General features: G+C 40.7%; 1 protein-coding gene across 1 annotated transcript; it reads right to left on the bottom strand.

Annotated features, from left to right (window-relative positions):
• Positions 1–3896: 3896 nt before the first annotated feature.
• Positions 3897–96621, bottom strand: LOC109996504 (protein shisa-9). Its single transcript, XM_065964735.1, has 5 exons — positions 93918–96621; positions 92784–93422; positions 55573–55688; positions 18532–18648; positions 3897–11175 (listed from the first exon to the last, which is right to left on the bottom strand). The coding sequence occupies exons 2-5, from the start codon at positions 93347–93349 to the stop codon at positions 10532–10534; spliced, it is 1443 nt and encodes a 480-aa protein (XP_065820807.1). The 5' UTR covers positions 93350–93422; positions 93918–96621; the 3' UTR covers positions 3897–10531.
• Between the last annotated feature and the right edge of the window lie 28397 nt (positions 96622–125018).

Raw genomic sequence — 125018 nt, 5'->3', positions numbered from 1 at the left:
ACACACGAATGCCCAGTGGCTCTTTGGACAGCTAAACCCTTGGCAAAATCACCCAATTATGTTTTGGATCTCCATGGGGTATCTAGTATATATCTCTTTTGTCTATTGTTATTGTGTTGACATTTTCTTGCAGTAGGCAAATAAAAAAACGTGAACAATTATTAATTGTAAATGATGGGTTTAAATACTTGAATGACCATTACTTTGGTTCAAGGGGTTTCCAAGTAAAGAATATGTGCAGAGGCTAAACCTGGGGTTTATTTTGTACTGGCATCTGAACTGAATGAAGTTCAGTTGTGGACTATTTTCACATTCAGGCCTTTGGGAGAAACAGCAGCAAAGCAGAGTTTTTTATGAAGAGAGCTGTATGCTATTCAGCTCGATCCGCCCGGAGTGACACATCTCCTGCCTTAACTCTTGTCTTCTTTGCTTGTTAGTGCTCGCGCAGCAGTTGACTTTGTGTCTATGTGTGCTAAACAAAACACTGCTGTCTACATTGTTCTATTGCAATGTTCATGCTTGAGCATCTGTGCACTCATGCCTTTAACACATTAGTCCCTTTTATCACATTACATATGCGTACATTTTTTTTCCTCTTATTTCTTCCAGGCCATGTGCATAAAGGGACAACATTAAGTATTCAATTGTTTGTGAGCGGGCGATTTAAAGCAGCACTACTTTGTTGGAAGTCAAACCTCGGGGGCTGTTCCAATTTTCTTTTAACAAGTGCAGGAGAACCATTACAAAGTGTGCAAACACACACATATCCAAAAAGCATTTATTTACCATTTCTGCCCCCACTAATTATATTGACTTAAACTTTTAACATAGGGATGTCATACATTTGTCACATTCTTATGGTCAGTTTCTTTTTTTAAATAACTAATATAAGAGTGGCAACATGTTAATCTTCAATAATCTTCCAAAAGCAGCGGCTGTGGCTCACATAGTAGAGTCTGTTCTCTCCTAACCGGAAGGTATGGGGTTCGATCCCCAGCTCCTGCAGCTCCTGCAGCCACATGTCCGATGTATCCTTGGACAAGTCACTCACCCCCAAGTTGCTCCTGCTGCTTCATCGGTGGCGTATGAATGGGTGAGAATGGGATTAGTCACTTCTGATGGTGTGACCTTCGGGTTTAAAAGAGCTTTGAGTAGTCAGAAGACTACCATTTACTATTTACCAATACCTAAGGACTCAAAAAGAGGATTGAAGTAAAAAAAAAAAAAAAATCTTCTGAAAGTCCCATCTATGACCAGGTTGTTAGGCAAACCATAAGTTGGCATTTGGGGTTGCCATTTAGTCAGGGGGGCCCATGTCGCTCAAAGACATGCTGTAGAAACACCCCCTCTCCCCTTCACTTTATATGGTAATGATCTTTCCATTATCTATGTCTCAGTACTTAAGGATTTTTCTTAATGAAAAATAATGAATGGTCCAATTGACAGTGTTTATTTCTTTTTGGGATGAATTGGAAATCTCATTATCAGTGTCAAAACTAATTAACAGCTTCATTTTAAATGTCTTCAACACGAGCTTGGGATAAAAGATTATAAATTGAGTCCACAGCCTGTGCAGACAGTTTTAACGGGATTAGAGTATTGATCCTGTTGTTAGGATGTAGCTGCGCCAAGTATGAAACAATTACTTGAGGAAAGTCAATTAAATACTCTGATTGGTCTTGATTATAATTTCCCTAATAGAGATTTAAGATATTGACCTCACTAGTTAATGTGTATCTCTTTTGCACCACTCATAACTTGACTGAACTAGCTTTTTACTGTCCTTAATGCCTTCAGAGTGAACTGTGCTACTGAAGTATCTGTGGGAATGCTCTTTTGTCAGAAAACAGGGCGACGCGAAAGGTTTTACGTGCTGTCAGATGACATCACATACACTTAAGGGCTCTAAAAAACACACACTGCCAGCTTGCTTTTAAGCCACAGGAAACACATCCAGCCAAATCCCAGATGATGTCAGAACATATTAAGTGGCAACACGCCTCTTTGGGAGATCCAGACTGGAGGCGGTGTTTGGTAAAAACATAAGGGGAGGAAAGAAGAGTGAGGTAGAAAGAGAAGAGGAAGAAGAGAGAGAGAGAGAGAGAGAGAGAGAGAGAGAGAGAGAGAGAGAGATGTCTTCTTACCATGTTGCAGCTGAGTTCAGGCAGTTTGACAGGATGAGGGAACTGGTACATGCACTTTTCTTGGTCATCAATATCATCTATTTTCATCTCTCATTACATGTTGTCCGTATTTAGTTAGACTTTGAGATTTTCTGTCCTTCCTGTTTTGATCTGTGTCACTAAACAGTAAACCTAAAAGTAGACTGCGTGGAGAATCAAGCTCAGGAACTCCTTAACTGGGTCAAATGAAAGCTTGAAGCAGATCTCCAACATTTTGGATAATCCTGCACTCCTTATATATATCCTCCGTTTTTTTTAGTTTTTTTTTTAGGGGTTGTTTTGGGATGAAGTGTCAGAATTTACCCTCATGGTGAACTTTCAAACTCCTTCTCCGTTCAGTCACTTGTTTTATTTTTATTTCCCTGGATGCTTTTTTGACAAGCTCCAACACTATTGAGATGAAGCTTTTACATTTAACGTCTGCTGTTTTGGTCTTGCCCCCTCAGAGATGGAGTTACCCCGTATGAGTGTTCAACTTCAGTGGTAAATAGTGAGTCTTAGATATAAAACCAAAAACATGCTGATGTTTCAAAATATTTCCTGCCATTCCATTTTCCTGAGGATGTCCCATAAAATGAGCTAACACTGTATACATGCCTTTCATTTAAAATGCCTCCAATGAATCTCTAATGTTAAATAGGCTTAAGGACGTCACATCGTTCCCCAACAAACAAAATATTCACCTTTGAAGGAATCAGGCTTGCTGTTTTTCATTTTTTTCCTCAGTTTTTATGCGAAGCTAACTAGTGTCTTGGGCTAACAATAAAGGTTTACACTTTAGTTTTGGGTGGGATTAAACAAACTACAAGGGAAGTGGTAATTAGTTGTAACTAATAAAGTTTAAAGTTGGTGGTAGAACTGGTTAGCCACACTAGCTTTTTTCCCAGTCTTTGCGCTAAGCTAGGCTAACTAGCTGCTGGAGATAGCAACTAAGAGCATGCCTTAACATATCAACATTTCCTCTTTACACTTTGGTTTTTGGTGGCATTTAACAAACACATATGAAGTTTTAGAGGTGCTGGCAGATGCCATGATTTACCCTTGGACATAGCATGGCTAACTGATTCCATTTTTTCTCAGTCTTTGTGCCAGGATATAGGCTACCAACTTGTTACAGCACATTTCCATTTAACACCTTAGATTGTTGTGGGGAAAACAAACCACGTGCAAAGAGCTAAAAAGCTACAGGCACCTCCAAACTAGCTTTGGACTAGCTATTCTGATTAGTGACGAGGCATTAAAAGTTCATAAAAACCCCGGCTGCAGTCAACTTCCGCTAAAACATAATCATTACACAAACTCTCACCTCTCACACCACAACATTGTTTAACATCAACTTATTCAACACATACCACTGCTCAACTCTTCAACTCTCTTCCACCTCTTAAGTCCCCCTTACTAAGCACCTTCTCTCCCTCCCCTTTTGTGTGCCTCATTTGTATATCACCAGTTTGTCACTTTATTGCACCTAATTAAAAAAAAAAAAAAAGTTCATAAAAACAAGTCATTTAGTGTTACCTTGTCTTTTTTAACACCTCATTGCAAGCAGTTCTTTCCCCCGAATCGGCAAAATCATTTCGTTGATCATACTTTTTCTTAACCTTGTTTTTCCAGATCACCAAGAAAAGTAAGGTTCACATTTGCATTTCTTACAAGACCCATCCTCCTGAGAAGAAACAGCCAGTTCACACATGTCCAATTAACAACAAGTGCTGTATTTCTTGAAAGATTTATTCAAACAGGACACATGGGCCAACGTCGTATGAGTGCCTTTAGACATATCAGTAAGTCAGTCAAAATGGTTTTTATAGAACATATTGTATGCATGAAAAGTCTGTTAATATCCCTTCACCCCTAACAAAAAGACCTCTAGAGAAATTTGTCTCGAGTTACAGAGTGACGTCAGATTGCCCAGTCTGCTTTTAATTCTATAAAAAGCCCTTATATAAGCTGAGTAGTCAACAAATTTCACAGCAGACAAGTGGTACAGCATACATATATACACAAGTAGTACATAGCAATCCAAGGCAGCCTATTGCCGCCTATAAGAAATGATCATGAAACAAAGCATGACTTTTTTTTTTTTTTTTTTTTTTTTTTTTTTTGCAGATGCAAAAGCTGTACAAGAAATTTTTCCTTTCATCTTTCGGCTAATGTGTTGGCAAAGCACTTGAATACAATGCAATATCTTTTAACATTAAGCACATGAGTGCATGTATACCATACAATGTAACTCAAAAGATCACAAGCTTTAAACAATTGACATCCTCTGGTTGTAAAGGAATTTAAGGGTTGTGTGGGAGGGGTGGGGCGGTTAAAGGGGTGTGCAGCCAGGACTAAATCTGGGAGCACTCCCCATCAGTCAAATCATCTTTTTTTTTTTCCCCCTCCCGTTTGTTTTTGACAGAAGTTTAAACCTCGAAAAAACACAGTACAAAAAACAAACTGACAGAAAAACAAAGAAACATCTGAACCATACACAATTATCTATATATTGCTAGGGATCACAGAGCCCAAGTATGTCTACCAGGTCGCATTCAGATAACCTGTGGTAGAATACTTGCATTGTTTCTTTTATAGAGTAGAAGTTTTACAAACAACAGTCAGTTAGCTCTGAGAAGAGCGAGTGACGCCATAGTCTATCATTAATCAGGAGAGATTAAGTAAACACATGCTAAGCTGATGATCCAAAACAGTCTCAGCATTCACACCGTTTTGGATTAGAGCATCAGTTAGATGTACTCAGCTTCTCCCGATTCAAGGCTTTTGGTCCTGGTTTGTACCACAAAGTCGTGGTTAATTGTATGGAAGATATAATTAGTGTTCCACCTCTGTGTGTGTGTGTGTGTGTGTGTGTGTGTGTGTGTGTGTGTGTGTGTGTGTGTGTGTGTGTGTGTGTGTGTGTGTGTGTGTGTGTGTGTGTGTGGGTGTATGTTTGTGCGAGTGTATTTACATTGTAACAGAGGCAAAAACTGTAGCTCGACAGAGGCTTTTTCAGTCTCATATTCAGTACTTTTCAGGTAGTCCTTGTCCCAAAGGTAATCAAAGAAGTCTATCCGGCATCAAAGCAAAAAAAAAAAAAGAAAGATCCTGGCCACAGCAAAGTCATAACAAAAAGGTATGTTCCAGCACAGCAGCATGATTGCGTTTCGTGATTGTGACACCACTTATGTAGATCCCCGAATGCGCATGAATCCACCTGTCACAGTGCTCGCCAGCCAGTCATCACGAGCCACGTCATTCCCTTAAAACTTTGAGGAAAGTTGAGAAGATGTAGTTGGTCTTTGTGAGTTTGCTGGTAGCCCGTCCTGAGGCTCTGTTTGTCCTGAAGGACTCACCGTAGTCTCGGCTCATTTAATTGTACATCCTAGAGCTGTCCTAGTGCTGTTTGTTAAGTCAGCCAGTGCTGCAGAAGAATGAAATGACTCAACCCCAACAGTAACAAATGTTGAAATTGTGCAACTGAGAATACATTTGGCTACACAATGCTTTCTAAGCTGCTCATCAGAGAGACAAAACCCGGGTTTTAAGTTTTTAGAGACAAAATCAGATACAAAAACAAGCATTGCTTTATCAGCTGAGTGCATGCAACCCCATCTCTCTTTTCTCCGGCCCCCCTGCAGAGCCCATTCTTTTTGCTCAGCTCTCCCTCTGGTTATAAACTGAATACCCCCATTAGCACCCACCCCTAAACTCAAGAGGAGAGTGCATGTCAACAAATAAAAAGATAAGAAGAGGGTGAGGACGGTCAGGCCCTTATTGCTTTACATATATTGCTTGTTTACTCGCTGTCGTCCCTAGTTTGTCCTCAACCTCTAATGCTTTCCGAGTGATTAAGGACGGACCCCAGAGAGAAAATTTGGAAGGGCTTTAGGAGGCCGGAAAACTTTTCATATGAAGTGACCCAGTTAAAGTGTGGCACCTCGTGGGAGTAAAAGTCAAAGAGACAGGGGAAGCGATGGAGAGAAACCTGCTGCAACTCAGTATGTTTCATACTGTGCGGCGGCGGCGGCGGCGGCGGCAAAAGCATAAGCGCAGATGTGTTTGATGCATATTCACGCCATGCATATCCCAGTGATGCCTTTGTATTCATGATCCCCATTCTCAGCTGATCCCTTATTACAAAAGCGTGCCAGCAGCTCCGAGCAGCTTGCCTTGCAGGTTTTGTTTTTTTCCACATCTTGGAGAGGTAAAGTGAAGAGGCCCCACGGAGCATTACAAACAAGCATTATATTGCTAATTTATCCACCCCTGTTAAAGTTTACCCCTGCTGCACGTTCTTTATTTGCTTGCGCACAATCGCTGCTCCATGAAATTGAGATGCTAATGAGGGAATTTGGCTGACTTTTCGGTTTGGAAGAAAAATCAATGGATTCAAAAATTAAAATGCATTTAATGTAAAATCCACTTGGTTCATTTTTTAAGGTAGCCATGCTGGCATCCGCTAATCTCAAGATGTAAATAGTATATCTTGAAGCATCTGTTCATTTACACCCAAGTGTGTGTGTGTTGATGCTAGAATTTGTACGCGTCCTCTTTGAGCGTTATTATCCTCGACTTTTCTCACATTTTTGTGAGTGTGGGGGTTTGTACATCAAGCCACACGGTGACGGCCTTTTTTTGATTCAATTATTAATTATAGTTCTTCCACACACACATGCCCAAATGAGATCCAATGAAAATATCATGCTTAACAACAACTTGGAGCAACGGGTACAAAACAGCAGACAACTGCTCGGAACTCATCGCTTAACCCTCCATGGATATGGAGGCACAGAGGGTGGTGTGGGGGTAGATGACACACAGCATGGAGGCTGCTGAGGAGCCAAAAAAAGAGAGAAAGAGAAACTAAAGTGAGACAGAAAGAGAGAGGGAGAAAGCACAGAAAACTGTGCGAATTTTGAATGGGCATAGAATTTAAAAAGGAGGTCTTTCTTTAATTATCCTGCAACTTTTGAAATCTCCCAACCAATGATTTTTATTACAAATTTCAAAGTATTCACTTTGAGTCTGCCGAATACTCATTGATATGAAACAGCTACCACCCTGCCAATGATAACGCTCTCTCTCTCCCTCCTGTTCTATAAGGAGGTCAGGACATCCTGGCATCTTTGGTTACATTGGGAAACTCAAAGTCATACCAAGTCATCGTGTTAGTGTATATTTAAAAGCTCCGACAAGGTGCAAGACCTTCGCATAGTAGTGTGTAGCTACATACAATGTAATGATTACCTGCAGATATTGTACAAGGTAAAACCTCTTTACGTCCACTCATACTTCCAATAAATGAGACAGAGAGGAAGACAAGTGGGTCAGAGTTCAAATACAAGCATCCAGATTGTTATGGGTATGTAAACAGCTTGACATTTTATGAAGTGTTCTCCAGGCTTTGGGAGGGTCTGGAAAAAGGCACGCATATCCAAAGTGGGTCATCTTGAAATATATGCAGTTTTTTTGTCTAGGTTTGTGAAAGAGTTTTAAAGCAGTTTTGGAAGAATTGTTTGTTCATCATTACTTGAAACTTAACTAAATGTATGCATAGTTGTAGACAAACTATGTTTATTTAATCGTAATAATTTGTTGGGTAATTCAACACTCTCCAGAAGACAGAATAGCACAGCTAAAGTGATGGAAGCAGTTCAAATGATCTCTCTCTTATTTGATTTGTACATGAGTTACATTAAACTACTGTCGAAAAGATGCAGTCATTTTGAGACTTGTTTGATTGGGAACTTTAGGTACCATTCGAGCAAGTCTTACCAAATCAATGTGTTTAAATACAACTGGATATAGGGAACTAAGGGTTGAAAATCAATGAGAGAGGTTCTCCACATCTCCCCAGGCCATGTGTCCCTACCAATGTGGAAACAAAAACTACGTCCTTGGACTGAGGTGAACACTTATGTTTGATGAGGTGCCAACCACCTGTCCGATGCATGTGCCAGGCATATGCAGTGTGGCATAGCTGGTGTCCGCTTGATAACAAATGAAGGTGAATTCAATCAGAGTCAGACCGGTTGTAGTGTGGGGGGATGAGGAAGTGGGAATTTGTGGCATGGAGAAAAGAGATTTTGAGGTTCAGGAAGCAAAACTGAGTTTGTTAACTAAAGCCACCGATAACTAGTGTCAACCATCTTGAAAATGTTGTAAAGTACAATGGATTTGAAGACATTCCACCAATTGCAAGCTGGCCTGTATGCCATTAAAATAGCTATTTTGGCTCTTTGGGTCATGCTAATTTTGCACAAGCAACAGCAGTCATAGAATTTCAGGGACAGCAGAGTTGCATTAGCACTTCCAAACACTTGTCTTGGAGTCTGACAGTACAGAAAGTAACAACCTTGAACAGCCATTATTGCTCGCTGTATAGGGATCAACATGTTTACTTGGATTCGTGTTTTAATAAGAATCAAAAACAAGGAGCAGCTGAATCAGATTAACGACCAAAGATGTAGAATCAAACAAAACTGGGCCATTCACCAATGAATATACTGTACCTCAAGTAGTACAAGCAATTTTCCTTCAACTTCCTCTCAGCCTCCAAACCCACATGTCCTAATTTTCTGTATTTGACCAAGTAGGACCATTTTACAAACAAAGAACTTTAAATACTACAAAAGCCAGGTTTTGGTTTGACAATATTTACCCAAGATCCAAACTAGCTTAATGTTACCGTCAATGAATGCATACAAACATAGTCTGGTGCTATCACATTATGTGCCACCATTTCATAATGCTGTAGTTCAAAGAAGATGCTGGGTTTATACAACCTCTAACTCCAAAAACAAAATGGGCTTATAAGTAGCTTACGTTAGCAAAAGGGCTGAATAAACCGCACATAAATCAGATAACTTTGGAGAAAGAGGTTTGTTTAATTTCCAGCTGTAGCATTAAGCTAACAATTGGATCCAGATCAAACTCCTGTTTCAATAGAACAGATGAGCCCAAAGTTGTACAACTTGAATAAAATAACTGTTGGGTAACTACTGAATTTTAATTGTATTCCCTTACAATCCATGTAAACGAGTCATAACAACTACATTCTGGAAATTATGAATATGTGTCGTGTCCAAATACTGTCAACTATTTATAATTTGGGTCTGAATTCAACTATTGAAATTGGAGAATTTTCATGAAAAAAAAGCTTCATGTGTTTACAGTGTTTGAAAACAGTTCACAGATTTCTTTCTTTTGGTGCGAGCAGTCGAAAGTTTGTGCATTTCAAAGTAGTACATTTACAGGTTTTGAAGTACATCACAAAGCAATGAGACAAACGGTTTCAGCCCTCTCCAATGCTCCAAACAGCTCTGAGTTGCCATGCTGGGGAATCACTTGTGATGGTGCATTGACTTTGGATGACCTTTCTGTACACATGGACTCATTTGCTCTTTTTTTTCTCCAGGCATTGTGACATGTCCTGCAATTTCTTAACATCCGAAACAACACAAGACAAAGGGAGACTGAAACAGGCAGCCCGACAAACTGTTACAAATACCAATGCGGGTGCTTGCTTATTCACTTCCTCCCCAGTTTCTGAGGATCAGTGTGAGACAAGACACAAGTGTGCATCTGCTTGTGTATCAGTGGGATGCCTGTGGTCTCTGACACTGCTGGGGGAGCCTTCTGTAGTTTTTGACAAGTGTGTAGAGCGTGTGCATACACGGTTCAGATCCTTCTCATCTCATTTGCCCCTGGAATGAGATGAATAACCACCCCCAACCCGCCCTTCTATCTGCTATGAATTGCCAGGCTTATAACTTTCTCTCTGCAGGGGCTGGAGGGCAATGGGAGCTGACAACACAATAGCATTGTCTCTGCTGATAGGGAGCCAAAGTCTTGGGGGAAACACTCCCCCTTCCAGCCTCCCTGACAGTCTCAGAAGAATTAAGCAGAGTGCATCCGGGCTACTGTTTGGGGGTAAATTGTGATTGTGGTTTGGATTTAAACATTTGTGCATGGTGGAGTGGTACTACAGAGCAGTGCAGAGTGTCATTGAGGTGCAAGGGAGAAGGAGAGAGCTGTGCGAGAACACTGAGAGGCCACTCAATAATTTAGAAGAGACGTCTGGTTCAAAGAGTCACAGCCGACACCTGCCAATCCACCACCTTCACTGCTTATCTGCTGCTGCTGTTTTGATCCAGTGGTTTTTTTTAAAAGTACACAAATGTAACCAACATTTTAAGTGTTGTCAACATTGATGAGGAAATTGCACAGATAAAAAAAAAAAAATCAGTGTAAGCACGATATTTGCCTGCCTGCTTCCCTCTTGCCATCACAGCTGTAGATACATCAGATATCTTAGCATTTAGTATGATGTCGCTTGGCTTCCTTCACTTTTATCTCCATGTTCAGACAGTGACTTCTGTCTTGCTGTTGGTTGGAAGTCCCTTGTGCTTTGGGTGCATGTGCGGCGAGTGACCGTAGCCCAGCGGCTGTGAGAATAGCTCGGGCAGTGTCTCGATGCTGAACTGCCTCTTGTTGGAGTAGGCCTGGCGCCGGCTGTTCTGCTGGTGCAGCTGCTGGTGCTGCTGCTGTTGGTGCTGTTGGTGCTGTTGGTGCTGTTGGTGCTGCTGATGCTGCTGATGCTGCTGATGCTGCTGATGCTGTTGATGCTGTTGATGCTGCTGATGCTGCTGATGCTGCTGATGCTGCTGATGCTGCTGGTGCTGCTGGTGCTGCTGGATGGGATGGTGCTGCGGCTGTGCCTGGAGGCCCATGTGGGTGGCTGCAGGGTGCTGGATGTGGCTCTTGCTGGGGTCCCACGCCTTGAAGGCTGAACTGGATGTGAGGGGATGGGTGTTGGTTTTGGAGATCTTAGGTTTGGGGATCTGGGACGCGTTAATGGTGATGGCCAGTGGCGCATGGATGTCGGGTGGCGGGAGGAAGGGCTTGTCCTTTGGGTGGAAGTTGATTGGCTGGAAAGTGGGTGGTGACTGGCGGTGGGTGTAGTCTACCATTGGATAGCTCTTGTAGAAGTCTCTTGGAGTCGTGTCTGGATAGGTGGAGAGACAGTGGAGGAAGGGAAATAAAGGAAGAGACATGGTTAATTGACATTGATGAGCCCTTAAGACAGTTTGTGAAAGAGTTTTTTTCGATTCCAATACCAGTATCAGTTTTGGTCTAAAATGTATAGAGCAATGGTACCAATACTGTAACCAACTGGCCCCTTAAGAAATCAATGTGGCAATAACAAACCAAAGATAACTCTTGAATGTTATTCAGAACATGTCAACAATCATTGTGTTCCCACCAGAGATGTTAGTATTTATGTTTAGCACCAGTATCTAAGGGGTCAAATTCTCGTTTCTAGGTGTTAAAATGAATATCAGAGAAGAAAAAATTGTGCCATCAATCCTGTGACGAATGCAAATATTTGACGTTGAACTATTTAGTTGATAAATGTGCACATCCCTGGACACTGTGTTCATCCACAAAGATTTGAATGTTTGGTTTTTACTACATTTAGTAATAAAAAAGCTTTAGCAGTCTACAATCAATGACCTTGGATTAAAAACACCAACAGAAATCGAGAGAAACAAATACGGTGAGAGAAGGTAGATAAGGGATATTGTTGCAGTAAAACCGGAGATTTGTAGAGAGTTAACATAGAGTTTAGAATGTCAAGTCAAATCAGCACAGGACCCCTGAGTGGAAGTCGACTCTGTTATTCGGTCATCACCCCCCACCCTCTATATGACTCTTCCCTAAAGACACTAACAACCTTGTTTGTATAGCCTCTTTAATATCTTTTTTCCTGAAGAGAAAAAGGAGTCTTCTGTCTGATGTTTTTTCCCTTCATTTTGAGCCCTTATCACACTGAATCATAAGACGTGGTACCTTTTTTTTTTAGATTTTAACACCGGTTTCCATAATAAAGGGAGCATGCTCTACGAGCTTGTACTGCTTGTTTATGACAAAGTACGCTTGTATGTGTTTGCTTATGTTCCTGTGTGACTGATCTCATCACACACTCCCACCAGGAAAAAAACACTCTTAAGACAATGTGTAAAGCCTGGTCAGAAGATGTATGACCAGCGGAGCTTCATTAGTTGTAATGAACGTTTATGAATGGGGCTGGTTGATATTGGTTTGAATCAGGGTTGTCAAATGATCAAAAAATGTAATCACAATCAATCCCAAAATTTCAATAAATAATCACGATTAATGGCATGTTTGAAATGACATCATTTCACATTTAAAGTAGAAATTGTGAGTACGAAAATCGAAAATAAAAGCCTGTCTTAAACTGAGATTACTTGATTTGCTGCAAAAACCAAACGAGAGGACGGTAAAAGATTGAAATGTTTGATTCAATGAGCTGGATATTCCTTATTACTTATCACCTGAGCTAACTTTGAGTTCTTTAAAAGTGAAATAAGACATTCAAAGATGCCACATTTTATCAACGCTGTGCCTAAAAGGACAAAACAGCATGCAGGTTAATCAGGTTGACAAAAATGAATGCATTCATTTCAGACTCTAATTAATCCGGATTGATGCTGACACTCCTCTTTTTAATACATTAGATACTGTTCAATATGGTATGATCATACCACTCTATACCATAGACGTTTTAGAAGCATATTGGGGTTTTTCATTTTTTCACCTACTTGAGCTCTTTAACAGCACTCTCAGGAAAAAAAGAGCTTTGTGTGGATGATTTGAATTTCTTGTGCAGCATCTATGATTCATCCGTTTGCAGGCAGAGTGTTTGGACAATATTAAGATAAAGACTGCAAACAGAAGTCCTCCGTTGGCTGGTTGTAAACAAATTAATTTTCTTTAGCAGAGGCTCGGTTTCCCTTTTGCCTGTTTCCTTGTTGAGTCATTTATAATATTTTATACCAGCTGAAATGACTGAAACCAGTGTCCTATATTTGTCATTTCAGAATGCCTCGGAGTGGTTTTCATTTTCACACATTTCAGGGAAGTCTCTAAGCACTATTACAGCCTGGTAATTGCTTATTGAACACTTCAAATGTGGGGTCCATTGTGTAACTCCAGGCACTTCAACAGCAGCTCTCGAGGAGAGAAACAGAGTGGCCGGTAATCATTCACTCCCTCAGGTCAATTCTCTAAACCAGTGCAGGGATTAAATACAATCCTGCTACAACTATTACCGTTTAAGGTAAACTGCAAAAACAACTGGAGGTTTTTCTTGAAACATGACAAAGCAGGCTTCATATTTCTACTCTATAGTCCGACAGTACAGACTGGCATTACTTTTGGGTGTTTTTAGTCTTCCAGCAGAGAATACACCTGATAAATATCAAATAACACATTTCGGAGGAATGTATTATTTTTCTTTATTTTCAGCAATGTTATGCAAAACTGATGACTTCAAATGAGGAGATTGAAAAGAAACTGTTTTGCTTTCATTTACATTTTGCAATAATAGGAAGGAACGCGTGGAGGATTAGCGTGTATATTTGAGTGATTGCACATATGAACGTCTGTGGATTTTACGTACATATTCTGGCACATGTGTGCGGCTGTACATGTGCCAAGGCATCATGCAACAATGAGCGCATTTACATGCATTCTGTGCTCTTTGAAAAGGGAATAAGCCGCTTGATGTGTCTGTGTCTGTGCAGTTGAATGTGCAGTATCACATGGCTATGGCAGCTTATATAGTTGCCTGTTTTTCATAATAATGCTGCATCACATATAGGAAGCAGTCTGTGTTTGTGTACAGATGCACTGTGAGATTAATAAGAGCTGGAGAAGCTTTAAATCTAATATTTCCTTTCAGTTGTATTATTATTTTGTTTAAAAACTTTTGGTTGGACCTTCTTAATTACATGTTGTGGACACTGTATCCTTCTGTTTAGGTTCTGCATTTGGAGCTACAGCAGCAGAACATTTGGCTCGCATCTCTTTCCAGGGCAGGAAAATCTGGGACGGCTTTGATACAATGAATTTAACACAGCCCTCCTTCCCTTAACAACTGCTGTTGCCGTCCATTTGAGTGTTTCCGCACATGTTGCCAGCAGGAGCACCTGAGAGCGAGCTCCTTGGTGAGCGCATTGTGTGCCGTCCTCTCCAAAACACAAACTCTCCATCTGCTCATTCTCTCTCTCTTTCTCTCTCCCTCATTTCTTTTCTCCTTTATTTCATTTATTACTAAGCATCATCTAGTGCTCTCTATCCAGCAGCAGCCTGAAGCCAGGCCTGTGGGTCCAATCGAAGCCAACGTATAATAACCACATAAGTTTGGCCCTCAAAGGGTTACAGTAGTGTAGTAGACCACACTAACCAAGACCAAGACATACCCGAGACCAGTGTGCTCCAAGACTGAGACAAGACCAAGACATTTAGGGATCGAGACAGAGTCAAGACCAAGACCAAGGCAGGGTGGCATTCCTCCCCGCCTTGAATTCTGATTGGTCACCCCAGGTGCCACCCCAAAATCTAAATCTATGGTTGGCTATTTCCTGAATCAGAGGCATTAAGTACAAGTCAACTTTTCTGGCTGTTTTCAACAGGCCAACGGCGGTACCGAATTGAAACATTCGCTTTTTTCAACAGTTGGATCCGTAGACGTTAATTAAACACCACAGCTGGTCTGTGCACAGAACTTGGAGTCTTTGAATCAGTCATGTCATCTTCGAGAATATTCCAACGCCTCCTGTCTTATGTTGTCTTTCCTCCTTTCTGGGGACTTGGCACTGACTGTAAACTAATCTGGATGAAGCTCTGTTGGTTACACATCAATGCCTTTGTTAGTATTTCTGTTTCTTCAATGAACACATCTGCAGCGTTTGGTTCAAAAAATGAACACAGACCAACATCTTCATTTTTACCATTTAAATGAAGCCACTTCTTGAATATTCAGGTTTTTCTTTCTCTCTGTGTCCTCGCACTTTTTTCACCCTCTAACCTGAAGCATCTCACTGCCAGTCCACCCGTCTTCACTTAATTAAGACAGATATGTCAGAGATGCTTGTGCCAAACCCCTGCTGCTACACCTGGCATAGGTCTGCTCTCACACAGTCCTGACCTTTCTGACCTGTTGTGCTCGTCCCTATTTCAATCCTTTCCACTCTATTTGTACCAAACACTTTATTTTCGTCATTTTAGCTTTTATATCTTGCATTGTATTATCTAAAACAAAGCACATTCCTTTCGTTATATAATTCTAACAAAGATAAAGCAGCTTGACTCATGCTGTTTCACTGTGCACATGTTCAGCTCTCCTCTCCAAAGTGCTGTGTGTCCTAGCCATGACTTTGTCCACACAGAGAGGATCTCTGGACTTGACGGTTATTTTATTTTTATTTTTTATTTTGCCCATGCAGGAGAGCAGATACACATGGGTGACTGGATTGTGTGTTCATTTATGTTTCTGTCTTAATGATTGGAAAACAGGAAATAGAATACAATCATGCAACGATTATTCATGAACTTAATCCAAAAAAATGTGTAAACGAGTAAGAACTTTGAGTGGTAAAGCTGCAGCAGTCATGAATGTAAACATAATTTGGCAATTGGGAACAGAAACTGGCCAAACAGAACATGTGTAGTTCTGTGGGGGATGGGGCTTCACGACTTTTTCCTGAATGTCTTTGAGGACGTATTTACTTTGTGTTCGCTGTCTGATCGCTGTGATGGGGCTCTCTCCTCGTTCTGTGCATATTGTGTCACAAAAACAGTACATGCTCATGTGTCAACCTGTCGACCATCATCATCGTCACTGTGTCCTTGTCTGTCTGCATTGATCAGATGATAGATGGTATTTGTGTGTCTCTGTACATTTGAATGCCCTTATCCCCCTTCAGTGTGCCTACAGGTAGAAAGATGTACTGTAACATGTCTGTGTGGCAATGTTAACGTGTGTTTGCTTTTGCTGTGAGTGTCTTTGTGTCTTATGCCTCCTACAAATCGCAATTTTTGTAATCATATAAGTTTATTGCAAGCCACCCCGGGGCGAAATGGATCTCATAATGCCGGATACGACATGCATGTACACAGTGCCATGAGGTATCTAGTGAATAGACTGTGAGGCAAGTCAACAGGCGGTGTCATTAGCATCATCTTTGTGGGTCAACCGGATCTAGCTGAGGTTGCTATGTCGGTCAACACAAAGTGAGCTCTTTGCCATAGTGGGCTTCATGTGCTTCATGTGCATGGAGAGAAAGCAGGACAGTGTCGCAGAGAGTGCTTGAGATACGTTATGTTATTGTTATCGTACGCTATCGACAGCTCTTGATTCTGGATGGTCGAGCGCATTAGTGCGTCTTTTCATACTGCGTTTCTATTGGTTGGCAGTTGAGGTAGATCGCAGAGGCATTCAAAATGTGAGATGATCATCCTAAATTTCTGACACTTTCAGACATTTGTTGCAGGCTATGTTTGGTCGCAAGACCTTGAGATCGTTTGTCTTTGTTTCTGATAAAGGACCATTGTTTTGGAGCCACTACCACAGATATTGCCACGATTGATCGTCACAATCGTACAGTGGCATTAGAGAGAAAGATAGCGGGGCTAAATGGAAAAATTGGGACCTAAACAGTCCTCTACCACCCACTGAGGCTTTCCTAATGAGTGTGTGTGTGTGTGTGTGTGTGTGTGTGTGTGTGTTTTTCAATTTAGAACAGTTGTATTTGCACTCCATTATGAGTTATGTCATCTTCTGCTGGATAATTATGCCATCATCAAACTTTATTTCCATAACTCATTCTCAAGTACGATGAATAAAAAGAGGTGCTGCATTAACCGTCAGTATGATAGTTGCTGAGCTTTAGCAGATGATCAACCCACCCACAACAACGACAAATAGTGTGTTCAAGTGTTCAGGCCCCCTTTGCTTTTTAAACTGCACATCATTTGGATGCACAATTACTGGTAATGTGTACTGGGCTTGTTTTAAGTTTCTTTACCAATTAACAGGGATGATATTTGGCTTTACGTGATAAAAATTAATCAGAATGTTTCCTCTTGTTCGGTTTAAAAGCCAGGTGTGCCTGCATCTGGTCCATTTGCTAAAAGCTACAATTTGTGCCTTTTTAACACAAATAATTAGGAGTGCAGCTGTGCGTGCATCTGTGTTTAAAACGTTGAGTTTATTTGCATTGTTTCTGGAGTATATTACAGTAACTGAAAAATTGGCTTTTTTAATAGCAAGACAGCACAACTTCTTTGTTGGTCAGTGGATAAAATGCTTTCTGTTGTCTAAGAGGGGGGCAAGATCGCAATATAGCAATATGCCAACAATGTGCATGACCACACCTCTTTTTAAGACCAACGTGCTCATGGTTTCACATCGCTGTTGGTACATTCGAGTGTTGGTTTAGAGAATGAGCACTCCATCAGTTGGAAACAACAACATTTGCCATGAACTGTGAAGCTTGAAGAGGATGGATCAGAGCAGCGTCAATTTGTGTTGGCATAAATTACACAAGTCAAAGAACTGGAGGGATATACGCACTTCTAGCATGATGTTCTCTTTTTGGGGCTTTTATGAAGGTGTCTTGCTGCCCGCTGCTAAAAACCTCTGTTTTGAGATCTGGTGTATCATGGCTCAAGTATTTGGACTCATTATGCTCTTACTTTTACTTTAGTTTGCCACCTGATGGGTGAAGTGAAGTGAAGTCCCCCAATCCATTAAATTAACAGACCAGGTCAAGTTTAGGCCCGACATGTGAATTAAAAGTCTTGTACTTAATTTCATTTCTGCAGGGGGAGTTTTGGCGATTTTTTCTCTCTCTTGTTCAAGACATTAATGCCTTCTCACTGTTTGTCCTTGTACTGACCAGTCATGTGTGTGTGACGCATCGTGGTGGTAAAGAAGAACCTTTTGCAAATTCTTTGACACATAGAACGTCAGTGATATTTTAAAGAACTGGATCCCAGTAACATACTGTATTCACACCAGTGGAAGAAACATATCTGGGCTGTCGGATGCTTAAAAGTTGTCATATCGTCTTCATAATGGCTGCCTTGATCTTATATAATATGAAAATGAAAATCAAAGTAAACCCGCCACTGCATTCAAGCATGATTCATGAATCAGCAAGATTGGATGAGAGTCAGACTCATAACAAATTCATTAGTCTAATGGTGCTTGCTCTCCTTTAACCCATTTACCACTCAGTGTGAGCGACATGTAGAATCCATCATCATCATCATCATCATCATCCTGGTTCAGGTTTGTTTACACTGTACCGTATTTAGCCTCACTTAACTGCACAGTTAGCCCTGCATTCTTTATCTGCCTTGTAACGTCACGTCACTGTTTTATATCTATTCTTAACTGCTCAAACACGATTACGTGCCGTGTTTGTAAAGGCTTGTGTTTCTAATATTTGGCTGCGTGTTTGGATGTGTGTTTGTGCGTAGTCATACTCACCCACTGCCTTGAGCGAGGTGTACTTGTTGAAGCCAATTCCCAGGTTGTTATGAGGGTGAGACAAGGCCATAGCAGGACCCAGGGGAGACAAGGCTGCATTGTTCAAATGGTTATGATCTACAAGCGAGAGAGAGAGACAGACAGACAGAAATAGAGTGATTTAAACATGGAGAACAGGGAACATGGAGTACATTTATTAAATGCCTGCAAAAGAAAATCCAAAGCAGTATTTTTTTCTCTCAAGGCGTGTTATGAGAAAATTATAAATATCACATGATTAAATCCAGAAATGTGATGCGTCATGGTTTTATTTAAGAACTTATCCAACACATATATTATTATTTGAACACGTTTGGTTTTACAGTACAGTCTATCCAGAATGTGATGTAACATGCTAGTTCAGCTTCTTCTGGGAGAAGTGATGAAATGACTGATTCTGCTTATGAGTAATGTATTCATGAAACCTTTCAGATGTGCAGTTTGCTTGGGCCAGAAGAAAATTAATTAATCTAAGCCTTGAAGGCATCAAGCAAAATAGCAAACACATACGTAAATCTATGATATAAACATACAGAGGCAGTTTGAAACGGTAAATGGACTTGAGCTTGTATAGTGCTTTTCTAGTCGTGTGACTACTCAAAGCACTTTTACACCGCAGGTCACACCTACACATTCACACCCTGATGCCAGAGGCTGCTATATAAAGTTACCATCAGAAGTAATCGATCCATTCATACACCGCTGACAAAACAGTGGGAGCAACTTGGGGTTAAGTGTCTTGTCCAAAGACAAATGGGACCTGTGGATCAGGAGCTGGAGATCGAACCCCCAACCAGCTCTGCCACTGACTCACAGCCGCCCAGTATTTAAGTATCCTTAGAAAATACTAAAATAGTCATTTGGAGAAACAAGAAGAGATATTCATCAAACTTATTCTGTCTGCTGTTTGGTTATTTTGTAGGTAATAAAATAAACAAACGCAGGACTAACTGTCCTCTGAAGTTATATACCTGCAGCGCGGCCATTTTCCATCGACTTAATTATTTAGGATTGGAAGGCATATTGGCATTTGTAAATATAAATGTAGGAAATCTGACAATTCCCAAGTTCTAATTATAGAGACAAATGATACTGAGAGTCTGGAGGGACATTGATCTAAATTGCAGTAGTCAGTATAGTCAATTGGAAGCTCCCATTACCTGAGCTGGGAATTAAAGCATTTCCTTTTGTATCCTGTTCCACTACAAACACGTATATTAGTTTCAAGTTATTCTTAGATAGCTGTGGTATGAGCTAGTAGCTGTTTTCTCCTCATAGCTTTAGATTTTTAAATATGTAGTTTTACTTGAAACATGGCGAGATTTCCATCCTGATTTTCACTTTTCACTGTTTATTGATAATCAACTGATTAAACAATGAAAAACATAATAATGAGGCCAAAATATAATAATATGTCAGACACATTACATTTGTATCACTCCCAACCCAGTAACAGTATTTTTTTTATCATCATAGCATGGAAGCTTACCACCTGAAGCTCGAGATCAGAGGAAAATTGCCCTCATGTTTTTATGGTCGTTGGTATGTTGAGGCATGGAAGCTTCTTTTAGAGTAATTGCCAGTGTTTGAGAGTTTCATGGTTAAGGATGCAATTTGGATTTTTTTTTAAAGCACTTTAAAGAAAGAAGCATCCTAATGTTTGTTGAAGAATTTCAAACAGGGTTAGAAATACACACACTTTGTCTGTCTCCACACACACACACACACATACATGCATGCATAAACAAGAGCAGTAACCCCGCCACCCACCACCACCAGCCCTGTGATGACTGAGACGCATCAGTGGGAATGAATCGAGGGGGGAAACGGGAGAGCGTGGCTGAAAAGAGCACGAGAAGGCAGGGAGAAGGCTGGAGAGCGAGAGATGTGACACCAGCGCTGAGCGATTGAATTAGAAAATAGAACTTCACTTCCCCGTGTAATTGATATGCAGCGATGTCACGCTGTGTGCGACGTGGAGCGTGGAGAAGCACAACTGTGTGTTGTAATTTTATGCCTGTGTTTCTGCGCGTGTGTAAAATAGGAAGTTGCTGTTGTCTCATGTGAACAGCTGGTACCTCCTGCTCTCCTCATGAAAATCCTTCGTCAAGATCTCCACAACTTAGTTTTCAAGATACACACAGAGAACAAAAAACATCCAAAACTGCCGCTAGGTTTTAAGGATCTTTTGGGCGGTTACTTAACAGTGGAAGAATTCGCTTTTGCTCTTTAAGTGTCCTACATTCGAATGCGATGTTCTTGGAGTAGGCCACCAACAGTGGAAATAATGAGGCAGACACAGAGAGAGATGGAGTGAAAAACAAAAAGATAGAGAGAGTGATAGTTGAAGGCAGAGATGGACAGCGGGGGGAAAAAAATCAGCTAATTGATGGAAAGATCCCTGGCTGGTCTCCAGTTTGACCACAGGGCTGTTCCTGGCCACCAGAGAGCCAAGAGAGAGAGAGACAGAGACAGAGAGAGAGAGAGAGAGAGAGAGAAAATACTGTAGTAATGTGCATACCATTTGTTGTATTTTTCTCTTTGATTAAAAATCTCATACATGCAGCTCTGGCTACATTGTTCTTTAGAACAGTCATGCTACTGAAGCATGGGATGGAACAAGGTCTGTTTTTGGTTTTTCAGTCTTGTTGCAAGAACATGACCAATAGTGACCGGTTATTTCTGCAGTCATGATAATGGAGTGTCTAAGAGTCCAGAAAAAGTTGCTACACTTGTGTGATTATGTCGCTATATGTAGAACTTTAAACGCAAAACTCACTGACATGCATTTATAGCAGCCTGCCTTGGTTCCAAGCTGTAATCTCTTGAAATAAGGAAGGAGGATTTGAAAGGAGAGATTTACTCCTGGAACCAGAGCGGCTGAAAAAATGGGGCGGTCAACATGAGCTCTATTTCAACTAATATTGTCTTAAAACTCTCCAACAGTGTTCAGCTTTAATGAGTTAGCTAGCTGGAAAACTTTGGCCTCAAAAAATATGACGGAAAGCTAAATGAAGCTTCACTGTAGGTTGGTCCCTCCGAACTTCAGCTCCACATTACTCTGGAATATTTAATCCATCACTACATTAAGAAGCTTTTATGTTTGACAGGTTTCAATTTTGTTTAAACTCATTGTTTCGAACACAGACTCAGGCTTCAAACAGCCCGTAAAAGATTTGAAAACTGGATTCATGAATGTTCCTTTTTATTTCATGTTTTCTTTAATATGTCTCCCTAAACAGAGTTTACCATTTAAAGACATCATGTTCATTTTATGAAATGTCAGGTCACCAGCTTTTTCTCTATGTGTAATTCAGGAGGCTTCCCGTCTGCCTTAGTCACTTTGGCACCATTCATTCCACCATATTGTCAGAGAGAGAGAGAGAGAGAGAGAGAGAGAGAGAGAGAGAGAGCAGATTGAAAGGGAATGAATTCCTCCCCGTCTTCTGTATTCTTGAATAAATTCTTGCCGAATGTCCTACATTTTCCCTGCGTGTGTTCATGAGTGTGAGCATGTGCTTTGAAGTACCATAGTATAAAGGCCTCGGAGGAGAAGCACTGAATAAGAATTCAAATTTATGTTTATTAAAGAGGAGCGGAGAAGGAAATGAGGACTTACAGTATATGGATGTTATGAAGCAGTGGGGGAGGGAATAAGAACTGCGTGGACATGTTTTAGGGCAAATGATTAAAGGTGTTATGTGACCTGCATGATTTATATGTGTGTATCAGCCACTTCTGTGTGAGCAGCATGAATACTACTTTTTATGTGCATGCCTTGCAACCAGCATTTGTTATTCTTTGTATTTGTGTCCTCGCAAGTGTACTGTGTGTGCAGGCAGGCAGGCAGGCAGCAGAGCACCGCTGGGTGATGGCCTAATTCAACAGGGCTCAACATCAAAGAGGCAGACTGCTGCAAGTGCTTCAGCCAGCCTTACTCTGACATGACTACTGTCACACACACAAACAGAGACAGAGAGAGAAATGGAAAGAGGAAGAAAGGGCAATAGATTCAAGACAGATGGCACTGTGTGGGTAGCATGGAAGGAGGAAAGCAGGAGGGTCCTGTGTTGTTTAATGAATGCCGCATTTAACTAACAGGGACACTAGAGTGAGTCCTCCATGGTTCACACACGCATGCTAAAAGAAATGCTCTTATGCTACTGTAGGGCAAACTGCCTCAACAGGCAAGTGGTGTAGATGTCACATCATTTTATGTAAGTGTATGAGCATAGGAGAGGCTTAAGCTTAGTATCTCATACCTTTAAGGCCATAATGTGTTTTACTTAGGATTTAGACGTAGATCTCTACACCAGAATGTTTATTGATATTTTACAGGTATATAGAAAATCTGTTCCACAGCCTGAGTGGAGCTTAAATAGAATAGGATAAAAACTCAAAGTAAAAAGAAAGTGTAAAATCAAGGAGCCCGGATAGCCTAGCGATTATGTCGCGCACCCCATGGACAGAAGCTATAGGCCTCGTCGGAGTGGCCGTGTCCATGTCACCCCCCCCCTCTCTCTACTCCCAACATTTAGTAGTAAAAAAAAACAAAAAAAACAAAAACATACAGACACAGTACAAGCCTTTGACTTTTTACAAGTGCAAATCTTCTGACTTAAAACATCAACGTGGGATTTTATTGGAAGAAGTGCACTGGACTAACTGAAGAAAGGGACTTTTCTAGAGTCATGTGGACAAGTGTCTATCACATTTAAGTTTAGCAGTTGTTAGCTTATTCTCATATGTAGTGGACAGTCCTATAGGGAGGAATGCATCTTCTCAACTCCGAGGGGGAAATGTATCGAGCGTATTTACCTAAATGTCTCATCCTAAAAATGTGGCCTATTTCCTCTTTCTTAACATTTATACATTAACATATATTTCCATTTCCCAGCTGACCTGAATGCATCTTTAGTTTAAGCCTGATAGTGTTTGATGGTAGCTATAAGGCATTAGCTTAGTGCTCAGGAGTTCATACTAACAGTGTATTCTTTGCATGTGAAGCTTTCAGTGGTGTCATGTGTCTGACATATGGACCCCCATTTAAAATCTGTGCAGAGAAAAAAACAAACATGCAGAACACATTTGTTTGAGGTGTGCTTGAATACATCATACTGTGGCCAATCTCAATCATGCAAACAACACGTCCGCGGAGGATTAGCAGATGCTCAGTTGCTCCACTTTCTCTCACCTTCCCTCGCTCTTTTTCTTTCTTATCTCTCCAATGTTTACTTTCTAATTTCTATCGCGGTCTCTCTCTCCCTCTGTATCACCTAGTTTTCCTGTTAGATTTCTTATCACACCCTGCATCCTGCTCCTTTACCTCTCCTCCCCCCCTTCTGCATCCTCTCTTTTTCTCTCAGTCACCAGCTCCTCCCCCCCCCCACTGTATTTTCTCTTTTTATTCTCTCTCACTTAAAGTGTGAAGTCCGCCATCTGTTGCCTTGCAAATGAACGCAGCTTGTTTGAGGAGGGACTCATCTACCTTTTTTTAATCATCCTCCTTTCTCCACTCTAATTTCTATTGAAGGCAATTGCCGTGGAGAGGAGACTGAAAAGCTTGTGTTTGAGCATGGTTTAAGTTTGGTATTTTTTATTGGCCCTTGCTCCTTTCTAGCGTCACAATCTAGTCCAAATATGGCGCCAGCTAAACGCAGAGCCCGAGGCTTCAAAAAAGGCAAATTACAAGCTCTTGGGTGACTTCACAGTGGCTACGGCCATTTTTTATTTAGCCCGTGGCAGTGATGCAATACATTTTGCCTTGTCTTGTTCCATGTCTTTAGTGACAGCATAGCAAGAGTTCTGAACTTTGTGATGTGAAATTGAACATAACAAGAGTGATGAAATGACTAGAAAGAGTAGCTGCACCCACAGCCTGCATCCCCTCTCCATGCTTCTCTCTTTGTGTTCTTCTTCTTGTGTTAAATGGACTAAATGGGAGTTGTCTCAGAAACACTTCCTCATTAGAATCAGTGTACTGTCATTGCGCTCTCCTTTCTTTTCCCGCCACACACACACACACACACACACACACACACACTCGACGCTGGGTAAACGAGGGTTTGTCCCAGGACAAGCATCATTATCTGCCTTTAGCTCACGCGTTGGATGCATCCAACTTTGAACTTCCTGTCTGCTCATCATTTTACATAATGCTGCGGACTGCTATACATCTACGCACACCCACACACGCAAACACACACACACACACTCTGGGCTGGAAATAAACATGAGGGATATAAAAGAAGCACACTAGAATTGTAAAAATCATGACAAATGCCTCTACATTTTTAACCCTTTAGGCCCCAAACCACCCAGGAGCCCCATGTTTTTTTTATTCTTCTCAGTGTATTAAAAACACTGTGATTCTCTGGCCGTCCCCATAAACAGAAAACCTAATATATACTTTTTTTAAAGGAAGGATGTGCAACTTTTGATCCAGTAGGTGTCACCCTTCAGCACCAGCATTAAACCAAAACAAACTGCTGCATAGACTATGTTATTCTTCTTTTCTCTAGTCCTTGACTAAAACAGCTTTATACGCAGGGCCGTCCCGTCCATGTCAATATGTGAACATGTCAACAATACAGCCGGCAGGACTCACACTTCTCACTCATTGTAGACAGTCATGACTCGGAAAGAGAGAGAGAGAGAGAGAGAGAGAGAGAGAGAGAGAGTGGGGAATGGCATGCAGGAAAGAAGCCACAGGTCAGATTGGAACACAGGTCGCCCACTTCAAGGACTACAGCCTCTGTTCAGGTGGCACGCGCCATAACCGCTCAGCCACGGGCGCCCCGACATGATCTTAACTTAACCCATTAAATAAGACACTCAGATCCCATTCAGACCAAACTCTTGGGGGAAAACAATTCAAATGCAAACACTTGATGATGACTTTAACCACAGTGGTCACTGTGTCACAGCTCACAGAGTAGTTATGTTAGAGGTTCACTGCATGTAAACATTAGTTGTGCGTGACTATGGGAGGATTTATCATTAAACTCATTGATTGGGCCCTGCTGCTTGTGGATAGGAAATGTGGAATTGATCAATGCTTAAACATACATTCATTCAGACTTTTAGAGGCCCACCAAGCTGGGAAAGCCTCATTCTCTTATTCACACTAATGGTCATACCTCAGCGTATAACCTTACTTTGAAAAATATTTTTACATATACAAAATAAACTGTACATTTTCTCCTTGCTGTTCCACAAATGTACCCATTTACACATACATTCCTCTGCCTCAAACATGAGCTCTTGATGTTTTTATATGTTCTCCTGTGTTGCCTGTTCTCCTAAATTAATCCAGAAGTGCTCCGTAGAACACACAGTACTGTTGTACATGCAGCATTGCCAATCATATGTCACGAGTAATGGAGTCGAGATTGGGGGGGGCGGAGTAAAAGCAGATAAAGAGGATGGATAGGGGAGCAGGATGGCAGATGAAGAGACACACTCAGTAGTAGATGGATGAAAGAGAGAAAAAGAGAACAGAAAAAAAAAAGCTTCTCCCTCCATCATTATGTGAAGCAGCTGTTTTCAGCACCATGGACAGCGACATTAGCGGTTATACCATTCTCCATGAACCCACCATTTCTTTGACTTTATTGGACAGCTTTGGCATTTGAAAGGCAACAAAACAAGTCTGTTAATACACTGTAATCTCAAGATGACCTGTTTTAGTTACTTATCTGAGTGTTAACTCATTTGAAAATGTGCAGAAAAGTAATATGTGAAATGATTAGCGCTTGCCTTTTTATGCGTGTGTGCATTTTCCCCCGCGTCTGCATGTGTGTGTTATGTAACCGTGAGTGAATCTCTTCATTCCATGATTTCTATTTCATTATCTACAAAGAGCTTCTTTAAACTCCGACGGGTGTCTGAAGTCCCGCATGCCCCACTCAAAGTCAGCATGACTCATCCCTCTCTTCCCGCTCCCCGCTCCCCGCTCCCCCTTTTCACTCTAATTGTTCTTCAAGGAACAACAAAGCAAACCCCTGGCGACCGCTTCTTAACTTCAGAGGATTCAATTATTCAAAAGAGTTAATGTGCTGCATGGTCATCTAAAATTCACTCGCTAGCCCTCACTCATGTTTTGTGTGTCTTATTTGAATGTGTTTCTGTGAGTGCACTGGTACATGTGCGATTTGTTTGTGTCAATGTGAGTGTGTGTGTGCGGTGAGTGAGTGTGTGTGTGTGTTGCATAATCATCTGCAGCCTCCCTCTCTAACAGCTGCAGAATTTTGGAGAGGTGAAGAAAGCTGCGTTATGCAACAGGAACTCAAACTGGGTCGCGCACATTGAGCTAATTTGCCTGAATTAATCTTTTATGTAAAGAATTTTCACAACAATTGCCTCAGACTGCGGATCAGTTCTTGCTGCATTACAGAGGTCAAGTGAGGGTCGTTCAGATCTTTTTGTTAATTGATGACGCTCATGAAACAATCCACAACCCACAGCTTCTGTGTCCCAAAATTACATTTGTGACTTTTTAAGTACTGTCGGTATGACCTTGTTTAACTGAAGTCATTCTTAATCCAGGTGAAATCAGGACATTTCACTTCATGATAATTCAGTGACTCAGAAGTCCCTCACACTATCCAATCAAAATGTAGCTAGCTAAGACTTGACTTTTACTGGTCAGGCTCATGCTCTTCGAACAACACAGTCAGTCATTTCCTTTTAAAAAAAACACAAGTCCTTCCTGATTTCACTTGCAATTAAATTTGATTATATTTCCATTCCCCCCTAATCCTTTGCACGCAGTATTGCTGTCTGTCTTGTTTTAACAACTGATACATTTTTTGACCGGTCAGATTTTTTTCTCCCACTGCCTTTGTAAAGCACTCTTGGACTGAGTAGACTTTGAAGTATGAATAACAGAAAACAAGCAGAGAAAAGAACTCAAGACCCTTAAAATAGAAAAAAACCAATAGATGGCAAAGGTTTTGTTTGACCAATCATAGAGTTTAGCAAAAGTTAAATAAAAACATTAAAACATTTAAAGAGTAGTCAAGCAGTGGATGAGAGGCCCTGCCTGGTTGAAATTTAAAGCCTGTATCACATTGACTGTGGTTGGAGATTTGCTTTATTGCACCTGGAACCATTTCCAATAGTGATGTCACTGGTCCTTAAAAGTTGTACATAACTGCAGCCAGGTAGTACATTAAATGACTAGATGTCAGCACATTTTTCCCCAGAGGATATCAAAGATAGAACCCTTTGTAAACCATGTAAAGCTCATGCTATAAAGTGCGTGGTGCAGGTTCATTGGGGGCATGTCCAATACCTCTTTTTGCTAGTTAACAGTGCATAGCCTGAGGGCATTCATGGCAGAAAGGTGCGAAGGGTTTGGATTAAGTCTGGTGATTATTTATAAGTGTGTGCTCAATGAAGCGTGGATAAACAGACTGTCCTCTCCCATTTCCCTTAAGAGCAAGGTGTGCCTGCATATGGTGCGTTGCTAGAACATTGTGCGCACATACACAAGAGGAACAGCAGCGTTAACTTCATGGATTATTTAAATCTTCTGACACACTGGCACAAGTGATGTTAATTAAGGTTCTCTGTACTTAACATCACAGAATGGGCAGGCATTAAATCTTGATTTGCTCACGTATGCAGCTGGAAGTACAGAGGCTTCACAATTGTTGTCCTGTGGAAGGTGAACAGACGTAGGACGAGGAAGTCGTGAGTGTGTCTCATATCCTGTAAATATTAATAGAAGAAGCCTAGGTTATGTCACACATCTGTTACAGCAGGGGGCTTTGGAAGCCCGTCGATGGCGGACGCCATGCTGGAAATGCTATCTCAACCTAACTTTCTTAGTTAACCTAACGACATGCAAAGAGCTGGAGCTGAGGCGGGTTTTAAGCCTCCTGACAAACCGTTACATCGCATCCATCTGTCAATCGGGTCAGCCAAACGCCTTATTGCCAATGACTGTTATCCTTCACAAAATCCAAACGGACTCAGTGTGCAATGGCCTTTAAGCTTCTACGTGAGTCATGGAAGAGTTTTAACATTTAACCAGCTGTGATAAGTCTAAAAAGGAGCATTCCTTTGAATGCAAATTAAACAAAATCAACCACAATTTGTACAAATGTGCCCTACAGTTATCCTCCCATGAGGGGACATTTCACAACAGTTTGCTCTAATGTAACAAAGTACCAAATGGAATCAACTTCAAGTGCTATGAAGGACACTCAAAGGTTAAATAGGAACAACTTCCTGCAGAAGTGATGAGACCTCCTGCAGAACATGATGTCCTTGCCTTTGACTAACTTTTGCTCATACTCAGAGATAGTCTGAAACACACTTTGACAGATGTGTTTTTATTTCAATCCCTGAGCTATCCCTTCAAAAAGTTTGATTTTACAACACTCTTACGAAACTCTTTCTATATCTTCTCTCCTCTGTGTTTTAGAGGGAGTCGATTTAAAGATTTCTGTTTCACTTTCAAATGCAGGGAAATTTGAATAACAAAGAAAAACAAATATGTGGGTACAGATGAATTCGTCTCTACAGTCAGAGCATACAGGTACACTGTTCCCTTCTGTTTTAAGAAAACCAGTGAATTATTAAACAAATCAGGTAGCGCCTGTGATGACGCACACTTCTGTCACAGAGGCCGAGCAGCTCCGGGAGCTTCACTTTACACTCACAAATCAACTCAAAAGCTACAAGAGGGTCAAACTATTTAAATTCATTTAGGACATTAGAAGAGTGTTCTGATAGCGCAGACAGAAAAGAAGCAGTATTCTTTCATTATCGATGTATTGTTGAGGTACAGCTTGTGTCCGGGTTGATAGCACAACAACAAACATTGTGCATAAAATTTCGACCTCATGGAAGTTTTACGATATTTCATTGATCTATGAGGCATTTTGTGATCATTTTGATGAGCCACCTTTTTCCCCCCCCCCATACATTTTATAACCTATTTCTTTCTCAAGACAAATTTTAATAACTTTAATAGAAGTCATACATTTCCGTCTAAGTTTCAAACAGGCTCACTCTCAGCACCTAAACTTAAGAAATCGGTTAAGACCAAAGTCAGTGAACTTCTTCATCAGACCACGGAGCCTTTCCGGTAATGTACAAAAAAAACATATAATGTAAAAAATAGTGGATGAACACTGGGTGATGTCACTCATCTGTTACTGCAGGGGGCTTTGGAAGCCCATCGATAGCGCACGCCATGCTGGAAATGCTATCTCAACTTAACCTTAAGTCAACTCAACGTCAGGGAAAGACCTGGAGCTGAGGCGGGTTTTAAGCCTCCTGACAAACAGCTACGTTGCACCCACCTGTCAATCAGGTCAACCACCGGCTTACAGCCAATAACTGTCATCCTTCATTACTGATAAAACTTGAGTATCTTGTTGTCAATCTCTTATGATTTAAAAAAAAAATTGCAATGACATATTATTGACAGATGTCTGGATCATTTCTTTGCTGATGACAAAAAAAATAGCATATTGCTTTGAGGCCAAGATCAGTGAGAACACACACACACACACACACACACACACACACACACACACACACACACACACACACACATAATATGGACACACCCTCTCATAGCCAGGTTGCTGGAAAGACTTAATTATTCATGCCTGCATACAGACAGGAATAAAAGGGCACCAGGTGTGCATATTAGTTTCTATATGAAATATTACTGAACAGACCTTTGATGCAGCCTAAGAAATGCAATAAAGAATGAAAGGAAGAAGAGAGGGAGAGATAAAGAAGAACTTAGAGGGAGAGTAAGGGGAAGGGAGGGGGGATGGAGATAGATGAAAGAAAGTGATGTCGTGCTGAATTTACTCTTCACTGTGAGAAGAGAAAATTAGTAAATTAAGAGGAAGAGAGAAAAAGGAGCGGAAAAAGATAAAAGCTGACTTCAACAGTTGTTTTTTTTAACTTGATCGTGATTTGTGTGTGTGTGTGTGTGTGTGTGTGTGTGTGTGTGTGTGTGTGAGCTGCTGAAGACAGTCCAGTCTCTTGTGATGTAATTTGATGTGTAATGGTTGATGGCAGTAACACACAGTCATCTGTGTGAGTGCGGTTGTGTGTAGCTCTTTTCAGAGTCGAGAGCTCCTCTACTTGTAAGTGAGGAGCTCCTCAATTACTGGACAAGAGTCAGGCATGTTCACACCACACACACACACACACAAGGAACACACAAAAACGCCTCACATATGAGCATCTCTATCAGCCATAGATAGATTACAGCAGTAAAAAAAATGATTCAAGCTTTCAGTTACTTGTGGGGGAATTAGTAGGAAACTATAGCTTTACATGCAAATGAGCTGAGTTAGACCACGCCCCCCTCTGGAAGGGCTTGGTCGGCCCGACCTTTCTTGCACCATGCCCAATTGTTAACGGTGAAAATGCAGACTCTGAGGGCAGAACAGACACCTAGCTGTGGGAGTGTCACCCACCTGGGGGAGGGGTTGCTGCCCTTTGTGATGTCATGAAGGGAAAACACATTTACTGAAAAGTGGAGCAGGCAGAGAACAGAGAGGATGGACTAGGGACACATAGTATTAGTGTAAGGAAAACATGGTAAAGTGTATTCTGCAAAATATGTGATCTTTAAGTGACTCATGTGCTCCAGTACTTTCTTTAGATCCTGCCTGGAAGAAGGAGTCCACTGACTTATTTTGTCAGAGCACAGACCTCCATTCATGGAGCAGCTGAAGTGCAAGAGTTTTCTTCTACTGGGGTGTAATATAAGTTGAAGCGACCAAAATATCAGCAATAAATGTTTTTCCCGCTATTATTATAAATTATGGCACAAAGTCCTACTTGTGTCTATACTAAGGATGTACCTCTACATGTGTGTTTAAATACATCCAAAGGGAAAGCACCAATAAATGTGATGGAAACAGATATTGGTTCCACTCATGGACTCTCGTTATTATTAACAGAAATATTGATGGATAGATGAAAAAAAATGATATTAACTGGTAAAGATGAGTAACTCTATACCAACACTGATTTATTGTGATGCTTTCATTTACAATCATTCCATTGCCAATGAACACTTAGGTTAAAAATAAAACATTGGCCCAGTTTAACTCGACCTCTGTGGTGAACCACGATCAGTTCCTACCATCTATCTGATTACAGAGACAGATAATGAAGTTTATGTACACCTCTAGCATATATTTAGATATATTTATACATGGGTGTGTATATATAAGTGTATTACATGTCGCTGTGCTGTGCTTTGGGCCCCCCATGACTAATTGCGGCAGGCCTGTAATGTGATTTTAGAGGCGATACCGCTTGCTTCTCTTTCTAACCACGCAGGCACATACTTGATCATGTTAATTCCCATTTAGAGTGTGTGCGTGTGTGTGTGCGTGTGTGTGTGTGCGTTTGTGTGTGTGTGTGTGTGTGTGTGTGTGTGTGTGTGTGTGTGTGTGTTCTCTCTCAGGGCATGTATGAACACACATTAACACACAGGTGTGTCTGAGCCCTTCTGTTTGCGTGGCTGAGTCTTTGTGTGTTTCCATGATCTCATCCGTATTCTCCACGCAGCGGCAGCAGTGTCGGAGGAGGAATTGTTGCTCAGCTCACTGACTTCACGCAGCTCCATAAAAACCAGCAGCCAGCCGGCGCTGTCCTTCACTCAACGGCTCCCATTACAGCACTCGGCAAGGGGCGACTTATCAGGAATATTAAGTGCAATACCTATGGAGGGTAAAGAAGCTCACTGAGGCTCTTGGAATGTAGGTAACAAAAGAAAAAAAAAAAGAGAAAAGGTGCGTGCTTCCCATCTTTTTATGTACGCACTTTGGTGTTAAATCATCTGAAAAAGCTTTTTAAACCCTCCGCAGAGGAAACCGTCAGAGTACAGCCTCCTTCCCAGCATTTATCCTGCAGCTGTAGTGAATGTTTCTCCAGCATTCCCCCGCCGGAGGGCAGGAAAGAATTAAGTAGTGCTGTAGCAACCCCCTTACAGACGACCTATGATGGATTTTCTTTTATTTTTTGGGGGGGGATGCGGGTCGACTGTGACCACTTGAAAAGCCAGATTTTGTGGCAGAGTGCTTAAAAAAACTTCACCGTGTGACGCTTATTTAAATTCCGACTTACAGATTAGTCTAAAAGTAACAAAACAACCTGAAAACAGTCCAAATTGAGCATAATTTACGGAACATTTTCGGTTGCTAAATCATGTAATTAGGTTCGCCAAGCGTGGCTAACGTTAGCAGCGCTAGCACCGCCAGCTTTCAGTCCCCCCTGCAGGTCAACACCCACATGACCGTGCTCATTTATGATGGTGCTCCAGCTCAACATTGCCAGATCAAAATATTGCCAAACCGCGCTGCTCCTGCGAGATACTGTTTGTTCACTGTGCTTGTTTATATCTGGGTAGTAAAGCAGCGGAGAGTAGACCCATTAACCAGAGCTACAGCCAAGCTAGCCCCAGCTAGTGTCATGTTTCTGCATTACATTTTTAGCATAACTGACTATAACGCGGGTGCTGACTAGCGAGGGTGATAGCTTTAAACCGATAAGTCTTATAGCACATCCCTAATTAATATATGTCTGGATATATATCAAATATAGCTTCATCCGTTGGGATTGTTACAACAGTTAACATCCAGTATGAATATGTTAATTGGTAAACTTAGTATTGCTGGTTTGATGATTTTTTTTTACTTTGGTCAAAGTAGGCTAGTGGGCTAGGCTAGTGGTTTCAATCCTTTAATCTCCTGTATGTCTGAGAGCATGTTTTATAAAGTAGTACATTGGAACTATATGCAAAGTGGCTGTGATCGCAGTTTTACTTCACTGCGTATTTGCCCTCTTTAGTTAGAGCAGCGGCAGAAATAAGTAAAGTGAAATCCAGCATGTTCTTTTTTTTTTGTACATCTTTTGACACCTCGCATGGAGTCTGTCATCACTGTCTCTAAAATTGAACATAATGTATTCTCCACGATTGGAAATAATAGGGAGATTTTAAAATAGAATACATTTTGAGAGATATGTTGTCTAGAGCTGAGCTGCCAAAGGATCTGTGTTGTGTTTGAGCAGGTGAATCAGGAGTAAAAGAAAGACAGAAAAAAGACCTCACAAAGGAAGACGGCAGTTCTTCCTTTTTATTACTGTCATGAATAAAACAGAGAGCTAACAGCTACTGTTGTGAGAAACACTTTTCACTTGAATGAGCTCATTTGGTTTTACTCCACTGCCACATCCTTTAAAAGCAAAACACCTCGGTCACGTTGGCTGCCCCTGAAGACTGCATACTAACACGCACAACCTGTGTGGTCATTCTCACACACACACACACACACACACACACACACACACGGACACACACACACACACACACACACACACACACACACACACACAGCTACTCCTTCCCCTCTGTCCCGTCAGATCAGGAGTCGGCTCCTCTCGGTGTTTCCTAAAGCGTGAGTCTCTTGCTAGTGTGCCCACCCAGCATGTCTAACAGAGATTGATGCCCCACATACCCGCACTCAGACAGACTGCGTTTGTGTGCGTGCCTGTGTTTGACCTTCAAATCACCTTCAATCCCAGCAAGACCGCCTCCTCCCAGACTCCCTATTTGTGCTTCCCTCTAGGTTCTTCAGTGATACCTGATGATTTACATGGTCAGTGCTGAAGCCACCTGGGAGGGGGGGGGTGATGGTTGCTGTCACATTCTTAACAGACTGTTAATACATTTCCATTCTAACCCAGTAACCAATTATTTGCCATTAGACAATAACTAGTGCTCTCGTCTAACCACTTCCTAGCTGATTATATGTTTGTTGGGAAGTACATTATTCGCCCATTATACATTTTGCCTTTTCTATGGCATCAAATAAAATTACAAAATCAGAATTCAGGCACTTTAAGAATAAAATTATGTGTAGTAGTGGCTAAATGTAATTTAAACTGAAACTATTTTACAGCTGTATGTGTGTTTGTTTATGTGTTTATAAGGTTTATATAGACTTTTATGCCACATACATCGTATTATTTTATATGACAGCGGGGAATTTCTTTGTCTCAGCACTTCAGCTGTCCGGCTTTGCTCTTGTATCTGTTGGAAGTTCGGGGTAACTTGAACATCTTTGTGGTACTGCTGCCTTGTAGAAACAGATCTTTTTTATTCTTGCCTTCCATCAGGATCAAACACTCAGTTACTAACGCCGGGGACAAATTTGAGCTACAAGAAATACAGAACGTCAGGATATAAATATCAGCACCAAAGAGTTTTGATTAAAAAGTATCAAGTACATTAAGGTATATTAGGCAACACTAAATTATTTGATCTACTGCCAGGAACTAAGTAGCAAGACATTTAATTAGCATTTGAGTTTGACACCATTAGAGTGAGAGAGGGAAAAGGCTGCATAATATGGTCGATTGGTGGCTTTAAACCTGGTGCAGAAGGTGGAAAAGAGGGAGGAAAGTATTTAGGAGGAAGTGTGGGGACAGGTCAAAGAGTGAAGTGATAATTAGGGGGAAATAAGACCTGGGACTGAGGTGTTTTGGCTTGAGAGACACATGAAGCTTAAGAGAGAGGAAAGAGCCTCGTGGATGGAAACAGAGTGAGCAGATGGCTTTGAAAGAGAAACTGATGACATGAGGGAGACAAAGGAGGGGAAAACTACAGCACTGGATCCAGCAGCAGTCCTGTCTTGCAGAGAAGCAATCTGCCTCCTTTTTTTTCTTTTCTTTTTTTTTTTTTTTTAATCTTGTGCGCATGTTTTTAAACTTTTCATTACTTGCACACTCATACACTCATCACTTAAAAAGTTAGAAAACCCCTTCATGCATGACACGTAATGCTCTGACATGCCTCCAATGATCGTCCATCTTGTTAAAATCTATTCTTCAGCAATCTCACAAAAAGACAACCCCCAACTTCTGTCATTCAGTTTCCTCCCCTCGACTTCTGTCTCTACTCCTACTTTTAGTTCCCCCAAGGCCGTGATTTGTGGATCTGTCATATTCTGGCAGCTGGATCCTCTGCCTGTCCCCCTTAGAGGGAGAGAGAGACAGGAAAAAGAGACAGAGACAGAGAGAGAGGATGTGAGGATGTAGGGGTCCAGCCACCTCCGAATAATTACACGTCCCCTCTCTCCAGGCGCTGTCATCCTTTAGGTAGTGTGAAATGTAGGCCAGCAGACTAAAAATAATCCAGGCTGCTCTCACTTTTATGAATGACTGCCCCATTCTTAAAAAGACCAAGTTCCTGTGCACTGCGAAACCCTGAGAGCACCTAAGGACAGGAACTTAAGAGCCTGCATGCTCATGCATCTTTTGTTGATTTAAAGGTTATTTTTTATAAGCTAAATTGTATCTTTTCTAGAAAAAGTTCATGTTTAGTTTTTAATTGCAATAATTAATCCTGCAGTTTATTCCCTCTTTCATTTTGTTGAATTTCACTCTTAAACCTGTTAGTTAGATAACAATTGTTTCTTTATAAATCCTGCATTTATGGATAAATGTTTGTATATACATTCCTATTTAAAGGTCCAATATGTAAGATATCTCCTGAATTAAATCATAAAATTACCTGACTATCTCATCAGACGTTAAGGAAACATGCTGTGCTGAAGTGTCGGCTTCCCTGACAACAGTGCAGCAGCCAGTTTGTCCTCCTTCTAACTTTAGATTCCAGTGCAGATTGGCTTGTTTTCGTTAAGACCAAAGAAGACAGGTGTTTTTTTTACGCTCCCCCACACAGCTGTTTTGCCTCTCCCCCTCTCAGTTTATCAGGCAGGTGTTGCAGCGATGAAAGCAACTGGTTCAGATATGACTGATTCTACCTGACCTCAGAAGCCTCTGCATTTGTTTCTAACAAGCTCCATAACCAGAAACGCGGTAAAACTAGGATAAATAGTGTAGATGCAGAAAAATGGAGAGATGTTGAAGAGCAATAAGGTTTCAAGACCTATGCAGAGAACTTGTTAAATTTGGATTGCAGTACCCAATTTCAACACTTGGGGTCAGAGTTACATATTTCTCCTTAAAAGAAAATACTGACAATGACTGCTTTAACTTAAACAAACTGCTGTTTGGCGACACATCCGCCTCTCTCCCCCAGCGACACACCACCAACCCCCCTTCTCCTCATGTTCACACGAAGGAGTTATAAATTGGAACGCACCATAATTAAGCACCATTAAGCGCAAGGCGCAGACAAAATTGTCCTTGGCTCGACCTGCATTGTTGTGTCAGCAGGCTAATGTTAGCACGCTTTGGTTAACCCGTGTAGCTTCACGTTGCATGTAAATTGACGCAGAGTGACCTTGATCTAAAAACTTCACATTGAAATAAGCAGTGAGTAGGCTATGTTATTCTTCTTTTCTCTAGTCCTTGACTGAAACAGATTTCATACGCAAGAGGATGAGCCGTCCCATCCCATGTAGACACGATGTAAACACGGCTCAGACAACAACACAGCCAGTGGGACTCGCCTGTCACACTCATTGTAGACAGTCATGACTCAGAGACATTTACAGAGGATATACTTGATTTTTGCTGTATTTGTGTTTCTTCCTTTAAGTAAGCCTTTCCATTGATGCTACATAAACAGCCTAAGACAAAAGGTCCATAGGCGATGCATCTAAGTTGTTACCGGTATGGACAGGTGTGTAGTATTAGCTTTAATGTCATACCATGCACGGTGACAAAATCCAACTGGCAGTTGGCAACAAATTCAGCTCAGTGACCTGTGCCTGACCTTTTTCTAACCTTTGTTTATCCAGACTCAGCTGCTCCTGGGTGGCCAACATTTGTCTCATTTTTATTCATAGCGTTCCTTAGAGTCCCTCCTGAGAGCTGCTCTGAAACAAGTGGAGGTTAAGTGACTGGAGTGCCTCTGCTACAACCCGACTCTCACTACCCCTTTTTTTACACTTTTTCTCACCACTTTTTCAATGCCACTACAAAATCCCCGCTCTAAAACATCTCAATAAATCGTTAAGAAGGAGTCGTGACTTCATATGCCAAGGTCACGACTATGACACATGTGACATGTGATTCAGCCTGTTATTGATGGCTGAAGTGCACCACCTCGGGTTATGTTATAAAACCCACTCACACTGCACCGCATGGCTGAGGCCACACATACGAGCACACACTTGGCATCCATCCAAAAATAAAAGTGCAAGGTAAGTTGTACTTTTGAAGAATTCTGGCTGATTTCAACACGATTTCAAAATGAAGTATATGTAACTGTTACTTGGCCAACTTTAACCCTAAAAACATTCATTTTGAATCCAAACGTAGCTTCTCTGCAGCTCATATTCCACCAGTAATGCAAATGTTGATTCTTTACATTAAAATCCTTACCACTAAAATAGGAATGCATTTGTACACTTGTTGATGAGGAATTCCGACTGATTCCAACACCCTAAACAACTATTAATATCTCTGCTTCTTGGCTTACCTTAACCTGGATATAACCCTGATTTGGACTCACTTGTAGCTCGCATGCAGTTCATCTTCCACAAATAATGAAAACCATGGTTCCTGAACATTAAAACCACCAACACATATGTACCATTTAACAAGTGATGAGTGCAGGTATACATCATACAGCGATCTCTTTCGAGGCTCAGTAGGGGCCATTTGATATGAAAGACTGGAACATGTGGAAAGCTGGACCTGGAGCCCACTGAGGAACCATGTGACCTGCACCCTTGACTGTCAAGAACGTAATGTTGCCAAACTGTTGGTAGAAACCAGCAATCTGGTCATCATGCAGCCAGGCCTGTATTGTTTGATCTTCAACAAACCACTGGTCTCCTGTACTTAGTTCTGTGAGTAAGTACAGTAAGAAACCGAGTGCCCTTACTGATACCAGCAGGAGTATGGCTCGGCCAGTTCAGCAGGCAGCACAGAGTGCAAGCAAGTATCTTGTGGCCGTTTCATCAACAACAGCGCCGTAACCAGGATGGCTCAGTCGTCCAGCAAATCTCCTGCTTTCAATTTTACATTAAAAAACTTTAATTTCAACCCCCCTGAATCGACATTGTTTTTCTGCTTTTTGATACATTTTAACCCCCAATACAAGCCTCAAACTGTCCCCAAAATATTACATCCCTGACGCTTAATACTAAGCCAATTTTGACCCAAAATGTCGTTTCTCTACAGCTCATTTTAATAATGCTAACACTTGTTATTGCATATAAATCAACAACTTTATGTGCAAGATTCACAAGCGACCTGCGGCAGAACATTACAGACGGTTCAAATTAAATAGCACAATAGATTAGATCATGAAGAGGCCTTATGTCGTCATTATAATACTGTACATGCTGCATGTGAAGGTTCCTGGGCATGGCTGCAGCATATCTTATATACACAAAAAAACACTTAATACAGAACAGACACACACACAGACACACACACACACACACACACACTCAGAAACATACGTCAGCAGTTTTTCCATGCTTGACATTTCTCTCACTCCGCAGCCAGCACATGTAAGCTGTCCAGTGACATTTCACACTCCGAGTGGAGGGATAGACGGAGACAGACGATGTAACAAAGGCAGAAAGCTGGAGATAAATATGAGCAGAGAGCGTTAAAAAGAAGAAGAAAGAGAATAATCTAAAGGAGGAGAAAGAAGGAAGAGAGGATTCTGGTTGAAACAGGCAGACTTTCACACAAACATGCTGTTCTTTATCGAAATGGACTGCAGTTTTTTCTTGGCTCAAAAAACCTTTGTCACATCCTCTTTCAAGTTTCACTCCCCAAACCTCGGCATGTTTCTCACCTCATCGTCACCCTTACAGCACATACGTACAAGGCAGCTGAGTGTGTGTGCCTGCACAGCTAACAGGAAACAACTTTTTTCGTTGAACATAACAAAACATAACAATTTTTTTTTGTTTGTCCTCTCTCACATTTTCACCCTCATCTCTCCTCCTCCTTCCCCCTTTTTTTTTTCCCGGGCGATGTTGAACGATTGAGACGCCACAGTGAATGACAGGCTGTGATTGAAAATCCTCTTTTAGCAGAGTGTGTTTCCTCCTCCTTCCTTCTCATCCTCTCTTTCCTTCCTCCTCTCTTTCCCACACTCTCTCCTATACTCTCAGGCGTTAGCGCCTACGATGACGGCCAACTCTGGCCTCTCTTTGATCCCCCATAATGCATTGTGATGGCTGTGTCAGCGCTCAGCCTGATCTCAGAGGGACTATCTCTAAGCAACAAGCTAAGATCAATAACCCAGAGTCACGAGGGAACTGTTTCCCTTGTTGTTTCTTCTCCTCTCCCTGTCGGTCTGATTATCTCATTCTCTCTAACTATTCCTTTTATACATCTTTGTCACTTTTTGCAACCCTTATCTCTTGCTATTTTGACATCTGTCTTTTTATGATTTATTCATTATCTTTTTCTTTCTTCTTCCCACTCTTTCCATCTCCACACGCACTGGAGCGCCTCGATGCACATTAAATATGATCGTGTTATAAAAAGTTAACAAATCCTCTGTCCCAGTGCTCCTACAGAAACAGAGCTTTTTTTTTTTCTAGCAGTGTGACTGCATCAGGTGAGTGCAACAATTACAGTGTTTGATTTGTTTATCTTAGCTCTTGGGTAGGGTCTCCGCCCTCCCCAAATGTAACCATCCTTTTTTTTAAAGAAAAAATGAACTGGTGCTCAGAATTTCTTCTTTTCCTTTCTTCAGAAGGAACAGCACGTGCCGTCGAAAAAAAAATGCTGCGACAGTGACGTTTAACACCTTCTGAACCAGTAGCTGAAAAAAAAGTGGCACTTGCTATCCCATTACACAACAAAGAGTGTAAAAAATATATATATACTATAAAGCGGATCTGTAGGATACAAATATGTGGGGAATATCTTCTGAAGTGAGGGCTGCTGACAACAGTGCTGAAAACATTTTCAACAGGAAGTGCTCGGAGTTGCCGCCCAGAAAAAGGCGGAGTGAACGGAAGAAGATGCCAGGCGCTGCATTTCTTCTCCAGGTGGCCTTCTGCTGCAAACACAAGGTTGACACACACCCTTAGTGGACATAGCTGCGGTGACTTTACACCTAGATTAATAGAATTCCTTTTAATTCGAATATTTTAGCTTTGTGATTGTCTTTTTTTTTTTTTTAAGGATTAAGGCATTTCTGCATTGTTCCAGCTTTTCTGTTATTTTTCTTATTTTTCATACTGAATTTGAGTGTTTCCCTTTCAAAATCTGGATGATAAATGTCCATCAAATCACAAATTTATGAAATATGATACACACAGGTCGAAAAACTCACAATCACAGGAAGCCTTGTGACTGACAGCAGTTTAAAGGATTAGAGTAACAGTTGTACTGACTTGAGGAAAAAGACCATATAATGTGCATCTAAACAGATCTAAGCAGAGCTACAATTGAGAAGATAAAGCAAAGACATCACCTCTTCCCATGTAAGCCTGTGTTGAAGGAACAGCCACTTCCTGTAACTAGTTGTCTGGGTTCAGTAATTATAAATACTGAAACTCAATCACATCAAGGATAGACCTTTAAGGACATATGCGTACGAGTGTAGGTGTGGATACAAGGATGCTGTCAAACTGTTCATTATCCAGAGAGCATCCAGATGCACATTGCAGTTTAATTTGAGGTATAAATGATGGGTTTATTCGTCCTTGTGCTGCAGATCGGTAATTGGCTAGATTCCATCCCAGCAGTGTGTTTGAACATATGGCGAGAGCGTTGGGACGTCGACAAGCATCAAGAAAAAGTGAATGTCAGAGGGTGAGTTGGAGTTTGAATGTGAGATTAACTAAGTATTATAGATTAATGGTTCAACTAAGAGAGAGAGAGAGAGAGAGAGAGAGACGCTTTTAATGATACAATTATGAGTGTATATGTGTGACATAGATCGTGAGAAAGAGCACAGCTTGCACTGCTGTTAGATAAATGATATCTGTCACTTTCACAGCAGTATACTTATACAGAGGTATACTGCTTCACTTTGTTATGTGTCAACCTCACCTTGTTTGTCTAACACACCAACACACACCAACATGCAGTAAAGGTTGTTGCACTTGGTTCCAGTGATTGATGGAACTTGGACACTACTGAACCGAAAGGTCAATAACAAAAAAAAAAACAAGAAAACCTACCATGTACTTCATGCTCTAAACTCAGATTTATTTATAACATGTTTGAGACATTTGTCTTTATAGCCCAGAGTTGAGATAGACTTAACGACATGGTCTTCTGACTTATTTATATCCTTTGTACAAAGAGAGGAGGCAACAGGGATTCTAAAAAAATGATTGGCAAATATAAAAAAAATCCACATATGCGCGTCTCAACCACTTCGCTTTTGTACGCAAATTGTTGTTTAGGATTGTTTTAATTCTGCATTTATCTGCATCTCCATAAACCAAAATCGAAACCCCAAAATTACGAGGCTGACTGTAACTAAAGATTTGATTTTGCAAATATTCTCCAGCATGACAAATATAAGTCAGGATAATGTTCAGGAGCTGGGTTTCAGTCTCACTATGCTTAAACCTTCCCACAGGTAAGCAGTGAATCACAGAAACCGTTGAAACAAACAAAAAAAAAAAAAGAAGATTTCCCCTTTGAGCGTTTATGTGACAAATCTGATCGGACATATGAGCTGTAGTCTGATGTTTGTCCGCTCATAGGTTAGTGATATGGAAATGAACCATAAAATAGTCAGTCATTCTGCCCGTGAGTCCTGTCTGTTTGGCTTCCTCGTGTCCGCCTGCCCTGCCCCTGTCATCCTGCACAGGTCTTTGTCATGTGTGTGTTTCTATGGCCACAGTGTGCGTGTCCCCGTGTGTGTTTGTGTGTTCTTATTAAAAGCAGGCTGCTGGTCTGTGCTCTCCAAACCCTGTGGCCGTCACACAGCACATGGGCTGTCATAACAGACCTGAATCCCCTTCTGAGGATCACGCATGGGTGAGTGTGATTAGGTTAAACACGCTTTCTGAAGTGACGTGATGTGATGTGGCATTGTGTTTTATGTGTGTGTGTGTGTGTGTTGGACAGAGAGGTACAACCAGAGGGAAAGACAGTGTGTGTGTGTTTTTATGTGTGTGTGTTCAGGATGTTTTTAGTTACTCGATTCTTAAGGTGTGTGCTGCTCGTTGTGGTTCCTCGCTCTACTCAACATGTGTGTGCGCCAAGCAATCCCATGCTGCTTTCCAAGAGCTCTGGCTTGTCTATCTGGGACTGAATTTTATCAGGGGATAAGTCACAAATCTGTTATATATACACACACACACACACAAAACACACACTGTGCCGCCACGCAGCGCCCAGCTAAGCCACTGCTTCTTTAGTGATAACTAGACCAATTTAAGCGCCCAGCAGGAGCAACCTTCATACACAGGAGACATTGTTATCAAAGGCACATCCTCCTCCTCTTTCTGCTTGTGTGTTTCACAAAACTGGGCTTGTAAATCGGTCGCGTCCTGTGACACCTTTAATAAACCTGTGACGGCTTGATTTCAAGGATTTCAAGAGACGCCAAATAGTTTAGCCGGAAAAAGGAAATGAAAAGTAGTCTTTTCATGGAAGAAAACAAGGTTTACAGACGACATTCTCATGTGCTCCGATATCATCTTTAACCTTGTTGTCCCAGGATTCAGCCTGTGCAACATTGCTGTTGTTTTTGATTGTGCAAAAATGACTTGAGTTCGAACATGACAGACCGTATGAACAGAGCGTTCCAAGAACTGTCAAGCAAAGACGATTAAGCATCTGGATGTCCGAGCTCAGCCAATGCAGCATCTGTTCCTTATCATTTCACTAAAAACAATGTTCATCTATTTTACCCAATCCAAGACAATGAAGCATCAAAGCTTTAAAGGTTGCCCAGTACCCCTCGAGATAACACTTGTTATGAACTGACGCTATACAAATAAAGATTGATTGATTGAGGGTATGGATTACTTGGTCTGAACTGACTTTTGTATAATTGAATGAAGCAAAGATAAAAGATTACTAACCATTTTTTACTCAGTACTAAGATGGTTAAAAATACTGTCAAAAAAAATAATTATATTCATGTAACTTTCAGACTTTCTTACATTAGATACTTTAATACAGATCATCCTGTTTTGTCTCCTAAAATGTGCATTACTACAGGCATATTTTCTGTCCTCCATGCTCTCCCATAAACACACTCCCCCTCCCCATCATCCCCATCACCCCCCCCCCCCCCCTCCCCTGCTCGACCCCGAAGCATTAATCAGGAAACCATTGAGTCCTCTATGAGAGGGGTTACGCCTCATTATGACAGAATAACAGAGCCAAAATGGAGCCAGATCCCTCCCATTTGCTCCATAACAGTAATACTATCAGGGAGCCGGCAGCAGTGGAGGCTAATCCTGGACATTTAATGTATAGCCACGCAGTGCACCTCACTCGGGGCTCAGCAGCCGCTCATATCAGTATCAAACAGATACGCGCACAAATACTTGCAGACACACACATTCGCAGGCCCTTCACAGCCATGGAAATCCACATTCTGCCTTTGAACTGCCTCACCACTCTTTGCACCATATTAAAATGCCACCCTCTGTATGCACACACAGGAAGTGGGAACATTGCTACTCTTGCTCTTACTTATATCTCAAATACACATGCAGGCTTGAATGCTTTGGTTCTCATTTTACTTTATTCAAGCACAAGCGTTGGAACTTTATATCTTGAGGATACAGATCATTGTAGACAAAGTCAGTTGAAATGAAATGGCTGCACATGCTTCCACTTACTCACACACACACACACACACACACACACACACACACACACACACACACAGCTATTTTATTTTTATTTAAGGTCAAATGTGTAAAAAATATGTCAATCCATAATGGTTGACTCCCAGGATGGCTGCAGGCAGAGGAGGTGACAGACACAACAACGCCTCCCTCCCCAGCTCTCAACATCTCAACTACACACACACACAACCAAGCACACAAACTTATGCATGCAGCACACAAACCCTGACCCATTAATAGAGTACACAATGACACTGTCTTGCCAATGTGTGCCGTCATTTGTCTCTATTGAGCTGCAATTTGTAAATTGTCTGTCCACACTTTCCACGATGGCTGTCATTAATGGGTGTGTGTGTGTTTGTGTGTGTGTGTGTGAGTGTGTGTGTGTGTGTGTGTGTGTGTGTGTGTGTGTGTGTAGGGGGGCTGTCATGACTGTTTGGCACCCCTGCAGAGCCGGGTCCAGTGTCCTTCAAATGACTGAGGGGAAACATCCCCCACACCACACTCGATCAATGCACGCACACACACAGAAACATGGATAAACGCACTCAAATCACCATTCTTCAAACTCCTACCCATGCATGTAATGAGTCTGAATCAATGCATCAGAGAATGAAAATCATAACATCAATTCACAGAAACGGAAACTTGACGCTGACCCTGGAATGACAGGTAGGGCTTTCAGGAGAACTAGGATAGCCAGCATCTTACAAATATAAACGTTTGTGAGTGCAAACATCCTGTTAGCCCTAATTTTTGTATCTATTAATTTTACCTTTTATTTTAATTTCTCCAGAATTCATTATCATAGAAATTCATAGAAATGCTGGTCTAAGTGCTTTTTCAAGTGTTCTACATGCTGTAAAGAAAATGTAACTACAGTAGAACCAGGAAAATGTATTTCTTTTTCAAAGAGTACTCGCATGAAGTCTATAAAATGACCACCATGGCTATTTTCACATATGCACTCCTGAAAACATCTAGATCATTTCAGGATGACTGCGCCGGATATTCTCCACATGTTCCCTGTATTAATCACAATCCACGGGATAATGTGTGCACATGAATCAGCCTCATATTCCTCGCTCTACACGCCAACTGTCAACCTTAAATGGTCAATGCAAATGACCTCATGAATGAAAATGCATTAAAAAAAAAAAGAGCGGGCAGATCATACAAAGTGTTTTCAGCTATGTTTGCATTCCCGCAAGCCGATCTAAAAAAAAGAAAATGTTCACGAGTTTGCATTTGTTCAGCCGATTTTTCTCATCGTATCATTGACTCTCTGCCCTTGGTTTCTGTCTCTCTGACTGTCTGCATTCACATGAGTCTGGGTCATTATTTTGGCGGCTCACTGAAGCTGTAATCTGCCGCTCTGGCTTATTAATAAGCCTATTCTGACTATTCTCCCTCTGTGAGTTGGTTGACTTTCAGCAGTGGCGACAGATCTGCACAGAACTAGGATAAAAATACGGGCACCACCAATGTTCTCGATTCTTGAGTGTAACTTGGTGTTTTTACTGTTCATTTTTTAGGATATGGTGAATTTTCATTAATACTGATTTCAATGTATGTGTCTGGTTTTCTCTATATTTGATTTTGAATTGTTCCATTGCTTCCAATTGACTCTTTCTTGGGATTTGTTGTTTACAACATTGTGTTTGGTTTGTCCCTTCACCCCCAAAAAGTTTGCTTTCAACCCGGTGCAACTCAACTCTTGAACTCCTAACAACACCGAAAGGAACATCACGTCTATTTACTGTAGCTCTGTGATCATTTCTGGGCGACTTCAGAGTTCAGTCAGAAAAGGAGGGATCAGACAGCTCAGACTGCAGACACTCAGGCTATGACTTAAAGAGTGGAGAAAGAAAGAAAAAAGAAAAAAACTAGCATGGACGGGGACAGAATGATGACAGAAAAAGAGGGAGAAGGAGAGAGAGACCTCGAGGGGAGCAGGGCTGTGATCAGAAAGAGGACGGAGGATGAGAGAAGATTGGCGGCTAATGAGAGGGAACTGCAAAGTGGAAGACTGAGACGGGATAAGAGATACGGGAGAGCAAAGCTAGCGATGCAAAAAAAGGATTATCAGCGTGACTCAGTCCTGACTCACCCACCGAAAAATCTGCGGAGATATCATTCCTTAATATGTGCTGGTGTGAAGGCTCCATGAATGCCACTCTAAATTAGTATGAGATGGAAAGTATCACTTTTGAAACTTAACATTCAAATGGGCATCAAAGACTCAAATATGAGAGTCACCTCCATTCCAGCTCAGCAGAGATACAGCCTCAGAAACCCACTCCTCATCACACCACCACCATCAGTGTCTAGACTCCATAGGGGGGGTGTCCTATCCTGCTGTTGGCCTCATTACCCCTCCGAGTACATGAAGTCGTCATGATGGAGTCTAATCCCCGAAGACTTTGCACATTTATTTCCTAAATTGTTAAATAAGTAATTGTTCATTCTTAATGAAGTCTCTCCTCCTCAAATAGTCATCTAGAAATACGCAGGTTTGCAGAATAATTGTGTTGTAGCCTGACAGCAAAAAAAAAATGTTTACAGCCTGGTGCAAAACATTTACCAATGAGTGTCTGCTTCAAATAGTGAAAAGAATCTGTCCTGCTGTGGACTGTAGTCCTCTAAGGGGTTTTTGGGTAAATTAAACGTGTGTTTTTGTAAGCAGACGTGAAGTGGCATCAGTAATGTACAGACTGAATGCTAATTCCCCAATATGTCAGCGATCCTCACGGGGATACTTTGGCTTCATCTGGTTCAACAGGAGGAGACTGAGGCACACTGTCCATTTTTACATACAGTCTATGTGCTGGACTTGCATTTTTTTCAATCCTGTTGATGGCACTATATGTGGTGAAAAAGGTTATTTTCTGATGTATCCTGATTTGAGCCATGAAAATGTGAAACATGACTTATGGGAATTAGACCAATAGTTGAGATTGAGACATTTCATCCTGCAGCAATGGCACTCATCACATCTTGTACTTTTGCCTTGAAAATGATCACAGAGATCCCTTCAGAGCATCGTCTTTGAGGATTCTTTTCTTAAAAGTGTGGATAGCTTTATTTGATTTGTGTAGCTGCTGCTATTGATCTCCTCTTCTGGCTTTAACACTTAGCCATGGCGGTTGCTACTTGTTCACAGTTACATTAGGACATACACACTGGCATCTGTGTTGATGTATTGCACCTGCCAAGTCTGGCTAAACACATTCTGTGTGGTCTCATAAAATGCGTTCTGCTCTGCAATATTAAATCTGCTTGCATGAGGCCATGCGACTGAGGGTCGGTCAAGGCCACATTAGCCAACACAAGGCCGCCGTTGTCAGGATCAGTCATGTCTGCTTCTCATGTGCCTCTTGTCAGATGTTAATTAGCACAAAGATTAGCGTTTTATTGCTTCCTGTCAGACGGTCAGACACAGTATTGAGATCATAGACGACAAGTTAGCCACTTAATAAAAACTGCTCCATGCCTTTATGCATGAATGCATGTTTTCATGCTTGTATGAACCGACTGTGAACACATTTTCTTATTATAATCTTAAACCATATTTGCTCTGTTACACTCCCACTTCACTGTCTCTCTCTCTCTCTCTCCTGGTCTCTCTGGTGGTGTATCACTGACAAGCTCAGTGCGAAAATAATTGGCACTGGCCCCATGTGGCACTATAGAGACTATCCATGGAAATCAAGGGCACGCCGATGTAAACAAACACTCTCTCTCTCTCTCCCTCGCACGTATGATAAAACACTCCTGCACGCACACATACACACTCACAGCAGCCCCCTGCATATAGTACGTCTTTTCACTTAACGCCCGTCCTGCAGGCTCCCATGATACTCATTTCCTTGTTTTGATTTCAATGTCACACCGATCCTATCTCCCTCCTCCGCCGTCTCTCCACCCCCCCCCCCCCTCTCTCTGCATCAAACACCCTCCTTCTTTACCTCCTTTAATATTCCCTCCTTCCATCTCAGCCTTCCTTCCTCCCACTCTCGCTCTGATGTTTATATTTTTTTCTCTTTCTCTGACGCGTCTCTCGCTCTTGCGGGCCAGCAACATGCAAATTATGCCCCATAAATGCAAATCCTCTCCAGTCTCAGAAGAGACCTCCAGTGGAGAAGAAGAGTCCAACCAGCTCAGATATTTCCCCCAATAAAGCCTTCTGCAACGGACAGGAATTGTTTTGGTTGAAGGTAACCTCTGAGAACGTCTGAATGAAGCATGTGTGGGGAAAAAACAATCCAAGTGATCATTATGGAAAGTGTTGTGTTTGTGTAAATTCCACATTTGGAATATAATTATTGTTAAAGTGTATGTGTGACAATATAGTTATGTTGTTAACCAATGATCCAATATTAACGATACAATCTTTGAGCCTGAACATACACCTCTCTCAGATCATCTCCAGCCCATTGACGTAGCCTTTTGCATCTTTACATACGTAGGTGTAATCATTGAATACAAGCTTAACTTAAAAAACATTATGTGTCAAATAAAATCACAACATTTGAAGGATAACATTAAAAAAGTTTAACTTCATTTCAAGTGCTGTTTTTTTTCATTTGTAGTACTCTTGTTGATGAGACCAGCTTGGTGTCCCATTCAGATAACGTATGACAGAGTCATTTCTTTCAAACGAGGACTTTTAACTGGGTTTCCGGTCTGTTTTTTTTTTTTAAGTGCTTTCCGTTGTGCTAGAATCCCATTCCCAGCCCTGCTGCAGTGACTGCTACCATCAGAGTTAATGTATGAATGCCTGCCTGACGACAGCTGTAAGTGATGTGAGAGCATCTTTGCGTTCGCGGCTTTCCATCTTCCTTCCCTTTTTACCTCCCCCCACCATCTGTCCTACCACACGTTCATATTTACATCCCATCGCCATCTCCTCGTTCCATTTTACATCATGACTCACGCTCGCTTATTCGCACCTTATGTTTTGATGTTGTGTAATCTGTGATTCCCAGTTATTTGTCCTTCCTTCACATTTATCTGATAATTACTTTTTGACTTTTTTCACACAAATCATTTATTTCTCTTTTTCCACCAACCATCTCCTCTCTCTATCTAAGTGGAATAAATAGTGTATCCTGGTCTATGTTTGTATTTGTTTGTATGTAAGTAAGCATGCAATCGTCTGCATGTGCATGTGGCTGTGTATACACATGGATTAGCACGTTTGTGTGTGTGTGTGTGTGTGTGTGTTTGTGTGTGTGCAGCACGGTGACTGTCCTGGGGGCAGATCTCCACACCAGAACAGTGCAGAGCAGCAGCTGACCAGCTGTCCCCCTCGCAGCTAGCAGCATGTTGTCTCTTCCATCTATTCTTTCTGTCTCTGGTCATCCTTCCTGCCCCACAATTTATCTTACTTTTCTCCAACTTGCTCTTTCACTCTTTTATTCTTTCTCTTTCTCTCGCTCTCTTACTTTGCCCTCCAACTCTGTAACACTGTCCTCCCTCTTGCCACACTTCTCTTTTGATTCAATTCCTTCCTGTTATTTTCGCATTGTTGTGATTACAAAGGCGTTTCCACTATGGGGCCTGGGGTGGCTGTGGCGAACACAGAAATCTGATTGGCTATCTGTCCAGTCAAAGGTAGGACTTATACACAAATCAGCATACTAGGCCAACAGTCGTAAGCAGCATTTCAGTGTAGCACATTTGAATTGGTTGGTAAATTTTAAACTGCCACATTTTTGCATCTTTATTAAAATAGTTTTTTGACCTTTTGCACTTAGATAGACCCATTGGCTATCAGCTGAAGTGAAACAGGGAACACAGGGAACAGAGTGTAGCAAAGCCATGCATCAAAGCGCAGAGATCTGGAGTCAAACCTGTGGCAGATGTGTCAAAGAGTAGCCTCGGTACATTGTGTGCTAAGTGACTGAGCTAAACTAGCACACCAAAGTTACATCTATTTTGCAATTGGAAGATACTTTGATGTCAGTAGTTGATGTCAGGAGCATGTCCAAGAGGTGTCTAGGGATGAAAAACCTGCACCCCTGAAATCGGATTGGCCTATATGGCTATAGTGCTTTATTTTTTTTTTTACCTCTACTCTCGATATTCTTCCTCTATACTCTGCTAATCTCGTAAAGAATACTGCAGGAGCTGCGATGCCACGAGAAAAATGTATTTGATGTTTTTTTTTATTTTGTAGTTTGACCCGTGTCCCATCTGTTAATATGGCGAAAGCTGAGCTTATAACCTACACTGCAACCAGTCAGCAGGCGGTGCTCCAAATATTTTGGCTTCACTTTCAGGGTGCATAGTCGTCCATTTTTCTATACAGTCTATGGTTACAACAGGCTGCAAGTAGCTTTGGTGACATTTCAATGTAGCATAATCTTTTGTTGGTACTTTCTTTTCACCCCTGCACAAGTAAGTCTGGAACACACTCATGGTTGGTTTAAGTAGATATAATTGTGTGGACAGAAATGATAAAAGTGTAATTTGGAGTCACTATTTCATGCCACCGTTGCATAAATCAGTGCCCCAGTTAGGCCATCCCTGTCAAAATATTTCCAGACACACTCCTGTACACATGTGGCACACCGACCACTCATTGGCACCTTCAGCTGTCTTTCTTTACCTTCCCTCTCCTCCTTTCTCCCATTCCATGCTTTAGTAATGTCATTGTTGAGGCGCGTCCTTTTTAACCTCATCAATGTTTAATCTCCTTCCTGTTCCTTTCTACGCCCCTCTTACCTTGTTCTTTGACTTTGCTCACTAATATCTCTCTTTTTTTTTGTCTCCCTCTACCAGCTGTTACATTTTTTCGTTTCCCCCGGTTCAGTCATTTTGTAACCGTTGCATGACCTCTACACCTCTCTATTTCTCTCTTCTCACTCTCTCTCTGTCCAAAAATACCAGCCTTTGGCTTTACATCCTGCTGCAGGTAAACCTCGGTTCATCTCTTTCATTGCATTAAAAATAAATAACTGCATGGAAGACGAGCACAGGAGAGCAGGAGAGGAGTGGAAGGCAGATAAAGAAATCACTCTTTTCCCAGAGAGGAAACATGAGGATTTGTCTGCTGTCTTCATTAGTGAAAGAACTTGTTCAGTGTATTTTCAGCCTAATCAGCTGCACTCTGGCACCTTACTGCACCCTAACTGGTGCAGCTACAGTTTATCTCAAAACATAGTGTAATGATGCACACACAGAACGACAAGAATAGGAACCCGCCTGATGCAGTAACTGTTCTACATTGATTCCTTGCAGCAGATATTGAAGCATGTCTTCTGTCTGGATGACAATTTCCTTTTAGAGTTTCCTCATAGGTACTTTGCAAAAAATCAAGCACACCAGGATGAGGCTTTTCTAATATCTCTTTAAGAGTCTTCAGAACGTGCAGAACATTCACCAACAAGAACTAGAAAGACTGCTGTATTAGCTTCTCTAAATAGCCAAATTAAATGATTTAGATTAAACCATCATATCCCATAGTCACCATCATTAAAGCTCATATTGCCACAGTCAGTTATCAGGCCCCTCTCCCTTGAAGTCATCCACCAGTTAGGGTCCAGGAGGCAGACACCCTCTCCACTTTTAAGAATAAACTTAAATGTATCCTATTTGGTAGGGCTGGCTCAGATTAGCCTGTTGTTTTGTTGCTTTGAGCTCATACTGCTGGGGGACTTGTTACACTGAGCTCCTGTTTCACCCTGTTTATTAGCCTCTTATACATTGGCAATTCACGACAGGATATATATGCTGCATTTACACCCCGTCTTAAAGGAGTAAAGTCTTAAAGTAAAACGCACAGATGCAGAACGGTGGTGGAGGGGCGAAGTGAGTCTGCCCCTGAGCCTGCATTGGAAGTGGAGGCAAGACGATAGCAATGTATAATGTCAGAGCTGGCATAACATGGAACAGCGCTGTGTGTGTGTGTGTGTGTGTGTGTGTGTGTGCATGTCTTTTGTGTGCATTTGAAGCCACCACTGTTGGCTTTCACGTCATGCCTCTCTTGCTTTTTCACCTCAAAGCAATGTAAAATCACACACTGGGACGACAACATTATGCAGCTGTGGATTTAATGTACAAAGGCAGAGAGACAACCCAGGTTTTGTGAGGTGCTGCTGGGAACTCACAATGTAAAACAAGCTACCGACTACATCCCTGTCCCATTAACGCATGATACTGAATCTTTCTTTCTCAGCCTATCCATTCACAGCAGATGGCTGTCCACCAACAAGCCTGGTTCTGCTCAAGGTTTCTGCCTGTTAAACAGCCAAAGTTAGGAGAGTTAGAGGATTCACTTTACAGCATTTATAGCCATAGTGGCTCTCTTTCCCCGCTCTGAGTAGCCTGGAGGATTAAACGTGTTTAATTAAGAGGTGATTATGTGTCGACGGCTGATGCAGCAGGATCAGGAAGGCTTCATCCCAATCGCCTCGACTGTCATCACCCTGTGCCCCCATTCAGACCCTTCACTTTATGCCCTCTTTTCCTTATGTCCTCCCTCTTTATCCCTCCTTCCACACCTCTCATACCCTTCCTTCTGTTTTGTTCTCCCCTTTTTTTTTTATTACCTTTTTTTGACTACAGGATTCATTATCCCTCCTTTTAGTTCTATTTCTTCCTGTAGTGTTGTAATGCTTGCAGTTATTGTTCTTCCTTTCTTGTGTAACCCAAGTGCTGTATTTTTACAGCATGCATATATCAGTAAATGTAATCATAAATTCAAAGTGGTTGTAATACGGTCTGACAGCTACAGTAAATATCCACTTTAGTTATATGATGGAGCCGAAAGATTTGAATTCTCCAATGTTTTCTTTTTACGAAAATGAGCATATCCTTCTGAACCAATCACTTTAAAAATTGCAATAATGGAAAAACCCACAACAAAGATGCTGAAACACTCTCTACTGTATGTGCTAAAAATGAGAGTGCATGGTGCTTAAAAGCTGATTCGACACTGATGTTGAAGGAAAGAGCAAAATACGAAAAACAAAGCTATGTGAGAAAGCAGGGGTGGTAAAAGGGGATTTAATAGCAGGGGAATAAAGAAATTTACGGAGCAAGGGAACAGAAAAAAGCAGAGTGCTAATAAGCACAGTAAGGGGTGAATAAGAGGCCAAAAACTTGTTTATTGCGATAGTGGGAAGATGAAAGTAAAGGGAGTAGCTTTGGCTTTTTTCTTTTGTCTGTATGTGGGAATAAATAATCTGGTTTAAGTGCAGTGTGAAATGCTAAAACTTTATACTTTAATTATTCATAAGTGTACCAGATAATGCATCATCTGGGATCGTTGTGTTCGTGTATTTGATGGATAATGTTGCTCTTTTTGTGACTCTTGTTTATTAGTGTCGTATAACTTTTTGCTAGCCTTAGACCTAAGCAGGCCTTTTTAACTGATGGTCTGTTGGCAGAATCTGACCTTCTGATGAAGATTAGAATTTCTACTAAAGTACAAAACCAAAAGAAGGCAAGGAAATGTTTTCTAATAAATGTATGTTGAGCTGTTGAAAATACAGAGATAGTTTCATTTCAGGTCATTCAGAATACGTATCAGTGTGTCCATTGTTAAGAACAGAAATGCATCATTTCTGTAGAAGATTTAACCCAGGCTGTGTTCCCTCAGTGGGTGTGAAGCTGAAACATGGCTAGTTCTGAATGAATTAAATATGACCTGTTGATCCCTGCGCCTCGTTGTCCGTGGTTGAAACATTTGTTGGGTGTATTTTTTGGAGAAAGATAAGAGGAAGAAATTGAGCAGGGACGATAAAGGTGTTTTAAAGGGTAACGGTTCTGGGGAGATCATATGATGTGTGTTTTGTGCATTTCACTGGGCTGTAGTGTTTGTGTATTCACGTGAATGTAAAAACATTCTTAAATGGAATTCAGGTGTTCACTGTCCTTTGTTAGTTACAAAAGATGTTAAGACATTGTTGCATTCCTCTTGGTTAATTTGCCCCCTTTTCTGTATTGCGCTCGGTTTAGATTTTGACCGTTATTTAATGTTTATGGAGAAGTTTCATTAATTTAAAAGTAAAGTAACCAAAGCGGGAATGGAAGTGAGGATTATGTCAACAGGATGAACATGTACAAGATGGAACAAACTGGCAAAGGAGGGGGAGGCTATCATTACAATCGCTCAAGATATTTAGGGGCCAGGTTTGTCCAAAATCTGAAAACAGAACTCACAGAGGAACTTTTGGACTTTTAAAATGATCCAGGAGTGACAATAAGCGGGAACTCAACAGCTTGAAGAAACAGCTCATCAAAAACTACATTATGTTGCTGCTTTGTTTCTTAGAAACGTGTTCCAGGCTATCTGCAGCTGAGCTATGAGTGGAAGAGACTAACGGCCAACACACAAGTTAGAGGTGCTAGCTTTCTCTCTCAGACAACAGAGACTTCTCTGAGGCCAAAGTTACAGACTCCACCATAATAAAATACATATGAACAGAGCTCAGAAAGGCAGAACTCAAAATGAATCAGTCTCAAAACAGTACTGAGGGCAATCTATCACTCAATCTTTGTACAAGTGCTTTGAAATAATGAGCTAACGCAAAAAAGTTAGCTTAACAGCTGAACTCAAGGTAATAAATTGTTAGTTGAATAGCGTGTAGCCTAAAGTATTATACTGCTGTAATTGTGCAATTTGGAACATACCTTTCGCATATTGAGAGCAGCACTTTCTTGGCAGTCCTATCTTAATTTAGCAGGTGTTGTAGTTTTATGTGTAGCGTTAGCTTAATTCAACCCTTCTACCCCCATGTTTGTAAAACCTATTTTCATATATTGTTACTGCAGTATCTCATCATCTCTAACACCGTCACCCTCCTTGATGTAAAAGATCTCTCTGAGAGGCTCAGCATCTTTTATTTATGAACGTATGGATAGAAACATCTTTCGTTTGTACATTTCTGACAGTTAAACTTATTTTTTCATACAGAAAGAGCCCACTCTACTTCCTCGAACAGCCAAGTGGGTATGAATGCAACCCTAGTTGGTGAAAAGTGATGAAGAAAAAGGCCCAAGTTCTAAAACCACTGCTCTAAGACGGATCTTATGATAACTGATCTGCACAGATATAAAACTAAAAGGAGTTAACACATACACAAAAAAAGACTCCTTTTATATCTTGCAATGTGGCTGATTTTCTGACGCAACTGCCGTATCGCTGTCTTCAGTCAGCTTGCATCAGCTCAGTTTGCTTGCTGAGAAGTTCACATAAATACACAGGCACACATGAAGGACTGACCATTGTTGGAGCGTAGTGCCCTGGCCGAGATGCCGTTGGTCCCTATTGGATGATGAACCCCGGTCCCATCCACCACTCCTGCTTCCCCTGGCTGCTTCAGAAGCTCTGTCAGAGTCCTGGTGGAAGAAAGAACACATTTAGTCACACATTATTCAACCATCCTAACGACAAGAAACATATAGTTTACTAACTAAAACAAAGGTCGTACAAACTTGCAATCCCAAGTGTGTTTTAAGAGAAATGTTCAGAAACAGAGCAGACTGATCAAAGCAGACAAAGAGATTTGAGGAGATGAGAAAAGATAATCAGTGTAAAACATTTCTAAACATCTATCTGAGGAAAGCGACAAGTTTGAAACAGACTGTCAATATAAACAGACCCATCGAGAAAAACTCAGAAATAAACTGAAGACAGTAGCATGGAGGATGAAAAGTTTGAGTGTCTGGATGTCTGCCGACTGGGAGCATCAATCATTTCAGAAAAGATAAAGCTGCCTCCATTCTCGAGTCTTTCATTGTTTGATGTCTTTGATAAAGTTTACTCAAAACTGGAACACAAACAGAGAAGGCCTTTAAACAAGCAGATTTAACTCTTTCGGAGCATACAGAACCTAGATTTCAGAGTAACATATAGCTACTTTATCGCAGGCTAACAGAACAATGAAGTTAGTTAGCTTAGTTAGCTGAGTAGAAAAATAAATATCTGTACTAAGGCTTTTTCGGCCCGCAGGAACTTTTTCATAAATACTGTATAGGAACTGTTGGAACTCTCCCCTGGTTTTTCTGATTTCCGCACCACAAGAACTACGAACTATTTTAGTTCCTAGAACCTCAACCTTTAGAGGAACCTTTTCAGCTCCTGCTTCAGAGTAGGTACCCTCCCAGCACCATGTTGGTTGCGAATGCAGAAAGAAAAAAAAGTCCCCATGGTGTGTAGTTCTCAGGGAACTCCCTAGTGGATAGATCCTCTTCGAAAAGTCCCAGAACTGTTTGGTCTGAAAACACCTATAGTTAAACGTGGAAGCTAAACTGATGACTTGTGGCTAGATATCAACAATTGATAAATGTTTACTGAAAAGCTAAATACTGAATTGTTGAAAAGGTTAGCTGACATCTTGGCATTATTTAGCTTTAGTTCGTCAAGCCTATCAGTGTGGAGCCTACAACTAACAAAAAGGGCTTAAAAGTGGTGCATTTAAAGCTAAAGGAGAGCATTATAACCTTAAGACTTGTTTATATATATATGCAGTATATTCATTCTTTAAAAAGGATCAGGGTCTTTATTATTTTAATTCCAAACTTTCAAAATAGTTTACATCTTGAATAAGGGACTTGGGAATCGCGGTTCAAAAGGTTCAAAAAGCTGTTTTTTATTGAAGGATGACCACTCCTTGTTGATGTTTCGAGGGTTCTTTTCACAGACTGTATGGACTTCATATTGCACTGAATCACTTTCCTGGCTTCATTTATAGTCTTTCCTATGCAAGGTTGTAGAGGAAAACAATGCTTTGTAAAGAAGAAGTGGAAGTAGTCAGCCAAATAAACAGATTTGTAGAAAGGTCTCACACAAAGCTGCATCACTGTCATATGTGTTGGCAGTTCAATTGCAACAGTAAACAGCCCTGGTGGTAACTTGCCCTTTTAAAATGTCAGCTACCAAGTTTTCTCCTGCCACTATCTATTTTTAATAAGGTAACAAAAATAACACCACCTGCATTACATGGTTCTGCCAATATCAAAAGTTGTACATTATTTCCACTGTTGACCAAACAAAGACTGTAATTGGATGTGGAAACTTTCCACTATTTGCTGACTTTACAAAGGCCTAAAAAACAAGAGAACAATCCACATCAACATGTTTTTACTGACAAGGGAATTATAAAAACATAGTCCACAGATCAGCCAAGACCTGTGTGACGCTACCTGGAGACCAATAAATATTTCTCGGCTGTTAATCTCATTGTTGAAACCTTCAGTCAGCCTTCCAAACAACAGAGCAGAACAATTGCCTTTTTATTAGCCTGCTGTGAAATGACTGCTTTGGCCATGGGAGCAGTAAGCATTGGAATATAAACACCTGTGCAATATAAATCCATTCCACACAGAGGACTGTCTAATTTGTTCCTCAATTGAAAGACAAAATGGCATGAAAATATGAACTGTGCTCTCCAGTTTATAATGTTTCATTTACTAACATTTCTATGGTGACTTTTGTAACAATTCCTTTTCCCTTTAAAACCCTCCTAGCAATGCTTTAATATCATGGTACAACATGTTATTACTTAAAGGGGTTCTCAACCTATTTAACACCTAAAAATCAACCATGAACATGACAGCTACTTTACTGACTGTGTGGCTTCTTTTTTTTTTTGACTCAGTTAAGTCAGATAGAGCAATACCACTCAGGGATTTCTCGATAATGAAGGCTGTCCATGCTGGTGCATGAACTGTACTGTGCCGAAGCACACCTCTTCCAAGCGTGCAAGAGTCAAGGAAGTGTACCGTGTTTGAGTACTGATCAGAGCACTCACACTAATCAAACCAACTGGACTTTAGGGGTGAAGCGTGCTCAGGCACAGTGCAGATTTCCTAATATGAGTGCGCCCTAAGATGACAAACTAACTCCTAGCTTTGGGATTGTCACCTGCCTGGGGGAGGGGTTTCTCCCTTTTTGATGTCACAAAGATTTGATGTCACAAAGAGAAAATCTCCAATCGGCTGTTTGACTGCACGTTTTCTGAAAAGTGAAGCAGGCAAAAAGACGGAGAGGACGGACTTTTCTTATAATTTGGGGGTTTGGAGACACACCAGGGACACATATTAGAGTCTGAAAACCATGGTAAAGTGTATGTTGCATAATATGTGACCTTTAATTTTGTTGGCTTTGGCTCGAGACTTCAAATCTTTTAAAAGGCAAACAAGCTGCATGTTTTGAGAAAAGCTGCTATGAAGACATGTTGTGATAACTTTTTTTGGAATGGTTAGGTACAAGCTGTCCTTGATCGAGCCAATAAATCAGTACAATGAACTTTTCTAACACTAAAGAAATGCTTAACGATGCCTTTGAGAGCTATGAGGCTTTAAGTGACTTCTTAGTACAGCACAAAATCAAAGGTCCCAGGTCTTAAAAAATATATATCTGGAATTAGACAGGTATTTTTTTTCTCTCTCTCCCTTGACGCTCTATTCACAGCTAAGGTGCCATTAAACAATCTTTAGCAGCTCCAGTGGAGCTGCACGGCGACCGCCAACTATAGCTCCCTGGTGTGAAGGTGAAACGGATCTCTTCTGACCAACTCAGCAAAACCTCCTGAGGAAATTTAGCATCGATTAAAAGTTTAAAATGGGACACGCCATCTTTTTTGGCATATGATGTGCATGTATGAGCAAGTTCATTAATGGAATTTAGTGTGAAAATCCCACACGTTAAGGGTCCCACACATTTATATGGGGAAATAGTTGCATTTAAGGACATGCAAGGACAATAAACGCCCAGAAAATGTGTCCTTAAACTGTACTGTAGAAACCCATATAGTATTTGCACACATAAATCCCAATTGCCCTTTGCATTTTCTGCTTGCACGCTTTTCCATTATTGTCACTCTCTCTCCCTCATGTCATTAATATGTGTCCACTTTCATTTCATTACTTCATTTGTCTCCCACTCTTTCCCCCCGCCGAGGTGACTCTCAGTATAAATAAAGCTCGCCGGTCTGTCTCTCTATTCTCCACCCTCCCACCTACTCTTTGCCCCCTTCACAATGTTTAACAGCGCTATTGTCCGGTTCTTGTTGTCCTCTAATGCCTTTCTCTCCATTTCTAATCTAGTCCTTCTTATCTTCTCAAATTTCTGTGTCTGACTCTATCCCCACTCCTGTTATCTCTCCCCATTCTGCGTGTTTTTTTCCATCGCTTCGGGCCTTTAATCTTTCTCTGTATCACCTCCTCAAACCTCCGTCTCTGCATGTCTTTCTTCTCCTCTCAGCCATCTGATGCTTCCTTTCCTGCACTCTCTTTTTCTCATGTCCAGCACGTCTCCCCCCTCCTCTCCAGCCTCTCGCCCTTTGGCCCGCTTTCTATTTTTTCTCCGTCTTCTTTCATTCTCTCTTTCTTTCTTGCCCTTCTTGGCTTATTTCTCTTCCTCTCCCCGAGGACACTGTCACATAAACTATCCCAACTTGCAACATTAGCACTCTTGAAATGATGCAGAGTGATATGAAGACATCAGAGTCTCCATCAGCAAACACACACAGACACACACACAGCCATGGGCTCGAACAATGCTTGAATCCAGAATTTAAAGTTTAAATTTAAACTATATGCTTTAAATGTATCTGCACCATTTTTATCTGTAGAGAAATGTAAATACAGTGTACGCTCCACATCGAGATGGCATCCTCCCTGTCGACATGCTCATAGATATCTAGCTCTTTCATGATTAGGCTGGAAGCCCTTTAAAAAATAACAAACTCCTGTCACAGATATGAAGAAAGAAACCTGGTGCTGAAGGCCTAAAATCAACAATTCATACAGTGCATATCATATTCCCACTTTGTATCTTTTTTTCTTTTAATTTTCATTCAATGTTTTTTTGTTGTTATTTGTTTGTTTCGTTGAAACAACAGCTGTGATGCTTTACAACATCATCAAATGTTGTAGAAAATGTAATTTTTTAAGTTTTGGCAACTTTCTTGACTTGAAACCTTCTTTTGCTTACTTTAATGAAGTCTTGTTTTTATAAATAGTATATTCTATATTGATTTTATCCACATAAGGCCCAATGAGCTTTGTTTCCAATTAAATAACCAGGAAATGTTTTTTCTCTGTAATGCAAGAAAGTATTTAAATTGAATAAGGATCAAAAATTTATATACAAAGACTGTCATTTTCAAAGCTCTTAAACACAAATGATTCATTAAAAGGCAGGAAATATCCACCGCAGAGGCTTTAAATCTCGTGAGGTTTGGTGTAACTTCTGGAAACTCAAAGAAACATCTCCAGGCAGTCTGGCAGGCTTAAAGCACCACATGCTCAGCTTTGTCCCATTTGAGATGTGCTAAATATAGTAGAACCAAAGAAAAGCTAAGCGTCTGCTGGTATCCCCAAAAATGTGATTTTCAGAAAGCATATACCCTTCAAGAATCCATGGAGCTGTGCAAAATGAAAAGAGTTTCACATTTTAAGTCCATGAAGGTAGAGTCAGTAGAAATGTTCATTGCAGCTTGTAAACACCACATTGAATTTGGACCCCTCCTTCTCGGCTCATCGCCACCATAAGCAAACGGCCACTTCAGGACTTAAGTTTACTGCTTGTACCTACACTGCAAGCTACCTGAGAATATTACATTTGTTGTAATGGAAAAGCCAATCATTTTGTAAGCTAACACAAGCTAATCGTCATTGTTTGACATTTAGCTGTCAAACAAAAAACAGCCCAACTCCACGTCTGGGGGGGTAAAAGCCATCCCAAGGTTCACCATCATTTTGGAACGAGCTTTAGCCACATTGCCTCATGATTTGGCTCAATATGATAATATTCTCTCTTCTTTTGCGTTACATTTGTGTCGACAATATTCACTGGTTTGAATCTCGACTAATTGCTGAATTGTATCCACTCCTTATCTCACCTGCGCTGTCATTGGCTGAGTGAAATACACCAGCTCCCTAACCAGAAACATCATGAGTTAACCAATACAGAAGAAAACATAAAAATACAGGCAATGGACAGCGTTACAGACACAGTCACCACCACACATGTACGGATAATAAGTGATGATTGAGCAGCATTTCTTGTGTAAGTCTATGTATTTTATGTTTAAGGAAAAACTTACCGGCGAAGAGTTTATACTGACTGAGGAAGGGAGTGTTTTTTTAGTGAAGCAGTTTAATATGGCAGTCATTTCTTCAAATGGAGTCAGCCATCTACCATCATGGAATCGTTTCAGTCACGCACAATTAGTGACTGATTAACACGTTGATAGCAAAAGCCATTAGCATCTGAAAATTGTGCCCATAGACATGCAGCATGACCCTGCTGAGGGGTGAAACATGTGGCACTTGATTAGACTCTGACAATTTAAAATGGTCTTTATTAACTTCTCTGTAATTTTAGAAACAGTAAAGCAGAGGAGAAAGATGCTGCTGGAAAAACTAACTTTAAACATTTTCTATAAATTATATTAAGTAAGAAAGAGACATTTTATCCCCAATGTCAAGAGTTAGCTTCTACAGGCAAGCTAGCTCTGAGATTAGCCAGCCCTTAGCATTGGAACAGTAGCGCTTTGGATTGGAAACATTTGAACATTGGCAAGCATTTTACTATGGGCACCATCTTAGATAATCATCTGAGCATCCACTAGCTACTTAGCTAAAACAAGCGTATTAGCCTGTTGACCCTGTTTGCCGAACCTCGCACCAAAGAACAATCAATTCTGATGGAAATGTCATCACCAGTGCGTTTTTTTTATTTGATGTTTTGAGCAAATGGACGTTTTGACCTTATTGTGGCACAAAATTTAAAGTCAGAGACCTTTAAAGTCAACTAGATCAATCCCATGCCGACCAGAAACCTCCTTACCATGATGAAAATTGCAGAAGAAGGACATGATGAAAATTTACACAACATGATGTCAACATCATAAACAGTTTGTTGCCAGTTATTTGTTAATGTCCACTAAACTGTAGTCCATACAGCATTAGAGTACTGATAGAGTGTGTGTTAATCTGCTGACGCAAAACTAACATTTACAAAAGCAAAATGCTGTTTTTCAGGGAAATTAAACAGGAAATGTTTTCCAGTTTTCTACTGGGGCGTTTTATGTGCCCTCGATCACTGTTCCTCCAAAAAAGAAGTCCTGCATTAAAGCAGCTCAGCCAAACTTTATGAGCTCATGTAGCACTTATTGTTTCCTTGCTGTGACATGACTATAAACTGAAAAGGGTGATTAAGAGTCCCGCATGATTAAGTAATTAATTAATTTAATTCAATTGCTTGCTTGCATTCTGACTGACTCGGCAGCATGCAAATCTACAAATTGCAATGTCAAGTGGGCAAGTGGATTGTGATAGAATTTAATCAGCAAGTGCTAAAAACGCAATTTTTATTACGTGTGGCAAATGAACAGTCAGGTGCGCTGCATTAATATTCATTTCATGGTGAAATTGCATAACTATGCGGTCAAACACTGTACAACCAAAATCCTTTCTACATACACCTTGTGTTTTAGGAGTGTTTCACAATCGTGTCGTGGCCCAATCCTGGTTGTATAACTAAATGCATACTATTGTTTTCAATTGTCAAAGAGTGTTTTCGTTCTAAAAATAAAGTGAGAAAAACACCCCATGGTCTTGCAATAAGACATTCACACTGCTGCACACAAAACATTCGCTCCCCTGGGTCTATAACACAGCATTTTGTAGCTGAATCACTCTTCACTGTCACAGCAGGTTAGTTTATATTACAAGGCCCCCCATGGAAGATTCCAGGGGCCTGTAAACGTAGCATGGGACTAAGCACTGAGATACAACCCCGCTGTTTGCTGTATAATTGTGTGTAATGCTGCTTGCCTGACTACAGTTGTGCAATCCGACCGACCTACACAAACAGAAAAACACACATCCTGCATAATTGGAAGCTGCGTATTTAGACACACACAAGCAGGCACAGATGTTGGTGTTCTACCTACAGTTGTGCCTTAAGGGACTTAATTCATGCCAAACCGGAATGAGTCACCCCTTTTAATCCCATGGGTGGTAATGTAGAGCGGGCACAGTGGGTGTGAATTGTGTGTTTGTGTGTGTGGTTACAAGTGATTACCAAAATATCCTCCAGGGCAGTGTAAAGGAGGATGTATGGGTGTTTATGACCAAACAAGGGCTGTTTCAATCTTCCAAATTAATGAGAAATTTGAGACTCCAAAACCAAACAATTAAAACAAACTAATGACCAACTAATCTGATCTCCACCCATTTATTTAATTTGATTTCTTTTACTGAGTGTTCTGTTTTCATGTCAAGAAAATACTTCCCTGATGATGCAATTAAGTCGTGTTATCATACACCTTCATGATGATTGCTCATATACACACAGCCTTTTTTCCTGTGATGTCATGCTCATGGTGGGAGGTATTAGCTGTTTTAAAAAAGTGATTGTACTCCTAAATATGGCCTGTAGACCCTCTAGATATGTTTAATACGATGTAGTGTCAGTGGCTGAGGAACTGGTAGCAGTGAAATGACATCCATTATCAGATTCCCACCTTGACCATAGCAGCTTCCTACCCTGTGCATTACATTAAAGCAAAACGGCCGCCATTGTAAATATGGAGAATAAGCTCTTCTAGTAAATGAAGCTGAAGTTCATAATTGTTGTTTTGAAATTGTATCACCCACATGGGGAGTTTGAATCAGAATGCAAAATGAAGTCTTTGTAAAGGTAGACGGCAGAAAGGGATACTTAGATGTAGCATTGTGTGTAAGTGTGTGTGTGTGTGTGTGTGTGTGTGTGTGTGTGTGTGTGTGTGTGTGTGTGTGTGTGTGTGTGTGTGTGTGTCTGTGTGAGAGTAGTTTATCCATCTCTTCATCTTCTCTTTGTCTCTTGGAGTTATGAAGTGACAGAGCCAACACTTGGAGTCTTTCATCATCAGTAATTCACTGCACTTTATTTCAACACTGCTGTTACACACACACACACACACACACACAAGGCAAGATTCCCACACAGAGATAGTAGGCTAAATGGACACTGTAGTGGCACAAGTGATAGCAGGCATTATCTCACAGGGGTCTCATACACCAGTCCCTCTGACACATAAAACATTAGCATACTTGTATATGCGGGCACACACGCACGCAGCGCACACGCAGATCTGATTTAGCTGCCAGATAGAGCACCCTTGTAGGCTTGGTACAGAGCCTGGATCTGTCTCCCACCCTGCTCGACTCCTATTAGAGCTGACAGCTGCCAAATAATGTCCCTTGGCATGGCTGAGTGCCTGCAATGCCAGGGACTGTTTGTGTTCATGCATACAGTCTCTCATCAACTAACATGAGTGTGTGTCCATGTGACCGTGTAACCTCAAATACGGTGTGTCTGTTTTGAAAAGAATGGTGAGAGTGAACCACCTAAGATCTGTGTTAAGGTCAAGGACAAAATGTAGAGTAAATATTCAATTCACTGTTTTTTTCTTTTTGACTGCCATGCTTTGATATTATTTTCACTCATATTAGTCTTGATTCAGTCTGAGATCATGAGAGCGAAAGATGTCAGATGAGGCTTCTTTTTCTTAACAAAAGGCACATTCATGAAAATCCTTTAATCTCAGTTGAAGCAGTTGATTGATATGAGTAGATATGCGCTAAAGACTTTAAGATTTAGAATTACGTTGATGGATTACATTTTAGGGATGCATCGGTTCAATATCGGTATCGACCGATATTGGCCCTGATGACAGACATCGGCAAATAATTAGGTGGTAGCCAATTTTTATTTGTTGTTCCAAATCAATTGAACTCTGACATATAGTAGAACCTGCCTACTGATTCAGAGAAGAGTCTTTTTATATGGGCAGATAAGGTCACCTGTTGAATGAACTCGTAATAAACTCATGCTTGTTTTCATTATCAAACATGAGAGAAATAGTGGCATTGGGGGAGTTTCATCAAAAGAAGTCATGAAACAGACATTGTAATCGGCAATTTGCTTAGTTGATATTTCAAACCTGTGAAACCATGTGAGACATGAAACACATTTCAACATCATAGCTCCACTCTTTGATTTGTTTCACTTGTAGTCAGTCACAAAACTTCTTCATGAAGACATTTTTTTTTTTTACAAGAATGGCAATAAGAAATGTCACAACACTTCAGAATCATGCAGGTCCCGCTAAATGTTATCCTCTTTGTTGAACTGTAGATGAAATGATTCAGTTATAGATGATGTTGGTATTGTAAATGATTTCAGGATGAATGGTTAATTATCCAAACTTTGTTCTGCATTGTTTTAGTTTCTCTTTTACCATGTAAATAGGAAAAAGTCGAAAAACACATAAACGGGAAACAAATTTAGAAACTGCAATGTTTGTAGGTTCTTGTTCTTGATTGCCAGAACAACGCTGCCTCGGGATGCTTGAACCCTTTCAGAGCAACAAAACATGTGACCCAGCGATTGGGCTATTACTAGCTAAATTCAACAATTTACTCTCCTAGTTTAAAATAATACTTGACCTTTGACATAACATGATGAAGAAGCAGACAATTAGAGCGTAATCCAAAATACAGTCTGTTTCCTGATTCTTAAATCATCCACCTCTTTGGCAGCCATCAAAATTTCTCCTTAAAGGAGATTAAACCCCTCCCGTATTAGATCAGTAGTTGTGACTGGCCACACCAAGGCAAGATTAGCTTAAAAATACGGGGTCCAATCACATCAACAAAACCAAATACACATGCGCTTGCTTTTTCTGTTGGATTTGTATGACTTTATTGTCACAAAACAATTAAATCAGAATTCATCCGTTTAATGATTTCAAGGACTCAACGTGTTCCAGTAATGGTAATTAATGGTTTGGGTAATTTGATTCACAAGTTATTGCCTCCTTTATTGAAGCCAATAATGCTACTAAATTTGCGCAGTAAAGGAATATTCAAATGAACACATTCACAGCCATCATGCAGGACGCTGCGTGGACCGGTTTCTGGCAGGATCTCAGTACTGAAGCTGTGATGTTGCTAACGATGATGTCACAGAAAATACCATATGTCAACCTTTGAGTCACCGCCTGCACTCATTATTTTTGGGCCATCTTTATTTTAGAACCAACAAAACAGACACAAACACACACACACACACACACGCACACAAAGATTCATCCTCCTCAAGGGATTTGTTCTCCAACATTCATCGGTGTGACGCACACATAACCCACGCATGAATACACACACAGACGCACACGCACACACATTGTCAGCTGGATATTTATCATCCTTGAGAAGGCTTTTACATTATTGATAATACACAGGTAGTCGGTATGCGTTGATTGCACTGTAATCTATCATTAAACACAGAGAGGTGGATTACTATTGATCAGTTTGATAGGAATTCTGCCAATGCCTAAAAAGCTCAAATCACTCATCATAAAACATAAAAAAATACAGGAAATGTAATGAAACGATGACCTACTATTTAGTGATATGAACCAGCATGTGGTCATTTCTGATTTGTTGTTGTTGTTGCTACTCTATTTCACGATATATATTAAGACTTGAATGCATGCTCTGAACCCTTTCAAATTTTAATATGAATTCATTTTCTTCTGCATGGTTGAAAATGATGTTCTTCTTCAAAATAAATTGCACATTATTCCTGAACCTGCAATGTGATCCAGCCAGTGGGGTCAACATCCCATTCATCCATCTCTTTGACATTGCCAATAAGATCAATTCACCCTTTTATGCCTTTTATGGATGCACCCAATGGGTCCCAGCACACAACCTGTACATGTCATATCGTAAATATGTCATGGTCAGAGCAGCATTGACGAATTAGCAATGCCACAGCACTCTATCATCACTGTGACAGGCTCTTGTAAATGTTAGTGGTGTGTGGACTGTGGAGTTAAGTGACCTTGGATTACGACCGCAGGCGCGGACACATGGCTCTGACATGGCCACTATGATAGTCATTCATTCGCCCATGGGTGCTGTTTGCTTGGTTCAGGAAGGTGAGACACACGCAGAGTCACAAAATTCAAAGAATACAACGATGGATACCAAATCATAGCTGCTCATTTTCCAGTTTTCATGAGCATCAGCCTGTGGCAGCTCAGCATCTCCCAAATGAGTGCTATTTGCGGTGAAGGAGATGCAGCTGGTCAAACAGCGGAGTGAACTATGGATGCAAACAGCTTGGTTAGACACTCAAGATTGCAAATCTGCAGATACTCATTTTAAGTTTATTCACACCATATCAGATTTATGATTGACATCTTTTTTTATTATCAAATTGTTCCTATTCTTATGTGAAAATACAATACTCCCACATTATAAATAAAAGGAGGTTATTTGCTTCCTCTGTGAGTGTTAAAGATATATTCATACCACCCTTTTGTCTGTGTGCTAAATATAAGGCTTCGGCTAGCAGACCAATTGCATAGCTGTATACCTAATCGGACAACATTAAATAATAACAAAATCCAATATCCAGTCACGCCTTGTCCACCATCAGAGACTCAAGAAAGTCATTGTGCCTATAACAAACTCCAGAAAACCACAAATGGGTTTTAAACTTAACCTTTACCTTTGTCTATCTGTCTTGTTGGGAGATACCTTGAAAGCTTTTTAGAGCTTTACAAAAACATCTGGGAAAAGAGATATCAATCCATCCAAAACCTATACCAATATTTTAGATCGCTTAAGTTAGCATGTTGGCCTGTCTAGAAATGTTTTAAACTGGTTTTCCTCTCAAGTTGGTGAAAGAAAGTTTTTCATAACCATTCATAATCAGTTTTCCAAGCATTGTGAAGTAACCTGTGGAGTACCCCAAGGATCAATCTCAGGACCTTTACTTCTTAATTTGTACATGTTAAACATGGGCAGTGTCATTAGGAGGCACAGCATTTCTTTCCATAGCTATGCAGAATACTCTCAGCTCTAGGTGGCCATGACACTTTGAAACTGAGCTGAATGACTTACTATTTAACTGTATTTTAAATATTAAAGCCTGAAAGTCACACAGCTTTCAACAGGTCCACCATGTGATCCCGAGGCTGCTTACTGTGGCTAGTCGCTAAATGTGACTAACTGTAGTTTGGGGAGGTAGGGGTTGGAGGCTCTTAGAGCATTTCTTCTAAAAACAGCTGCCTGCTGGGGCCAAAAACATATAATATTAAAGCTTCAAGTGTGTATTGTAATGATGCAGAAACTGTAAATATAGTGGTTCTACAGTAATACATGACACCACTTTCCTGCATTTCATTGGTCCTTTGTGCTATTTTTTTCTCTCTCTTAAATCTCCAAAGTCTCAATTTACCCTGTCTACTAAAAAACAGTACGAAAATCAGTGCTTACCTGTTTGACAATAGAACAGTACATTTGATGCAATGCGATGAAATGCAACAGAAAGCAACAACATAAAAAAACTGCTTTGCAATATAGTGTAACAGAGGTGGGAGTCAGGAGTCAACCTGTGTTTAGTTCATAACTCACGCTCACTCATGCACAGATATTCCCTTCACACTGCATTCGACTCAAAGTTCAGCCTTGTGCACAGACATCAAAGCAACACACAATATGTAATTTGTCACTTAAGGTTTACAAGCACACACACCCACACACACACACCTTCAGATAGTGCAAGGACACTCTGACAATGCAGTGTAATATACTAATGGATAAGCAAGTCTTGCTGCCAATTCTTGTTTCTCATGTGCCCTTAAACAAACTCTCACACACACACACACACACACACACACACACACACACACACACACACACACACCCACACACACATAAACACGTCAAATAACTCCTCAAGGGTGGATCGTATCAATGCAACAAATCTGCCAACCTGTCCAACTTCAAATCCCATCCACAAACATCTTTCCCTCTTTAGATTCTCTTTAATTCTCCTTCTCTCTGTATCTGCACCTCCTCTCTGTTTAACCTCGGTCTTCTCCCGCATCATATTTTATACATCAATTTTCCCGCAGAAATGTTGAAGCGGTCCGTTTGGCTTGTGCAGCGTTTGCCTTTCATCGTAGTCTGCACTCATCCTACAAACTCTTCTCTGCGTCTTTACACTTGACGAGTTAGCTTTAGTTAGACTTTTTTGTTGCACCTCTCATTCTGAAATAAAAATGCTGTTCTTAACCTATTTAACAAATTTTTACTTGTGCAGGGGATGGGTCTGTTTGCTTTTGCTTTAGGTTGACCTTTTTCCCATTAGATTTTCAGCATGACTAATATCTGTACAAGAATTGCACCTGTAAGTTCTTAAGAAGGTATACAAAAACTGATTACAACAACAACAAAAGAACAAGAAAGGGTAGAAGGTACATGTTTCCTTTGAAAGACTTCCACTCTCTTGCCTGCCAACATCAAATGGTATCAGGCATTGAGAATCAGGTATCAGGTAAAAGGTTATCAGGTCTTTGGTATGAAGTATAGGTTATCGAGAATTGGATATTGGTTTCCAGGTATCAGGTAGAAATATTGATTTCCGGTGACATGTTATGGTGTGTAGTGTATAAGGTACACTAAGGTATCCTGAATTAGATCTCAGGTATTGGGTATAGATATTGGGTCAGTCATCAGGTATTGGGTATAGGTATTGGGTCAGTCATCAGGTGTTGGGTATAGGTATTGGGTCAGTCATCAGGTGTTGGGTATAGTTATTGGGTCAGTCATCAGGTGTTGGGTATAGTTATTGGGTCAGTCATCAGGTGTTGGGTATAGGTATTGGTCAATCATCAGGTGTTGGATATAGGTATTTGGTCAGTCATCAGGTGTTGGGTATAGGTATTGGGTCAGTCATCAGGTGTTGGGTATAGGTATTGGGTCAGTCATCAGGTGTTGGGTATAGTTATTGGGTCAGTCATCAGGTGTTGGGTATAGGTATTGGGTCAGTCATCAGGTGTTGGGTATAGGTATTGGTCAATCATCAGGTGTTGGGTATAGGTATTGGGTCAGTCATCAGGTGTTGGGTATAGGTATTTGGTCAGTCATCAGGTGTTGGGTATAGGTATTGGGTCAGTCATCAGGTGTTGGGTATAGTTATTGGGTCAGTCATCAGGTGTTGGGTATAGGTATTGGGTCAGTCATCAGGTGTTGGGTATAGGTATTGGGTCAGTCATCAGGTGTTGGGTATAGGTATTGGTCAATCATCAGGTGTTGGGTATAGGTATTGGGTCAGTCATCAGGTGTTGGGTATAGGTATTGGGTCAGTCATCAGGTATTGGGTATAGGTATTGGGTCAGTCATCAGGTGTTGGGTATAGGTATTGGTCAATCATCAGGTGTTGGGTATAGGTATTGGGTCAGTCATCAGGTGTTGGGTATAGGTATTGGGTCAGTCATCAGGTGTTGGGTATAGGTATTGGTCAATCATCAGGTGTTGGGTATAGGTATTGGGTCAGTCATCAGGTGTTGGGTATAGGTATTGGTCAATCATCAGGTATTGGGTATAGGTATTGGTCAATCATCAGGTATTGGGTATAGGTATTGGGTCAGTCATCAGGTATTGGGTATAGGTATTGGGTCAGTCATCAGGTGTTGGGTATAGGTATTGGTCAATCATCAGGTGTTGGGTATAGGTATTGGGTCAGTCATCAGGTGTTGGGTATAGGTATTTGGTCAGTCATCAGGTGTTGGGTATAGGTATTTGGTCAGTCATCAGGTATTGGGTATAGGTATTGGGTCAGTCATCAGGTGTTGGGTATAGGTATTGGGTCAGTCATCAGGTGTTGGGTATAGGTATTGGTCAATCATCAGGTGTTGGGTATCGGTATTGGGTCAGTCATCAGGTATTGGGTATAGGTATTGGGTCAGTCATCAGGTGTTGGGTATAGGTATTGGGTCAGTCATCAGGTGTTGGGTATAGTTATTGGGTCAGTCCTCTGGTGTTGGGTTTTGGTCTCTGGTACCTGGTATCAGGTAAATGATATCTCTATATATAGGTAGGTATCGAGTTTGTTATTTTGAAAGAAAATTTGGCATCTCGAGGGGCAGGTGGCCAAGTGGTTAGTACGCACGCCCCATGCCCAGAGACTGTAGTCCTTGAAACGAGAGGCCAAGGTTCAAATCTGATCTGTGGCTCCTTTCCAGCCTGTCATTCCCCACTCTCTCTCTTTACCTGATTTCTGACTACATCCTCTTTCCTGTGTCTACAATAAAGGCACAAAAAGTCTCATAATAAATCTCAACATCTCCAGTGTGTTCCCTTAACAAGTCAAAGTTTATTAAGCAGACTTTGTGAATCTCGTTGATTTTTGAATGTTTAATGTTCTCATTTAAAGATTTTCTAATAAAATAATCATCTTAAACAGCCAGTCAATTCTCAGGTCCACACACTGAAAAAATGGCATGAAAAGGACGGAGGCATGGATGGAAAGATTAATGGAATGATTTTATGAAAAATTAACTTCCTCAGTTCACCCTTTCGATAAAATACCAATTAACCAATTCTCTTTCACCAGTTTATCTTAATTCCTTCCTTTCCCAAGCTTTCTCTTTTGCTCTGATTTACTTTCTCTCTCTCTTTTTTGTTTTCCTCTCCCGTCTGCCTATTTCTCTTTTTAATGACTCTCTAACTCTGCCGCCTATCTCCCCATCCCACCATTCCTCACACTTATTTCATGTCAATCCTTCTTTCCTCATCTCCCACACTCGTCCATTCTTTATCCATTGTTTTTTTTTTTGTCTTCTTATCTCCGCTGCCTCCTGACTCCGTCTCTTTCTCTCTCTCCCTCTCTCTCTATGTATTCCTCCCTCTCTCTCTCGTTCTCTTGTGTTACGTGTTCTGTTTAGCTGCGCTTAGCTTCACCTGTCAGCTTGGATCAGGGCTGTGGAGCAGCAACATGACAAACTGCCCTCTGATTCACTTACACACACAGACACACATATACTTGTAGTGTCTTCTCAGAAAGAAAAAAAAACGCCCCGCACACCCCCCTCCTTCTCTTTCTGTCTTTCTCCGTCTTATTGTTTTTTTGCTGTTTCTTTAAGCTTGTAGTTACACACAGGTCTGTCTCTGTACTCAGATGTTAAAGGATACACTCTGTTTTTCCTCCCAACTTATTTATGATTATTATTCCTGGATTGTATGTTAGAAACAGTAGGTCTAGTTTTTAGTAAAACAGTGAATTATCTCAGAGGATTCTGGCTGATTTAGCGATGAAAGGTTACACTATACAGATGTTAAAGTTTTTTTATAATGAAACAAAACAACAGGAGTAGTCTGCATGAACATGACCGAATCAAATCTAAGCTTGTACATAAGTACAGTATGAAGTTTATCTGGTTACAACAACACTGATATTATTATTAATGTGTTTTCTGTTTGTTAATACAACATGCTAATAGGGGTTCCGGTAGTCTAGCCCTAGTGGTTAGTGCGCACACCCCATGTACAGAGGTTATGGTCCTCCAAGTGGGGGGCCCGGGTTTGAATCTGACCTAAAAAAAACAACAATGCTTACATTTTAAATTTATTCTGGATTACAGTATCAGATCATTGGACCATAATCTTTCTTGAACACTTTTTTAGTCATCTTTATCTTGGCATTCGATTCAAAATAGAAATACTTATTTTTTCAACACATAATGTATGTGAGTTTGTTTGTGTGTGTGTGTGTGTGTGTGTGAGTGTGTGCGTGTGTGTTGGGGGGGAAGTGGTCCTAAGCACAGGTAAGAGAATTGGCAGAATATATCATAAAAAAACCTGTTTACTAGTCAACAAATTTAACGTTTCTTACAAACAGACCATAAGGAAGTCATTCAACAACAAGTTCCGTCCTCTGTTGTTGACTCTGTGTGTCAATGTGAATGTGTGTGGGTTGTTTTTCTGTCAACATGCTAACACATGCATGCTGCCCTTGGGCCTTTCGAGGCTTAGAGGTCATTTGCTGCTGTGGGCTAATGTGTCAAGATTATATTAGGCTGCACGGTAAAATAAAAATAGTCCCGAGGGACGGTATATACTGTAGATTTATTTTATTTTTTATGAAATAGATCAAGCAAAATATTTTTACAATTTTAAAAGCTGACACCTTTTTTCTTGTAATCCAAGGGTTTTGCTTGATATGAGAAAACAAGCAATTTTTTAAAAAGCAACATTTTTAATTTGGAGCTGGTTTGTTTGTTTTACAGTCCAAAAACAGCACCACAGAGATGACTTTTACATTTGATTAGTTAAAGAATGTCACTTTTATTTGACTTAATTCCTGTGCCTCTCACATTTTCTCATCAGCACACATTTTATTCCTCAAGTCATAAAAACTCGTTACACTGAGGTCATTTTTGTTAGTATTTTAAGGACTGTTAGGTGTGACATGTTTCTGGCATTAACAAACCATCTGTGGTGAAAACAGGTCATGCACACTCACAGTGTGACATATAAGCTCTGACGGAGAAGGAGGATCATAAATCCACTTAATAGCTGCTGATATTAGCATGTGGGAGAGACTTTGTTAAGGGTGACAGAGACAGATGGAGACAGACAGACTGAAGCCGTATTCACATATCTAGCTTCATTTTTTGTTATATTCTACCGCTGTGTTATGTGATCTCTGTCAGAACAACAGGGTTCACAAGGAATATCATCTTAACTTTTCATTCACTTCACATGCTTGGCATTATGTGTGTCCTTGCCTGTTTTATACTTCAAATGCTACAACTGTGCACCCAAGCCCACAGATCCTCTGGGCATCCTCCTTTCCTGAAATCTGATAGCTGCATTTCAGGAATTGAGACATCCTTGAAAATGGCATTCTGAGATTTACGGGTCACCAGCAGCGAGACAGAACAGACGAGGAGGCATGGACAGAGACATGGAAAGTGCAGAATTTTTCGCTTCCTTGCAACCACTCTCCTTCTCTGCCTTTGTTAGTGCATTCAAAGAAACGCTACATTTCTTGGCAAGTTATCAGTAGCGACTGTTGATCAGAGGAGATAGCATGAAACATATTGTTCAGCATGGAAATCGCCTCAGGAGATAAAGCTCTCAGAATCAGTGTCACCTTTAAATCACGCCTGAAATCCAAATATTTCAACTCGCTTTGATATTACGCTGTCTTTAATTACTTCTGCTCATTTATTATTTATTCAAATGCATTTTAAGTCTCTTCACTGTAATTTGCCTCTTTTGCTCTGTGTTGTTGATGTGTACTGATAACAGAGACATCACATTGGAGCTCTTCTGTACCAGTGTGCTGCATTCAAAAGCAATAATCCCAACATTTATCCACATTTTAGTGTTGTGTAAACTACAGTTTCTTCCTGCTGACATTTTGTTGAGAAGCAGCCTGCCGGCTTCTCGGCTCCGCTTCCTAAAGAGCTCTCACAAGTGTTGGGGGGGCTGTCAACAGGGCGGAAGTGCACTTTTGAAACGTTCTCTCTTTTTCTGTATCAAAGATCCTTTTACTGCTGGAGACAGAAGAAGAAAGATGAAAGAAGGGTAAAAGTCAAGTCTGATATTAAAAGAGGAGGAAAGAGGTGACAGTTCAGAGTACTGGAGCCTAAAAAGTTGTTTTTTAAAGCGTGCTGGGGATGTTGAAATGCCTTTACTTTGCCGGAATGACAATGTTTGGCAAGAGAACATCCCTTTAACACATACTGGTACATACTGGTGCTTGAATAGCAGTCTGTATAGTCTGAATGTCACATTATTTCCCCAGTATATCTAATTAATTTCATTTTGTCGATCATTTCTGACATTTCCCTTGTCCCAAAATATTCTTGATATTTTTTTTTTAAACATGTATACTTTTATCAAACCTATCACCCAGACTAAAATCTCCTATCAGTTCTTTTTTAGCTTGTAATGAAATGGACTGAAATGGAATCATGTACAGGACGATCAATGAAGATCAACAAAGAGATCAGCAAAGAGAGGTACTGCTTTGCTCACATGGGGCAGCAACGCAGTTTTATCGGGGATTATTTATAGAGTTGTTCCGGTAGGGATCCTAGTGTTGGTATCAACCTCTGATTTAGCCTAAAATGTTGTAGGGGTCATTGCACAGTACACCTGTCAATGCATCGATGTGCTACTATAAAAACGCAACCAAATTGTCCACATTTTTCAGGTATAAAACCATGAAAGACAACAACAGTGTGATGCTAGCAGAGAGTGTAATGTCAGTCAAGGCGAGAAGAATGTCAGTAATCAGTGTTTTTTGTTTGTCCACATTGCGCTACATAAGACAGATTCCTGGTCTCAGAACAGGCTCCAGTCTAGGTATTACAGTTTGAATTGAGAAGGAGAAAATGGTATCAGAACATCGCTGTGTACTTGCCAAATAAAAAAAGTATTGGGTGTATTTTTGCTTTTATTTAACATTAAAAGCCAAAGCTCTGAAAAAAGAGAAGGAATAACAGATAGCAAGAGGCTGCTGTGGTAAACTCAGCCTCACTAAATTTGACGCGTGCAGTTAAAAAGTAAGGTACTGGGGCACCCCATATTTAACATTTCTAAACACCCACTTTGGGATTCATGTCACGTTATGACAGGAAAATTAAACCCTGCACATATTGTACGTGCATAAGGTTGTTATTTGAGCCGGAGCCTGCAGTGTTTACCTCTGTTTTCTACTTGAACACGGTGAACATCTGGTTTCTGTCTAATGCCCTTCTGCCACAATATGCATGCAGCAAACACAGCGATCTGCTCTCTCTTAAGATTTATCTCTTCCATTTCTAGAAAAGTAGGAGGAGGAGAAGAAGCATGTGGCTGGAATGTAAATGTCCCCATACATTTCCCGGTGGTTCATACTGATAAATGGAGGAGAGAAGAATGGAGTGATGAATTAATGAACAAGGGGAATGTATGAAGGAGGTACAAGAGAAGGGAAGCAAAGAAGGAAAGGAGGCTGTGAAAGAACAACAAGATCAATACATCCAAACTAGAATCAAAGTTTATTCACTGATAATACGTTTCAGCTCTTAATCTAACTCCACTGAAATGTGTAACATGCTGCAGCTGCGTTAAAAATATACTGCCAAGAAATCAAGTGATTTATTCAATGTTTTGTTTTTTTAAAGAGTAGAAGAAGTTGTGACATTTTCATCACTGTCATGTTGCTATGTGTTTGTGTGATAGACAATAATAGTTTAGTTTCCCTTAAAAGAAACATTGATCCTACCAGCTGCAAAATATCGAATAAAATCCCTCATAAAACCCAAAAAAGGAATAAAGAAAAAGAGGCCACTGCACCGCCTTTGCTTTTCTGAGCATTTGGACTTACTGTACGTATATAATTAAGATGTTATTTGTCTATTAAAATGGCCCATATGTCAAAAAAATGGGGAAGAAACTTAAAAATCGTAAATGGGAGAGGAATACTCCCATTATTTGGATTATTATTATTATTAGAAAGATGTTAATGAAAACATTCAATTGAATTGTTTTAATTGTTTCTATCTTTGTCCTAGCCAGGTCTGGTGTGGCCAATCTGACTAACCAGGAAAATTCCTGGGGGGCCGGGGGGCCAGTGACAGTAGGCTTGGTCGGGCAGGTCTATGTCCAACTAGAAACACATGCTTAAAATTGGCTCCATAATTACATTGACATCGATTGATCCCTCAGTCCAAGAAGGTCAAGAGGCGATGTGACTTATAATAAAAAATAGCAATGGTAGGGGTTAAAAAAGCCAGTTCATCACGCCTTGTGGAGACGACACGGGTAAGCTATGACCTCTCCACCTGGTAAAAAAAGATCGTTTTCGCATCATTGTTTGAAATCCTTCCTACGCAAAACCATAGCTTGAACCCTTTTTTGAAGTTATGGGAGAAGAAAAAAGAAGACTTCGCATGAGCAGGAACTTTGGCTGTGCAGCTCTGACTCAGAGACCCCTGGGTGCTGTTGTAGTTTATTGACATATAATGGCAAGCATACCAGGAGAGATCTGGAATCCAGCCCTGCCCTTTTGTGGTTGGTGACTGTGATACATTTTGCAGTAACACAATCATGTTATCCTCAATATATTTGAGATACGACTTGAAAATCGGCGTTAATATGTGTGTGACGAGCGTCGTCATGCCCAGGGGCCTGCAGAAGAAATCTAGCTAATCTGCTAAATCTGGTGCAATGCATCTCCTCTCATTAACTGAGATGGATGTTTGCTGAACACGATCCCCGACAAACTAAACAATAAAGGAAACTAAACGATGTGACAGAAGCAGCTTTCCTTTTGAAATGTGGTCTAAACACCACGTCTTTTCAACAGAAAAACGCTCACTGGGTGACATCGAAAATGACTCTCATGCTGTTGATTCATTCTTTAAAAAACGATTATTATACTTTTTTGATAAAGGGCATGAAAGTGACAAATACCTAAATTATAGCCTTCATCCATAAAAAAATATATATCAAATAAAATAAAAATGTCTCCCAATTCTCACATTGTGTTTTTGGTTCTTCTTTTGCCCCCTGAAGATTTTTTGGGTTCTGTTTAACCAAACTCTCTCTCTCTCTCTCTTCTCTCCTCTCCTCCTGCGTTATGTAACAGTGTTTCATTGCGTTCATGTTCCAGTGTAAGCACCCTGTATGGTTACACCATGCAACAGAGCACTTCTAAGACAGGGTCGGCCGTATTGGATATAGGGACAAGAAGTAAGCAATGTTTTTTTATCCCTCCACTGAGGACAAATCAGAAATGAGCAGCGCACATGAAGTGACTTTGTTTCCTGGAGCAATATCCGAACTCTAGAGTGCTTATTCCACATCAGGCATTGCAAAAAAAAATAAAAAATTCAACATTAAAGGCTTTTTTTGTGGCCATTAAACTTGAGTTGATATTCTTCTCCTGGGGTTGCCTCTGCCAACGTCACCGCCATCCCAGTAGAGTTTGTCTTCAGGGGTGTAATGGTTTAAATGGTTCACATTGTACTTTAGTCAAGTTTATTTATATAGCTTTACTTACAGTGAATGACATTTAAAAAATTATAGTACAACTATAAATTCCCTGGTTATCACAATATTAGCACTGATGAAAATAAGAAATATAAAAAACTCATCAAAAAAACGTAATTATATTTTGGATTGGTGAATGTGTGTCATAGACATTTAAGACATTGACCAGCAATGGATGGCTGGAAACCACAGGGGGCAGGCAGGTAAGTTTAGAAGGGAAAATACAGGGGGGGTTAAAAGGTGGGAAAGGCGGGTGAAAGTAGGGATGAAGATGATGGCTTGGAAAAGAGATGACAGGAGAAAAGGGGGGAGTGGACGGATAAAGTTGAGTTGTAGTTTGACCATCATGGCTGTCACGGAGAGATGAGAAACATTAGATCCCCTGTCATTTCCCATCGACTCTGTGTTATTTCACAGCCACACATAGAAAGAGTTGTGTAGTTTTCACTCCAGCTCAACATTAAGACATCACAATATATCCATATTTCCTTCTTTTTTCTATCTTTCTATTTCTGCATCCTCTCCATAGTGTCAGGGCGACCACGACCAGCGCCAGTGTTGCGTCATACTGTTGTTGATAAAGCTTTGGTATAATTAGAAGGCACATATCGACTGTTTCACTGCTGCCAAATGTGAGTGTGCCCGTGTGTGAGTCTTTGTGCATGTGTCCAGTACAATTTCATATTCAAAGCAATATGATATGATGGAAGCAATATGATGCAAACTTAAAAACAGACCACTAAGACATGACCATATATGTTAGCAGCAAGAAGAACAAAACAATTGAGTATCCATGAACATGTTCTTTTTTGGCATGTACATTTTTTATTTAATAACCCCTCGAATAAATTATAACATTTGATGCTAAAAATTCTTCTTTCAATCTACCTGCTGTGGAATGGCTAATAAAAATGTAGCTACCTAGCTAACGCTGGATGATATAGAAAGTGCAATGTTTCAGAATAAAATAAAACATGAAATCAAATTCATTTTAAAAGAGAGTTGCTTGGTTTAACATTAACTTTTTTTTATTTTTATCATTTTAGAAATTAAGCACCATGGACTTCTCACCATTATTTTGTCAAACTTTCGTTTCATCATAAATGTGCCCGGTCTTTAAACGTAGACAGCATTTGACATTTAGAACAGCTGAAAAGACAACAAAAATTTAAATTGGACAACCTTGACAGTCAGAATATCATCATACCTGGTATGTCTCCAGTAATTATAGAAGGCTTCCAAAGAAGCGCTATGAAAGATGCTAACATACTGAAGCTAATACTCGCTGTGTGCTACACAGGCAGCTAACTGCTCCTGCAGCACAACAACTCTTGTGTGCGAGAGTGGCATCCTGCGTTGTAACTGCAGGCCTGAATCCTGATTGATTTTTGTTGTAGCTCAGACAATGTGTTACTAATCCTGAGTGCAAAGAACAATACTGCTCAGCATACAGATAGCAGGGAAACAAATTAAGTTTGCTAAGGCTTGAAGAGAGAGCATGCTTCTGTGCAGAGAGCGGGAAATGTTTGCTACTTTGGAGAATGTTTATATTCCCTGAAATCCTCTCATGCTCCTAAAATCTGATTTTCACCAGCAGCTGCCTTTAAACAAAACAAAAAAAAAATCTAATTTTCAAAGATACAATTGTGTAAACATTAGGTAAAGCTGTGTTCTTGTTATTGTGGGTGTATGCTAAGTACAGGCTGTCTTATGAGTGTGTGATTGTGTAGATGCATTGGTGGGTTGGGGGTTGAAGGCCTTAAAGAAAAGAATATGTATGCCTAGTGGTGGTATCCACTGTAGACCTTGAACCCCTGCAGCCTCATCAATCATATGACATGTTACATTTCTGACACACAGAGTGAACCCCCAATTAGCTGCCGGCTACACCAGAAACACACAGTGTGAAGAAAATCCAGCTTAAACCAGATCATATCGTCTAATCCACATTTTAAGGATGTGTTTTGCCATGTTACTGTACTGTTACTGGATTTCACATACACCACCTGGGAATGCAGGCTTATCAAATTAATATAAAAACACATTTGTTATACTTTAAACTGTATGATTGACTTTTACTAGAAACTAAAGTTATCTAAAAACAGAACGAGAGGCACAGACATGTGTATACTCTTCTTTGCTGTATATTATATTAGAATAGAATTTAAAGTAGCAAAAAACGGGACAACTCAAGTAAAGAACACCCCCATGATTTGACTTCAGTAGAGTACGTTAATAAGAGCACTAAGTAAACTGACACCACTCAACACCAGTATGTGTTTTCTTGTTTGCCCTGATTTCTCATCATTGGAAACGCAGAAGTCCACTTCCTGGTTTGGGACAGCGCTCTCATGAACATGCACACCTGAATGCTACTTGCACCACCAGGTGTTGTGAACTGTACCAAGTGGGACTTTTGGCTGGGGGGAGATGGCTTCTCTTTTTGTATTCTGTTTGAAACCAGCTGCTATAAAACTAACTCTAACTTTGGAACTTTGTTGAATATTTATTGCAGATATGAATGACTTAATAAGGTTAATTTAACTAACTATATTTGATAGCTTTGATTGTCTTTTGAACTTGACTGTAGCAATGTGGTTTGAACCCGGAAGTATTTAGAGCTTCTGTTTGGTCCATGTGGTAGCTTTCTCAGTCAGTCTAGGATCCTACTTTTATGTCAGTTTTCTTTGGTTTTTATCGATGACATTTGTTGGATAAATCATACATCTTTTTCAACAGTAAAGCACAGCTAAGAAATCCAGACTGTGGTGAGTATTTGGGTTGTTCCACAACTGCAGCTTTACATCCTGATTAACAAGCTTGGATATATTTATATTATCTAACAATGAGCAACACTACGGGTTCCTTGAAAATGAAGATTGAAGAACCTTTGTGTTCAATAAATATTAGTTTCATTGCACAACATGGATAGTTATGGAAGTAGAACACAGGTAAAAATAAACTTACTTGTGCCAACTTTTTGATACCCCCCCCCCCCCCCCCCCCCGTCTGCCACCTTCTTTCTCTGACTTTCAGCTGCTCTGAGAGGAAGATGAATAACCCAGCCTTGCAACATGAAAGGTGAGAAACCACACGCGAGATTGGTTTCAGCATATATTGGCGCTGCACTCTGCAGTCTGTCCCAACAACAGTGTGTGCTTTATTGTGTGAGTGCTTGTTGTTATTGCTGAGAAAATGAAAAGGGTAACAGATACACCATTTTGAGTACCTGCCCAGAAAAGGGGGTAAACCTTGGAAATGTAACCATCTTGACTGCATTGACAAAAACCTTTGAATTTGATTTTTTTTAAATGAAAACTGCATCAATGTTTCTGTATTGGGCGTAGTGGGCTTTGAGAAAGACAGAGGAGGGGCTGATGACTGAAAAAGGAACAAGATGAAGACAAAGAGAGCGATCAACAGGGATTGAGACGGGTACAGGTTTACAAAAATATAAGGCAAACAGAACAAAAACAAACATGTTGATTGGGGATTTAGGTTGAAAGCAAACTAAAGAAGGGAATTCTTTCTAACCGTGCCATCCTGTTCCCCCTTCTCAGTTTTCTCTTGTTTCATCTTTGTTCCTGCACGATGCTGAGGATGTGTCATGTTTGGGCCATGTGTGTGTGCATGGATTTGTTTTTGGATCATAAAGCAAAGAAATCAGTCAACCACCTTCTAAAAGTAAACCTTGTTGCAGACCGGTACACTGAGCAGTTTAAATCTCTACAATTTATTTCTCTATATATAACAGCAGTAGTAGGTTGAATCTTATGAAACTCAATATTTTAAATTATATCAAGAGTTAAGGTCATGCATATTTGGGGGTGCATATTTAGGCGTGTTGGGAGTGCCTTTCCTGGGGCCTTGGTTTTCTCTGAGTACTCTGGATTCTCTCTCTGAAGGGATTTGCTTCAGCCCCCTATGATCCCTGATAGTATAACTGGTATATATACTCGTATATACAAGAATAATTGAGTACCTGGTCTTTTATGTATGTACAAGTCTTTGTAATTCTGCAATTAATAAGAAATTTTGAAATGATTTAATGCATAACATACAGTAATGAAATGATAAATTATTGGAAAACTACTTAACTTTACTTGTTTCTGGTAAAAGTAATTCTACTCTGAAATAGGCCCTTTTGTATTCGTTCCTCTCTGAAAGATGTAAAAAGATGAAACGGAAACACAGGGTTGAAGGGCAGATTGCAAAGAAATGAAGCTATGCTTAATAAATGAGCATGGCGAGAAGGCCATAAATATAAATGAGCCGAAAAGACAGAGAATGACATGAATAGATAGATGGATAGGGTGGCGTCTGGTGGGGGCAAGTTCTCAAAGATGGACCGGGATGTACATTTAAGTTTGTAAGGGTGATGCTAACATGTAATGGAAATCACCTTTTATGGGTTAACCGAAGAAGCATCAGATCATGATTATTTTAACTTAAGAAACTTAAGATTTGTCTTACAAAAGTGAAATAAATAGATATCTTACTTACAACACAATTTATCTTAATTCATGTTCAGTAAAAGATGCTAAGGAAGTGTCATATCATCTCCACAGTCTGTCAGAAATCATTGGCCTCAAAGGCGGCTTACCATGACACCTGACACTCATTTACACCATGGAAGCAAATGGCAGATGATGCGACAGTGCTTGAGCTGAAAGAATCTGCCAATTTAACGATATTGCATGTTTTTGTTGACTATTAGGTCTGGTTACTACTCTAGATCCCACTAACATTTGACAACAATCTGTTGTAATTAATTTGAAGATTCATTTTCTCATCTTTATTGTCAAACAAAAGAAGGGCCTAGACCTGTTGGCCCATTTATACCATCCATGGATGGATAGCTGGATGAATGGATGGATGGTTAGATGGTTTAAATGTTAGTTAGATGGTTAGCTGGATGGTTTGATGGATGGTTAGATGGTTGATTTTAAGGTTAGATGGTTAGATAGATTGTTTTAAAGGTTAAATGGATGGTTAGGTAGATGGTTTAAAGGTTAGATGGATGGTTTGATGGTTAGATGGATAGTTAGATGGATGGTTTAAAGGTTAGATGGTTAGATGGATGGTTAGATGGATGGTTTAAAGGTTAGATGTTTAGATGGATGGTTAGATGTTTAGATGGATGGTTAGATGGTTAGATGGATGGTTAGATGGATGGTTTAAAGGTTAGATGGTTAGATGGATGGTTAGATGGATGGTTTAAAGGTTAGATGTTTAGATGGATGGTTAGATGTTTAGATGGATGGTTAGATGGTTAGATGGATGGTTAGATGGATGGTTTAAAGGTTAGATGGTTAGATGGATGGTTAGATGGATGGTTTAAAGGTTAGATGTTTAGATGGATGGTTAGATGGATGGTTAGATGGATGGTTTGAGGGTTAGATGGATGGTTTAAAGGTTAGATGGATGGTTTAAATGTTAGTTAGATGGATGGATGGTTTGAAGGTTAGATGGATAGTTTAAAGGTTAAATGGTTAGATGGATGGTTTAAAGGTTGGATGGTTAGATGGATGGTTTAAAGGTTAGATGGTTAGATGGATGGTTAGATGGATGGTTTAAAGATTAGATGGATGGTTTAAATGTTAGTTAGATGGATGGTTTGAAGGTTAGATGGTTAGATGGATGGTTTAAAGGTTAGATGGTTAGATGGATGGTTTAAAGATTAGATGGTTAGTTGGATGGTTAGATGGTTAGATGGATGGTTTAAAGGTTAGATGGTTAGATGGATGGTTTAAAGATTAGATGGTTAGTTGGATGGTTAGATAGTTAGATGGATGGTTTAAAGGTTAGCTGGTTAGATGGATGGTTTAAAGATTAGATGGTTAGATAGTTAGATGGATGGTTTAAAGGTTAGATGGTTAGATAGTTAGATGGATGGTTTAAAGGTTAGATGGATGGTTAGATGGTTAGATGGATGGTTTAAAGGTTAGATAGTTGGTTATATGGATGGTTAGATAGAAGCAGGGGAATGAGTCTACAATATACAGAAAGTGATAATGCTTGCTACTGTGCGCGCTCCAGCAAACAGCTACATGTAAAAAGTTGATTTTCTGTCAGGGCGACTTGGAGTCGGCGTCAATCTACCCAGGGACAAGACCATTACCAGGATCACTGGAGTGAAAATGGAGCCCACGTAGAAACGGCCTGTTCCCAAGCTTCATGTAGCACTGTACACACACACACACACACACACACACACACACACAAAACACACAGCGAGGAAGCACAACATTGTTAGTTGGGATATAGAGGGGCATACATTCACACACTCATCCTCCCACAAACCTCCTTCATCGTGTCCAAATTACAAAATCAAAAGTGACAAAGGTCCATGTTAACAGCCCACATCTCTCACTCCTTGTTTATCTTTGTTTTGTCTTCTTTTTAAATATAAAGTGAAATATGGTTTTAGAGTTATCTAGCTCTACAGCCTGAAAACTTGTAGTAATAAGGATGTGTGGGTTTTGATAAAAATAAATATCGTTCATTTTAGAAGTAGGAAGATGATGATTTTTTTTGCTAATTTGGTGTGTGTTTAAATTAAAGTCAATGCAGGGGAGAGCTGACAAATTCAAGATGCACAAATCAGTTTATTTTGATTCAATGTTTTTAAAGGAGATATATTATGCTAATCCATATTTATTTACATGCATAAAACACATGGGTTTTTTAAAACAGACCTGACTCTGTGTTAGTTATGAAGAAAGCTGACACAATCAGGTACCTTCAAACAAAGAGGATGCCTGACGCAAATATTACATTAGAACTAACAAAGAAAACAGAGTCCAACTGAAACCTTAAAACAAATCCAACCACATGTTTAAAAAGACCAAAATTGAGGATATAAAAACAAAGAAAAGTGACACAGACATGTTCCCTTAAACAGGGAGTGGCTGTATACAGCGGTTAGTGCATGCGCCCCATGTACAAAGAAAAGGAATAGGCACATAATGTATACCTTAAAACCTACTTTACTGCATGTCAGAAAGAAAGAAAACATGCTCATGCAGGTACCTTTATACAATTGCAAAGACCTTTAAGACAAACTATTCTAATGTCATAAAAATGTGTATATTAAATAGCTTATTTCAATGGTATTGTTTCACTTCAACTGCAATAGAGTTTTTAAGGTTTAACACAAGTTTTATAATCTAATCATTTTTATCATTCCATCTTGTTTATTTTATCGGCTTGATATGAAGAAAGTGCACACAGGTGTGAGACTTTATGGATACAAAAATCAGATGTCTTTTTTGTTTTAAATCCGACTGTAGTTCATGCCGACTTTCCGGCCTCAGGACATGTGATGATTTATTCATAAAGCCATGGAAGTGAAAGTGAGAAAAAAGATAATGAGGTGAAGGAAACAGGAAAACAAATAATAGGATACAGTATTAGAGATGGGGGGGGGGGGGGGGGGCAGTGAATGAATGAAAAGGGGAGAGGAAATGGAACAGGGTGAGGCGGAGACGTGTTAAGTGTTTTTCGAGCCACTGCAGCAACAGTTGAGCTAAAGGAAGTTCAGAGCTCTGCAGCAATCTGTCTCGGCGAGCTCTGCTGCACTGGGGTGTGGTGTGGAGTTACAATCACAACACAACGGATGCTGCTGCCTCTATTGGACATGCATGTGCAAAGACACACCTCTTTTCACGTACAAGGAAACACAGTGTATGCAAATATTCAGCTATGGGAGAAATACTGAGTTATTGTAATTATGTTGAAAAACAAAACCTCATTTAGAAAAGTCTTTTACTTTGTAATGTGAGTTTCTCTTCAGTGCAATGCTTCTTCCATGGGATGTTTAACTCACTAATTCCACACTTTTACACTCCTTAACTTGGACATAGAAGCCTTAAAGTTAATCACAGGCTGGTGAAGAAAGAGGCAGTTTGGTGTTTTTTTTATTGATGAAAAAGTGTGTTTTAACCGAGAATGGATGAAAAGCTTCAAAAGTTGCATTAACGGTAAACTGAGGCATTGACATTGACCAAAGGCTGAACATATTAATTAAGGAGTGTGAACACAAAATGTTCATCTGAACTACTTAGACTGTGTCCTATTACTAGGAGTTATTTTACACCCTGCAGCCAATCACATTTGAGTATTCAGCCAGATCATGCACCATGTTTAGAATCCAATTGCCACAGAATTTAAGTTAAAAGACCAAATTGGCAAAATGAGGGAATAAAAAGCGTAAAGTAAAGTAAGTAAGGAAATGTTCAAAACACTGTTATGGCACAAAGACAGCAAGCAAGAAATCCCTGCTTCCCTGCTGTGCACCAAGGCTAATAAAAGGTATAAACAGGAAGGCCTTGTTGATTTTAGGTAACGGCACTTGTGTGAGGGTGGGAGGGTCAAAGTCTATTTTTCAAACTGCTGCAGCATCAAAGAGTTTATTTTGGGTCCACATTAAGCGCGGCGGAGGAGTAGGACGGTGTTTGCCTCACAAGCCTCGCAGCTTTTCTCAAACACAAAGCAGCGTGAGGATGGCACAAAAGACGTGACATCAGCAATGAATCCCGAAGACGCGTCAATAATGAGTTGGTTTGTGTTGTGTTTATGCAATTTGATGAACTGTTTCATTTCGTTTAGTCATTTCTCTATTTTTATCTGTTATGTTCATTCCTTTGCCATGGGTCCAGAAACACAAAAGAAGCTTAATTTGAACTTCACACCTCATTAGAAAATGCTGGACTCATCTGTTGGATTCATCTGTCCAATGCTGTAACTGTTCCAGGAAAGCAAAGCAGTGTGCCCGCGTTTATCTCTGGCCTCTAAACACCTGTCACAAGCGATGATGAAAAGCGCCACTGCAGCCGAACAATAAGGAAAATAGAAAGCAGTGTTGATGAAACACAATGCAGTAAAGGAATAAAATGGCCCATGGAAACAGTTGTTCACATCCCTGGTGGGTCATTCAAACGGCTATGCCCTTGAACGCACGGCTCTTCAGTGGAATAACTTAGGATAAGTAGTGCAATGATGCAAAAGGGAGTGTGTGTGTTTGTGTGTGTGTGTGTGTGTGTGTGTGTGTGTGTATCAGTGTAAACATTTGAGATTTAGTTTGAAGTGGTCACTTGTTACACCGGTGTTATATCATTTCTGCTAATGAGGTCACTGATGAAGGTCATGAAAACAAAAACCTGTGTTCTCTTTATTGTGAGGAGATGTCATTACATAACACATGTACCGAACACGCTTTTAGCCTGATGTAGACCCACCTGACAGTCATTTCAGGTTTCAAAATGTGCCATCAGAAGTGCCAATTTATTGTTTAATGCCATGTAGTGTTTTACAGTTAACACGTTGTTTGGTATGCCTCAGGATGCCCACAGGACTAATAGAAAAACTTTTCTTTTTTTTGCCCTCCCCTTACGACACATTTAGCACAAGAAACTGTGAAAAAATTTTTGGCCATGATTAAAGTGGAAATGTGATACAAGTGTTTCTTTGAGAGCTTTTTGTTGACAGTATGCTTTGGATGCCTTTATTTCTTTTGCAGTCGTGTGGAAGTTAAAGAAGTCACTCCCTTGCACCTCCCTGCCAATTTCTAGACATTTGTGAAAGATGCCAGCCATGATTAGTCCAGCCTGTATCCACTCTTGACTAAGGATGTGCATGTTTTTTTTTCAAATACATTTTTAAACATTATCATCACCCTTGCTAGCTAGCACCAGAATTACTAGTCGGTTCCTTGTTATTGATATTTTCTTTATTCAGGCTCAGAATGCCGACGACTACTTCCATACCAGCATAGTCTACCCAGATGTGAACTATTACCCAGATGGAAACAAGTATGGAGTACTTTGGCAGTATTTGGATCTAAAAAATGGAGATAAAATTGTATGAAGGCAGTCAGGTTAAACAGGTAACTACTCGACCAGAGCAACCTGTGACAAATTAAAAACGGGCACATTTTTGTTAACCTGCAAGGAGCTCAGATGCTTTTGAAAAATGGAGAGGTTAGAAGGCAGACCAAAGCAGAGCTGGTTAAACACTGAAGCTTCAATGTCCTCCACATGGCAACCAGCTTGAGCAACGACTCTGGGGAAGACGGAGCGGGGGCGGCTTTCTTCGATGTTTTGAATTTTAATCGCTAGGTGTCAAAGTTACATCCTGCTCCTTAAATTACAGCTTACTGTAGTGGCACTCCGTCTCTTTCTTCGTCCTCTGTACCACTTTTTGGAGTCAACTCACAGTATTTGCAACGCGAGCAAAAAGACAGGACAGCTTTCCTTCGTTTTAAAAGGTTTACTGAAAAAACTTCAAAATAAAATACAGGTTTAACAAATGGTCTAACGCACGGTCAAAAAACTGTGTAGCTTCCATCAATATTGGACTCCAAACTGCTTACGTCACATCCGTCACAACTTTAACTACGCAGTGCTGTCATAACATAAACATCCAAAAACATAAACAATAACCTTTTTATCATTTATAAATGACTAAATTATGCCTTTAAAACAATTTTAAACATTATGAATTTACATGAAATTACTGTTATTAAAGTTTAATCATTTTTAACTAGATATTTAGTATTAATCAATAATTTGCATATTGGCTCTTACACTTACTATGCAAATTTTTATTGTGTACGCTGCAGAAGGAAATATCATGAATTGAGCTGTCCTCTATAGGAAAAACTTGATTTGGCATATCAACTCCCAGAGCGTAGACTGTATCAAAGGATATGATTCATTTTTAATTTTTGCTTTGCAGCACTTTCCACATAACAGAAGCAGCAGCAGCAGACAGACTGAGAGCAAAACAAAAACACAAACACACACATGGGAAGGGAGAGTGTGGGGGGCAGAGGGTAGTGTATGTGTGTTGGGGGGGGGTTAAGAAGTTGTAATGAAAGGCTTATGTGTGTGTATTCATGTGTGTGCCTTTTGCTATATACGTCATTGCACCGCTGCCTGTTCTGATTGCCTGACCCGAGGTTTCAGAGCATAACCACCTTAACTGCGCTGCGGTTGGATTTATTTGTCAAGTGCTGCACAACCACACTCACAAACACACATACACTGTACGCTACACACACACATGTTGATGTACAAACCAAGTACACTCCATCACTCACAGGTCGAGTGTCTCGAGGAAAAATGTTTGCAGTTTGAAAATAACCTTTGATATGTGATGGCCATAAAACACAAAGTTTGGTGTTAAACCCAATGCTGTTCATTGGTCGTATTTATTAATATTAATATGTTGTGCATTCTGTGGTTTCTTATATTGAAGAGCTCTTAAAACCAGCCCTGACCCTGACTGGTTTCAAAATGTAGCCACTTTATTCCTTCACCTCATCACCCTTTCTGTGTGCTTGAAATTAAACTGTAAAACTTGGTTCACAGTGTTTTTTTCTTAATTTGAAACATCTTGAACTGTTTACTCTCTCTTGTGTCTTTGTGTGCATAGTCTCTCAGGAAGACAGCACAGAGATAATGTAGTTGTTGTTTATGGATGCAGTGTGGAAAGTACAACTCAGTAAATACGTACATCTGTTCCATTCAACACCTTACATCTACTCTCCTTTGCTGTCTGAATCTGCTTAATCTTCTTTGACACCATCAATAATCTCTCTTCAAAGGTTAACAGAAACAGACCTGTAAGGAACAGGGCGCAAAACAGTTGTATTAAGCCTTTTAATTTGGTCTTATTGGGCTTCTCTCATTCCGTTCCATTCATGTCCTGAGAATGCGTTTATACACATGCAAGCTGCCGTATAAAGTATCACAGAGATTAAGGTTTATTTGCGACAGTAGATTCACCTCAGGAGGAATTAACGTCTGATACTACAGAATTCTATGTTTGAGTCTATTTCAATGTCGAACGAATTTGACTGGCCACATTCAGAGACCAACGTGTCCATGAGCACACCATGGACACAAGAACATTGGCAAATTAAACAATTGGGGGAAGATAAATGGCTCTTAAAGTATAGCAACAATGAAAACCTCATGGAGTATGATGCTGTAATCAATCAAAGAGGATATGTTACAATAACCAGGAACATGTATAACGATGCAGCAGTGATAATACAACCCAAACATCATACAATGACATATAGTCTAAAAACAGACAATCAGCTGTTCAGCAAGTTTTGAGGGTAAATCATTCCCAACGCAGTCAGACCACAAAACTAACCAGTCATTCAAGACTCTAAATGTCAAATCAGCAGAATTACAACTGCTCAGACCTTCAGTCATCATTGACCACTCTCTCTCTTGGTTCTGTCTCCCAACCTTTATCTATCCCTACCTTCCTCGTGATCCAGTGAACTGTTCCATCACACCGTTTCTTATTACTGAGTTCTAGTCGCATCACTGTGCTGATTAGCTCTGATGTCCCTTTTTGACTTCACAACCACTTGCAGCTTTAGTAGGTATATTGAGAAATGACTGTAATGGGCATGAAGGCAGTAAAAGGACGTCCGTTTCTCCAACCTAGGCATCTTCTGTTTTGGTTAATTTCTGCTGTTTTTCAGTTTTGATTTTGTTCTACTTTGGGGTTGTCACTCAGCCTGTTTCATGTCCTTTAAGGGAAGAGAAACCTCCTGGATACTTCCATGGTTGTACAGAAACAGGCACATTTCAACCCTATGTTTATAACTGGTTTTCTTCTCTTTTTTTAAATGAATTTCAATCTTTGGTGATTTCTTGCTACATTCCTCTTATATGTTTAGATTACTTAAAAATATTGTTTTCATCGAGGAGGAGGTCAGTGTGAATGGTCAAGTGAATAGAGTTTAAGTAGCTCATGGACCCTTGAGCAGGACAGATGCCTGCCAACATCTGTTCTGCTGATTTTGGCAAACATATGTCAACTTGGAAAATGTCAAGACAAATACTAAACATTAATTCCTATGGTATCAAGTGCATTTGGTGTAAAAAGGAAAGCCAGAGTACAGAAATATCAGAAATATAAAATGATCAACCCCTTATTCCCACTACCACCCTTCTCTTCCTCCTGCTTCCCTGGCAGGTCAAGCGCAGATCCGGTAGTGACAGGGTTTTAAAGGGACCCCTGTGGCCTGACTCTTTACACCCAATAGGCTGGCCACTCACACCCAGCAGACACACACACACTGTCTCTCCCTCCCCCTCACATACAAATACAAACCCCTGTTCTCTGCACTAGAATTAGCCGTTGGCTGTACTCCAGTCAGATCCGCTCAATACTCGTCCCTTCCAAAAACCACCCCTCTGTCTTCTCGTTGTGCACTCAGGGCCACACATTGCCAGAGTCATAGTTGTGTCACAGCGATCAATCATCCATTAATGTGAAACGGCTATACGGATACAGAGAAAACACAGTACGACTGCACTGTAATGTCCCCCAAACTCCTCCCCATCTATCACCTGACTAATGCCCTTTTGAGCTTCCATCCAGCCCTCTCTCTCTCTCTCGATCCCTATCCCTATCTATTGCTCTCCCATGGTTGCATACAGATATCCCACCCATTAATACCTCTCTGGGATTCAGTCGGTTGATTTATTCCTCAGCTGGTGACCCTCTCACACATTAGCAGAACAATGCACGGGATGGTAGGAAGTGACAAGTACAGAACTACAAAACCCATGAGCCCAAGTCAAGTTTTTTCTGAAATGTAAGGCTGAAAAATATCAATGTAGGAATCCTACAGACTGATCATTTAAACAACAAACATTTTAACATGTATCTTTTAAATTCAGATAGATTTAACTCTTGTTGATAAATGGAAATAAAAAGCCCCTAACGTATTTCTAAATAAGCAAATGCACCTTAATGCAACCAGATTTCTTTCCTCTTTTATCTCAAACTTAAAAAGAAAAAGTAGAGTAAACCATCTATCAATAAGTCAGGCTACCAATATCAGCTAATTCAATAAAATCAAAGGCATTGATTATCATGATGCATTTCATTTACTATATTGCTTATCATTGTCACATCTATCATCTTTTTAATAACCATCACTCCCTTCAAGGCCCAATATCATCCATCCACCTAGTTAAATCATTCATCCCCCAATCCATCCATCCTTACATCCATCTATTGATCCATCCATTTTCTGAGTATCCATCCATCTATCCACACATCCATCTATCTCCCATTCCTTGCATCCATCTCTGCATCTGTCCATTTTTATATATCCTTGCAACGATCAATCCATCCATCCAACAATCCATCCATCTACACATTTATTTAGCCTTATCTCTATCTGCACAACCATCATCCATGGATAGTCAATCTTTCAATTTATTCATTCATCCATCCATCAATCATTCTTTATAGCCATCTGTTCTTCCAACCATCTATCCATCAATCCACCCATCCAGACGGCCAGCTAGTCAACCTTCAATCTATCCGTCCTTTTATTCATGCGTATCCACTGTCCATCCGTAAACTCATCCATCCAGTCACAAACGTAATTTCATCAAAATCCATACATCCACCCATCCATGCATCAATCCATCCCTACATACATCCACTCATCTGCCTATGCATCCATAATTGCATCAATTTATCCTCCAGTCTATTCACCCATCCTTACATCATTACAATCCATTGATCCACCCTCCTAGTTCCTACCTGGAGTTGGTCATGTCCGTCTGTCCTCCTTGACTCTTCTCCAGCCCAAGTTTGGTGAAAATCCCGACCAACACCATGATGGCCACCACTCCACAGATAATATACACGATCATGTGGGTCCGATCGCGATCTGGTTCCTCATGGACCTCTGTGACGGGCGCTGCTGGTTTCCCAGTGTTGGCCCAAACAGGTGTGTCGTAGTTGGAACAGGAAGTCTGGTCCAAACTGTGGATTTTGAACTGGCAGCAGAATCGGTAGAAGCAGGAACCACAGCAGAACAAATAGATACCTGCGTTACAGTTAAAAGGCGGGTCCCACTGGCCCATGACATCATAGTAACCCCAGCAACGGTTACCGGCAGTTTCAACTGTTTTGTCTTCTGACTCTGGTGTGGGCGTTGCCAGTGCAGCCTCTGGTACCACATTGGGCTCTGTTGTCTCGTTGTTGGTAGAGACCTGGGCCAAAGCCTGACCTGAGAGCCAAGAGTTCCGTCCACCAAGAGAGTTTGAACCCAGGAGCACAGCCAATGAAAGGCTAACCAGTAGTGGATGCGTGGAGACGGCCATCTTGGACCTACTCCAATGTCTTGTGATGCCTCAGCTCTGATGAGTTATTGGTGACCGACCTAAAGAAAAGCTCCTAGGGTTAAGAAAAAACAACAAAGACATAGAAAGTTATATTTTAATCTTTTTTCAGAGCTGAGACAATATTTTGATAAATAGATGGGGTTTAACCAATATCAATGCCTAGGGAAGAAAATGACAGAGCATTCAGTGATCGTTGTGGGAGTTCTACACAGTTACAGGAAGCTGAATTGTCATCAAGGGACCCAAGAACAAGTGTTAGAAAGAAATCAATCTCCCATCTCAACATGCTCCTAACAGAAATAAATGAGTCCCAAATGGGCAAGGACTCCAAGTGTGCAGACACATCACAGTCGCTGGCAGATAACTGTATGAGTATAGGTGAGTTTTCGTCAACTTAATTTCATTTTAACAGGATGTGCAATATTGAAAATAAATGTTACCGTTTGATGTACCAGAAGTAGTTAAAAGGTAAATTTGCATCTGTTGTCCCTTGGCAGTTCTTTGTTTATTAAAGCAAATACTATTCCAGAATGCAGGAAAACTTCACCTTTCACAAAGCCATATGTCATCAGCAGACAGCAGAGGCAGTTGTAGACAAATCCAGTGTCTTGGAGGGAATCCAGTTTAAGAGGGCGTGTTACGTACAAGTGAACTCGCCTCTGGCATTTCCAGCAATATGCTCCTCCTGCTGAGCGGATGAATAATCCGTGAAAAGTGAGAACTCTTGGTTCCTTGGTGCCAGCGAAAAAATAATAATAATAAAAAAAGCTGATTCCACTAAAATTCGCAGATAGTCACGGACTCCTACATGAAAGACTTTTCACTCTGGAGATGGACTCATATTCCTGAGTGGATAAGAACTCTTCCCGTTAAGTGCTGTAGTCCTGATGTCCTGGAAAAACTCGGACCAGCGTGAAGTGTTTTCCTCTGGAGTTGTCAGTCTCTTCCACTTTTTTTCCTTGCAGAGCTTAACTTGCATCTATCATCCTCCTACTCTGAATGTCACTGTTCAAAAGCTTTTTTATTTTTGTGGTGGGCATCTTTTGGCTGCCACTTTGGACCACTCTAAGGAACGTAACTCCCTCTGTGAGACTTCCAATCCTTCAGTCCCTGGTATCAAATATTGAGCTTTTTATTCAGTCCAGGTGTGCAGGATGTTTCTCCTCCTTGTTCCCAGAAACAACAGGTAACCGCAGCTGCTCAATATTCTTTAAAATATCACTCCAAGCACTTGTCAAGCAGAAATCCTCAGTTGATTACAGTCCAGAAGCGACCCCTCTTGCACCTGAGGCGTGTTTTCACTCATGCACACACAGACACACACACTAAAATACACCCACAAACACACTCACACACATTCACAAATCCCCTTGGTGAGCTCTGTCAGTGTCAGTCTGAAGCTTTTAAGCAAAACGCATGAGTCCAGTGGCTCTCTGCTTTCGTCTCCTGTTGCTGCTGCTCTGAATGAACCTCCCCCCCCTCCTCTCCGTGGTTCTTAACGGACCCGGGACACAAGCTAGGTACCTCTGACAGTCCTGCCCTACAAGTGCTAAGAGTAAAAGGGGGGAGGAGAAAGAGAGAGGGGAAGGGCTGATGTTGTGAGTCTCTGATCTTGATGTCTTAGTGTTGCTGCACCCAACACTCAACAAAATCTGGGATAAGTGGAGAGTCCCACGTAACAGCTCCTGGCTTGTTCTTTGTCTTTTTGCGCTGCCTTTTTTCAAAATTTTGTCCCTTTGTTTACCCTCTGATTGTATCTTCTCTTTGATATTTTAGCCTCTTTTTCTTTTCTCTCCCAAAACTTACCTCCCCCCTTTCCTCTCTCACTTTCCTGGGCTGCTTGTGTGGGCTTTTTGCCGTTGCTTACAGGAAATATCGACGTAGAAGGGTCAGAAAGCCTGTGGACTGCCCTCTGCACTCTCAGAGGCGCGCTGGATTAACGCTCCCCTGGCCCACTCGGACGACAGAGACAGGCAGAGATGTGACAGCCAAGCAGCAATGTGGAAGCCAAGGAAGATTAAAAAAAAAAAAAAAAAAAATCCTGTTTTCAAAAGAAGCGCTGTTGGAAATAACGGACTGCCAGCAGCAGACACTCTTTGGTTTTCCCTTTTATGGTTGCTGCTTCAATAACTCAGTAGCGCGTTCCAAATTTCCCATTTGAGTCAGTGTATTTTTTTGTCTTTTTTGTCTCTCCAAGTGAGCAAAAAAGGGACAAAAAAAATCTCTAACCCTAAACCAAATGATGAATATTTTCCTCCAATTTTTTCATGCATAGAATTTGCTGTCAACTGAGTCCTTCTCCGGCTGCAGCTTCTTTGAAAACAGGCATAATTTGATATATATGTATAGGAATTTTATATATATATCATATGTATGTGTTTTCACAGGTGCTCTGCTTGTGGGATGCTCCAAACAGAAGTGGGAAGAGAAATTAGAAGCAATCAATTTGCTTTTTTGTTTTTATTCCATCATCCCCACGTTGTTGCTGCTTCTTTATCAGAGTGTAATCCCGTATCCCTTGTGTTGCTCGATGCGTCTGAATCCCGTCCGCTGGTGGAGCTGGCTGCTGCTGCGTATCTGGCAGGACTGGATGACAATGTCTCGCACACAAACACACACACACTCTCTCTCTCTCTCTCTCTCTCTCTCCCTCTCTCTACCCCTCTTTCACTCCTCCTTCCCTAACTCACTCCTCCCTCTCTCACTCACTCCTCCCCTACCCTCACAGTCTCTCTCTCTCACTCATACACACACACTCACTTATTTCTTTTGTGCAGCTTTTGCCTTCTGACTCTCCCTTTCACTCTTAACGGCATGCGTTACTGACACTCTTTTCTCCCCTAATTTTGTGCCCCATTTTCTTTTCCAGATCCACACCATCACAGCCCCATCCTTGTGCCTGTTTTTATTTTAATCCATTCATCTCTGTTTACTTTCTGTCCATCTGACCTTTTCAGTTTCCTTTAAGCTGCCTCTCCTGCCCTTTTAACTTCCCCTTTTTCCAATTCTCCTATTTTTGTCCAGCTTTCATCCCCTCTCCTTTCATCTTTTCATTGATTTTTCTTCTGTTTTCTTTCCATATCTTTTTCCTCTCCCTAAAAAAAAATGACAACCGACGACAGCAATAGCACTGACTTAGCTGCAGGTTCTGAATGTGCATGCATGCTTGTGAGTGTCTGTGTGATGCATGTTTGTGTGTAACTGCGCTAATACCTCCTGCACATCCTCGCCTTTGTGTGAGCACGTCTGGAACACGTGTGCCGCTGCAGTCTATAAGGGCTGATTTAGGGGGGGGGTGGGGGGAAGGGGGAGAGAAAAGGATGGATGGAAGAGAAAAAAGGGGGGAAGGAAGCGTGAGTGAGATAAACAGGCAGGAAGAGAGGGAGGAGAGGAGAAGAGAGGACAGTGGTGCATCTGCCAAAGAGAGAGAGAGATGAGAGGGAGGTAACAGATGAGCTGGAATGGGGAGAGGGAAGAGGGAGAGGAATTATCGCAGGGAAGGGAGGGGGATTAGGAAACATGCGAAGAAAGAAGCTGGAATAGGAACTGACGGAGGGATAGAGGGGGAGAGATAGTGATTAGGAGGGAGCAGCAGACAGGTAGGAGGGAGAAGTGCTATCTAAGGGGAAAGTGACATGTCAGACCTGGAGAGAAAGAACGGGGACATGGATCAAGAAACATTCCCGGGAAATAGAGAGGAAGGAAGGCTGGAGAAGCAAAATGCTATGAATTTTGAATAATCCCAGGCATCATTTTGAATATGAACTAGATTTTTAAGAAGGTGAAAAAGAAGGAGAAGAAGAAGTGCCTTTGGGTCTGACCACGATCAGGGCAAACCTCATCAGAAAAAAACGAGGGAAAAAAGGAAATGTGTGTAATATTTTATTCCCTTTTAAAGTAGCTAACAGTATTTTCATTTTTCATTGAAACTTTTTTGCATGAAGGCTTCAAAAAAAAAGCTTGAAAACTGGAATTCTTGACTTAACTTACATTATATTGATCCCAAATACTCCCTCTTTTTAAATCTTTTTTTGCAGTAAAGCTCAAAAGATTTACTTTCATTTTCCTTCCACTCTCTTCCTTTATATCATTTTTTTCTTTTCCCCATTGCTCACAATCGCCTCTGTGCATCGTATGAATTTTTCAGTCACTCTTTCTTTTTCTGTTGTTGTTGTTTTAACTACAAGTGCCATCAGCTTGTCTTTGTCTGCACATCTCATTCAGCAGCACGCCGTCGGTACACCATCCAACCCTCTCAGCCCAAATTGACTTCAGATCTTTGGCAAGGTGCAGCGAGGAGTGAGGTCAAGCAGACCCTTTCAAAATGCACATTCACACATTTCCAGACGTCACACTACCTTTTTACCTATAGTGTCCCAAAAATCAGCTCATCGCCCTCCCTATTTCAGGAGAAAATCCGACTTAAGGTGAATTAAACACGGTCAGATTTGTAGGACAACCGCCTTGCAGTGAAACACGGGAGGGAAGGCTGTTGGCTGAAAATCAAGACAGAAGGAAAGAGGGATGAAGAATGAAGAGGAGGAGTCCTGGGGGAGAGATGGAGGGCAGAGAGTACAGATTGAATGGGAGATGTGTCTTAAATCATTTCACTCTCTCCGTCTGCCTGGCCGGGGTCTGATAGCACACATTCCCCTCTCTCCGTTTGTGTCGTCTTCCTTTAGCTCTCTTTTTTTCCCTGCACATCTCATACAGCGGTGCTCTCATTTGAACATTTAAGGTACCCAAAGCTTCTTTTGCATCTTCGTTTTATATCACAAAGATATACTGATTTGGATATATTGATCATTAATGCATTCAGCATATACCATTCAAGATGTATAAGACACAATATATATTAACATGCTGCCTAAATAAATAAAAAATACAAATAAAGTTGTAGAAAATGTGACTTGAATGTTAACACATGTTCATAGGTTGAAGAAGTATTCAATGAAGTTTGAAAAAAAATGGAGGTGACAGAAAAAAACGCTATTAAGCTTATCTGCAAGTGGAAATGTGTGTTTAATCACTTTTGTGGTTATTTAAAGCACATTCTCTTAGTAAAATATTCTCTAAGGGTATTTTTTTTTAGCCTTTATCCTTAGTGGATAGAGCAGGAAATCGGGATAAATGAGTGGAATGACATGTGGCAAAGAGCCAATAGTAGGAGTCAAATTAAGGCTGCCCGAGGACTATAACCTCTGTACATGGGATGAGCTATATAACCGCTGGGCTAGCTGGCGCCCTGACAGCACAAGAATGTTCCCTCTACTTTTTTCTTCCTTTCCTCTTCAATCCCCTCCTCTTCTTTCCTCGGTCTTATCCTTTCTGTTGCTCCATGTCCTTCTCGCCTTTACTTTCCTCTCATCATCTTTTATCTTTCCCTCTTTCTCTCTTCATTAGACTTTATTGAATACCTGAGCAGTATATACAGTATATGTTAAGTTCCCTCAAAGGCAATTTTCCCCTCTTCATCTCAGTCACCTGCCACCTCTGCTGCCACTTCAAACCGCATCCCGACTCTAGCCTCACTTCGTCTGTCTCCGTTCCTCACTTCAGCTTCCCTCCCTCTCATCAAACTGCCTGACGCACCTCTCAGATTCCAGTGTAGGAGCCCCCCTCCCCCCCCTTCTCTGTGTCACTCCCTTTCACACGCTATAGCTGCTTTTTATCCCCGTACTCTCTCTGACTGTCACTCAGCATAGATTAGTTCAGGGTGAAGACAACCGTGCAGGTAAAAGATGGAGTTATATGACGGCAAGTTATGTCAAAGAAGATACAGTGATGAAGATGAAGGAATCTTAAATAAAGGATACACCTCTAATCCAGAAGGTTGACATCGAGGATTTAGTGAAAGTCAGGGAAAAATAATTAATAATAAAATCCCAAAAGAATAAAAAACTGAAAAACAAAACATCTATGAAGAGAAAAAAGTGTAGTCGTTAAGTGTTGATGGATGTCTGCAGTTACAAGAGTGTTTTTTGTCCTTGACAGCAGGGGCAAGACACCATACACCTGCCATTGATTCAGTGACACACACACACACACACACACAAACACACACACACACACACACACATGCACACACAGATGTGAATTCATACAATGCACACATTCATTCATGTTCAATTTCACAAACATAGATATCGTGGTCTTTTAAAAAAAACTATTACACATAGCACAACTGAAATTATTGAAATGACTTTTGCATATGACACTTTGACTGTAAATTAAGATGGGCAGTGTGTCTCTAACTCCTCTGGTATGCAAAAGTGAAGCCAAAATACCTGGTATTCGCTGGTGTAGCTACGGTTTTGACTTCACGCCCCTGCTGCAAAAGAAGCAAACGTGCTGCAAGTAAAGAAACGAAACTTAAGTCAAAACACACACAACCAGAAAACAACAGCAAACACAAAAACACAGGATAACTTCAATGTTACTGAAACGCGGAGATAAAGCGAGTCCGACCGGGATTTTGACATCGGGGACGAGATCCGAGTGTGGGTCTGTGGCTGTTGCCCCGGGATGCCTGGAGCTAGTGCTAGCTCTGGGGCTATGAGCTCCAGCTGCAACTCATCCCTCTGCACCCGCCTTACCAGCCTGACACTTCATGCTTTCGCCATCCCCGGTGTCCGTGTTGAACTCACTACTCATCTCTGTGCAACTGTTTAACATTTTCCCTGTCATCAAACACTGACACTTCACCCACGGAGAGCCCTCTGCCCCGGGCCTGACAAGTTCAAAATCTTGGCAGACGGAATTCCCGTAGCCTACTCAAGCCGGGCAACGGTGCCGGGAGCCGGGCAGCCAACTTAGCAAAGCTACCGCTCAACAAGACCTCATTTCTCAAATGTTATAAAGTCGTGTTTGCGCACAATAGAAAGTGAGGCAGAACCCCGGCGATACGCTGCTCCGGTGGTGTTTAGATAATAAATCCACTTCTCCGTCTCCCTCCCGCATCTGTGAGCGACCTGAGCGGGGATTCATTGAGAGCAGCCCCGGTACGCCAGGAGAAGTCCGGCACCATGTAGCCGATAGTGCCCACCGTTTTTAAACTATAATAAAACAACAAACGTCCCGTTTGACTCCAGGGAGGACCATACATGGTGGACCGTACTTCTCTGTTTAAGGCTGAACTTGCAGCGTTTCTGTGTTTTCTGGTGTTTTCTGGTTGTGTGTGTTTTGACTTAAGTTTCGTTTCTGTACTTGCAGCGCGTTGTTATGCAGTTGTTTTGCCTATCTTCTTTGTCTTTGCAGTGCGTTTCAGCCTTTGCATTTGTTGTGGTAGTTTTCATTTGCTTTTGAATGTGCAGCGTTTCTATATATGCTGCGCGTCTTTCTAAATGTATGTCGTTTCATCAGTTGCTGAGCGTTTGACCCCTACCGGCCACCGTAAATAACAAAGTATCGGAGCAAAAGTATCTTTTTTAAGACAAAATGTCGCAAAGAAGTTGATCAAGTAAAGTACACATATTCCAATAAACGTACTCAACACTGTTCATAGGACAGCTTTAAGATTGATTATGATCTTTACATTAAACTATTGGTGAGAAGTTACTTATCTAAAAATAAGTCAACCTTATGTTTTACCACATTGCGGCCGATTTCATTACATTTCGGGTAACCTCTATAAGCTTTAAGCTCTGGCAGAGAAGAATTGGTAGTATATGCACAGAGTGGTGTCTTATTATCACCAAGAGTCAAACTTAAAATGAAAAGTTCTTAAAAGTAACACTGTCTCGCTGGAGGTTTAAAGAAGTCCTCGGGCTCTCATCATCCCAGCTCTCTTTAAATAAAACTTTCATAAGTGGATGAATCCCCCATGTGAGCTAGCTGGGTCATATTCCCTGCTGTGCTACTTTTTGTACAGCGATCCCTCTTTGTCTTTAACCCTCTCATCTTTCCCTCTTGATCAATCTAAAGAAAGCACACAAAGAGCAACCCTGTCAGTTTTCCATGTCGGATAAAAAAAAAAGAAAGGCCAGTTTTGAAAGGACTACCTGCTGTCAAGACAATGCGTGTCACAAAAAAAAAAAAAATCAGTGTGGGATCCCTGCATTTCTTTTTTTGAATCCATAAATCCATCCCTCCATGGATCATCAACCTTTCCATCAATCCATCCAACCATCCATCTACCCATCCATCCACGCATCACTGCATCTCTCCATCCAGTGATCTTAAATCTTCCAATCAATCCATCCATCCATCCTTGCATCCATCCATGACATCTTATACAAAGGTCAGTTCCCATTGGCAGCAGGCTAAGCAAGTTGGTCCAGGTGCTCCTCTCCCCAACTTGTCCTGGGGGTCATAGGTTTCTTCTTTCATTATTTAAACAAAGAATCTTTATCTTTCATTACCCTGTTAGTTTATTGTGTATAAAGTATACCACTTTTACTAAAACCATAATATGTTGTCCCAATGTTCTTTTGTATTTTACCCAAATAACGAGGAAGACAGTCTGCCCACAATGCCCTTTCTTTTACAAGTCACCAATGTTCCTCACATGTGACACCTGAGGATTATAATAGTTAGACTGCTGTATCCCAGCATGCATCTTGTAATCATATATCCCCACTTGATTGATAAGCAACTAAAAAGACAATAAATGTTGACAATCTGGATGGAGAAGGGGTTTTAAGTCAATTCAAACAACATTATTGTTAAACTATTAACTATCATTCAACAACAGCTAGTTTGAGCTTATAACACGGGCATTTACTTCCTAGCCAAGATCAGGTTAGCCCGGAATTTATGCTTTCCCCATCAGATTGTGTTACACTATCAATTTGTAATGTAACCTTCCAGGCACCCCCTAGCTATAGTAACATGAGCTAGGAAAAACCATGAAAGATGTTGTCTGGCAGTAGGTGAGTACGCCAGTTTAAACAGGGATCTGGTAGCTTTTTTAGCCCCTAAAAACCAACTGGTTTCAGGTAAATGATCTTTAAAAAACATTTTATGTATCAAAGTGAATTTATGAATCAAAACACAACAAGGGCTAGCAGAGCCCTGATAGGCTAATCAGAAGACAAAACACCTGTTCAGAAAGTTGGTCATGCAGTCAACAAGTAGTCGTCTATGGAGGATTATCTGACTGCATCTCTGTAGGACATCTGTGTCATTATTAGCTGTCTGTCTAAGTTTCATCCTAATGCAGTCTCAGTCCCCTGCAAAGCCGTCCACTGTGTGTGCCTGTGTTTGTTTGAGTGTCAACAGGGACAGCTAGGGTAACTCAATCAGCCAGTTAGAGAGAAGATCTGTCGTCACCTGTGCCACAGAAAGAGGGGACAGAGTGAAGAGAGAGGCAGATAGAGAGAGAGAGAGAGAGTCCAAGAAGAGAGAAAGATGGAGAGGAAGGTCACCCAAAGGTGGAGAGGGGAGAGTGGGGGTTATGTGTGTGATATGGGGAAACAATAATGCGGTAAGGCAGGATGGAGATCTCGAAAATGGAGAGATAAATGTCAAGCATGGACAGATTGTAAGGTAATGGGCTCTTGGGTGAAGGACTCCAAAATACAAGACATTTAGATACACAATGATTATTTTTAGTGTAATTATTTTGAAAATGATGTTTCATTTTGTGTCTTATTGAACTTGCTTTGCTCTTTCAGTCATTATTTTGTACTTATTTAAAACCTTTTTGTGTATGGAAGTGTCTCTTGACATTGTTGGGTATTGCTGTAGCCATTTTTTGCATTTTATTTTATTCTGTGTCTCCTCGAAGTTGTTTTCGCTAACTTTATTGTCGCGTTTGTCTCTGTGTCTTTGTCATCACTTTGCATCTCTTTGTAGATACATGCTTTCTTAAGCCTTTTGCAGCTTGGTAGTCATTTTGATCCCTGCTTTGCACCTCTCTGTGGTTTGTTTATAACCTTATCTTGCATATGTTTGTGATAATTTTTCCCTTTTTGGGCATTTTGAGTCCCATTTTGCATGTCGTTGGGGTTCTTTTGGACCTAGTTTTTCTATCTTTGAGGTCATTTTCCAGCCTTATTTTTGCATCTCTTTGTGGTCATTTGGAGCCTCGATGTGCATCTAAATTTTTCAGCATAAATTTTCATCTGTTTGTCTGTATTTTTTAGCGTCTATTTTGTGGTAATTTCTTTGCGTTTGCCATCATTTTGCAGCTCTCTGTAGTCGTTTTTTTCCCCCTCATGATAACGACTTGGATTTGGGACTTGGAAAGAGCTGCAGTAAGAAGACCTTGCTGATCCTGAGACATTCACTTACTTAGCCTTGCTCACTCCTTCTCTCTCCTGCTAAAGTTTTCTGACACAAAGCGGATTTGTAAAATCCAGTCGACTTTATTGCAGCTAAGTGATATGCACAGGCACACACATCCATATAGGTGCAAAGCCCTCGAATGAGCAGGTCTGCTAATCTATACGATGTAAGTTCTATAATTTACACATGTGGTAGTCCTTAATGAATCTCATGTAAATCTTAAATGTTATAGACGTGTATGTGAAATCTTCTGCCTGAGTGTGTTGGCACAGAGTGTGAATCTGTGGATTTCAGTGGATTAGCCTACTTTACGGCTGATGTTTTCATCACCGCGGCTCTGAAACTTCTGGATGACTCATATTTGGTCCGGTACAGCGCATGACATCACTATTTATCTCTCAGTGCTTCTCCTTGGAGCTGTTTATCCCACTCTATATTTATCATCGTATCACACTTGAAGAAACTCATTCCAGCGTGTGCCGTTGAATTACCTTAATGCCGTGAAGAACCCAGGAGCACCTTTAAGATTTCTATAAGCGCTGTAAACTGGAGGAAACTTCATAGTGTGCAAATACATGACATATATTGGAAAGCAAATTGCCCCGGGAGGATATATTTCCTGATATAATCTAAATTCATGCTGAGATGGCGGTATCAAAGTCGGGGCTTCCTTTTTAATTTGGTTCTTTAAACTTCTTCAAAGGTGAAGTGTAGTCAAGAAGGCTTATAGCAATGCCTGAGATTTACTGAATCCGCGTCTCTTTCTTGTAAGAAGAGAAACCAAGAGAATGTGAAATGGTTGATTTTGTAATTTAAAATAAACTATTATTCAAAATGAGGCAAAATAATTCATTGCAACCAATCAAATATTCATTTTGAGAGATTTGATATTCACAAATGAGTTAGATAGCCCTTATTGAATTGCTGTATGTGTGAAATTAACAACTTGGGCTGCAAATTTAGCATGCATCTTGTGTCAGAACCCATCACGAGCATCTTATTGTTCAGAAATGATAAGAGAACACTGCAGAACACTGCTGTAACTTCCCCCAAGTGTAACAGATTTAGCGGCAAGACCCAGAGATTTCCCCCTGTATTGGCTTAAAAGAAGCACTTACCGGGATACTTTAAAAGATAACAGCCCAGGGTGGCTGCACATTGTGTGCATCAGAGATTTACTGCAACCACAAGTGATGTTGTGGAACCATAAATCCCTGATGTTGACAACAAACTGCACCTTTTTTCCTCCCCTCCTTGTTAAGCTTTGAAGTCTTTTTACAGTAGAGCCATTGTGGGTCTAACTGAATTATACTCCGACTGGAAGTGGTCTCCTTTTCTCTTTTATGTTCCAAACTCAAAAGCCGTCACAGTTCACTTTGTGCCGGAGCTGAAAAAAACGACAAACATGTTTTTCCTAGCCATCATCAAAGGCTACTGCAGTGACCTTATTTTCCCTTTCAAGATGAGTTTAATCACAAAATCTGTCCCCACCAATCATTTCCAATTTAACACAAACTATAATCCTCCAGTGTAGATGCAGGGAATACAGACAATCAACTTGCAAAAAAAACCAATATCAGTCCAAGTACATTTTTTGCCCAAGGTAAGGTTTTTTACCTGGCAACTATCAAAATTAAAGGTCACATATTATACTAATTCAAATAAATTTCAGAGCTCCCCAAGACATGTTTCTTTGAAGTTTCTTGCCAAAAATGCACTCCATGCCTATAAACCCCTCTATCTCAGCCCTGCTCAGAACAGGCTGTTTCTGTGTCTGTACCTTTAAATGTAAATGAGCTGTGTCTGACCACGCCCACTTGATAAAAACTTTTTTGGGGGATTTTTTTAGTTCCAAAAGCACGAAAACATAAATTATTTGTTTTGGTTTTTTTTGGAAAATGATCATGTTATATGTATGGTAACGTCTTTAAAGGTATCAATAATCTCAAAGTGCTACAAATTGAAATAAAGATGAAGGACTCCAAAATAATTGTATCCTCTTTAAAAAAAAAAAAAAAAAAGAAACAGTACAAAACAATGGTTCACAGGCCACATCTGCTGCTCATATTTGTCCTAGAGCAGAGCTTTCACAGGCACACTCTCTTTCTAGACATCTCCCAGTGGATTCCAGCACACACAGTGCAAACACTGAAATGTCATTTCCACCAGAGCAGTCTTTAGAAATTCATTGCATTCAGGATATGATGGAAGAACTGGAGTGGTTTGTCTGCGAGAATTCTCAAAAAAGATCAAGTGCAAAAATGTGCTGATGAGGTTGCACCAATTCACTGTTTTATTTGTTAGCAATACATTGGTACTACTTAAGGTGTTTTCACACATGCTCACAGCTCCTGAAAATTGTGCTACATTTTACAATGAGCTGCATGTGTGAACGCGAACAATTATTTAATAGAAAATATCAGGAGGTGTTTATATCATGCAAACAGTGCACTTTTGGTGCGCCACTGGTGCACGACCGGTAAGCTTAATACTCTTTTCTGCTTACCGGTATGTTCTTTTACACATGTTCATTGATACTGTAAATATGTCAAATAACATGAAGAAGTCATACGAAGGCAGAAGCTGTCTTTATATTGTCGGACTCTCGCGCTTCGTCTGCCGTCTTGGATATCAGCAGCGACTTTTGTACCCCGTGTCTTGCATCCTCCTTCGGCTTGTGGCCTTCATCTAGGTCATATTGGGAGAAACCCAATGTGAATCCATATAGACAGCAAAGGCAAGGAAAGCCTTCATTTTCACAGGTAGAAACGTTACTGTTTAGTTAGTGTTTAGTTTAATAGTAAATAGTAATAGCAGGAATAGTAAATGAACAATACAACAATCAAACCCTTAATAATGAAAAATGTGAAAAAGAAAAATAACTTCAAGATACCATGTGATTAAGGCGTCTTTAAATACCAGATCTCATTATCTGATCGCACTTAACTTCTGTCAGTTTTCACACTCACACAGAGACACTCACACCGTATGACATTTCTATAATGAGTACATGAAGGTGTTTATATTTGTGGTATTTATAGCTTTTACTGAGTACACAACGGTCTTTGTTCCCTTTCTTACCTCCACTTAACCTCTGGAGCGATAACATCATTAATGACCCGTACAAGGTCAATTTACTGTCTGTAACGAATCCATTGGACAACAGACGCAGACTAAAATACACACTCTCCAAACCAGAGAGGCTCTAATTTAACACCGCCACCATTAAGGTTTATCTCAGCTGTAATCGATAGTGTAAGACTTTCATTATCTCTGTTGTTGGTAATGTAATCACATTATAGCCTGAGAGAACTGCGGCATGATCTTTCATCATCATGATCATCATAAGTGTTGTGTATGTAAGTGGATGGGTATTTAAAGCAGAGGGAAGTCTTACTCCAACAGAAGATTTTTTTTTTTTGTACTCTGAAGATGTGTTGGAAGATCTGTCATCATCTTCCAATAACACAGGAACACAAGAAATCGAGGTTATCATGACGAAAAGAAAAGAAACGCATAGAAACAGTTTGTATTTGAAGGGGCTTTTTCACACGTCCCATGTACAGAGACTATAGTCCTTGTCGCAGCGGTTTGATTCCTACATTGGCCATTGGCTGCATGTCATCCCCCACTCTTTCCTCCCACTATTTCCTGTCTCTCTTCAGCTGTCCTATCCGATAAAGAAGAAAATGGCCCAAAGATATAAAATATATGTATAATAAAAAGGGTATTCAAAGCCCAAAAGAACATGAGATTTAAAAAAGAAAAAAAAAAGAGAGATATGTGAGCGTAATCCAACTTCAGGAAAATGAAATGAAGTTTAAAATTAAAAAAAAAAAGTTTATTCTAGTCTAATATTTTTCACCTTCTTTCTATCATGTTCAAAAGAATCCAAAAATCATATTGAGAAGGCTTTTACACATTTGTGTTTCCAGTGGCTTAAAGACCCAAAGTGCTCTGTGCGGAGCTCTCTGGCGGCTCATTATGCGTCAATAATTATACTAAATTACACTTATAATGAGGTCATTTCAATCATAATAACTGATACTAACCAGTAATTGGTTATAACGAAATCCATGTCACACTGCATGACTTATTAATAATTGAGTTCTGTGGTGAAATGAAATCTTTCGAAAAGCCATCCATTCAGTTTGTGGGAGTCCATACGAGTCTTAATGAGACTGAACTGTCATCCACTGTAAGGCCCAACAGTTCCTGCATGGATGTGGGGGATATAACACATGTTACTTTTTTTTCCCATCATCAAGCCAATGCAGAGGGTCATATGGGCTTACATGTGTAAACAGAAGTCACACTGAGGTTATCCAAGCGAAGCCAGAATCACACAGCATCAACAATAAATCGGCAGCCGTGCATCAAGGTTCACATGCACGACTATGGAGTTGATTTTCCCAATGGATCCTCCTTTATGTCTTTGATTCTTTGTCCTTCCTGCCTGTGGTTCAACCAAAGTACACTGCTTCCTATGGATATCTTAGGAAAAACATCCAGAGACGATACCCCGACAAAATAATTACAGGCATGAAAGCGAAAGACGTTATGGATTGCCAAGCAAAGTGGTGAGTCATCTGAAGACGTTTCCGCCTGAAACAGCTGTGTATTTTAGGAAAAAAGATTAGAAGTATTTTATATAATTAAGGAAACAAGGAGGAATATTGCGTAATCATGGAAGCCGCATGCCTGGTGCAATCGCTGCTGAGTGGGAGACGCGAGGTTGAATCCTATCTGCTGAGTGTGGTGTTGGGATTTAGAGAGTGATTATATTTGACATCCTGCTAACAATCCCCCTGTTGGTGCAACCATTTAAAAGGTACAAATAGCAAGATGTTTCACTTTTAGCTAGGGGCACATTACACAATAATAGCATCAGCTGTCAGCCCGTGAAGACACTGTGGGGGGAAAGCAAGCGCTCGGCTTGTTGGATGAGCTGTTGAATCAGGGGAGGATGAAACCCGAAGATGGAGAAACTAAAGAAGCGAGGAGCTTAGGGACTGAGAAGGCTGGGTGAAAAGAAGGTGCCTTTCAGTTTAATTAGCGGTGGCAAATTAATTAGCAGCAGGATGTGAATTAATTAGTGTTCCGAAAGGCAGTTTAAAGGGGGCGCCATAAGGAGCCACTGTAGAGGTCCCATACGGCTTTACAGTTTGTTGAAGCACAAACATTATCCTATTAAATAGCAATTAAATGCTTCTGTCTTCTGTCTATCAATATCTCTGTTTTTCTTGCCATCAATGTATTTCTTTATCTCTGTATTGAAAGAGACAGATGTACAACCCCATGATGAGATTCACTGAAGAAGTCGTCTGTTTTACAAATTTCTGCAACCCCATGATTGTGTTTCTTTTTGTCGACACACCACAGCCGTTTCCCTGAGGGTCTTTTTTTCTACCTAAAGAGCTCAGAGTTTAGGAGATTCAAGGGTCTTCAATATTTCTGTCTAAAGATTTGAGCTGGAGCGTAGGAACGAGCCTCTTTGATACTCTCATTGATTTTTAAAAGCCATCTCATTTCCCATGCTCTCTCTGCGGTACTTTCTGCCAGCTGCTTTACAGCCAACATAACCAGGTTGGTGTGCGTTAATGGGTCAGTGCACAGCAGATTGGCTGGTTGAAGAGAGTGGCCCCCTTTGCTTTTGTTTTCCCACATATAAAAGATGATTAAGGACCCCGCTGTTGAATGTATTGATGCAAAGCACTCAGTTCAATCACTTCAGTGTACGCGAGTCAGAACGGTGCAACAGAGGCGGGCAGGTGGTCTTCTTGATGTTTATGGAAGTATTTCAAAAAGGCATACATTTAGGAGGGGGAGTGGAATGTAAACAATTTATGCTATCAAATTAATGTACTGTAAATAGTTTGTTTAGGTTAGCATCTGAGAAATATTGAGTTCAAACTCCATCATTTTAAAGGAAGAATGTGCAACTCTTTTGATCCAGTAGGTGTCGCCCTTGAGCAAAAGCATTAAACCAAAACAAACTGCAGTTTGGCGACACCTCCGCTATTCTGAAGCCTCCGCTCTCCTCCAACGGCACACCTCAACCCCCTCTTCACTCGCATTCGCACTAGGAGTTATGATTAAGAACGCACCATAATTAAGCACTGTTAAGCGCAAGCTTGCAAAATTGTTCTTTGCTCGAGCTTCAATCACCTGTGGCCTGCATTGTTGTGTTAGCAGGCTAATGTTAGCACGCTTTGATTATCTCATAGCTTCATATTGCATGTAAACTGATTGTGATCTAAATACACTTATGTGTCATCTAAATAAGCAGTGAGTTGGTATGTTATTATTCTTTTCTCTTGTCCTTGATTTATACTCAAGGCCGTCCCGTTCATGTAAACATGATGTAAACACGGCTCTGACAACAATACAGCTGGCGGGACTCGTGCTTCTCACTCATTGTAGACAGTCATGATTGATTCTTGCTGTATTTATGTGTAAAATGTTGCACATTCTTCCTTTAAAGCATACCCATGAACATGTATGAAATAGGAAAGGATTCTCCAGAGCCTTGGTATCAGTGGGTGAAGTCTAAAGCCCCTCCTACATTTTTAGGAAATACTGAAGGCATTGTAATTTGGACATAGTAGACTGCAACATTTTAGACGTTTTAGTTTTCATCTTCCTGACTCAACCTTAGGAAGAGGTGCACCCACTTCCCTTTCGGCTGAGCTGTGAGTTGCTCTCCCTCCAGTAGCCTAAGCGTTAAAATTGTAAACATAGAAACTAAGTCAAAATAATGGGATGAGGATACAGCTTTTCTAAGATAACGCAATCACAGCTATATCTGATGTTATCTTACTTAAATTCTGTTTAATTATGCATAAATATAATCCAAAGACATCTCTAAATGAAGGACAGAATCACGTTTTTTTTTTTTTACATTGACAGGCCATCTGTTGGAACCCTGTTCTTAATAAGTGTGCTTCTCATAGATATTAAATTAAACAACAGATTCTCCACACGCAGCTCACCTCAGCCTCAGGCTACTTGTTGTTTCCAGACAAATCATCAAGATGTGAGTCGAGCGTTTGGTTATGAACTTACAGCGCACTTCCAGCCTCAAGGCATATCGTTGCAGTATTTTAGCTTTGAATTCCTAGCGTGGCAACTCCCAGCTGGCTTTTGAAGTGAAAAGCAAGCAGTTTTTGTTTGTTTTTTTCCGTTCTGTATCAAATTCCCTTAGTGAAAACTCCACAGGCTTCCTCACATGCTTTCATGCAGCTCGTGAGCAGTGCAGTATCATGTCTGAAAGAGCTCTCTCTCTCTCTCTCTCTGTCTCTCTCCTGGGCTCTCATATTTCTAAGAAGAAATACAGAGAAGAGTTACTGAGGTGCCTCATCAGACGAGTCTGGAGTGTTACTAGGAGTGAAAGAACAAAAACCCTCTCGTGGTAACAATGAGGACTTCCTTCTGGTCCTGTCTCTGTTTTATGTTATGTAACACCAGGCTCGACCATTGATTCTTACATGACTGTGGAGTCACGGAACTCACCCTCAACCAGCTGATCAATGCTAATGACGCTGCATTTGCAACATTACTACAACTTTTACATAACTTACCTCATGTTCTTATTAATTACTGACACACCTTAACCCTAACCTTTAATTCAAGGGTGACTGTCTGAAAAGCCGGTCCTCCTAGGAAAAATGACAGTAAATGCCCAAAAGGCAATAGCCATCAATTAGCATGTGAATTCCCCAGGCAGATACATTAACACTGTGGCCAAGCAGCTGATACAACTTGCATTAGGAAAACTGTGCTGCAGAATCAAAAAACGCTGCAAATTCATCAGCATACATGTGCCAAAGTCTGAAACAAATGCAACAACTGAAACATGCTGCAAACACAAATAAACAATTGCATTTTCATTGAAATTGGGCGGGCTTTAAGAATCACTCAGGCATTTTTCTCCTTAACAATGAAGACGGCCTCCGCTAATGAATTTGTGAATCTTCTTTTGTGACAGTCAAACCATTCTCGGTGGAGGTTCACCTTTATTAGAGGTGGCACGGCTTGGCTTCCATCTCATGTCAACCCGTTGTTTAACAATTTAAGGTTGAAGGCATTTGGATTTGAAAGCTATAGCCACTTTGCAAAGTCATCCCTCTTATTATTGTGACTGGTTGTAGCACCAAGAAGTATTTGATGGCGGCCTCTTGGAAACAGTTGAACTGAAAAGGTAATTTGAGGCTTCAGGAACAATAAAATTCTTCATCAAATAGACAAAAAAAATAACTTCTCGTCCAGGGGGAGCCGAAGAGGAAGTAGTATGATGTAATAACTCCACAAAGTCCACAGAGGGAGGATGTTGGGGCGATTGGAACGGAACAAGATGTCAGACTTTGACATGACTGAGCACTGCTTTTCAGCTCTTATTTCTTTTACGTGGGCACACAGAAGTTTTGTACCTTTAACTTTGTTTTACTGTTTTTTTTTGTATCGCTTGTTTCTTTTAACTTCAGGCACAGCTGTTTTATTTTCCTTTATCTTATTTCCTTTTTTCAGTGCTTGTTGCTTTTCACCATGAGCACAGATCATTCAGATCATATTTTTTTTATTTTTGACCTCTGAAGTCATTATAACCCTAAAACATGACCTTAAAATGTGCTTTTCTAGGAGGGAAATAAAACCTAAAAGAATATTTTGTGCAGGACTTGTTGATCTCTTTGTATATTTTGCATCACCTTTAAGTCATATTTTAAGTGACAAAGGTGATAAGCCGGTAGAAAGTACAACAATTCAGGTTATATTAAAGCTTTGTCTTTTTTATTTGTGTGTGCGTGTGTGTGTGTGCGTGTGCGTGTGCGTGTGCGTGTGCGTGTGCGTGCGTGTGCGTGTGCGTGTGCGTGTCTTTGTTAAGAATCACACATGGACACACACACACCTGCGATCCTCTTATGCAACATTTTTTTTTTTTTTTTTTATCAGCAGTCTCAGAATCCTCATTATATAAGGCTGAAAAGATACAGAGGTGCCAGGCCACCAAATCTGCGAGATGTTTCGGGGATGATAATAACATTGTGCCGAAGTCAGCAATAAATCACAGACTGATAAGGTCAGCTCCTGAATAATGATCATAACAGTGTGATGAGCTCCAGCTGTGAGCTGGTGGACATGTCTCGGGCCCAAAATGGCAAGAGAGGAGCTGAGAGACACACACACTGTACCAAACATTTCCATACTGTACATGTTTGTATGTGAGAGGTGAATGTGCATCTTTCCTTAAATGTGCATTACAAAAGCAATTGGGTTTAGGTTTACTGAGAAAGCTGAATCTGGCATCAAACCCCCAGGAAACAATGGCTCCTTCGCTAAATATAGAGCGTCTGCATTTACCTCACACGTCTTACTCACTCAGTCCCAGCTCACTCTACATAAACACACTCTCTTATCTAATCTCAACACAATCCTTCCTCAGTCCTCCTGTTTTATCCTTGAAATCTTTCATTACGCAGGCCATGATAGAGGGCTGGCTCATGGAAGGATGATAGTGATTGAGGGGTTTGGAGTGAGCCAAACACTTAGATAAACAGCCTTTGAATTGCCCTGAGAGTTGGTGAAGACATCGGTGGTCACCAGAGGATTCATCCCAGTCACTCTCTGACTCGTCTCGTTCACAATGAGCTGAATTTTTAATAACACTCAACTGTTTAAGATACATTACGGCTGAGGGTTCTGCATAGATAGAGGGGCTGGGTAGTGACGGTTGGATGCTGCTATCTGTCTGCTAGCTGTCGCTTCAGCTAATTCAGCCGCTAAACGTACAGTAACCTCTTGGCTCTGCTGTGGTTCCTTCTGGGGATTTTAAACTTCACATATTGGATTGATTTTGTGTGGTTAACTAGCCATTCAAGAAGACTGTGCTCAAGATTTTTGAGTAATTGCAATTCTAGCATTACTTTGTTGACATTTTAGCGCTAATTAGCGGGTATATTGCGCTCTTCATAACTGGTGTGTAAGCTAGTAGAGTTAGCGTCTTATTAATATCATATTTTATTAGGAGAGACCAGTGCATGGGTGTCCGGATGATTCAGGCAATTGAGTGGCGAGTACACTTTGTCCTCCATGTTCTTAGCTTATGTAGTCTGATAAATAAACAACTCAGGTCAGCTTCGGCCGCAAATAGCATCTCATTCTGTTGGAAATGTGATGGTGAACTAGCTCCTTCACCAGCAAATTATAGCCTTTGGCACTGGAAGTTAAGCTTTGATAATTTGGAGATTGGCAGTCTCCATGTGTAGCCCCCAACCCCCCCTTGCCCCAAAATGGTAACTTCTGGCTTAACAGCAACAACATTGCTGCAGCTGGTATGCTCAATCTGAGGCTGAGGCCTTCAGAAAACCAATGGGTGATGTCACAGGGAATATGTCCATTATTCACACAGCGGTGAGGCTATACGATTCACCGTTTGATTGTTAGTTAATTTGTTTGTTTTAGGTCGTTGGTTAAAAAAAATATATATATATTTTCTTTTTTTGATGACTTTCCAAGTTATTGCTTTCCTGAAGACAAACGGCACTACTTTGACACCTTTCTCATCTAACTTTGAATGTACATGAGCCTCTTGTCATGTAGACAGAGAAGCATGCTGTTGCCATGTTACCGTGTTGATATTACTGGCATGTTGACATTCCTCTGGATGTAATCAGACACTGCAGTTTTTCTGTCTATGCCTCTCCACGCTGTTGCAGAGCTGTGATGTGTGCGAGCTCAGCTTGTCGTCATAGCAGCCAATGGGGTCACGCTGATGCTAATGGCTGTGATGACTGTTTTCTCATCGCTCCACACTCGGCCCCACTGCCCCATTATCACGCCCCCCCCCCACCAACACCACCACTCACTGTGTCAGCATTTTCTCCGCCTGTATGCCGCATTGGCATGTGCGTGCGTGTGTGTGTGTGTGTGTGTGTGTGTGTGTGTGTGTGTGTGTGTGTGTCTGTGCATGCACGGGCGGGCGGGACTGTGTGTTGCTTGGTTGTCGATGTGTATTGATTCGGCTGTGTGCCATTTACATTTTGTTTTGTGTCTGTTGTGCAAAAAAGGTTCACCGCGAGCTGTATGACAAGAGACACATGCAAAACTGAAGAGGAGGCATTAAAAAAAACAGTTTTAAGTAGGACAGTTTCTCTCGTCACTGATATATGCACATGAATATGCTGATGGGTTTAATCTCCATCTTCTTTTATTACTTACGGTTGCTGTTCTGTCTTGTTCCTGTTAACTGTAACAAGCATCACAATGTGTTCCCCTTTCTCTCAAATCCAATCTCACATCCAGTTGCTTTTAGACTATTTAAAAAAAAAAAAAAAAAAAAAAGAAAGATGCTCTTAATGCTGAATGTCTTTCTTCCAGTCACTGAGACTGTCGTTGTTTTTGGGCAAGACACTGAACCCTCAATTGCTGCATACAGTAGTCAGTGGTGTGTCAAAGAGTGTGAATGGAAAGTACTGATGGCTACTTTAGCAGTTTCTGCCACCAGTGTGTGAATAGGTGAATGTGATATATAGTGTTACAGCACTGTTGGTTGTCAGAACGACTAGAAAAGCGCCATACATGTCCAAGTTCATTTATCATTGCTAGCTTGATTAATGCAAATGATTTTCAACGAGGCAAATTTAAATGTATCTCAGACGTTCTTAGAGTTAATTTACTTCTTTTCTATCACATTGTGTTGCCTGACATGTCAACACAGTAATGTAAAGAAATGCTAACATTAACCTTCATGTTATGGTTGCTAATGTACTTTAAAAAAATATATAATCATCTTAGCTGAAATTCACCGACATGGTGATGTGTAAAAAATGAAACATTTTCCTGAGAAATATGCGGAAACAAACCATTATAAACCTCATACATGTAGAATTAGGTCATTTGAGTGTAATACACTGTAAGGGTGGCCCCATTAAAATCCCTCTGGTTGAATGTTTGCTAACGAGAAAATTAAGGACGATCATGACAGAGCTGCTTCTCATCCCTTTTTCCTTTTTAAACGTCACTGCTCAAGACGGAATTAGTTTTGACCATCTAGAGCCCCTAAAATCAAACCCTGTGTGCATTAAGTAGTCACTCAATGCGGCACAGAGCCGGAGAAGATTAGAGGACGAGATGGTCTGCGAGGCTGTTGCAGGACGAGGGAGAGGCAGAAAAAAAAAAAGATGGAGAAAAGGAAAATGCAAAGCAAAAAACACATAGTCTGCATAGTCCAGGACATGGTGTTTTAACTTTTCTGAATCTTTTGGTCATAAAGAAGATGGTCGACATCAACCCATTACAGATTTGAATACTTAATAACAAGTAAATCACCACATGTTCATTGCAGTGGATTTCAAATGTCATTAATGGCATTAGCTGCATCACAGAAATTGATGATATACAGACAACATTTTGAAAACACATTCCTCTACCTTAACAAATGTCTTGATTTTAGCCAACGGATTTTAGGCTAAACACAGAAACATATTCCATAATGCGTTCATGGTGATCTGTCACATATATTTTCATAGCAATCAGAAAAAGGGGGGAATAAGTTTAATACTTAGTTTGCTGACGGATCCTGTTTAGTCCTCTCATTTTATCTCTTTGCTTGTAGGCATAAACCTCCCTAATTTATTACATGACAGCAGCAGTTTTCAGGCCAGTATTTGCGAGATTTTGATGCCGTGGCGGTAATCAGGATAACAAGCAGGAGGATAAAGAAGAGGAGAGGGAGAGAGAGGGAAATACATTTGTGGGAAAAAAAAAAACACCCATGGAAGCAGGAAATATCTTTGATAAGATTTGTTTAACAGCAACACTTTCTGAGGCAACTGCCAATAGTCTCCTCATATTATCCTCAAAGACCCCCACAGTCAGTGGGACGTACCTGATGCAGAAAAAAATGGAAGACTACATATCTTTGTAGAAATGAACGCTTGTTGCGTGCCATTGAGCAGCATCACAGCCTGCTCTGTGTTAAAACACTCCTCGGTAGGTATCTGTGCTAGGCCTAACACTGTGCTTGCACAAATCCCACCCCTCTCTGCTGACACATGTATTGGAAATCAATTGTGTTCAGGCAAATATGCAGACAGCACAGCAATGGGCCTTTCAATGTCCCCATTGGACCTTATGTGTTAAAGAGATAAACACTGCTGCTATACTCCAGAATCCAATCGTTAGAATCGTTACGGAAATTGAAGTTGCCGTATTAATCAGCCGATGATAGCAATGTGCTGTATTTCATTTTTGGAATAAAGGGTCAACCTTACTTAACAGAGGATTTGGGTCAAAGAATGGGACCATTGCACTGACATAGAGATTTCGTTTTTTTTTTATCCAAGACCCTTTTGAAACGATAAGGCAGCAAATATTCTATAAAGTTATTACCAACAAATCCCTCAAACATACCGAAACCAGCAATACATTTGTCTACTTTTAAATACTTCCTGTCTCTTAAACTAAGCAAGAACATTGGTTTCAGCAGGAGTCGTTAATCTATTTGGTGCAATTATTCTTAAAAGCTAAATTATTATAAATAGAGTAATTGTTGGAAACATTTTGTAGCGATGGCTTTGGAGCACTACAGTGTATGTGTGATTGACTTAAACCCAACTAATGTGCCCATGTTCAGTGTAATAAGGGAACATATCACTTAGTGCAGCAGTGTGGCTCACTGATGTGTTTTTAGCCATATTGGCCGCATGGATCTATGGATGGAAATGTCAGTGGGTCGATCCACCGCTTTAGTCCGGACTTGCAAGATAAGGCTTTGAAATGTTTGGTTCATTATGGTTCAAAGAAGATGGATGCTACAGACTTGGGTGACCGGCAGCTGACATTTTCCCCTCGTTGGCATTTGTGATTTTGAGTAAATTGTTTTCATGGATTTCTATGAAATCTCCCCTTTTGTCTGTTGCTGCACATTTAGTTTTCCCATTTATTCATCTGCTTTACCTTTTACATATAGAGTTGCTTAATGATTCGCTGAGACTTTTGGGGGGGACAGCTTTTTATACATTTAGATGTTTGAAACATATTTAGAAATTTGAGATATGATGATGCAATGAAAGACATATTGAACCTCATATGTGGGGGGGGGATAGCTTTTTGTGCCTTTTTATTGTAGAGATAGCACAGTGGATAGAGTCGGAAATCAAGGAGAGAGAGAGTGGGGAGAGGTTGGATTCAAACCTGGGTCGTCCGCTTGGAGGACGATAGCATCCATACAGGGGGCACGTGCACTAACCACTGCGCCTCCAAAACATTTTGTTTTCAGTATTGTTGCCAAAGTCTGTATCCCTAAATACTGAGCATTGCCAGATTTTTAACTCTTCTTTTTCCAAGAATGAAATGACAATGATAAATGTAAGTCTCACTAACGAGTCATTATTGGGGCCTTAAGCACAGACATACATCATGTTAAAGACAAGCTGACAAAGCACTAAAGGTTAATTACTACGTATTTGTGTACATCACTCACGTATGCCTAGACCTTGAATATTTCCAGTCTCTAATAAGACGATTCTCTACTTGTACACTCTTCACCAATAACTCAATTTCCTGGAATGAATTGAGCATGCTGCAGTCCTCAGGACATGAACAATAAACTGGCCTGGCTCGGTTTGATTGGTTGATGGTCTCTCATTGCTCAAACCAACTGATCTTTTTTTCTTTTTCAGTATTCTGTCTCAGCTCTGAAAGAAGAATTTAAATAGGCTACTCCGGGCCGGGCCTTTTTCATCACATCCTACTTGTTAACATCAGATGTCAACATCCACATTTGTGATGGAAAAATAAATAACTAAAAGAAACTGCAGAAAAGAAACTAATCATGTGCTGTCTGACAGCTTCATAAATGGTGCAGATATGCAAGATGTGCAACACCATCCCAGCTGTCACATATAGCTCCAGTTTAATGAGAACAAGTGCACCAATCATCTTTAAGTGTCAACAGAATACAACACATCGTATGATCTCATGAAAAATAAACCTGTTGTTTGTACATTTCTCTGTGTGTGTGTCTTTCCTGTAACAAGGGAATAATGAGACGTAATGTCATCTTTCCTGATCTGTCTTGTTGCTGCAACTTGTACCCCTGTCCTTATGTTTTGTTTTATTTCACTCCCTGTTAAAATAGAGTGAGCTGTTGTGGGAGTGGGTGAGTGCAGGATTCAGAAGTTGTAAGCTGTGCACTTGGAAAATGTGATTTTTTTTTTTTTTAAAAAGGTATAAAAGCGTCTGTTAAGTGAATTGTAACATTGTAAAAGTGGATGCAGGGGTGCGGAGAGACTGAAAGAAGGCAAGTGAGACAAAAGAGGCTGGAAACAGAAGATAGGAACGAGATAGAAAGCACATCAGGAAAAGGGATTAATAATGAATGAGATATCGATGAAGGTATTTAAACAGCTATTTATTTATCAAATTGATCATGGTGCGACCACGATCGAGTCTATACGAGAGTTTTTTAATACATCCTATGCCCTTCCATGAATGATCATGAGGTTCTATGAGGTTATCCTGAATACAGCTAAGGCTTGGTGTTATTTCAGGGCTGTGCTAATGGCTCCTGGGAGGGGAAACTCCAGTGATTTACACATCAAAGTCTGTTTACAGAAAAGGTTGTAGGCTATAAAGCCTTTTTGTGGGTTGTGGTAGTGGGAGATGCTTGATATCTGATAAATGCGTTGAGTGTTGATACTCGAGTCCGTTTATGTTGAGACCAAAGACTGCAAGTTTAAAAATTGATAAATGGGTATAGTTGTAAAGGCGTATGCTTCTGAGGCCTTTGTGGCTTTCTACCTGTTTCCAGGCTAGCAGCCTGAGGCCATATTAGCTGATACTAGCATAGCGCAACAAATCTCTGACAGAAATCTCAATGAATGAGTTGCACTGTGGGTAATCATTTTGAATCGTTTTAAATTTTAGATCCAGCATTGTCTTTAGGAGATTTTCCTAAACTGTGACAGTTACTCAAGATTAACCTCATGTTCAGCTTGTTAGCCCGGTACACCTGTTTCTGGTACTCCCAAATAACCACAATTGTTTTTTTTGGAGACATTGGTGATCTACATATTGTCTAGTTTGAACATGAGGATGTGTTCAAAATGGTGAAAATCATCGGAAGACAATACAGCCTCTGTGAGCCAACTTCTTGGGGCTTCTTGTTTTGCCAACAATCAGCGTCAAAGGTCTTGTAGCGACGACTTGCACCATGCACCTACAGGCATAATCACCACTTCAGAGATTATATAATCATCTGTCATCTGTGAAACTGTTTTGCACAAAACTCTAGGTGTGTTACTTGCAGGCTCTCTCAGACTCGCACTTTGTTGAAATTAGTTTGTGTGAAAGTCAAGAGCTGAGAACAAGCTGAGGTGACGTGTGCAACGTGTGGCTCTGATTGTTTCAGCCTCAGCCTCTAATCTCTAAGCTGCACTTCCTGTGACAGAATCCTCTTTGGCCTGCATGTGTGAAACAGGTTTAAAAACGAGGAGTGAGGAAGCAAAAGGGTGAGAGAGACTGAGGAAATGGAGAGGGTGTCTGAAGTGTAAATGTCTGAGGGAATGAGGTGACAGAGAGGAGCAGAGAGAGAGCAAAGGAAGAGTCTGAGGGATTTAATAAAGACAGAAGTGTATGTTTGACTCAGGATGTTGAAAGTAAAGCGCAGAAAGACAAGAAGCGATAGGTCGGTGGTGGGTTTTTGCCATTAAAAATGTTCTGCTCTAGCTGTGGAAATGTTTTTTTTTACTTGTGAAGTAGCTTGGTTTTCCACCTGTTATTGTATTAAATGCTATACTGTATAAATAAAGGATGTAGCCATCTTGATGTAGCCCATTGGATATAAACTAGACTGATGGCTGACTAGACCGAATCTTCTAGCAAGCGTAGTGGTTGAAAGACACTTTCAAGTTAACCATCACCGGGTCTCCTCTTTACTACCATTCTACTGTTTTTTTGGGAAAGGTCAACATCCATCTTCTTGGATAAACAATTATTGCAAAGAACGACAAAGCAAGTCATACTCTGATACGATATTTGCATTAAAAAATCCACTGAAGGTATTAATACTGTAAACTCCATAGACAAAGCCCTTATTTGAACCATACTGTGAACATGATATAGGTTGACATTTCCTTTAAGGCCCAATGGGAATTTCCTCGTTTTTTGAGCCAGACTCAAGCAGCCACTTAGGAAATTACAATTTCTCAGTCCTTGATGTTGGCACATTCATGTATCAAGTCAAACTTTACTCCAGTTCGCATTACAGCTAGATTGAGATGAAGTGTTTTAACGGCACTGCCTGTCATACACATGTCTGAGTTTTTGCATTCAGTTTTGAAATTGTGTTTGTCGGCATGCGTGGTTGAGACCTGACACTACTGCAACACTGAACGCTTCAAACAGCTTAACTAGCATCAAACTCCGAAGTAATACCGCTTGCTCAGCTGTACTGTCGGTAGGACATAAAACTTTGGCCTGTAGGAGAAAGAAGAGATCAGAGAGGGAATAATGAGATTCAAACTCTACCTTCCACAGCTGTCATGGGAAATCTGCAGTTGTTGAACAGAAGGTGGATAAGCTCTCCGCCTTGATCTTAACTCTTTGGGAATATCACAAATGCCTCCTAATATGCCTTGCTGAGGAAACAGGGGAAAAATAAGTGAGTCATTGATCGTGCCGGAGGGTTTTCAGAGAGTGTGGGCGGGACTAAGGGTAAAACAGAAACTCTTATCAGACTGTGGTTAAAAGTGGACTCTTTGGAAACAGTGATGGGGTTTGCTGCAGGAAAGTGGGAAAATGCAGACAGTAGGATATTATAAGGATAGTTGAAAGTCTTTGAAGTGGAGTTTAATTAAAGTGAGATGATGAGGGCAGTTTGGAGAAGAAGAAGGAGGGGAGACTGGAGATCCTCCATGGAAGGTAAGCGATATATTGGTGTGGACAGAGGGAGCAGCCAAACCCTTTTCAGCCAGTGACAGTGACTCAACCACAGAACTGTAGAGCACCCCATGTCATCTGTTTGGGTCATAAAATGCTACTGCTTGTCCAAATTCTCCTTTCTGAGATTTTTAAGATGGTGCTTGCTTGTCTTTTTTTTTTTTGGGGGGGGGGGGGGGGGGGGTAATTCAAAAATAATGCTCAGCATTGGCCAGCTGCACTGAAAATCAACATTAGCACTCCACGTGCAACATTGTGCAACTCTGTGTTGCTGTATCTAACAATCGGAATGGTAGCACTTAAAACCTAAGAGTTACTGAACAACCAGGAATAGTTCTATACCGAGTTTTCCTTTACCCTAGCACATCAAGGCTAAATAAAATGTGTGTTTTTTTTTGTGTCTGTAGTATTATCCTCCCTTTCTTCAACAGTTCTAGTCTTGTACTTTTAGTAGCCACATGTTCCACTTAAACCAAGGCAGGCCAGGCAACACCTGCATCAGAGTCATACATCTTACAACTGCTACCTGCCGTCACATGACATATAGGGTGGGAAAAACCTTGGCACGATCAGGGAAATAATGCATATCTGCATAATCTAATTTTGGGATTGCTCCAATTTAAAAACAAAAACTTTTGACTTAAAACAGCAGGGCAGGACTTTTCTCATACGATTATTCACTGTGCAGCTCTGATAAAGAACAGCATCCACCAAAATTCATGCACTTTGGATTTGCTGCGTGTCTGTTTTTCATTATATTCTACTCTATTGTCTTTGCTGTTCACTGGGGTTTTCAGAAAAGGTCACTGGTCCCTGCAATAATATTCCTTTTAAATGTGACAGTGACTATGGCTTTTACATGCCAGGGACAATTCTATTAGAAAATCAATGAGGATATTGTGGTGGACATCAGATACTTCAGGTATTTTTGTACAAGGAACAGTGTGTGCTTGGGATGACAGTTGTGGGCAATGCTCATGTCAAACACAGAACTCCCTCCCAGGAGACTGGAGCATATCCGATGGTCAGAAGTCAACATTTAGTCACATACTTTTTGTCTGTGTAGCTTACCTAACTTTAATTACATCCAGTACATAACGTAACATGATTTTATAAGTGGCATGTTGTCTTTTGTGCCTTACCTCAAGTCAAGGAATTACAGTCTTGAGGGCTGTGTTTCCAATGATCGATGCTGTTGTGCTTCCTCAGAGAACATAGAAGACCATAGTTTCCCACACTATTCTAATCTTCTGATGTTTTTTGCTGTTTTCCTTAAGTGAAGTTCTGGACAGCTGTATAGTAGGCCTTGTTCAGTATTTGATAACCAATTGTATTCCCCGAGGACAAAAGTTAATGTTAGCACATTGCACGTTCTAGCCAATATGAACCAGGAAGTTATTTAATGCTAATATTAATATTCGAACAGTGCTTCATGATACAGTGTATTCAAGAATTACAGCCACCTGTCAGACGTTTTGTCCACGCTTTAGAGACAAAAGTGGCCAGCTTATGAACATTCAAACTAAACAACCGTTCCATCCTGTCATCATCAGCGCTCCAAAACATTTCAGGATTTCATTAATCAAAAGGTGTTCTCGGCCTAGCTTTTGTTTAGCTAATTGGTTATCGAATATAATGTTTCAACTTGAGATTTGTCCTGATGTCCCCTGTAGAATCTTTTGTGTCTCTGAGCAATCTCAAGGCGGCGAAAAATAATGCGATAATGTCAGAGGAAAATGGCTTCTGGTGGATTGAAGTGAAAGAAAAATGTAATTACTAAAGACAGTAGATAAGAAGAGAGATAGGATTTATTTTCATTATTGAGGAAGACACTGACGACGCTGAGGACACTTTCTGCAAAGCCAAAGGACAGATGAAGATAATCACTAGGCATATGGAGACTCCCACTTGTGAGATCAAACACATAAACCTGCTTTAAACCCCGTCAGGAAAAAAAAACTGCATCACTATAACCAGATGGGAACCCTGGATGCAGAGCTGTCTGTGTGTATGTGTATCTCTCTTCCCCAGCCTCCCTCTCTCCCTCTCTCTCTCTCTCTCTCTCTGGCAAGGGTTCAGCAGTTTTGTTGAGCAGAGGGAGAAAGTATGGAAGCTGTCAAGGGCCATATGATGCTGCCTCTGCAGTTTACACAGACACACAGACAGAAAGAGAGATTGATGACAAGGGCATAGAGAGTCCCAGAGGACAGGGTATGTAATACACGGAAGAGTGTAAGGTAGACATAAAAGACACAAAATAAAATGGATTCATGGTGAGACTGAAGCACATTTCCTCTTTATACCTGTAGTTTTTGTCCTGTAACATGTTTGTGTGTGTGTGTCTGTGTGTGTGTGTGTGTGTGTGGTAAAGGTCAGCACTGTCTCAGCCACTTGGCTGACCTAGATTCAGACGGCCCTTTATGTGTTTTTCCTGTGATGGTGTGAAACATTCACATGTGTGGGTGCATGTGGTTTGCCTGCCACTGTCTGTATAATCCCCCTGGTAGAATTTGGTTTCAAGCATCAAGTCAGAGAACAGTTAGAGATTTGGTTTTGCAGAACGCCTGACCTACATCGGCTGCTCAGAGTGTGCTTAAGATGACACGTGAAGTCACATTTACTCCGTCTTACGGCGAAATGTCTGTCTTCAAGGGTGTGTGTGTGTGTGTGTGTGTGTGTGTGTGTGCGCGCGTATGTGTGGTTGTACACAGCCTGCTAAGTAACACACTCGGTAGCTCAACAGTTTAGTAATGATGCTAGTTTCACGGAAAATGCTGTTGTCACATTAAGGCAGGGATTAAATTCTTCTTAAGCTTCTCTCACCAGGCTGCCTCTCTCCAGGTGGTTAACGGGAGAGGTATAATCTCCACAGGCATACACACACACACATACATACACACACACACACACACACACACACACACACACACACACACACACACACACACACACACACACACACACACTTCACACACATGCTCTGACAAGAACACCTAAAGAATTTCAGGCACTGAAACAGTGATTCAAAATGCAGAAACTGTCTTGTTAAGGCACGAACATGGGGAACATCTCTTCCTGCACATGATTAAATACAAACACAACTGCATCTACATGTGCACTCACCCCACACACACACACACGCTTCCCCCATTGTGTGCTTTTTGGAGCAGTGTGGCAGCAGTAATTAGAGGTGTGACAGTCAGACAGGTAGAGGCGATGATAATGGGCCGGAGCTATTTCTGTTCTCTTCACCTCTCTGTCTCCGTTTCACATATTCTTTCACAGTCAGACACCCGACTCTGGTCCTGAAGGAACTGAGATGTTCCTACACACACACACACACACACACACATGTGCAAACACAAATGCACAAACACATATTCATCTTTTCTCTTTTCCCCCCCACTTAAGCTCGTCCTGGATGCTCTCACACTTTATTCCTCATTGTTTCTTCTCCATGTCTTCGTTCCCTTTGTGTGGTGAT

Source organism: Labrus bergylta, chromosome 16 (assembly GCF_963930695.1).
Source record: "Labrus bergylta chromosome 16, fLabBer1.1, whole genome shotgun sequence".
Taxonomy (NCBI): domain Eukaryota; kingdom Metazoa; phylum Chordata; class Actinopteri; order Labriformes; family Labridae; genus Labrus; species Labrus bergylta.
The sequence above is the reverse complement of the archived record's forward strand: the minus strand, read 5'-3'. Positions and strand labels throughout refer to the sequence as shown.

Excerpts from the sequence above, each read along its gene's own strand:
- LOC109996504 (XM_065964735.1), bottom strand. The coding sequence starts at position 93,349 with ATGGCCGTCTCCACGCATCCACTACTGGTTAGCCTTTCATTGGCTGTG. Across the intron at positions 55,689-92,783 it reads ACGGACATGACCAACTCCAG|GACTCTGACAGAGCTTCTGA; the intron begins GTAGGAACTAGG and ends TTCTTCCACCAG. Across the intron at positions 18,649-55,572 it reads GGCACTACGCTCCAACAATG|ATCATAACCATTTGAACAAT; the intron begins GTCAGTCCTTCA and ends TCTCGCTTGTAG.